The 144,179-nt window shown below is 36.7% G+C and overlaps 3 protein-coding genes across 11 annotated transcripts in view; 2 read left to right on the plus strand and 1 right to left on the minus strand.

Moving 5' to 3' along the window:
• Nucleotides 1-2,068: 2,068 nt before the first annotated feature.
• On the minus strand, nucleotides 2,069-26,350 carry ANKRD49 (ankyrin repeat domain 49). 8 transcript variants are annotated; one of them, XM_072611323.1, is made up of 4 exons: nucleotides 25,478-26,350; nucleotides 23,897-24,009; nucleotides 20,733-21,100; nucleotides 2,069-2,850 (listed from the first exon to the last, which is right to left on the minus strand). In XM_072611323.1, exons 3-4 carry the CDS (start codon nucleotides 21,003-21,005, stop codon nucleotides 2,389-2,391), a joined length of 735 nt encoding a protein of 244 aa, XP_072467424.1. In that variant the 5' UTR covers nucleotides 21,006-21,100; nucleotides 23,897-24,009; nucleotides 25,478-26,350; the 3' UTR covers nucleotides 2,069-2,388. The 8 variants fall into 8 exon arrangements, with proteins under 8 accessions (XP_072467424.1, XP_072467426.1, XP_072467428.1 ...); XM_072611325.1 differs by having other exon boundaries at nucleotides 25,616-26,298; XM_072611327.1 differs by having other exon boundaries at nucleotides 25,999-26,123.
• A 160-nt stretch (nucleotides 26,351-26,510) lies between these two features.
• Nucleotides 26,511-96,200, plus strand: MRE11 (MRE11 homolog, double strand break repair nuclease). Of its 2 annotated transcripts, none has more exons than XM_072611320.1 (20): nucleotides 26,511-26,600; nucleotides 27,687-27,825; nucleotides 29,728-29,860; nucleotides 31,748-31,908; nucleotides 33,127-33,214; nucleotides 34,830-34,971; nucleotides 38,175-38,289; nucleotides 40,107-40,292; nucleotides 41,346-41,517; nucleotides 41,939-42,019; nucleotides 44,865-44,991; nucleotides 54,429-54,532; nucleotides 56,038-56,211; nucleotides 58,042-58,104; nucleotides 67,543-67,762; nucleotides 74,825-74,908; nucleotides 87,246-87,304; nucleotides 88,952-89,019; nucleotides 91,717-91,792; nucleotides 94,652-96,200. In XM_072611320.1, the coding sequence occupies exons 2-20, from the start codon at nucleotides 27,806-27,808 to the stop codon at nucleotides 94,703-94,705; spliced, it is 2,127 nt and encodes a 708-aa protein (XP_072467421.1). In that variant the 5' UTR covers nucleotides 26,511-26,600; nucleotides 27,687-27,805; the 3' UTR covers nucleotides 94,706-96,200. The 2 variants fall into 2 exon arrangements, with proteins under 2 accessions (XP_072467421.1, XP_072467422.1); XM_072611321.1 differs by having other exon boundaries at nucleotides 26,514-26,600; nucleotides 31,748-31,904.
• Nucleotides 96,201-144,073: 47,873 nt separating this feature from the next.
• GPR83 (G protein-coupled receptor 83) overlaps nucleotides 144,074-144,179 on the plus strand; it is a 16,444-nt gene continuing 16,338 nt past the window's right edge. Inside the window, exon 1 of the mRNA XM_072611331.1 lies at nucleotides 144,074-144,179. This exon is cut by the window's right edge and continues 487 nt beyond it. The gene's annotated coding sequence lies outside the window, so the exon portion shown is untranslated.

Raw genomic sequence — 144,179 nt, forward strand, 5'->3', positions numbered from 1 at the left:
GTTCAAGATTTCTATGAATGTTACTAAAATCATTTTAGAGTGGAGGGCATGGTTTGGACATCTCTTTCTCCTAACTAGAAATACATGGAAGAGATTGATGTTTAATTAAATAAAACTGTTTCAGACAGACTTATGCCTAAAAACAGAGTACAGTATCAGTAATTTTTTCTTTGACAGTTCAGTGGTACTATTTTATTTCTCAGATTCCTACACTTAATAGAAACTAACATGGGCCTTAGATTGCTTCTCTTTAAAGGACTTTCATGGCCAATTAAAGAGAGGTGAGGAATCTTTTAAAATCATATAGATTTTTTGGAAGTTGCCTCAGCCTTGCTGACGAGTTTTGCTGATGTGGGATCACGGAATCTGATAGTTGGAAAGGATGAGTTTGTCAGACATAGTAAGTAGTATTTATGAATATCTATTTATGTCTGTGTTGGTGGCCATCTTGTATATTGTATGTGGTAAGATTTATGTTATGCCAGAGTAAAACATTTCCTTTAGTAGCTTTAAATCACATTATCTGCTCTGAACCTTACTAGAAGGCTGGAGATCTTGTAAGGGAAAGAATCAAGGGGTCCAGTGTCTCAGATAGCAAGGGAGATTGGGCCCCCCCATGGGCCTAGAGAAGTGGCAAACCATTCCAGTATCTTTGCCAAGAAAACCCCAGGGACAGTATGGTCCATGGGATCATAAAGAGTCAGGTATGACTTAATGACTGAATGATAACAACAGAGTCATGTTGGAGGGCATTGGGAACTCTATCAGTTTGGGCATGTCTTTCTCCAAGCTAGAAATACTTGGACGTGAGAGTAGAGCATTAGTGTTAATGCTTTTTCTTTTCTTTTTCAAAGGGCATACTTCATCCCAGAGCAGCTCCAAAAATCACTGGAGCTACTGGTGGTAAAAAGGCTGGATTTGGGGATGGAGGACCTGGATTTAAATCCTGCTCTGTTTTTTCTATCATGTGACCTACGCAGATAATTTTACTTGTCTGGGCCTCAGTGCCTTTTCTTTAAAATAAGGGCCACTAAGGTCTTTACCAGCTCTACATCTATGATTTTATCATCTTTGTGCAAGGAAGGCAGAAAGGAAGATTAAAGAGGAAGATGGTATAGGAAATGGAGCTGTTCTAGGAGGCTCATTTTGGGTTTATGCAAGAACAGATACTTCAGAATAACTGTGTGTTCTCTGAACTTTTCTTAAATCAATTTAACAAACATTTATGAAATACCATCTTTGTGTCAGGCACTGTACTAGGTGTTAAGGAAAATAATTAAACACAAAAAAGACAAAAAATTAAAGTCACTGTAATCAAGGAATTAACATTTTAATGGGGAGCAGAAGAAATAACAGGATATATACATAGACAAGGATGTTACATGGTAGGGAGTGATAAGTTAAAGGATAAAGGGGCTTTCCCCTATTGGGAATACGGAAAAACTACAAAGAGAAACTAGAACCTGAGTTGAACCTCAAAAAAGATCAAGAGGACATGCTTTTTTTTTTTTTTTTGTAAACAAGATGGGAGATGGCATTGTCAAGGTTAGGGAGCAGCTAGTAATAATTTGGCTGGAGAACACATTGCATTGAGTAGACTAATATGAAGTGAATCTGGGTTGGAGCCGGATTATGTAAATATCAGGCTAAGAAGACATTTTATCCCAGAGGAAACAGGAGGCCCCTAAAGATTTTTGACCTGCAAAGCTCAGATTTCATTTCCTCTGGGAAGCCTTTTCTTTTTCCCAACTTTCAGTGTTCTGCCCTTGCTGAAATCTTTCACATTAAAATACATGTGTGTATATTGCAAATGCCTAGTAAATAAAATCCACTGAGGTCAATTAACTGTTATTTTTGCTTCTGTATCTCCAGTGCTTCACAGTGGTAGGCACTTGATAAATGATTTTTTAATTGAAGTCAAATGGTCTTTCCATGATACCATACTGCTATGATTTTATAACCATAGGATCTCATAAAGGGTATTTCAAGTTTTATCTGTTTAGAATTATGCTAACAGGCTTTAAACATAAAACTCAATATACCAAGTAGTGAATAAAGACCCAGGATATGGGATGTTCTAAAAAGCATTTTATTTGGTTTAATACTCCAAATGACACATTTTAATATGACACTTGAAGTATAGAAAGTACAGGTAAGCTAGTTATGTTTGACCATATCACAAAATCACCACATAGACATAAATAGTAGAAAACCCTTTAGCCCTTTCATATACACTTTGACAGTGAATCTGTCTAATCACTTTGAATAAATACTATTGAATGTTTTCAAAATATCTTCTTTGAATTAAATTTCATATTCTGGAATGTTTTTGTATTTCATCCAAAGGAGCTGTGACTACTCAGAAACTGATTAAAATTATCAGAATGATTAAGACTCCAATTTAGAATTTGTGCAACCTTCTACAATTTCAAAGAGGTAGTGGTAGATACTGGTCCTCCTGGCAATATCAAATGCTGTTTCTTCCAAGTTATTTTTTAGGCCTGGTTTGATGTAACGATTCATCAGAAGGAGTTCTAGGGTGTCTTTGCCATCTCTGTTTCCTGCAGCAAGATGCAAAGGGGTCAACAGGCCATTTGTTTGAGCATTGATATCTGCATCGTGCTGAAGTAAGAAAGATGCCACCTTGGTATTGTTCCATTTACAGGCACTATGTAGGGGAGTCCAGCCATCTACTGTCACCGCATGAACATCTGCCCCTTGGGCAATCAGCTCTCGGACAATATCTAAGTGTCCACTATATGAAGCTCGATGGAGAGGTGTGTATTCATCTTCATCTCTGGTGTTTACTTGAGTGGCCTTTTCAGAAAGCAGTCTTCGTACTGTGGCAAGCTAGAAGGAAGTACAAGAAAGCATAAAAACAACCATTTCCTAATTTACTAAAGGGTTTTTACTACCCTTTGGACACTGTTTAGAATTCAACCCAGAGCTTAAAAAAAAGCATCTCTGGAAGATCTTGTCAACACCATCCAAATGCAAATTAAGATATTTTACTGACAATGACAACAATGAATTAACATAAAACATATATTGATTTTTCTAATTTTGAGGATATCTAAATAGTAAACTGTGCATTTAATCCTATTCCTTAAATGTGTTACACAGAAGCACCATTTCTGGCTTGTAAGCTGTGATTAAAATCAGTATTTTGTTTAACGTCTGTAAAGCAAAACATAATTTAATTGATTTTAGTACTCTCTACAGATTCTTATTGTGCCAGATGTGATGCTAAGTTCTTAAACATATCCCAGCAATGAATGGAAGCTCATTCATTTTCCTCCTGAGGTGTAAAGGTCTTCAGGATGGACTCAGCTATGGACTGTGTATTGAGCAACCCAGGAGCAGCTTATCTAAGTTCAAAGATGCTTGTCATCAAAAGTTTGGCCACTATGTGATAGAATTTTTGGCCATAGCAACTCATGAAACTGTTCACTAAAACAAAATTCTAGAACATATTTTATTATTATTATTTTTAATTACTTTGTTTTCAGTGTTCTACAATAACTTCCATATATCTTTGATTTTTCCCCTCCCTCCGCCTCCTTCCCTCTTCCCCCCCAAGACAGCATATAATTTTATATAGATTCTACACATACATTCCTATTAAATACATTTTCACCTTAGTCATGTTGCATAGAAGAATTAGAATGAATGGGAGAAATCATAAAACAAAACAAAACAAAACATAATACAAAAGAAAATGGTCTGCTTCATTCTGTGTTCAAATTCCATAGTTCTTTCTCTGGATGTGGAAGGCATTTTGCCTCAAGAGACCACTGGGAATTTTTTAAGTCCTTGCATGCAGTGAAGTACTACATCTACCAGAAAAACTCCTTGCACACTGTGGTTGTTGCTGTGTACAAAGTTATTCTGGCTTCTAGAACATATTATTAAAGAGATCATTAGTGAGGATCTAGAAAAGAAAGCTGTGATCATAAGGAACCAACAGCTCCTTAGCAAAAAAATAGCTCATACCAAACTAACTTTATCTCCCTTTTTTTTTATTATTATTTTTTAATGTTTAACAATCACTGCCATACAATTGAGATTTTATCCCCCCCACACCTACCCCCCACTACCCCCCTCCCTCCCCACGACTGCATACAATTCTGTATAGGTTCTACATATACTTTCCTATTGAGTATATTTTCACTATAGTCATGCTATGTAGTCAGACTAAAATAAATGAAAGAAATCATATAACAAATCAAAACTTGATACACAAACACATACACATACACAAACATGATCTGCTACATTTTGTGAATGACTTCCATATTTCTTTCTCTGAGTGTGGAAGGCATTTTGCCTTGAGAACCACCTTTGGGATTTTTTTTTTTTTATAAGAAGTTTTTGTGTTATTACAAAATTCCAAGTCTACCAGAAAAACTCCTTGCACACTGTGGTTGTTGCTGTGTACAAAGTTATTCTGGCTTCTAGAACATATTATTAAAGAGATCATTAGTGAGGATCTAGAAAAGAAAGCTGTGATCATAAGGAACCAACGGCTCCTTAGCAAAAAAAATAGCTCATACCAAACTAACTTTATCTCCCTTTTTGATAGCTGCAAACAGGTAGATCCCAGGGAATGGTATGAATATAGTTTCCCTAGATTTCATCATTTGATAAGGCACACAGCATGTACTTTTTGTGGAATAAATGGAAGGACAAGAGCAAGATGCTAGAACAATCAGAAGGATTTGGAAGTGGTTGAATTGTCACTCAAAGACTCTGAGGCATTGGTTTAATGACACCTTGCAATGAGATCTCTATTGGAATGCCGTAGGGATCTGTGCTTGGTTGTGTGCTGTTTCATATTTTTATTAATGAATTGGTAAAGGTATTAATAGTATTCATCTCAAATATGCACTCATGAAGCTAGAAGAGCTAGCAAACATACCAGAGAAATCCAGCATCTGTAATAATTTTAAACACTTGGCTGAATAAAATAAAATTGTACTTGTCCTCATTAAATTTCAAGTCTCTAGCTAAGGTTAAAAAAATAACTTTAAGCGCAAATTAGGGAAGGTATGGTTAGACAGCAATTTTCTGAAAATGATCTGGGGGAGGGGTTTAGTGGATCATAAGTCAAAATTATGACAAGATAGAGAAAAAAGAAAACAAAACTGCATGATCTTACGCTGCATTAGGTTAGCCGTAGTGTCTGAGATTAAAGAGGTGACATACTTTGTGTCATATGTTATCTGGAATATTGTCTTCAGTTCTGGGCACCACAGTTTAAGATGGTTGTTTGTCCTGCATTGTCAAAGAGGACATCGGGATGGTGATGCCATGACTTACAAGTGAACTGAATTTAAGTGAGGGAGGGCTGTGCAAAGTCACCAGCCTTACTTTCTCCTCCTGAGCTGTCTGGATCCAGTAGCAAGATATAGATCAGGAGGACTGGTGGCCCCCACAGTTTAAGAAAGACATTGCTGGAGGGGCAGTTAGATGGCCCACTGGATAGAGTACCAGCTTTGGAATCAGGAAAACCTAAATTCAAATCTGGCTTTAGACATTTACTAGCTTTGTGACTCCAGGCAAATCACTTAATCCCTTCTGCCTCCAAAAACAAACAAACAAACAAAAAAGAGAAAGACATGGCTGGAGAGTATTCGGAGTAGAGTAATCAGGAAAATGAACCTCCTTGATGCAATGCTGTCAGAAGAACAGTAGAAGGAAATGGGATTCATCCTGGAGAAGACTTGGGGATCCATGATAGTTATCTTTAAGTACTTGTAAATTTGTCGTTTGGAAGAGGGATTGTACTTGTTGTATATGGTTTCAGAGAGCAAATCCAAGCTCAATGGGTAGAAGTTACAAAAGAGGCAAATTTAGATTTTATAAAGAGCTATCCAAAAGTAGAATGGCATATCTTGTGAGATAGTGGGTTCTCCTTCAATGGAAATCTTCAAGACTAAGAGGTGTATTGTGGTGAAGATTTTTAGGGTATGGATTGGATTAGATAGTCCCCTAGTTCATATCTAACTCTGAAATTCACTGACAATAAAACACTAGATTAAGGAGAGGGAGATGAGGGTATCTGGATTAGTACTGGTGGCAGAAGCATTCATGCCAATGCAATTACGTAGCTGAATTATAGAAAGAAGATTTTAGTGTATTGGGATCAACGCGTACTTTATTTTACACCGAGTTAAAAGCAAATTTACTTTTCCTGAAAATGTACTGGACTAACAAGGAAAAATAGATGTTCAAAAGTCTTCATTTTACTCTGTAGGTCTCTTGATGGTAGGGTCTGTTTTACTTTAGTGTTTGTATTCTCAGTACCTGTCAGAGTACTTGGCACACAGAAGGTGCTTAATATCTGTTGACTGATTAAATTGTAGGGTGTGAGGTGAATCCTTATGGTTGTTATAATTTATATTCTTAGTGATTTGGAAAACATTTTTACGTGATGAATCATAATTTACACATCTTTTTGGAAAAACTTTATCCATCTCCTTTGATCATTTATCTAAGTAGCTCAATATGATAGGTTTACTCTCTACCTTTTCTTTAACCCACCATGTAGGTTAGACTTATTCTTTTCTTAAAAGGCAAGGAAGCTATCCCCCAAATTTGACAGGCCCTGGGAGGCTCAAGCTGTATCTTTGTTGATAGAATTGATGATTGCTTCTGACCATCGTGATCATTGGAGTTGGGCCCCTCAGACTTGGTGGATATTCCAAAGCTGTGCCATACACACTACTGATTTGCTGACAAGATGTTTGTATTTATGCAAGGGAAGTTATATCTAAGTACTACTGTGTTATTGATGCTATATATAGCTAAGTAAAACTTTCATGAACTACTGAATGATCTAAAAAGGGCATTGTAAAATGTAAATTAACAGAGGGCATATAGCTTGAGTCAGGTATGCCCATTACATTCTTGGTGTTATATGTTTATATACAAATCCATATTTTGGTCACCAGACTTATTGGTGATAATTGGTATAAGTAGTCCTATCTCTTTTCCCAGTTTCTTTTCTAATTCTGGCTCTACTGATTTTACTTTACTAAAATCTTTTAAGTTTTATGTAGTTCAATTTGTGTCTTATGATCTCTTCTGTGCCTTGGTTGTTAAGAATTTTTCTCTTAATCAAATCTGTGAAAGCTACCTGTTCTTGTTACTGTTTTATAATGGCATGACTATTTAATACTCAGATCAACTAGTCATTTTGAGCTTATTGTGACATCCAGTTTAAGATGCTTGCCTAAAACTAATTTTTTAACTAATAACTTTCCAGTTTTTCTAATAGTTGTCAAAAAAGAAAGTTCTTCCTCAAATAATTTACATTTTAGTATTTATAAGATACCAGGGTACTGTTTCTGATTGTTTCTGTTTCTGACTTATCTAATTTTCTCCACTGAATGTTCTGTTTTTTTTTTTAACTGGTACCAAATAGTTTTGATGACCACTGATTTATAATGTAGGTTGAGGTCTGGTAATACTACACCCTCTTCATTCATACTTTGTCTCAGTTTCTCCTTACATTATAGGTCTTTTGTTCTTCCAAATGAATTATTATTTTGTCTAATTCTAAAAAATATTCCTTCAGCCATTTAACTGGTACAGCACAACATCTTTTGCTAGGTGGTGCAGTGGATAGAATGCTGTGTCTAAAGTTAGGAATTCTCAAGTTCAAATTTGGCCTTACATATTTATTAGCAATGTGACCTTGGGCAAGTCACTTAACCTTTATCTGTCTGTTTCCTCAAATGTAAAATAGAGATAATACCTACCTCATAAAATTGTAAAGCACTTAGCACAGTGCCTGGCACATACTAGGTACTTACCAAATACTTGTTCCCTTTGCCCCAAATTAATTTAGTTTATAAAAGTGGCATGACCCAACCATGAGCAGTTAATTTCTCTCCAGTTATGTTTTCTTTTATTTTTGTCAAGTGTTTCATAATTGTATTTAAACAAATCTTATGTGTATCAGTAGGCATTTTATAGTTATTTTTAAAGAGAATTTCCCTTTTTTTTCCTTGTTTTTCTTAGAAATGCTAATGAGTTTTGTGGATTTGAACCCAAGCCTTTCCCCATGAATTCTCTGAAGTTTCTTAAATATACCAGCATATCAACTGAAAGTAGGGATAATTGTCTCCTCCTTGCTAATATTTATACCTTTGATTGTGTTCTAGAATTGTGTCAAATAATGGGGAGGGGGGCATTCTTACTTTCCTTTTGGGTGTACTAGGAAAGTGTCTAATATTTCTTCACTGCTCATAAAGCTATCTCTTAGTTTTAAATGCATGCTGTTTTTCATATCAAGGGCCCTTCCATGAATGTCATATCTTTCTGCATATATTGAAATAATCATGTGGTTTTTGCTATATTCTCACATCTCTCCCCTTTCTCCCATGTACTCAGTGGTCCAGGAACACTGGCTTCCTTCTCTACAAAAAGAGATGCCATAAATATTTTTGTACATATGGATCCTTTTCCTCATTCTCTGATCTTCTGGGGTATGGGTATAGCAGTGGTATTTCTGGTTCAAAGGAATATACAATCCATTCATTTGTTTTTTTGTGCATAGTTTCAAATTATTTTCCAGAATAGCTGAACCAGTTCATAGTTTTATCAGCAATGCATTTGTGTTCCTGTTCTTCCACAGACTTTCCAATAAAATAATTTTCCTATTTGTAATCTTTATCTGAAGAATGAGGCTGAATCTTAAAGTTGTTTTAATTTGCATTTCTCATAGAGTATTTGTTCATTTGGCCATCAGTAGCTTGGATTTATTCCTTCCAAAATTACCTGTTCATATTCATTTATCTGTTGGGGAATGGTTTATGTTTATATATGTGAATTAGCTCCTTATATATTTTGGATATAGACTAGGGATGGTACAGACCTTTATAAGAGAAACTTGCAAAGATTTTTCTCTACTAACAATTTCCCTTATTTTAACTGCACTAATTTTTTGTGTAAAAACTTCAACTTTATGCAGTCAGAAATACCCATTTTGTCTCCTGTGATCCTCTCTATTGCTTGGTTGGTTACAAACTCTTCCTTCATCCACAGGTATAATAATAGTAATTCCTTCCTCACTCTTTTATTTATCATGTGACTTGGTTTTTCAAGGTTATTGATAGCTGAAACTTATCTTGGTATATAGTATAAGATGTTCCAAATAAAATTTCTGCCAAACTGCTTTAAAAAATTTTTTTCCTAGTAATTTTTGTCAAATAGTGAGTTCTTGTCAAGGAAGTTGGAGGTCTTTGAGTTTATCAGAAATCATGCTACCATGTTCATTTGCTTTGGGATCTTGCATACGTTATCTGTTCCAGTTATTAACATCCGTATTTTAGAATTAATACCAAATATTTTGATGATCACTTTTGTAGTATAGTTTGAGATTTGGTACTGATAGTTTCACTTCTTTTTCATTATTTCCTTTGAGATTCTTCACTTTTTGTACAACCTTTGAGAACTCTGAGGGTCTTCTCCCAGTTTGATTTTTTTTTTTTATTAAAAGGGCCATCCCTTGAGTAACTACTTAAAGAAGCCTATTCATTGAATGGATATATCTCATTCAAAATGAGAATCTGATAAGATCTTAGCCTAAAAAGCCCAGTCTCCTATTGTATCCTGGGTCATCTATAGTCTTCCTGATGAATATCAGGCCACTGGATCCAGATGGCTCAGGAGACAAAAGTGAGATTGGTAACCTTGTTCAGACCTCCCTCACTCAAATCAGTCAACTGCAAATCATGTCATCATCTTGATGCCATGGTCCTCTTTGAGAACAAAGGACAAAACACAAGAACAACAACAACAATTACTTTTCTAGCACTACAATGCAATCTTTTGGTAATTCAGAATGACACTAAATAAATGAATATAGTACTGTCATTTTTGTTATATTGGCCAGCCTACCTATGAGCAATTATAGTTGTATTCTTATCATTCTTTTGTGTGCCTGAGTAGATAGATTTTCAAATATTTTATACCTTCTGTAACTATTCCTTCTGTAACTATTTTGAATAGATTTCTCTCCATTTATCCTGGATTTTGATGGAAATAAACAGAAAGGCTGATTATGGGACTTGTTTTACATTTTACTACTTTGCTGAATTTATTCTTAGTTTTTAGTTGACCCTAGATTTCTCTAAGCATGCCATGATATGATCTGGAAAAGAAATAATTTTCTTTTTTGTTTATGCATATTTCCTCAGTTTCTTTCTACTGTCTATTATAGCTACCCTTGAACTTAATGGAAAAACCTCTAGTTTATCTCTTTTATGTGTAATTTAAGCTCTTGATTGTATATGGATACTATTTGCCATATTAGAGGTTCCTTTATTCCAATGATTGTATTTTTTATAAATGACCATATTGTTTTTCCCATATCTCTGACAGTCATTTTTTGTTGTTCTTAATACAACCTATTATTGTTTATAATCTTCCTAATTATAATTGAACCAATCCTGAATTCCTGATATAAATCTAACTTGGTCATCTTTGCTCATGTTTTAGTTAAAATTTTAGTATTGATATTTATTGGGGATAGTGATCTAGTTTTCTTTTGCTGACTTTTCTTTCCCCAGTTTAGATTATCAAACCCATATTTGTATCACAGAAGGAACTTGGTAGGATCCTTTCATTTAATATTTTTGCAAAGTTTACATAACAGTGGAATTAACTGATAGAATTCATTTGAAAGACCATCTGGCCTGGAGATTTTTCCCTTTGGCAATTCATTTATAGCTTGCTCAATTTCTTTTGCTAAGATTAGATTAGCATTTCTTTTCCTTTTTTAAAAAAATTTGTTTTTGTAGCTACTCATCAATTTTAATTCTCAGTTTGGTAGAATATAAATGTCATAAGAATCAGAATTCTTTCATTCTCTCTTGCAAATTTTTTATTGTACTAACTAGATTTTCTTTTGTCCTTTTCTTGATCAGCTTGGATAATGGTTTATCAGTCATGTAACTCTAAATAAAAACTATTTTAGTTTTTATCAGTTCCACAGATATATTTCAAGTTTTTCATTTCTCTTCTAAGATTTCTTCCTTTGTACTTATTTTAGGTTTGCTAATTTATTTTCTGGAATTTGTAATTGCACATTTAGTTCTCTGATCCTTTTTCTATTGTATATATGTATTCTTCTGAGGATTACCATAGCTGCTTCTAAAAAGACCGAGGCTACTGTTTAATTGTTACCATTATCTTTAACATACCTATTTGTTTCCATGATTTTTCTTTGAGCCACTCTTTACTCAGGATATTACTATTTAATTTCCACTTAAATCTATATATATTCTTTATATTTATTTTTAAAAAAATATTGATTTTATTATATTATGGTCTACTAAGGGTGTGTTTACTATGCCTGTCTATTTACGAATTCTTCATGCCCAATGTACATGATCACTTTTTATAAAGGTACTTTGGGGTTCTGAGACATTTGTTCTTTAATGTCCCTCTCCTCCCAACTCGGAATTTGTCACAGGTCAGTCAAACATTTCATTCAAGCCTATGTTTTCCTGTTTATCTGCCTCTGAGAAAGGAATTTTAAAGCATCTTACTGTTATTTCAGTATAATTGCTATCTTGTGATTTTCTTTTAAGAACTTAGCTAACTGTATCGTTTGGCACATACACATTTAATTTTATTATTTTTGATCGACTGTGGTATATTTAAATATAAGGTGGTTTACCTTATCAATTTTCATTGTTACCTTACCTGTGGCTTTGATTCTAACTCCCATATTTAAAATTTCCTGAAGCATAAAAAATTTTGTTTCATCCCCATATTTTTATTTGGTATGTACCTATATAAAATGAACTACAAGATGCTGTTTTCTTACTTACCCCCTCCACTCTATCCTTCCCTTACTCACATTTAGGATTACAGATGTTAATAAGTTTGTGCTTTCTTCCATATTTTCTGTCTTCTTAGTGGGTTGCCTGAAACACTAAGAAGTAGGCCAGAGAATCTATAGGAGGCCAAGGAAGCCAGAAGACAGAGATGAGCAGGAAGAGAATTCCAGGAGTGAGAGATAATCAGTTAAAATGCATCAAGTTGGGAAACCAAGTGTTGTGAGGAACAGCAAGGAGGCCAATATTATTGGATCAGAGTGGCATAATGAACTGACTGGAAGGATAGAAAGAGACCTGCTTTTGAAGGGCTTTAAATGTCAGATGTAATTTATTAAAGCGGGGAATTGGGGACTGAGAGGGTGACATGGTCAGACCTGAACTTTAAGAAGATCAATTTGACAACTGAGGTAAGGATGGACAAGAGTGGGAAGAGAGTTGAAACAAGGAGATCAATCAACAGGCTATTGCAACAGTCCAGGTGTGAGGTGATGAGGGTCTGCATGAGGATAGTGGAAATTTCAGAGGAGAGAAGGGGGCTGATATGGAAGATGTTGAGATAGAATCGACAGGACTGAACATTAGCTTGGATATGGGGAAGTGAAAGAGGACTGAGTTGAAGATGGTATCTAGGTTGAGAGTTTGGGTGACTGGGAGAATGGTGATACTTTTGACAGTAATAGGTTAGTTAGGCAGGGAGGAGTCATTTGCAGCAAGGGGAGGAGATAATGAGCCCACTTTTGGACTTTGGGGTTTAAAATGTTTCTGGGATGTCTAGTTTGAGGTGTCTAAGAAGCAGGTGGATAAGTGAGACTAAAGGACAGCAGTGGTTAGGCTGGATAAACAGGTTTGCAAATCATCAGCACAGAGATGATAATTGAACCTATGGGAGTTGATGAGATCATTAAGTGAAACAGAGTGGGAGAAGGGGGTCCAGGACAGAGTCTTGTGAAATACTCAAGGTTAGGGGCTGAGCCAAGATGGCGGAGTAGAAAGACGCACATACACATAGCTCCGAACCCACAACCCATAAAACATCTGTAAATAGCAACTCACTGCAAATTCTGCAGGACCAGAGGCCACGGAACATTGGAGCGAAGGAGATTTCTGTTCCAGAGAGACCTGCAAACCTCTCGCAAAAGGTCCTTTGCGCCGCGGACTGGGAGCCAAGTACAGCCCTGCCGCGGCCGCGGCACTGAGAGGAGCAGATCCGAGCAGGCTTCAGGGATGGAGTCTCCAGCAGCCGCGCGGGTCCCTCCACCCACAGGTGACGGGGGTCTGTGAGAGGGTCTCTTTGGTAGGTCGAGAGGGGAGTGGGGTGCCCCCATAACTCAGGCCCCTTCGGGAGGCAGAAGCGGAGGTGGGAGTAGACAGGGGTTCCCCAAGCAGGCAGGAGCCTGGATCCATTGTTGAAAGTCTCTGCATAAACCCCCTGAGGGAACTGAGCCTGAGAGGCGGCCCTGCCCCGACCTGACCATCTGAACTTAATCTCACACTGAATAGCAGCCCTGCCCCCCCCCTCCCCCGCCAAAAGCCCTGAGGCTGGAAGCAGCATTTGAATCTCAGTCCCCAAACGCTGGCTGGGAGGATCAGGAGGTGAGGTGGGTGTGAGGAGAATATTCAGAGGTCAAGTCACTGGCTGGGAAAATGTCCAGAAAAGGGAAAAGAAATAAGACTATAGAAGGTTACTTTCTTGGTGAACAGGCATTTCCTCCCTTCCTTTCTGATGAGGAAGAACAATGCTTACCATCAGGCAAAGACACAGAAGTCAAGGCTTCTATATCCCAGCCCACTCAATGGGCTCAGGCCATGGAAGAGCTCAAAAAGGATTTTGAAAATCAAGTTAGAGAGGTGGAGGAAAAACTGGGAAGACAAATGAGAGACATGCAGTCAAAGCATGAACAGCAGGTCAGCACCCTGCTAAAGGAGACCCAAAAAAATGCTGAAGAAAATAACACCTTGAAAAATAGGCTAACTCAATTGGCAAAAGAGGTTCAAAAAGCCAATGAGGAGCAGAATGCTATCAAAAGCAGAATTAGCCAAATGGAAAAGGAGATTCAAAAGCTCACTGAAGAAAATAGTTCTTTCAAAATTAGAATGGAACAGATGGAGGCTAATGACTTTAGGAGAAACCAAGAAATCACAAAACAAAACCAAAAGAATGAAAAAATGGAAGATAATGTGAAATATCTCATTGGAAAAACAACTGACCTGGAAAATAGATCCAGGAGAGACAATTTAAAAATTATGGAACTACCTGAAAGCGATGATCAAAAAAAGAGCCTAGACATCATCTTTCATGAAATTATCAAGGAAAACTGCCCTGAGATTCTAGAACCAGAGGGCAAAATAAATATTCAAGGAATCCACAGAACACCGCCTGAAAGAGATCCAAAAAGAGAAACTCCTAGGAACATTGTGGCCAAATTCCAGAGTTCCCAGGTCAAGGAGAAAATATTGCAAGCAGCTAGAAAGAAACAATTCAAGTATTGTGGAAATACAATCAGGATAACACAAGATCTAGCAGCTTCTACAAAGGAACTAGGACTAAAACCAAGAATCACCTACCCAGCAAAACTGAGTATAATACTTCAGGGGAAAAATTGGTCTTTCAATGAAATAGAGGACTTTCAAGCATTCTTGATGAAAAGACCAGAGCTGAAAAGAAAATTTGACTTTCAAACACAAGAATGAAGAGAAGCATGAAAAGGTGAACAGCAAGGAGAAGTCATAAGGGACTTAGTAAAGTTGAACTGTTTACATTCCTACATGGAAAGACAATATTTGTAACTCTTGAAACATTTCAGTATCTGGGTACTGGGTGGGATTACACACACACACATGCACACACACACACACACATAGAGACAGAGTACACAGAGGGAACTGAAGAGGATGGGCTCATATCTTAAAAAAATGAAATCAAGCAGTGAGAGAGAAATATATTGGGAGGAGAAAGGGAGAAATGGAATGGGGCAAATTATCTCTCATAAAAGAGGCAAGCAAAAGACTTATTAGTGGAGGGATAAAGAGAGGAGGTGAGAGAAAAACATGAAGCTTACTCTCATCACATTCCACTAAAGGAAGGAATAAAATGCACACTCATTTTGGTACGAAAACCTATCTTACAATACAGGAAAGTGGGGGATAAGGGGATAAGCAGGGTGGGGGGGATGATGGATGGGGGGACATGGGGAGGAGGGAGCAATTTGAGGTCGACACTCATGGGGAGGGACAGGATCAAAAGAGAATAGAAGTAATGGGGGACAGGATAGGATGGAGGGAAATATAGTTAGTCTTATACAACACAACTATTATGGAAGTCATTTGCAAAACTACACAGATTTGGCCTATATTGAATTGCTTGCCTTCCAAAGGGAAGGGGTGGGGAGGGAGGGAGGTAAAGAAGTTGGAACTCAAAGTGTTAGGATCAACTGTCGAGTACCGTTCTTGCCACTAGGAAATAAGAAATACAGGTAAAGGGGTACAGAAAGTTACCTGGCCCTACAGGACAAAAGAGAAGATGGAGACAAGGGCAGAGAGGGAGGATAGAAGAGAGAGCAGATTGGTCATAGGGGCAATTAGAATGCTTGGCGTTTGGGGGGGGAGGGGACAAAAGGGGAGAAAATTTGGAACCCCAAATTTTGTTAAAATGAATGTTAAAAGTTAATAAATTAATTAAAAAAAAAAGAAATACTCAAGGTTAGTACAAATCAGATGGCTCGAAGATCCAACAAAAGCATCTGAGGAGTAGTCAGAGAGGTAGGATAAGAACAAGAATAAAGTATCATGAAAACCTATAGAGAAGGGAATATTGAGAACAGGTTGACTGACAGTGCCAAAGGTTGAAGAGAGGTTAAGAAGTTATAAAGATTGAGAAAAGGTTATTAGGTTTGTCAGCAAAGAGATCATTGATAACTTTGGAGTTATTTCAGCTGAATAATGAATAAAGGTTGAATGCCAGAGAGTGAGAGGAATGGCAATGAAAACACCAACTGCAGGTTGCCTTCTCAAGGAGTTTAACCATAAAAGGAAGAGATATACAAATAATAGCAAGGGGGAACAAGTGGATCAAGCAAACATTTTCTGAGTATGGAGGAAGACAGGGAAATATGAAGCAAGGTTCTCAGCTCAGAGGTTTGGGAGAGGGGCTGCCATAGGAGACTTGAAGTAAAAAGATTTGGAATATCTGGCATGGTGAATGAATTAGGGAGGTATAGATTAAAGAGGTGTATAGAGGCCCCAGTTGAGATGACATACCATAAATTTGTACTGGAACTAGCAGAAGGGTTTTGTGATTTTCTGTAGCTTTGTTCAGCAGCACTCTCTCCTCATCTCTGATTCCTGTCCTATGTAGCCTCTTTAAAATATCTAGATAACTAACGTCATACTTTGTGCAAGAAGTCTTTCTCAGTCCTTCTTATCTTACTGCTTTCCCTCTAAGACTAATTCCAATTTATTTTGTATATATCTTTTTTACACATAGTTGTTAGCGTACTGTTTCTGCTATTGGACTATGAACTCATGGCAGCAAGGACTGATTTCTGCCTTTTTTTTTGAATCCTTACTGCTTAGCCCAGTGCCTAGTAATAGGAGGTTGCTCACTAAATGCAGCACTTAATGAATACTAAATGTAGGTGCTAATAAATGACTGACTGGTTCACCAAGGGGTCAAGATATGGAAGGTAAAAGAGTGTAGCCAGCATAGGGGTTATGGGCTCGTAAACTATTTTGGCTTAATTCTTTAATTGTTCTTTTGAACCATTCTGGAGGTTCCGAGAGTTAGCTGCTTTACTATTACCTTAATTTCCACTGAATTTAATCTTTTCTTTAAATCCATTTCTACTCCTTAGTTTTTTTCTGTCTTAATCATTCTGCTGATTTTTCTGGTGTCCTTCCTAAAAATATCCTTTTTGTCAACTTTTTTCCTTTACACGGTCCAGTATTGTTGTGTCTCCTCTCACTCCTTCCTTACTGTCTATTTCCTCTTCTCTCAGATTTTCAGAGTTGAATGTGGTGTATTTCCTGCAAAGGGTGAGATTGGCAACTGGAACACTGATGCTGGGAGATTCCAGTCTGTAGTAGAGAGAGAATAGTACTTGGAGAACAGTAGAGTCTATTATCTAAGTTGAAAACATTCTCTGATCTGAGTTCCTCTGTTCTTTCTGTAGCTGGTTTTCGTCAGTCCTCAGATATGCATGATGGGTTTGGGGGAAGGTCCCCCAAGGCAGTCCTGAGAGGGGTGCTTTGAGAAGCTTTGCAATTGGGTTTTTTAATCCTGCTTTTGCTCCTCTAGTTTCCTCTTGGGCTAAATTAATTCCTTCTAATTAGAGGGATGCTCCTTGTTTGCTTCTTCAATCATTTTCTTGTCCCATAGGCTCCTTACTGCTTCAGAGTCATCCCCTTTTTTTCTTCTTGGCCTTAGGACTGGTCTGTTTCACAAGCTTCAACTACTAGTCATACAGTTCCTATTTCGACACTGACACAGATTTACTCCAAAAGTCAGATACTCAAAATTCTAACAGCCACATGGTTTACAGGGCTATTCTATTCCTGCTAGTGCTTGGAGGAGGGGACAGAGTACTTGAAGGGATATGGTGGTGTGAGCTGGTAATTTAGCTTTTTTTTGTGAGCTGGTAACTTAGCTTTTTGTTTTTCTATAAGAATTATCTTTTGTAGGGTGCTTTTTCTTATCTTCTTGTAATTGGAAGGTTTTCCGAACTTCTGAGCTTTTCCATTGTGGGGGTGGAGGAGCTGCCACTAAGAAAGCTCTTACTCTGCCAGCTACCCATTATCTTCTTATTAAATGAAAATGAGAAAGTTATGCCATCTATAGCTTCAACCAAATCAGTAACAAAAATGGGGAATGGCAAAGGCCAATAACCAATTCTAGTGTACTCCCTTACAGATGTCATTTTAAGTTGGCAAGAATCCATCAATAACTAAGTCCCTGGCGGTCTGGACTTTTAGCCAATTTTGAATTCATCTAATCATATTTTTTATCTAGTCCATAGTTTGCCAAATAAGAACAAATACCTTGCTTGAATATTGTAATTATATTTACACAATTCCCTTGATTTAAATGTCAAAAAAGAAAATTAGTGTGGTGGTATGAACTGTTTTTGATAAAGCGATGCTGACTTTTAGCAGCCATCATTTTTCTTTCTCTCTCTTTCATTTCAAAAAGCATGTATTAAGTATCTACTACTGTGTGCTAGGTTCTCAAGGAAACATGAAAAAATAGCACAGTTCTTGTTCTTAATTAGCTTATAATCCATCTTAAGGTAATGTGACATGCATATAAATAGGTATGATACAAGATAAATATCACTTCTCTTTCTAAATACTCAAAAACCATCCTTTAAGTAATATGTTCTTCAATATTTTACTTGTAAGAGATCCTATGCAGGAGTTCTTACTCAGAAACAGCTAAATTATTTAACTATGGTTCTATGAAAAGGTATCCAAAGGAGGTTTGGCAAATGAAGTATTTAGTGATGAGCAGTTGCCCTCCCCTTTTCTTAAAATGCCTTTCAAAATATGCAGAGAGTAGAAAATAAGTGGCATGAAGTCTAACTGTTATGCATGTACAGGAAGTGGAAAAAATTCTCTAACATCATGAAACAGTGAAAGAATGGTAAAAATGTTTCTTCACAGCAGTTCAGTCTACCCCAATGTAGGATAAAACTAGACTAAATGGAAGGCTAATTTCTACTTTGTAAATATTGACTAAGCTATTTGGCTCAACATATAACTGAATACTAAACACTTTACAGCACCATCATACCCCAAAGGTCAAATTAGAATGAATTAACAGAAAAGCAACAGAAATAATGAAAGAGTTGAAGATTTTATTAATTTACAAGTTTCATTCTCACCCCTACCCCCAATATGAGACCTATCTTTTGATTTGTTCTGAAGTAGGCTTGTATTAGGAATTTAAAAAATAAGGAAGAATTTTTGAAATGTGATGGGATAGGGAATAAAAAAGATAAAAAGACTCAGTTTTATATTGTTGAGAAAGGGAAATGGAGACAAGAAGTAACAGTTTTGCCATTATTATGTTTTGTTTAAAATAACAATGAGCTAAAGATACATGAGGACAAAAGGCAAATAAAGGTGAAAGATGTAAATCTGGAATTTACTGAAAGAGGACAGGTTAAATTCCCACTGAATAGAAGAAAAACAATTGAAAAGGTTAAGGCAGAATTCTGAAAGCAGAAAAAATTTTATTTAACAATACTATGTCCTACTACCAAAATTTAAAAATAATGTATTCAATCTTCCTTCTCTAAAGTCTCAAGTCTAATATCTGACCTTGCATAAATGTGACCCCAGGTTCTTTAACAGTGTTACAGCACAACACTATCTTTGGCAGATACTACCCAGATGCAAAAACTTCAACTACAGATCAATGACATTTCTTTTCTAAGCATCAGACTAGTTAAGAATCTCATCATCGGAATGTTGACCAAAACAAGAATTCTTTTTGGTCAAAGTAGTTCATGAAGATAATCTGTTAAGCTCAATTTCTGTGACAGTATGTGTAGCTTCAGGAGCAGTACATGGCTGTCATTCCATGAGGGATACTTAGTACCATCAAGAAATCTGTAAAGGGCTGCTGTATATGGCTTTATATGTAATTGAGAGATACTAGCTGACTTGGGTGCCTGGAGTACAGCATCACAGAAGTTAGTGACTGCAGTGAATGTGTTAAAGGTTTATGTTCAGAGTGACATCAATTGAATGTGGAACCTCAATTCTCAGGTTTGTTAAGTGTATGAATAATATGTGGGACTGATTCTCTTCATCCATTATTCAACTAATTGTATATGACTTTTGAGGTCTTTTCTAGCTCTAAGATCCTATGAGCATCAATCAACCAGCATTTATTAAGTGTTTACTTGTACCAGGCACTGTGCTAAAAGGCAAAAAAGTCTACACTTTCAAGTAAATTACATTCTAGTGATTAAAGGATTAAATGGACAACATACTTTTCAGGGCTACTGTACACAAAGGATAAAATTATTTTGGGGGACTACATATGCTGACAAGAGAAAGAAGTCCTAACAAAATTACACTAAGTAATGTGCAAAAATATATCAGTAACCATGTTAAATTGTTGCCTAATAGGTAACTGAAGAACAAATGTAGCCAAATAAACTTTATATTATTTCAGTCAGGCCACTCAGTGGAGATTGATTCATTCTATGATATTATGTACTGTACGTATATTGACATGGATCCTGATTTCAGGAAGCTTTTATTTTAAAAGAGTAATAAGGGGCTTTGGCAGACTAATAACCTGGTTTTCTTTAAGGTGGACCACTCAGCTACCTCATTTTAATACTTTAAAATCTATAATTTCACTGGTGAGAATGAATCTGCCAATGCCACAGACTGAAAGCCTCATAATAGATGGTTTCATGAGTTCAGCAACCAAAAAATTCATTACATATTAGTCAATCTTCTAATGACAAGCTTCTCCATCTATGTTGGTCCTTGGATGGGGGTATGTTGCTAGGTGTAATCGAAGACTTTTTAGCTTTAGGACCTATTTTCCAGAGCTTCATGTGATGAAGGACTAGGATAGGATGCTAGTAGAGGTAGAAGAGATTAATTTATCTGAAATATACATATTTTAGTCAATTTACTGTACTGTTGGATGCCTATACAGAAAATAATACTTTGGTCATTTATATATATATATATATATATATATATATATATATATATATGGTTAGGAAGCACTATTTGATAATGTTTTCAGGATGCTATTAATATCTTGAACTATAGTCTTGAAAGAAAAATGTAGATGGTTTCTTATATCCTTTATAGATAGAAATTTGAAGTTAATAAAAAATATAGAAATGTTCTTCTTACCCGATTTTTTTCAGCAGCCCAAAGAAGCAATTTGTTTGGCTCCTTTTCCAATTTTTGTTCTTGCATTTGATACCATTCCTCGGTTTCTTCATCCTGTTCTTCTTCTTCATCAGTATCATCAACCCAGAGGCTCTGAGTTCCAAGGGGAATTAGGTGTCTATGAGTTTCCAACAATTCCAGTTGGTTAAAGTATTCAGAAAAGTCTAGTGTCTTTTCTGGGTCAGATTTTCCATCATCATCTGATTTTTCTTTTTCATTCTCAACATTTTCCATTTTTATTGTCAGTCTCTCTGAACATCCAGTGCTTGGGCCTGTTTCTTTCTTTTTGTGATGAACTGTGTCGTCTCTATTTTACTCACCATTAGAACCTGACAACATAGGTGCAAAAATTATTAGTAAGTGATAACAGAATCACTGTTGAACACAACAGTGTCACACAAGTATGAACAACATTAGCAAAGTACTGGATAAAAATCCCTTGTGTGCCATAATTAGATACTAACATTTCAATTACCCTTACATGTGATGATTACTGATTCAACTCCAGTATGGCAGAATTTTTCTAACACATAGTCAATATCTATATTGTAATTTAAAGCTTTTGTGATACGTGTTGATATATGCTAAAAATGAGAAATTGTGACTGTTGTTAAAGTGATATACCAAGTACATTAGGAAGGTGGATAGTGAAATCTTAAAAGAACTTTAAGGTAATGTAAACACCACTGTACCATTATACTGTCATTTATAATAGCAGCTCACATTTATAAGGTGGTTTAAGGTTTACAAAGTACTTTTCCTACAGTAACTACATAATGTAGGTAGTACACATATTATTATTACCATTTTATAGATGAGGAAACTGAAGCTCAGAGAAATTAAATGACTAGTCCATGGCCACACAGATAGTACTGGAGCTGGGGCTTGAACTAAAATTTTCTTACTCCAAGACTGTTTTCATAATACTGTGCTGTGTTTTATGGCCACCATGAGTGGCAATCACCATCATTTTGATCACAGCTGTTACTTTTATCTAAGGTTTTATAAATCTTGGTTGACTGTTGTTCTTCCTTCTTGAAGAGGACCAAAATGACTTCATTATATTGGGGTTAAGGTACAGTGTATTCAAGTGTGGCAGATCAAACCAACATAAGCTTAGAAGAAAGGTCAAGCACAAATAGTCCATAGGAACATTTGGAATGGAGATGTCTCTTAATTTGTGAATCTTACATTACATATTACCCTACATCTCCCTTTGTTTTGACTATTTCACTTACGCAAAAATATCAGGTGACTGGTAGATGTGCAAAAAGAAAATATAATCCATATGCAAACAAAGGCTAAACTATTTCCTGGAGTTTTGGAGAATCCTTTTTTACCAAAGCAGATAATAATCTAACAAGTCAATCTATTGCTGTGAAGAACTGAACTATATCAATATTAATATTATATATGAATGAATCAAACTATAAGATATAAAGATATTCTACATTTTGCTTAAGAAAACAGAGGAATTGGTAAAATTGCTTTCATCACATGAAAAAAGAAACATCATTTCATGGAACACTTCAATATCTTGCCTACAATGCTCACAATGAACATAAATAAAGAGCCCACTATGGAGATAACTGCAGCTTTATAAACTATTATCTGTTGCGGAAGACAGAGAGAGCAATTCTATAAAGAACTCTGTAAGACTTTCTAAACCAAGTCATTTTATACACTGATCCTTGGAGTTGGACATGGCGAGTACTGTACGACATCACCAAAAGTGAGATTTACTATTTAAGAAATAGCAATTAAGAAATATAGAAATAGTAATTAATGCTATGGGAGTTATTCTTATCTGTGTCAATCAGATCATTAACTAGTTAAATCAACATATAACTAGAGTAGAGATGAGAAGACCACACTGATGACAATTTTAACTACTCCATGATATAAACTACCTGTAAAGTAGTAAATATAAAGAAGACGTTGCTGTTTATTTTTATTTCCAGCAGAAGTTTAACTGCAAAAAGGCAATCCAAAAGAATCCAGAAACTGCCTATGCCAGTAAACAATTTCCTAGACAAGGAGGTCAGAGTAGCAGAAAGCAATACTAACTTACTATATAAACTCATATACAAAATATTATAAGAGAACAGTGAAGGATTAAAAATTACATTGCCTCAGAAAATGGGGAACAGTAGTATGAAAAATGAATCTTCAGAAATCTTGGTAAAAGATTATTGCATGAAAATAAGTCAGATCATTGCACGAACATTTACAAATGAAACTGCAAGAATAACAAACAAAAAAATTTGGCAGTATTTCTCATCATTTTGTTTTCATCTTCTGAGAGTGTAACCACACATGTAAAACTTATAACATCTCTTTCCCTGATATGCTATATGAGAAAGTGGATATGGCACTTAAGAAAATGAAGTCAAGTAGAACAGTTAGGCTAGAACAAATCAACAAAAATATGTTACTAAAAGACATAAGTAGTCAGTCAGCTAGCTTTTATCGAGAGCCTGCTATTGCCAGGCACAGACTGTGCTGAGCGCTGGAGTGTAAGTAGAATGGTGCAGTGGAAATATCACTGATCTTGAAGAGATCTGTTTCAGTCTCACCTCAGAAACATATTGTATGAATAGGGGTAATTAACTTAAGGCTGGTGAGTTTGTTTCTTCATTTCTTTCACTCTACAGTGGGGATGATAATAATACTTTTAAGTGCCTACAGTGAGGGTTGTGAGGCTCTAATGAGAGATGGTACATAAAGGGCTTTGCAAACCTTTAACATTTAAGTGTTATAAATATCAGCTGTAATAGTTATTACCAACTCACTCTGCTACTTTCTCAGCTCTATAAAGTCTTTATGAGAACACTCTCCATACACATAGAGGGTACTGTAGAAAGTATGAGAAGGGAATAGCCAGGCTTCCACAAATTATCTTCTATAGCAGGCTGCATCCTCAGTTATACAACTGATTGAAAGGTGAAAAAGAACATAAGACTTTGCTTCTTGTTGATTATGAAAAACTATATAATAATATCAGACAAAATATCGAATTAGAGGATCTAATATCAATATTTATTAAGGTATGAAATAGGAAATATAGGCTAACTAAAGCTAAGTTTTGCCTATGGACAAAGCCCAAATGGAAGAGGTATTATTACCTTAGATAGTATGGTCTTCCACATGCTCTCATTTGAAGATCATATCACAGCCCAGAATAATACTTTATGACCTCCTCAATCAAATGACATTCAGAAGAGATCAGTTCAACAATCTACTCAGGAAAAAAAAAACAATAACAATACCTATTGCTCAGACTGATATACGGCTGGATGGGCAGGTCATTCAATTAGAACAAGAGTAAATAGATGAAGACGGATGGTGAGATGTTCCAGAACTGAAGAGAGGGAAAAGAACAGGCTGGACAGCATTTAGGAAATTGCCTAGTGCCTTTTATGAAATGGATTTCAAGCCATCCCCTGACACAGAAATTTATCCTTAGCACAAATAGAACTGTAACCACTTAAAAGAATATGGCCGAGTAATCCACACAGGAAAAACCAAGTGGATGAGTATGAATATAATAACTAACTACCCATATCATAATGCAGTTAAGTGGACAATTTGTAGCACTTGTTCATCAGTATGTATGTCTAGAACTGACAAATGAACAAATGAAATGATTTTCTACAGCAAACTACATCTTCAGTTATACAACTGATTAAAAGATGATACAAAAAACAAGACTGCTTTTTGTTGTAAAATGTAGCCTTAAAGGCTCAGGGGCAACAAAGTGTTGGGCTAGGCCTAACTAAGCTCAGAACTACACAGCCAAAAGAGGGTGGGATTGCTTTCAGAAAACTGAAGCAACCCTTTTCCCCCTTTTAAAAGAACAGTATTTGGTTCATGTTGTTGCATAGATATAAGTCATGAAGCATTATAGTCTGCAAAGAATTCAAAATGAGCATTGCACAGAAGGCAAGGGAGAAGTGCATAGCTGATGTGAATTTGTAACAAATAAAATAGTTTGTAGAGAGATGGAGTAAAGAATGTTATCAGGTAAATGTCATCAAATGTGTGGCTTCTCTGTGTGAAGGAACACAGCCGGACTGCCTCAGTGTATTCCTGTCCATCAACAAAAAGCGAGAAAAGCTCTCACCATGGTGTGGAATGCCCCTGTGGTGATGTTAATAGGCAACATTAACAACAGCACAGGAAAGGTAGGCATGGACAGATTGTAACTGACACTGTTGGAAGAACGTTTGAATTGGTGAGATTCCAGATCCATAAGAGTTATGTCAGATACATACTTTCAAGTCATGAATGCAACACTTTCTGAAAAACCAGAATTGCAGGTGACTCAGAAAAGAAACAGAAATGCATGGTAGGAGTAAATAGGCTATAGTACATTTACTTATGCTGACTAACATACAAAAACTAACATAAAAGGCATACCTAGAAAAGTACAATCAGATAATGAGGTAGGCCAGTTATGTTGTAAGAAGGGAAAAGAGACTGAATGATACATTGGTGTCCACTGAATCTTAAAAGACCTAGAAAAAAAGTCTCTGGCATATTTAGCAGAAACTCTATGGAGAATTCATTGAAGGACACAGACACAATTTACCTAGGATGAAAAAGCATGGATGAACGTTGCTTTGCACTACTGGAGTGCCTACTGCTGAAATCTAGCCAAAAAAATTAAAACGTATACAGAAAATCATACCACCCAAGTATCTTACCACCTCCTCGGTTCATTCTTCCTTTAGGCTGAGTGGTGTTAAGGTTGTACAGTCATTTTGTTATACTGTCCCCTCTTCAAAAGTGAGGAATTTGTAGGTCAGGAGTCAACTGCCACATAACTCTCATCTAAGGCTTACCTGAGTGAACTGTTTTTTCTTTTAAAAGAATAAACCCTGGTATGTCTCCCTGTGTAATGTACTTTTATTCGTCCGTGCCCGAAGGTAATTTGAGGGAGAAGTAGTAGTGTTACTGAAATTAAATAAAGAGGTTTGGTTTGAGAGCTGGATAAAATGAGGCAAACATCCAACTGCAAACAGCCACAAAGACAACGAGGCCTGGGGTCGACTCCCAGCTCTGCCCCCTAAAACCTGGGTGGCCTCAGGCAAGTCCCTTCCCTTCTCTAAGCCTCAGTTTCCTAATTTGTAAAACGAGGAGGAAATGGGCTAGATGATCTCTACAGGGTCCGTCCCAACGCTAAATCCTATGACACTAGGATAGGAAGGGAATGAGGGCTGATGACCTGGAGAGGCGGAATTCCCAACTCTTGGGGAGGCCGTGACAAGGCCCTCCGGAGAGGGCCAGTCACCTCACCAGGCCGCAGTCGGGGCTCTGTTCTCCAACAACAAACGGGCGGCTCGGGCAAGGTCCCAGCTGGGAGGACAGGAGGCGGAAAGCTGAGGCGCCGCGGTCCAGCTCGAGCTTGTCTGGTTGGGCGAGCGGACGAAGCCACGTCTCGACCACAAGCAAGTCCGTTAGGCGCAGAAGACGAGGCTCTGGGGGTGCGGGGGAGAGCGGAGAGCGAACCCACCACTCCCTTCCACGCACTTCCGGGTCCTGTCATCGACTCTTCTCCCAAGCCGACCGGATTGGTTCTCGTTGAAGGGGCGGGGACTCATTTCCAAGGAGCTAACCACGCGCCCTATACAGCAGCCTACGAGAGCAGAAAAAAATCTGGGGGGTTCTCGCGCGATCTTAGGAAGCATCGCGAGAGAATGAGGTGCTTCGTTCTTCCCCGCCCCCTCTCGTCTTCTTCCCTTTCCCGCCTGTTCTCGTCGGTGGAAAGGCCGGAGGCGTTCGCTTCAGTCCGGATTTTGCTCGCTGTTCTTTTCTCCTCCATCCCGGGTAAAAGGCAGCCTGGTTTTGCCCCTGTTACCCAGTCACCTGCTGACCGCGGCAGGGCAGTCTTTGGAGGGCGACGAGGCCGTAGCACCCGCTCCCAGGCCGGGAGGATGGATTGCTTCCAGCCTCCGTCCCTGCCCCCACCCGGGGTTCCCCGACTCCTTGGGTGCCAGGCTCGTGGGATGAGCCCTGGGCCAGCGAGGACCAGGCCTGGGAGGGGGGAACTTGGGGGCATCTTTGTGAGCCCAGCATTGCCTGTCCCGGATCTGCCTGCGGGCACCTCTGGTCTGGGTAGACCACGTGTGTTGTTATTTACTGACATGTTAAGCTGGAATCCATTTGTTTGCGAAGGGTAAATTTCCTATTAAATAGAACGATGACTTTAAGTAAGAATTAGATAATTGCTTTCATGAACCCAAGGTAGTCTTTGCCTCTGAAGAAAAAATCGATTATATATTGTAGGAACCCTTCCTCCAGGATGCAAAGACAGGGATTTTCCTCCCTCTCCTCCCCAAGTAGATAGGAAATCTCATTGGAAAAAGACTACCGGTTGTAAAGAGACCAACCTAATAATGGGTCTAGAGCAACATTGAAAGTATGCTTTTTGCTCCGTATTTTTACAGTATCTTAGTTTTTTAAAGTGGATTACGTAAATGATATATAAACATTAGGCTCTTTTAGTGGGATATATGACATTTTATAGATAAAGATTATATAATTTAAATGTGATATAATTATGTGTTGTCATGGTCATGTATACACACGTGAGAAGCGAATGTGATAATTACATATTGTATGTGTCGTGTACACGTATATACGTATAACACACAAGAGGCAGCTAATTTAGTGAGATTGCAATTAGACCCTGACTTAGAAAAGTCTTGGATTCAAGTCATCACTTAATTTACTAGCTATTTGACTGTGGACAAGTAACTTTTAAGTGCTTCAGGCACCTCTAAGAGTTGCAGAATTTAGGACAAATATTAAGGCAAATATACATAATTAATTTTTCTCTTTATAAAATACATTGTATAAATATGTAAATGCTCTGCAAATGCACTTAAAAATACAATCGTTTTGTTTTTTTAGTACTGGCTTGGAGAATTTGAAATCCACAATAAATTTCCTGACCAGCAGGACCTTAGGCAATATTAGAAGCTACTTGGTGAGAGTGCTGGCCCCTAGTAACTGGGCTGAAGGTAGAAGAAATGAATTCTGCAGATACACTGTAAGCCCCAATTCCTTCCAGAATCTCTGAGTCCTCCCCCAAGACTTTTTTTTCCTTATGTAAGGAAGAATTACATATGTGTATTAATTGCATGTATTTTGCTTATGAATTCAAATGTTAGAGTATCAAGTAAACACATTTATTTTGCTTTTCAAAAAGCTCATGGAGTCTTTAGTTTCTAATTCATGTAACAATTAGGGAAAGGGAATGTGTATTTGATTGTTAAGTGTGAGGCAGCTTGGGGTAATGGGTCTCCAGGCAGCTTTGAAGCCAGAAAAGTTTAAGATTATAAGTTACAGAGAATGTGCCAACTTGCATTAATAGAGGAATTTTTTTTCCTAAGAGTTCCTTATACCAATGAAATCACAGATGCTATCCCCCTATTGTACTATGTGAAAATTTCTCACTTTTTTCAGCTTTTGTAAATAGTATTGAGGTCAGTAAACTTTTGATTAAATTCTTACTGTGTGAGCAGTGGTTTGAATGCTGGGGAAGATAATAAGGTTTAGATAAGACATTGCTCCTGTCCTCATAGAGTGCCTCTAATCACTCAGTTCTGAAGCATTTTGAAGTTTGCAAAGTGCTTTGCAAACATCTCCCTTGATCCTCACAACAACCCAGTGAAATAAATACTGCAAGTATTGTTACATTTTACAAGTGAGGAAATTATAACAAAAATATTACATAAGTAAGGCCCTTGATGGTTTGAAGGTCATTATCTTGGGGTGAGGAGCAGAATGGATCAGAGAATGCTTTCTTGAGAAGTTGGTATTTAAACTGCGCTATCAGTGGGCAGCGGGTAGTAGAAAGGGCATTCCAGATAAGGAAAAAAGACAGTAAGAAATTTTAGGATGTGTATGGGGCAGTGCCTAATCTAATTGGGTTGATATTTCAGGTGTATGAAAAGAATATGAATTAAAACTGGAAAATTTGAAGAGGGCCAGATTGTGGAGGGACATTAGAGTTAGACCAAGGAACTTGAACTTTACTTGCTAGGAAATAGGATTTGCAGCAAGAGAGTGATATGGCCAGATCGTAATTGTGTTGCAGTCATCCTAAGAAAGGATGAGGAGAACTGAAGTTGAAGTAGTACTGAGGAGACTTTTTACAATTGAGGTTAATGGTAATGACAGTGATGATATAGGGTGATATGTGATGATATGATATAGTAGTGGTGGTGTTGGTAAGAGCTGGAGGAAGATATGAGAGACTTCAGAGGAAGAATTGACAAGATTTAGCTATCGATTATATATGAGAGGTGAAAAAGAGGAACCAGTGAGAGGTAAATTTTACATTTTGGGCATGAGAGACATGCCATAACAGAAATAATAAAGGAGATGTGATTTTTTTGGGGGGGAATGATAATAAGCTTGGTTTAATACATAGATATAAAGATACCTATAGAGATGTTTCTTATAAGTAGTGATGAAATAACATTTTTGAACGTCATTTTCAGACCAACAGCCAATAAGTCTGATAAAAGGTAAACTCTTAGAGTGGCAAATAATGGTTTTGTTGGAAAATGGAGTTTAACTAATTTCATGAGGGATAACTATACCTGCAAGTGTTACCAAGACCTACCTGTGTACGTGGCAAACAAACTACTCGGTCATCATTGCACAAATATTTCTGAAGAGAACCTTTTCTTGTGGCTGCATATTTCATTTGGAATGTTCTATATATTCCATTCAGCAGTTTTTAAGAGCATAATTTAATCCATTTTATTCATTTCTATAGCACCTACTGTGTGCCAGAAACTGTGCTCAGTGTTTTATAACTATTAACTCATTTGATAAGCACTAATAACTCAAGATATTATTTTAAAATAGGGAAATAGTGTGTTAAATCTCTTGTTATAAAAGTTTATGAATTTTTATTAAATTCATTTTCTTTCCAATACAGTGATGATGAAGATACTTTTAAAATTTTGGTTGCAACAGACATTCATCTTGGATTTATGGAGAAAGATGCAGTCCGAGGAAATGATACATTTGTAACATTGGATGAAATTTTGAGACTTGCCCAGGAAAATGAAGTGAGTAGTTAATTTATACCTTTGGTGGAATTTCTTCTCTATTGCCATTAATCAAAGGATTATTCCCTCTGCTCCATGAGGTTCAAAGAATGTACCTGTGTGCTCACCTGGCTTGTTTTTATATGAATGTTGTCAATACAATTATGGAGGTAGTTCAGTTAAACACTTTAGAAATAGAGTTTACTATGTTTAAAAAAAATCTTTATTAACTGTAGAACTGTATTTTCATATACTAGTGACAAAAATACCTCTATTCATATATGCATATATATGTGTATACACATACACACACACACACACACACACACATCTTTTTTTTTTTATCACAGCTTAGTTAAAATCTCCCATTTCTTTGTTTTCTGCCCTTAATGACAACCTTTCCTGGCTTCAGATACCCAGTGGTGTCTTTGGTCTTTATCCTTTCTACCTGTTAAAATTGGGAAGAGTCTAATAATTGTCCTCTTTTATTTTGGATTGATTACACTGTAATTGGTATGTACATTTTGGATCTTTTATTTCTGATTGTGAAGGAAAAGGCTTTGTTTTTCTAATAAATTTTAGGCTTTTGTCAGCAAGCAGTTGATATTTTGGGGGGTGAAGGAGATGGATAAGGGAGATTCTGAAATTACACAAAACTTACTGTTAAGTTAACCTTAAAGATAAACTTGACTGAGTTCTTTTAGATTGTAGTAATCAGAAGTGAGGGACAATGGCAGTGGTAACTTCTTGTAGGGTTTCCTATTCCTCTGGAGAAGATGTCAGTCTCTGCTGCAGCTATTCCTGGAAGCCCATTCTCTATTATTGAGAATAGAGGAGGCAGTATCCTTTATCTCCATCTTATTCTAGGATCTAGTGCCTACCTTAACCTATCGTAGATCTGTGGGCTAGGCCTTCCCTCTAGGTAATTGTCCTTTTCCACTCTGCCATACACACAAAAATATTCCTGCCTGAGCATAGGTTAGTATCCATTTTCTCCAACCTTTTCCCAACTCTGACATCTGCCCCAAGATTCCTGAATACTTCATTTTATTTTGGAGGGCATATCTCAGACTTCCTTAATAGAAGCATAGTGTCCAGAATGAGGGAGGTAGTAATGTTGCTATGTTCTGTTCTAGTCATCTCACATCTAGAGTTGTGTTTTCAGTTCTAGTGCTATACTAGGAAGGACATTGACAAGTTAGGAAGGCAGTTGAATTAATGAGAAGACTGGAAATCTTGCCATATGAAGATAGGTTGGAAGAACTGAAGTTGCTTAACCTGGAGAAGAGAGGACAGGATAACTGTCCTTGAGTAACTGGGAGGCCTTCATTTGGAAGAGGGGTTAGACTTGTTCTCCTTGGCAGAACTGCAACAATCTGTAAAAGTTACAGAGAGGCAGATTTTAGCCTCATATAAAGAAAAACTCACACTAAAGATTATATAGAAGTAGAATGGCTAGCTTGGGGAAATTGTGGGTTTCCCATCACTGCAGCTCCTAAATGGATGCTTGATGATTACTTGTTTGAGATGTTGGAAAGGAACTTCCTTCTCAGCTATTTATTGGAATAAATGGTTTCCAAGATGTTGTGATTACTGTATGTCAATAATAACTTATAAATTTTTTAACTTTCTTAGTTTCATTACTTATTTATTGACTTTTAATCTTTTAGTAATCAAAAGGCAGAATTATTAATATTTGATGTTATTGGATGGTGAATTTGTGAATAAAATGCGAAAGTACTTTGAGTAATTATAAAGTAGCAATCTAGCTAATCACTATGTAAAAATAGTTTAGATCTGTAAATTTCCACTTTTATCCAGAATTTCTAGCTGAAAACAAGTTATAGACAATAAACAGCTCACTTCAGCAGTATGAAATATATTGACTTTAAGATAATTATTTTCTAGGTGGATTTTATTTTGTTAGGTGGTGATCTTTTTCATGAAAACAAACCCTCAAGAAAAACATTATATACTTGTATGGAATTATTAAGAAAATACTGTATGGGTGATCGTCCAGTACAATTTGAAATTCTTAGTGATCAATCAGTCAACTTTGGTTTTAGTAAGTAAGTATATTGAATTGATTGAAATATCTAATTTGTTTACACTAAATTAACAAATAAAAAATACGTTAATAGTTAACCACTTAAGTTTCATTGCAATCAAATTATATTTTTTGAAAAATGTTGACTTTTGATATTCTTACTCTATCAAGAATCTTCTACAGTTTCAGACCAAATTTATATATTTTTTGGGTAAATTTTAGTAGTTATCTTTCAGAATTACTTTGTTAATTTTTATTATATTCTTTGGAATAAGAGTTTTTTAGACAGCTCTAGTACTATGACCATATTTGAAAATGCTTCTGTAAGGTTAGTGTTCTGTTTGTTATGAATTGCAAAACATTGTCCAAAATGCCATGCATAATATATGCTATATGTAGTTAATTTTTTGTCATTATGTCTTTATTTAACTTTTTAAAGTCAAGTCTCTAGACTTTTCCGCCCAAGAAATTAGGGATAGGGACCCTTACTTTTCATGGCATCACTTTTTTATTTAACACATTATGTGTTGACATTTACTTGAGTTCTTGCTTACCGTGTCTCCCTCTTCAGCTCCCTCACTGTGCATACTACATTGCTTTACACATAGTAGGTACTTAATAAATATTGTTTGAAGTTGAAGAAAGGGAAGGAGGCTAACAGGGATGGAGGTTGAAGTTTTCCTTCCACACGGTTATTATCAAGGAAGGGCCTTTAAACTAACTTTTAACTTTCCTTGAGTACACAGGAAAGGCGTGATTTAGACTGACAGGATATTTAGAGAAAACATACTGAGTTGAAGCTATGTGTAAACTGAGAAAAGAATAATCATTTTCTTTTTTTCAAAGGAGTGTGGAAAAGAAGGAAATTTGGGAAACATCTCTGCTTGTCCTATAGTATGGCTTTTTGTTTAAAGATTTATGAATACCCATAATACCAGCTATATCTTAACACACATACCCTAATGCCAATTCCAAAGAACATTTGAAAATTGAATATGAATCATTTTTGGATTATTCCTACTTATACTTCCTTTCATCAGCATATGTAGTCATTTTTATCTAGTATTTAGCTGCATCTTTTAGTTTGTAATAGTAACTATTATCATTTAGTAATTATATACATTTCAAATTTGTGCTCTTACTGTTTAGTAATTATGTAAATTTTGGTGGCTGGGGTTTGCAGACAATAGCTTTTGTCCTCTAAACATTTTTATTTTATTAACACCTTCTTTATGTTTAGGTTTCCATGGGTGAACTACCAAGATGGCAATCTCAACATTTCAATTCCAGTTTTTAGTGTTCACGGCAATCATGATGATCCCACAGGGGTAATTACCATATTCCAAAGTTTGAGATTGTAGAAAAGGCCAATTCTGTTTTACCTTGGGAGTAGGTTCTTTAAAAAACAAAACAAAACATTCCATGCCATGTTTAAGTGAAAAATTACAATAATCAGAGGAAATTTCTGAGTGTAGCATCTTTGTCCTCTTTTATTGACTTGTAAATGATTCATATATGGAATAAGAATTGGATGACTGAGTTTTTATTCCTTTTGTGGTGTCAAAGGTAGGTAAAGACTCATCCAGAGGAAAAAATGATTATTCCACAAATAGTTTCAAACTTTAACTAAGTATCTTGAGAAGGTGATTCTTTTTTTTTTTTTTTGTAACGGAACACCAGCCAAAGATCTACATCTCAGAATGTTTCCTTGGGCTATTAATATTCCAACTCATTCTTTATGTACAGTTTTTGTTTTTCAGTGTTTAGTTTACAAAGCACTCATTTCATGGCTAATTGTGCTTTAAAATGGCCTTGGTATATATTCATTATATCCATTTTCTAAGAAGTTTTAACTGCACTTGGCATGTGATTCCAGTAGCAATACATCATTTCAGTTATATTATATTGTATTAAGGCAGCTAGGTGGTGTAGTGAATAGAGTGTTGGGGCTGAAGTCAGGAAGACCTGAGGTCAAATCCAACATTAGTCACTTACTAGCTGTGATCCTGGGCAAGTCTCTTAATCTCTTTGCCTCAATTTCCTCAGCCATAAAATGAGAATAATAATGGTAAGCTCAAAGAATTGTGTTGAGGACAATAATTATAAAGTGCTTAATACAGTGTCTGGCACATTGTAAATGTTATATAAATGTTTATCCCCACACCAACCCTGTTACCTTTATAATGCCATAAAGGACATCATTTCAGAGTGAAGTGGAAGTTGGTCATTTTTATTTTACAGTTTTTTTAACCATCAGACATAGTGTTCTGAACCAGGTTGTTACACATCTGTGTGGTAAACTTTTATTATTTCATAATATTTGATGATGTGGAGATAAACTATTTTCCATGATCTCTCTTTTTCTTCCTCAAGTTTCCTGGGAACACTTAGGTTCTGTCCTTTGCCTTCATTGTTCGTTATTTTGTCTCTATATGTTGTATCCCTTCTAGGAGAATTTAAACTTCTTGAATGCAGGAAGCATATTATTCAGTTATTTAACAAGCATTTATTAAGACTTACTATGCATTCTGTTCAGTACTAGGCATACAAAGACAAGAGTGAGGCAAGGCAAAGGGAGACAGTTGTCTTCAGGGATAAATACAGATTGTCTACAAATAAAACTACATAGTGGTGAGAGGAAACTCACGACTGGGAGAACAAAGAAAGAACTCTTTTTAAAGAAAGTTTAAAAAATTTTTTAAATACTTATTTATTTAATTTTAGTTTCAGCATTCATTTCCACAAAATTTTGAGTTCCAAATTTTCTCCCTATCTCTCTCCTCCCCCATCCCAAAACACCATGCATTCTGATTACCCCTTCCCCTAATCCTCCCTCCCTCCCATTCCACCATGTACTCTTAATATGTTTGTTTATACATAAGACACTTAATAAATGCTTAAGTGAATGAAACAAACATCGATTTGTATCTAACATTTTTATAGGCAGATGCTCTCTGTGCACTGGATATTTTGAGTTGTGCAGGATTGGTGAATCACTTTGGACGTTCAATGTCTGTAGAAAAGATAGACATTAGTCCTGTCTTGCTTCGAAAAGGCAGCACAAAAATCGCTCTCTATGGGTTAGGTAAGGTTCTTTTATTTTATTGCTGACCTACATTTTGTCATTTCTTCAGTTGGTTAAGAATAATGTAAATGAATACTTAAGTGAGTATCTGGAGATAAAAGAAGGAGGTTGCCATGTGAAAATAAGAGATTAGTAACCTTTTCCCTTATTATCAGGTGTAAAATTGATGTTTGAGTGAGGTAAACTTTTTTACTACTAGTACTGCTTAATATACTTTTAAAAAGTGGTATTGATAAAGAAGCATTTTTCCATCTACTTAGTGATTAATATTTAATATTTAATATGTCTTAGTCCATGGAGAAGACTTAGTAAATGGAAAAACCATACAAATACTTTAAAAATTTGGAATCAAGCTCATCTAAATAATAACACTTGGAAAACTTATTTTGATTACACCGCTTTTCATTGTCTTACACTTGCTGGCTGAAAATAATTTTACCAAGCTTTAGTTTATGCAAATGAAAGGTTGTGAAGACATTTTTTTAAAAAAAAATTATTAATTTGTTTGTTTTCAGTTTTCTACAATCACTTCCATAAGTCTTAGATTTTTCTCCCCATCCTTCTTCCCTCCCTCCCTGAGGCAACATGCAATCCTGTATGGGTTCTATACATACATTCTTGTTAAACACATTTTCACATTGGTCATGTTGCATAGAAGAATTAAAATGAATGGGAGAAATCATGAGAAAAACCAAACCAAAACAAAACATAATATAAGAGAAAATATTCTGCTTCATTCTGTGTTCTAATTCCATAGTTCTTTCTCTGGATGTGGATGACATATTGCCTCAAGAGTCCTTTGGGAATGTTAAAGGTCCTTGGCATTGCTGTGAAGGGCTAAGTCTACCATAAAAATTCCTCTCACACTGTGGTTGTACTGTGTACAATGTTCTCCTGGTTCTGGTGAAGACTTCTAAAACCAAATTTTAAATGGTATAGTTACTCTTACTTATTAGTGTTTTTTGATCTTTAATATCCTTTTCAGTCTAGGAATAATTTTCTAGATTCAAGAATCAGCCAGGGAGGATTGTAACTTAGAACCAAAAATTTGAATTCTTTTTTTTCTTAGATGTTATGTACAGTGTGTATACTATTGCTATGTACTCTAGTTACTCAGAGTATGTGATATTGGTAAGTTCTGCTATATGAAATGAGTAGCATTTGTTTCTGAAATCAACTACTTTGAAGATATGCTTAAATATTTTTTTCTGTTAGCTCATCTTTGTATATAATCACATTTGGTTAACCATTTGCTATAGATTAAATTAATCTTGATATTTTATTCATCATTTTATGGCCCAATCTATTTAAAAAAAAATCTGAGCAGTTTATTTTAGTAACAGAAAATACCTTATAATTCCTTGTTAACATTAATATATATTTACCACATATTTTATGAAAGACTTTTAACATTGTTTTTACGTACTTTTTCCAAGGAACTTAATGTCTTTTACATTGCTCAGGGCCTACAAGTTCTTTTGAGAATTAATAACAATTTACATTTCCATAGCAATTTAAGGTTTATTGTTTTTATTTTTTTTAAATTAAATTATTTTATCTGTTTTCAATGTTTGACAATCACTTCCATATATCATAGATTTTTTTTTCCTCTCCCTCCCCCTCATTACCCTCTCCTCCCCACTCCCTCCCTGAGATGGCGTACAATATTATATAGGTTTTACATGTACTTTCCTATTTATTACATGTTGCATAGAATAATTAAAATGAATGGGAGAAACCACAAAACAAAACAAAACATAATATAATACAAAAGAAAATGGTTTGTTTCTGTCTTCTATCCACTTCCATAGTTCTTTCTCTGAACATGGAAGGTGTTTTGCCTCCAGAGTCCATTGAAAATTTTTTAAGTCCATGCATTTCAAAGAAGTACTGACTCTACCAGAAAAATTCCTCACACACTGTGGTGTTACTGTATACAGAGTTCTCCTGGTTCTGCTCCTTTCACTAAGCATCAGTTCATATAAATCTTTCCAGGCTTCTTGAAGTCTTCCTGTTTATTGTTTCTCATAGCACAATAGGATTCCGTTACATTCATATACCACAACTTGTTCAACTTTTCCCCAATTGATGGGCATCCCCTTGATTTCCAATTTTTGGCCACCACAAAGAGCTGCTATAGATATTTTTGTACATCTGGGACCCTTTTCCATTTCTGTGATCTCTTTGGGATAGAGTCCCAGGAGTGATATTGCTGGGTCAAAGGATATGCCTATTTTTTGTAGCCCTTTGGGCATAGTTCCAAATTGCTCTTCAGAATGGTTGGATCAGCTCCTAGCTCCACCAACAATGAGCTAGTGTTCCACCTCTCCCATATCTTTTCCAACATATATCATCTTCCTGTTTTGTCTTGTTAGCCAATCTGACAGGTGTGATGTGGTACCGCAGAGTTGTTTTGATTTGCATCTCTAATCAATAGTGATTTGGAGCATTTTTTCATATGATTATAGATAGCTTTAATTTTATCCTCTGAAAACTGTCAGTTCATATCCTTTGACCATTTATCAGTTGGAGAAGCAATTTAAGGTTTATAAAGGGATTTCCTTCCAGTGGCCTTGTGACGTAAGTAAAAGGGTAGGAAGTGTTATAAAAATGTGAAAGTAGGGCATAGATCACATGAGTGACTCTGTATTTTGTACAGTGGCATAGCTGGGAGGGAGATACAGTTTTATTTCATGAGCATAATATTCTTACTACCTATTTTTGCTCACTTATTTAAAATTGCCTTTAAATTATGTTAATTAAAAAATCAAAGATAAATGTATTTCTGATTTAGAATCATTTGACATAATTCAACAGGAATTTTAGGTGCAAATGAAATTTTTATTCACTATCAAGTGTATGAAAGAACAGTATCAGATGGCTTTTGGGGAGAATTGCTAGGTTTTTGTTGGTGTAATTGTCCCACTTAAGAAGTTCATCCTTGACTTTGGAGCTGCCAACTTGATATCTTTGCAGCCCTAAGCATTTCCATGGTAGCTTGTAAACCAAGGACTGGTGGAGGACACAGCTAATAGAAAGTATTATTTTAAATTATTGCCACAAGTGGAATAAAATGTTTTGTGAAATAACATTTATTGTGTAAATATAGAGCTAATGCCTTCTTTGTTATATAAGTCTAATTTATATGTATACGTGTGTGTGTTTGTGTATGTATATATTTATATGTGTATTGTCCCTTTCAGGATCTATTCCAGATGAAAGGTTATATCGAATGTTTGTCAATAAACAAGTAACAATGTTGAGACCAAAGGAAGAAGAGAATAGTTGGTTTAACTTGTTTGTGATTCATCAAAACAGGTAAAAGCATTTGACTAAATTTTGTTATAGAGCAGGCATACAAATTCATTATTTCCTCTTACATACTGTCTTCTTCATTTTCAGACTTGCCTATCTTCTCATTGCTCTAAAATTTCTCTATGTTAAGGGTTCTCTAAAGTTTAGAAATTTTTGGCTTAAGATCAGAATACGCTTCTGTGTATTTAAAGCTTCCAATATTATAGGATCATAGATTTAGAGATGAAGGACCATTTTTTTTTCCTATTCATCTAGCCCTACCCTCTCCTTTTATACACGAGGAAACTGAGGCCCAAAGAAGTCAGGTGAATTGCCCAAGGTGACACAGATAGTAAGAAGTAGAGCTTGGATTCAAACCCCTTCTCTGATATCCAGTATGCTTGTCCTTTATGTCCTTTCCCATAGGCTCCCTATGGGATTTAAACACTATGGTGGATAGGAGAGAGTATAATATTTTAAGTCATACTATTTATAGTTAAAACTGGCTTATTGAGTACTGGTAGAAGACATTTAACTTCTCAACAAATATTTAATCAATATATACAATGTCTAGTACTGGACCCTGTGTTTCTGATCTCATTAGGTAGATAAAATGTTAATTCTTGAAATAGAATAGTACAAGATAAATGTTACAAACCCTCTTTATCATGACTTTATTATCATCAACCATTTAAATTCTCTTGTGTATTACTCTAGATCACTTTTTGCAGCCCCAGTTGTCCTTTCTTTCTGGGTTGTGACTAATAGGGAGTGCAAAACTGTGCCATTTTGACCTATATCTGTCAAGGTTTCCTCTTCACAGTTTCCAAAGTACTACTGTATCTGTAATCTTTGAGCATCAATTGTTTGAGCCAAACACTGATTCACTGTACTCCATATGTCTAAACTATATTCTAAACATATGCTAAACACTCTGGCTAGCTACTAATTATCTTACCCAAGACATTACCAGCCCCAGGGTTCTAATTCTGATAGTCTCTTCTAGTTTTGGGGTGAGGGAGGGTATAATCATTCTTTACTAACAAATTATACCTCAGCACACAGTTATAACCTTTTCCAAATCTATCACATTGTGCCAGTATAAACAGTAGCAAAAATAAAATGAGTATTAACTATATTCCATAAGCTCCCAAGTCATGGTCCTTTTCAGATGCTCAAAGGATCCAGTCTTGCTACAAGAAATTTATTTTGCTTAATGATGTCTCAGTTGTCAAATTTAATGGCCTTTTTTCCAATTCCCATCCTTGTTGACTTCACTGTAGCCTTTCCTGATCCTCTCCAGCTCCATCTCTCCTTCCTCAATTTTTTCTTGTCATTTTAAACCTTTCTAAGTGCATTATAGTTATTAATCTGTATTTCTTATTTGTTTTTGATTACACACTTTTTGAGGACAAGATTTTATTTTATTTCATTTTTGTAATGCTGTGTGGTCCAGCAGTTCCTTGCACATAGTAGGCACTTTTTTCCTGAATTGAAATTTCTTAAGAGTAATATTCTGAAGCCTAAATTAAATTTACTTCTAGGGAAGCTTTCTTAAGATGAATTTTTAAAACTCATTTTTTCATTGCTTCTCAATATTTCTTCAAACTTACCTTAGTTATTTCTTCATGTATACTTGTAATTATTTTATACATTCTATCATTCTTTCTGATTACATAGTCATAAATAGGCCTGAGGTGTATGACAGATATCTGTTACTTGCATTATTTTACAGTGACTTGTTCTAAATTTTGAATGCTCTCTAATAATACTGTCAAATAGCCTCCAAATTCCTATCAGGAATCTATACTATGTTTATTTTTGCCTTTATCTTGGAATAGAAGTAAACATGGAGCCTCGAACTACATTCCGGAACAGTTTTTGGATGACTTTATTGATCTTGTTATTTGGGGTCATGAACATGAGTGTAAAATAGCACCAACCAAAAATGAGCAGCAGCTCTTCTATGTTTCACAGCCTGGAAGTTCAGTGGTTACTTCCCTTTCTCCAGGAGAGGCTGTAAAAAAGTAAGTCCTCTTTAGGTTTTGGCAGTTTGTATAAATTTCTTTTAAAATTGTTTTATCGGTTTATATGCTAAAACAAAATTGCTCCTTATTCCTAAACAACTAAAATAATCCTTCATTTTCAAATGAATAAAACTAAATTACTCCTATCAAATAGTCTTTTTATGAGTCAGCCTATCCTTTATGTGTTTTTAAAGTACCATTCATCTTCTAGATTCACATCCCACATGATTTTTGCTATAATAGAGTATTTTGATGTTTAACTCTACCATGTCTAATTTTATATTTCCAAGTTTCCAGTCATTATTAACTGAACAGGAAAGGATCTAGTAGTGATAATATCTTATGATCCTATTTATGTTTATTAAGTCCTACTAACACTGTAACTTTCCTTTACAAAGTTTCATATTAGTGTCACAAGAGAGAATTATCAATAATTCTATTTCTAAGTGCATTCTCTTAGCAAAATATAATATGTATCCATTAAATATAATCACATTTAGAAAGATTACTTGAAGTTTTTCCTCTTAGAAAGGCATGTCTTGCTTTACTACTTTGATTAATGTTTGGTTATAAAATGATTAGCTTTGATTAAAATCATACATGGTTCAAAGAAATCTTATTTTGTCTCAAGAAGTTTACCAATTCACTCTGGTACTGTTTCTTGTTGTATTAGATGATGTGTCTTAAATTTAGCCCTTTATGTAAATGTAGAATAATTTTTGAGAATTTTAAGGAATCAAGCAAGCTAATTTTTCTTCTTGACTGTACTCTTCACTCTTACTCATGGTAAATCATTTTACCACTATATTTTGTCATCTAATTGATACTGTCTTTGGAAAAAGAGTAAATTTTTTCATAAGAAAATTTATTTGTTGTTCTAAAGTTGCAGTTACCTTAGATTTGCATTGTAAAATCCTTGCTTTTTAAGTGAGTAATTTTGTAAAACCATTTAAGATATTTGTAGAAAGTGCATTAGGTATACAGCAATTTCTTTATAAAAATTCAGATGACTTTGCGTGTTCTCTGATATGCCTTTTTTCTTCCTTATTTTAGGCATGTTGGCTTACTGCGCATTAAGGAGAGAAAGATGAATATGCAAAAAATTCCTCTAAAGACAGTACGGCAGTTTTTCATAGAGAATATTGTACTTGCTGATCATCCAAATATTTTTAATCCAAATAGTCTTAAAGTAACTCAAGCAATACAAAATTTTTGTTTGGAGAAGGTAAATATTTTAATTTTAAAAAATCACTGGAGAGGATGGGGAACCAAGAATATTATTGGTTTTGAAGTTATTCTGGATGATTTAAATTAATTTTAATAATTTAAAACACATAGCAAATGGAATAATTTAAAATTAGCAGAAATCTTTAAAAAGAGAGAGAAAAGGACATTTTGAGATATTTCCTTGTGTAGGAATGATTTGGGACTTGGGATGTTTAAAAGTATTTGATGAAAGAAGTTAGAGATTGTATATTAATTTTATGAGAGCTACTGCTTAATGAAAGAATTGTCATCATGAGATAGGAATAATATGAGTTTATAAATAATATGAGGGCTGTTACTTATAGTAGGGAAGAGGTAGTACCAAAATAAAATTAGATGAAAGTAATTTCTACTTGCTAATTTTTTTTTTTTATATTGAGGTTGAAGAAATGCTTGAAAATGCTGAAAGAGAACGTCTGGGAAATCCCCGCCAGCCTGAAAAACCTCTCATAAGATTAAGAGTATGACCTGTTTATATAAAATAAACATTTGTTTACATACTATTAATAACTTTGTATTGTAGATTTAAAACCCTTTTACTTTAATGTGTTGTAATAATGTCTTGTTAGTGCCTGAAATCTAGGTTCAGTTAATTTTTTTTATTAGCTTCTTAAAATAATATATATGAAAGATATTTCTAGCTGGGAGTGGGGGCACATGCTTATTATCACTGCTACTAGGAGAAGCTGGGGTTGGTGAATTGCTTTAGATTTTGAGTTCTGGGCTGTAGTAGGTCTAAAGCCAGTTGGGTATCTAACACTAAGTCCAGCACCAGTATGGTGAGCTGCTTTGGAAGAAGAGGAATCTTTAGCTTCCCAGGCTGGAAAATTGAAGCAGGTTAAAGCTTCCATATTAGTCAGCTTATGGACTGGGTGCATGAATGTCCCCTGCACTTCTAGCCTAGGGAATAATATAGGCACAGAATATTTGATATGCTACTCTTTTTGCCTTTGGTTGACTCTTAATACCTTTACTCCTATGTTTATTTCTCTCAACCCATTCAAATCAATGCCTACCTCTGATTCCTTAAGAAAACTCTCAAATGATTATGGTAATCCTTTAAATCCTATATTGATCTTTTTCAGCCTAAAATCTCTGCCTTCTCTGACTTCTTAAAACTCTCTCATGATTGAGCTTTATAACATTTAAAAAAAAAGCTCTTAACCAAGGCATATAGAAAAGTGCACACAGGTAAGCCTATCAGTAGAGGCTGGAGGAATTTAGGTATAGATGCGTATAGCAGGTCCTTGCACATACAAACACATTGTAAGAGAGGAAATTAGAATTGAACCTAAAGCTGTTTTGTGACTATTGAGCAAAGAAGATGATTGACTGATGTAGACTTGTGTATTGATTTTAATTTACAGAAGTAGACTAGGTGAGATCCAGTGGGTTCAATAGCTGGCTTCTTCCATTGCTAATATGGCAGCTGCTGCAGGGACAATGATAATATTTTACATGTGTATTGTATTTTTCAGTTTTCAAAGCACTTTCATATACATACATACATATGTACATAAACACGTAAAATCTTGTTTTTAAAAGATGGCTATTAATGTATGAGTTACATATTAATCTGATTGACTACCAGAAAGTAGATAGTAGAGTTTTACCTTCTTTAGTGTAGAGAAGTGATTTTCAAATTTTATTAATTTTTAGATTTCTTTTAGCAGGGCTAAAGTCCCTGTGGAATCTTACTCCTTTTTTTACTCATGAGTTCTCAAAATAATGTAACTGAATAATAGCATTGCTTTTGATGAAACACTACTAAGAAGAATCAGGCTGTGGTGTTATACTGGAAAAAGCCCTTGGAATAGATGTCATAAATCTTGTAACCTTGAGGAACTGATCTTCAGAGTACTTATCTGTAGAATAAAGATAAAAATACTTGCACTATCAAGTTCAGAAGGTTATGCATGCTATGTTAATAGGAAGGTGATATTTATTAAATGTTATAGTAATAAATATTTGCCAGAAAAACAATAAATTTAGAAATGTTCATTCCACAAATTATCTTTCCATGGATTGGGAACCATGGGTGAAAGAAAACTATTTCTAATGGATATGTCCCTTTTTGAAAGGTTTTGGGTTTTTTTTTTTGCTAATGGGTCATAGGAATTAGAAAGGAATTAATAAAATCATCAAGGTTGTGCTCCTTTTACAGATGAAGAAATTGAGGCCTAGAGAAGTGTGGCCACCACCTTAGCTCCTTCTCCATGAACACCTTCAAGAGCTAGTCCATGGTTTGGCCTTCTGACTGGCACTGGCTTTTCTTTTTTTTTTTCTGCAAGGCAATCAGGGTTGAGTAACTTGCCCAGGGCCACACAGCTAGCAAGTGTCAAATGTCTGAGGCCAGATCTGAACTCAGGTTCTTCTGATTCCAGGGCCAATGCTCCATTTACCGCACCACCTAGTTGCCTCCTCTTTTCTTCTTAACAGAAGATAACAACCTAGGAGAACAGTTATTGTTTTGGATCATGTTTTGCATAATAAAAAAGTTGCAGTGAAAGATTGTTACCTCTGAAAGCAAAATTCTGCTGAATAGATTTGCCCTGTATTTTATTTTGTTCTTTTATAAACATTCTTCTGAAAATGCTTACATTGTTAAACTAGTTTTAATCAGAACCTTCATTATTTTTATGTCTTATTTTAAATTTTTAAGAAAAATTTAAATTTTACTTTTTAATTAGGAACTTAAAAATAACAGCATTTTAGTAAAGAACTTATAAGACTATATATGAAACTATGAATTGCATATTTTTAAATGTATCATTGATAATCTTTTTTTTTTTGCATTGTTCTCATTCATCAACTTCCCTTTTTTCATTTCTTCCTTTCTCCTTCTACCTCCTGTTTTGGAACCCTCTCTTGTGATATTTAAATGTAGTTAAGCAAAACAAATAAATTGGATTTTCTTCTAAAATTAATATATTTTCTCAATTTTAGATCAAATGTAAAAAGCTCTGGTTTTTTTGATGTTCTATTAACTTGGGTTTAGAAGTAAATACTTGACACATGTAACCATTATTACATTTTCTAAGCTCTTACCATATTACTGATTTGACTGGTTAAACAGCTTTGTTTCAGTTTTAAACCTTTTTCACTTCAGTGTCTTGACAGGAAATGGTGCTATAACCATATTACATATCTTACAAAGATGGGGTGAGCATTACATTAATTTAACAACTTGTAGAAAAAGAACTAAAATAATTTTTAATACTTTTTTCTAGATTAGAAAAACTCTTGATGCTAGGACTTTTAAAATGATTTGTTTTCTGTTCTTTATAGCATATCCTGTATTTATAGGTTGACTATACTGGAGGATTTGAACCTTTCAGTGTTCTCCGCTTCAACCAGAAGTTTGTGGATCGGATAGCTAATCCAAAAGATGTTATTCATTTTTTCAGACATAGAGAGCAAAAGGAAACAACAGGTAATGAAAATTTTTTTTGCAAGTTAAGAAAATGAATATTCAATGTTCATGTAAATCAGTCATTAGTGAAAGACATAGAGAATGACAAGAAAGTTGTTACATTTTTTTCTTCTCTGATATCATAGGGAAATTAACTGCTAATATTAGTTATGTCATTTCCCTTCCTGAAAAACACAGATTAATAATACAAGTTTTATAATTATGAATGTTAAATTTCACTAAATCATCTACTGATAAGGAGTATATGAAAATTTTTAAAATGCTATTGAATATTTTCTATAGAAGTTTTTTTTTCCCATTGGGGAAGTTAGAGTATGAGAAAATAGTTTTTTTTGTTAATGAAAAAAATTAAAAATATTGCCAAAAATATATTTTGAACATTTTAGAAATTTGGTACTTTTGCGTATAAAATTTTTATCAAATCTATGTAAATATTTCTGGCATAGTTAATCTAAATTTTTGCATTACTGTTTTAAAGTTTTGTAACCTGAAACATTTTCAGAATACTCAAATGCTTAGAAAAGGAAATTTCCTACATCTTCATATTTCAGTCATTCAGGCAGTTAGTTTTAATGTTCATTGATGATTTCGTTAGTGCTTCCTTATGAGAAATATTTCTTTTGTTAAGTATCTATGTACTTTTTAGCAAGACTAAAGCAAAGATTTTTGATAGAATGAAGTGAAGAGCCTAGATTTTTATGACTTGGGAATCCATATCTAATGGATATATCTTTTTATTATAAAACCAAGGTTAGAACAACTTATATTGTCTGAGTCCATTTGCATTTCAAAATGCAACTCATTTCCTGTTATTAAAAAAAACCTTCCAGTTTTAGAAAATTAACTTTAAAAATTATTTTAAACTCAATAACAGTTTTCAAACATAAGCATTCACGTAGATGAGAATGAAAAATAATTGTACATAAAATCATCTTTGTCTTATTCACAAAACAAAAGAATGTGTAGTAACTTAGACAATATAATAACTGTCATATTGCTACCTTCAGTGCTTCCTTCTGAACTTTTTTCCTTTGTTTCTTCTTTTTGAATTTGATTGCTTTTATGTTGTTCAGTCATTTTTCAGTAATATCTGACTCTTTGTGACCCTATGTGGGGTTTTCTTGGCAAAGATACTGGATCAGTTTGCTATTTCCTTCTCCAGCTCATTTTTTAAATATATATATATTCATTTTTATTTATTTTTAATGTTCTACAATCACTACCATAAAACTTAGATTTTTTTTTTCCCCACACCTACCCCCCACAACCCCCCTCCCTCCCCTAGAAGGCATGCAATTCTATATAGGATCTACATATACATTCCTATTGAATACATTTTCACTATGGTCATGCTGTGTAGAAGAACTAAAATAAATGGGAGAAATCATGTAACAAACCAAAACATAATACACACACACACACACACACACACACACACACACACACACGTCTGCTGCATTCTGCGATTGAATTCCATAGTTTTTTCTCTGGATGTGGAAGACATTTTGCCTTAGAAGACCATTGGGAATTTTTTTTTTTTATGTCCTTGCATTGCTGTGAAGATCCAAGTCTACCAGAAAAAACTCTCACACACTTGTGGTCGTTGCTGTGCACAAAGTTCTCCTGGTTCTGCTCCTTTTGCTCAGCATCAGATCATATAAGTCTTTCCAGGCCTCTCTGAAGTCTTCTTGTTCATCATTTCTTATGGCACAATAGTACTCCATTACATTCATATACCATAATTTATTCAGCCATTCCCCAATTGATGGGCATCTCCTTGATTTCCAGTTTTTGGCCTCTACAGAGAGTGCTGCTATAAATATTTTTGTACATGTGGGACCCTTTGCCCTTTTTATAATCTTTTGGGGATACAGTCCTAAAAGCACTATTGCTGGGTCAAAGGGTATGCCTATTTTTGTAGCCCTTTGGGCATAGTTCCAAATTGCTCTCCAGAATGGTTGGATCAGCTTACAGCTCCACCAACAATGAATTAATGTTCCAACTCTCCCACATCTTCTCTAACATTTATCATTTTCCTGTTCTGTCATGTTTGCCAATCTAATAGGTGTGATGTGGTACCTCAGAGTTGTTTTGATTTGCATCTCTCTAATCAAAAGTGATTTAGAGCATTTTTTCATATGATTATAGATATCTTTAATTTCTTCTTCTGAAAATTGCCTGTTCATATCCTTTGACCATTTATCAATTGGGAAATGACTTGTATTGTTGTACGTTTGACTCAGTTCTCTATATATTCTAGAAATGAGGCCTTTATCCCCAAGATTAGCTATAAAAATTCTTTTCCAGTATACTACATCCCTCCGAATTTTGGTTGCATTGAGTTTGTTTGTGCAAAAACTTTTCAGTTTAATGTAATCAAAATTAACCATCTTGCACTTCATAATGCTTTCTATCTCTTCTTTAGTGAAAAATTCTTCCCTTCTCTATAAATCTGATAAATTCACTATTCCTTGCTCCTCTAGTTTGTCCATGGTATCAATCTTTATACTTAGATTGTGTACCCATTTGGACTTTATTCTTGTGTATGATGTCAGGCATGAGTCTATGCCTAGTTTCTGCCACACTGTTATCCAGTTTTCCCAGCAATTTTTGTCCAACAGTGAGCTCTTATCCTAGAAGCTGGGGTCCTGGGTTTATCAAACAGATTTCTATATTCATTGCCTACTGTGTCTTGAGTACTGGGTCTATTCCACTTGTCTACCCTTCTGTTTCTTAGCCAGTACCAAGTGGTTTTGATAATTGCTGCTTTATAATACAATTTGAGATCTGGAAGTGCTAGGCTACCTTTCCTAGCATTACTTTTCATTACTTCCCTTGATATTCTGAACCTTTTATTCTTCCAGATGAATTTTGCTATTTTTTCTAGCTTTAGAAAATAATCATGAGGTAGTTTGATTGGTATGGCACTGAATAAGTAAATTAATTTAGATAGAATTGTCATTTTTATTATATTAGCTCAGCCTTCCCATGAGCAACTGATGTTTTTCCACTTACTTAGATCTGACTTTATTTGTGCAAAAAGTGTCTGGTAATTGTGTTCAGATAGTCCCTGGGTTTGTTTGGCAAGTAAACTCCCAAATATTTTATAGTGTCTACCCTAGCTTTAAATGGGATTTTTCTTTCTATCTCTTGCTGTTGGACTTTGTTACTAGTATATAGGAATGCAGAAGATTTGTACGGGTTTATATTGCCAAAGTTGTTTATCATTTCAAGTAGTTTTTTACTAGAATCTCTGGGATTCTCTAAGTATGTCATCATATCATCTGCAAAAAGTGATAACTTAGTTTCTTCTTTGCCTATTCTTATTCCTTCAATTTCTTTATCTTTTCTAATTGCTACAGCTAACATTTCTAGTACCGTATTGAATGAAGTGGTGGTAATGGACATCCTTGTTTCACCCCTGATCTTATTGGAAATGCATCTAGCTTATCTCCATTGCATATAATGCTTGCTGAATGTTTTAGGTAGATACTGCTTATTATTTTATGGAAAGTTCCCTTTATTCCTATGTTCTCCAGTGTGTTTAATAGGAATGGGTGTTGTATTTTGTCAAAAGCTTTTTCTCCATCTATTGAGATAATAATGTGGTTTTTGTTAGTTTTGTTGTTGATATGATTGATAATGCTAATAGTTTTCCTAATATTGAACCAGCTGTGCATTCCTGGTATGAATCCTACTTGATCATAATGTGTTATTCTCATGATAAGGTGCTGCATTCATTTTGCTAAAATCTTATTTAAAATTTTTGCATCTATATTCATTAGAGAAGTTGATCTATAATTTTCTTTCTCTGTTTTGTCTCTTCCTGGTTTAGTATCAAAACCATATTTGTATCATAAAAAGAATTTGGGAGGACTCCTTCTTCCCCAGTTTTCAAAAATAGTCTATATAGTATTGGAATTAACTGTTTAAATGTTTGTTAGAATTCACTTGTAAATCCATCTGGCCCTGGAGATTTTTTTCTAGGGAATTCATTGATGGCTTTTTCAATTTTTTTTTCTGAGATGGGGTTGTTTAAGTATTCGACTTCCTCTTCTGTTAATCTGGGCAATTTGTATTTTTAAAAATGCTCATCCATCTCATTTAGATTGTTGAATTTTTGGGCATAAAGTTGGGCAAAGTAATTTCTAATTATTGTTTTAATTTCCTCCTCATTGGAGGTGAGTTCACCCCTTTCATTTTTGATATTAGTAATTTGGTTTTCTTTTTTTTAATCAAATTGACCAAAGGTTTATCAATTTTATTAGTTTTTTCATAATTGGTTTTATTTATTAATTCAGTAGTTTTCTTAATTTCAACTTTATTAATCTCTCCTTTGGTTTTCAGTATTTCTTATTTGGTATTTACTTGGGGATTTTCAATTTGTTCTTTTTCTAGCTGTTTTAGCTGCATGCCCAAGTCATTGATCTCCTCTTTCTCTATTTTATTTATGTAGGCATTTAAAGATATAAAACTTCCCCTAATAATTGCTTTTGTAGTATCCCATAAGATTTGGTAGATTGTCTCATTATTGTCATTCTCTTGAATGAAGTTGTTGATTGTTTCTATGATTTGTTGTTTAACCCACTTCTTTTTTAGGATTAGATTATTTAGTTTCCAATTTATTTTTGGTCTCTCCATGGCCTTTATTACATATAATTTTTATTGTATTATGATCTGAGAAGGATGCATTGAGTGACTTTCTGCACTGGATTGTGAGGTTTTTATGTCCTAGTACATAGTCAGTTTTTGTATATGTGCCATGTACTGCTGAGAAAAAGGTATATTCCTTTCTGTTCCCATCCAGTTTTCTCCAGAGATCTATCATATCTACCTTATCCAGAGTTTTGTTTACCTCCTTAATAACCTCTTTCTTGTTTATTTTGAGGTTAGATTATCAGGTTCTGAGAGGGGTAGTTTGAGGTCCCCTACTGGTATAGTTTTGCTGTCAATTTCTTCCTTCAACTCTCCCAACCTCTCCAAGAATTTGGATGCTATACCACTTGGAGCATACATGTTTAGTAATGATATTGCTTCATTGTCTATGGTGCCTTTTAGCAGGATATAGTTTCCTTCCTTATCTCTTTTCTTTCCTTATCTCTTCCTTATCTATTTCTGCTTTTGCTTTGTCTGAGATTAGGATTGCTACCCTTGCTTTTCTTACATCAGCTGAAGCACAATATTTTCTGCTCCATCCTTTGACCCTTACCCTGTGTGTATCCTCCTGTTTCAAATGTGTTTCTTGTAAACAACATATTGTTGGATTATAGCTTTTAATCCATTCTGCTGTCTCCATTTTATGAGAGAGTTCATTCCATTCACATTCAAAGTTATGAGTACAATCTGTGTATTTCCCTCTGTCCTCTTTCCCACTGTTTGTGCTTTTAGTTCTCCCATCTCCCTTCCCCTCCTCAGTAGTTTTCACTTTTCACCACCACCTCCTGCAGCCTTCCCTTCCTTCTTTTAGCCCCCCTCCCTTTTACTCCCCTTTACCCTTACTGCTTCTTCCCTCCCTTTTAGCTTCCCCTCCCCTTTCTTCCCCCTTCCCCTTCTGCTTTCTATCTCTATGGGAAGTTAGTTAGAATTATCTACTTAAGATTACTGTTCCCTCCTTTAAACAAATCAGATGAGAGTACCTCTCAAACAATGCTCATCTCCCTCCCTTCTTTCCCTCTACTATAATTTTGTACTTCTTCCTATGATGTAATTTACTATTTTCTGCTTCCTCCTTTTCACACCTCCTGTTGCAATCCCTTCACACGCTTAAATCATATTTTTATCATCATTTCATTTACTTCATACCCGTTCCCTCCATGTATATCCCTTTTATATTTCATAATAGATGTGCAATTCTCAAGATTAACAGGTGTCTTCTTCCCTTAGAGGGAGGTAAACAGTTTTCCCAAATTGAGTAACAAGTTGTTTTTTTTTCCCATTTACCTTTTTATGCCTCTCTTGAGACCTGCATTTGAAGATCGAATTTTCTATTAAGTTCTGGTGTATTTGTCAGGAAGGTCTGGAAATCCCTTACTTCTTTGAATGACCATCTCCTTGCCTGAAATGTTATGCTAAACTTTGCTGGGTAGTTGATCCTTGGTTGTAGTCCCAGGTCTTTTGCCTTACGAAATATCAGATTCGAATTCCTTTGATCTTTTAATGTAGAAACTGCAAGGTCCTGTGCAATCCTGACTATAGCTCCTCGATATTTGAATGGTTTCTTTTTGGCTGCCTGTAGCATTTTTCCTTCACTTGATAGTTCTGGAATTTGGCAACGATATTTCTTGGGGTTTTTGAGTTTGGGATCCCTTTCAGGAGGTGAATGGTGGATTCTTTTGATGACTATTTTACCCTCAGGATCTAGGACTTCTGGGCAGTTTTCCTTGATGATTTCTTGGAAGATATTGTCCAGGCTCTTTTTTCATCATGGCTTTCTGGTAGACCAATAATTGTTAGACTTGTTTTCTCCTGGATCTATTTTCCTGGTCAGTTGTTTTTCCAATTCCTCAAACACTGTGGTTGTTACTGTATACAGTATTCTCCTGGTTCTCCTCCTTTCATTCAATATCAGTTCATACAAGTCCTTCCAGGCCTCTCTGAAATTTTCCTGTTCATTGTTTCTTATAGCACAGTAGTATTCCATTACATTCATATACCACAACTTGTTCAGCCATTCCCCAATTGATGGACATCCCTTTGATTTCCAGTTTTGGGCCACCACCAAGAGAACTGCTATAAATATTTTTGTACATGTGGGACCCTTTTCCTTTTTTATGATCTCTTTGGGATACAGTCCTAGAAGCAGTATTGCTGGGTCAAAGGGTAGGCCCATTTTTGTAGCCCTTTGGACACAGTTCCAAATTGCTCTCCAGAATGGGTGGATCAGGTCACAGCTCCACCAATACTGAATTAATGTTCCAATTCTCCCACATCTTCTCCACCATTTATCATCTTCCTATTTTGTCATGTTAGCTAATCTGATAGGTGTCATATGGTACCTCGGTGTTGTTTTGATTCGCATCTCTCTAATCAATAGTGATTTAGAGCATTTTTTCATATGACTATAGATAGCTTTGATTTCTTCCTCTGAAAACTGCTTGTTCATGTCCTTTTACCATTTATCAGTTGGGGAATGACTTGTATTTTTATACATTTGACTCAGTTCTCTATATATTTTAGAAATGAGTCACACTAGTTGCAAAAATTCTTTCCCAATTTTCTGCTTCCCTGCTCATCTTGGTTGCATTGGATTTGTTTGTGCAAAAACTTTTCAATTTAATGCAATCAGAATTTTTGTTTTTACACTCGATAATGTTTTCTATCTCGTTTGGTCATAAATTTCTCCATTCTCCATAAATCTGACAAATATACTATTCCTTGCTCTCCTAATTTTCTTATAGCATCAGTCTTTATACCTAGATCATGTATCATCTGGACTTTACTCCTGTGTATGGTGTCAGGCATTGGTCTATGCCCCAGTAAAACAAGTATAAGCTCCTCCACTGTGTCAGGCATATACTAGGCAGTGGAGATAAAAATAAAAAGATTGAAGCAATCCATATTAGTAAAAAACTTACGTTTTAATTGGAAAGACAAGTATATTTATAAGTATACAAAGAAATACAAGTTGAATAAATACAAGGTAGTTTGAGCCATCTAGCTGCTTGTATATCTGCCTTAACTGATCTATATTGGAATTGACCTCTGAGTGGCTACTACACTTCAAACCTGGACAAGATGGGGAGATTCTGCTTAAAAAAATGAAAATAAAATAAATTTTAAAATAAAATTTAATAGAATTTGAAAGAATATAGCTAGGACCCCATCAATGCGAAATGGTTACACATATTCAGTATTCAGAGTTATAATTATGCAAAATATGGTTGTTGGTTCTTATATGACCACTTCATGAATTCATTATTTTTACTAATTGAACTGGGTTGTAACTTCTTAATTTCAATGAAGAGAGAGTCCAGGGATGATTTAGGGAGGCTCTTAATGACATACTCTAGTAACTAAATTAAGTTTCCAATTTAATAAACATTTATTAAATGCTTACTCTGTGCTAAGTGCTGGAATACAAATAAGAAAAAGGACAATCTTTTTGCCCTCAAGGAACTTACTGTGCAATAGGGTAAGACAGCACACAGAAGGAAGCTGAAGAGTGGGTAGATTGGGGAAACCAGGGTGTATCTGGCATGGAGGTATCTTGTTCTGTGGAGTTGAAGCAAAACAGAGCTGCAGATAGGGAGTGGAGGGGAAGCCAGAAAATCCAGGTCCTGCCCTTTAATAAAGAAAAGCTGAGGAGGAGAGGAGTGTTCCTTCTCCCTGCGCCCCTCCCCTTCCCCCATCTCCAGTCTTCTAGTGAAGGGGAGGAGACAAGGCTGAGGTGGGAAATGGTTGAATGCCCAAGCTGAGTTAGCAGCATTGTGATGAGATTTAAAGTGATCAGCCTCAGAGTGATCAAAGAGAAGGCAGGATCATGGGAGTTAAAAGGGACCAGATACTTTATGAGTCTTGTCACCTCTTTATTTTTTCATTTCCTCATATGCAAAATGAGAAGATTGGATTAGATGAACTTGACAGTTCTTTCAAGGTCTTCAGTTCTTTTAATATTAAAAAAAAAGTTCTACTCTTTTCCAGATTACTACAGAAGTTTATTTTTTAATTTATTTTGGTTCACCTCTAGTCATTCATCTGTTTGTCTTTTTTTTTTGTCTTTTCATTTGTGTGCTCCCATTTTTCTATATATACATGTTTGCACATTTATTTTTCTTGTTTTTGGATGGATTTCCCTAAATCCTCTCATCAGGTACATAAAATTAAGTCATGGTTATTCTATATAACCTATAATTATGGTGGTACTGGCATCATACCTTTACATATAAAATAGGTTGATGGCAATTTCTTTGTGGCCGGAGCTTGTACATTTTGTATTTATGTTAAAGGTATTAAATTTGTTTAATTTGACCCTAGATAGCAGAATTTAGACCACAGGCTAATTTCAATTCAATATAAGGAACATTTCACCAACAGAAGTATCTAATATTTAAGTGAGTTTTTGGAATTTGGGGTGTGGAAAGTGGGGTTTCTTCAAGCAGAGTCTGTGTGAATATTTTCCAGGAATTCATACTTCAGGAGACATTTACATTAGTGTAATTATTACGTTAAATATTACATTAAATATCTTCCAAAGTCTCTTTGATAGTCTGATTCATGAAGATACAGGGAATTATTACAGATAGGGAGAAACTGTGATTGGTAACAATAAAGTCTTGCTGCTGCCACTAAATTTGTCTGTTTGTAAGGGAGCATTTAGTGGAGTTGCATTTCTCCTGCCCTTAAGTATATCACTTGTGATTGATGAACTATAGTTTTGCTGTGTTTAACATTATAAAGTATAAAAAGTAAATTGGTTTTAATGGACATTGCTTTTCTAGGAGAACAGATCAACTTTGGGGAGCTTATCGCAAAACCTCCTTCGGAAGGACCTACTATAAGGGTAGAAGATCTTGTGAAGCAATATTTTCAGACCGCAGAGAAAGTAATTACTCACATTTATTGTAATTTTAAATGGCAAATTGTGAATTGTAAGACAGTGAATTGAAATTGTCATCTTTTTTATAAATAAGAATTTTAATTTAGTCCACGTTAAAAATAAGAATGATGAATTCTAAGAATTTCCCTGAGAAACAAAGAGGTGAAATGAGGGTATTCTAATCATCATGACTAGCATGAGCAAAGATGGAGACATAGGGAGGCAGTACATATATAGAAAATGGTCAGGACAGTTACGGTAGAATGTAGATACTTGAAGGTGAGTAGTTTGAGATAAGACTGGAAAGTTAGGATGTCATCGCTTTGTAAAGAAAGGACTTTGAGTTCAGCCAATAATGAGCTATTAAATGGTTTCTAAAAGAGGGATTACATAACCATATCTTTGTATCAGAGGATGTGTTGAAGAGGTAGTTGGAGTGGGATAAGAGAAGAGAAAGGGGTGGCCCATTAGGAATCTCTTGAAATACTCCTGAACAAATGTGGTGGCAATGGGAATAGAAAGGAAGGAAGGATAAGAAAGGTACTGCAGAGATAGAACTTTGATCCTGATGGGATGTGAAAAGAGAGGGAAGTATTAAGATTATAGTGAGATTTTAAACATAATATGCAGAATGAATGATGGTGGCACTGACAGAGGTAGTGAAAGGGTTTGAGGGGAAAGATGATAAGTTTGTTTTATAGATAAGTCCATGAGGTTAGCAGCATGCTCAATTAGAGATATTCAGTAGGCATTTGGAAATATGCATCTCGAACTTGGAAGAGAACTCTGGAGTTGACATATGCATTTGATAAGGCTATAGTTATAAAGGAAATTGTTGCAGGAGAGTACAGAGATAGAAGAGAAGTTTAGGACAGAATCTTGGGGAATTCCTACCTTATGGAGTTAAGAAAAGTTGGAGGATCTAGGGAGGGAACAGGAAGGCAAGAAGAGGACCAGCAGAGTGTAGTATCACTGAAACTGTGGGAGGAAAGTGTATCCAGATGAGGAAATGGATGTTCAGCAGCGTTAGATTCTATAGAGAGGTCAGGGAGGTAAATATTGGAAAAAATCTGTTGGATTTCATACCAGTAATTTCATTATTGGTAATCTTTGAGAAAGTAATTTTTATGGAGTAGTAAAGCCCCAGAATGTAAGAGGCTGAGGAGTGAGTAAATTTGACATTGAAAAAGAGGAGAGATGGGGTGGTAATTGGTTGATGTTAGAAGGCTTTTTTACAGCTTATTTACAAGCAGATAAGAAGAAACTGGTGCAGAGAGAAAGGGGAAATGATTGAGGTCTTGGAAGAGTACTACTATTAGTACTCTATTCAGTACACTACAGTAATAGTACTACTATTCAGTTTATGGAGTTATTTCTCCAAATACTTCATATCTCCCCTCAATCCCCCAGTATTATTTTGCAATTTTATCATTTGTGTTTATTTCTATTTTGTTCAAATAGATTTTTTCCCCTTCCATAGTTTTTTATTAGACTTTTTTCTATCTCTACAGAAAGTGCAACTTTCCCTTCTGACAGAGCGGGGGATGGGTGAAGCAGTGCAAGAGTTTGTGGACAAAGAAGAGAAAGATGCCATAGAGGAACTGGTAAAATACCAGTTGGAAAAAACCCAGAGATTTCTTAAAGAACGTCACATTGATGCAGCAGAAGATAAGATTGATGAAGAGGTTAGTAGGGAATTTTTTGGGGGCCCCACTCACTGTACTTTGGTGCACGAAGGACTGTGACCCCAATGTTTAAATAAGGAGTGGAATCATTTGGTCCTTTTAGCAAAATTTAGACTTGAGGAGGGGAAAAAGAGAAAAGGGAAGAAGAATGGGAAAACAGGTGGAAAAAGATTTGAAGAGAAGGGAGGAAAGGGACAGGGTAAAAAGGAGGCAGAAAGGATATAGAGAAGAGGAAAAAAATCAGTGAACTTTCTTCTGTGGTGGAGAGCTCCCAGGCTGAGGGGCACGTATTATAGGAACCTCCAGAGATCTCCAGGAGTGCCTCACAGTGTCTGCTCTCAAGGAGCTGTTGTTTTTTTCAGTTCCTTCTGGTCAGAGCTTCAGGAGGGCCATGGTGTGATGGTGATGTCCCCCAGTGGACTGGTAGCTGGGACTGATGCCGTGGCGTATTGTGCAGGCACCTTATTCCTTTAGGCATCGATGATATCTTTGCCTGTTGTGGCATTTAGCAAAACAGTAGGGAATGTAAGATGGTGTGGTGTGGTGAAGATGGTGTGGTGTGGTGATAAGGGCAAGGGACTGGGAATTGAGATCATTGCATTTGAGTTCTGGCTCTGTCATTAGCTGGCACTGTGGCTTTAGGTAAGTTGATTTAACTTCTAGATTTCTTGGGCTTCATCTATATTTTGCTGTCTGATGTCTCCTCATGTTGCCATTTTAATCATAGAAGTTGGAAATGACCTTTCAAGTTACTCACTTTAGCCCTCTCTTACAGGTGAGGACCTGGGGTCCAAAGAGATAAAGGGACTTGCCCCAGGTCATATAAGTTCTCAGAGACAGGACCAAGGTCTGAACTGAGATTCTGGGCTCCAGATTTCAGGCTTTTCCTGTTGTACTACACTGCCACTTTCCAACTCCTAGTTTTACAGATGAGGAATCTTAACTGCTCAACAGTCTGCAGGATTTTCCCATTGCCTGCTGTATCAAGTTCAAACTCTCCTGTTTGAATTTTAAGGTCTTTTATAGTCTAACACTTGTCCTTCTTGTCCAGCTTTTTTCCCATCACTTCCCAAAAGAGATTTCCCCACAATAATTAGGCCAGTTTCTTTATTATCTTCTACAAAACTGTGCTAATTGTTATGGTTCTCTCCTAGCTTAGAATGCTTACCACTGTGCATCTGCAGATCTTTCTTGTTCTCACCTCACTATGGACTGTTTCTTTACAATTCAAACCCTACTTATTTTCATGTCTTTCCTTTTTCTGACTTCTTATTTATTACTTCATAACATACATGGTAGTATCAGATTGTGTCATATTACCACTATTTTTTTTTTATGTAGCCAGTCCTATTTTAAACTCCTTAAGAGATCATCTTTTGACTTCCTTTGAGTTTGTATGGTGAAGTATCCCACTGCGGTGGTAAAAAGCAATAGTGGATTTTTCTCAACATCTTACTAACTTTTTGGTGCTTTTAAGAAACGTGGACATTTTGACAACAAGCAACATTATTTTGCTTAAAGACAAAACCTTTCCCCTAGAAACACATAGTGCGATTTTCATGTGTGCTAGTGAGAAGTATACTTAATTTTATGAACAGTATTTTAAGGACATGGATATTTTGTTCTAAGGAGCATCTGTATTTAAATTGATCAAGTAATATATTACATTTTAAAGCATTCCATAAACAAATTGTGACTAATCATTTTATCTTGTGTGCAGATTATACTTTTTGCTGATGAATAATTACATTATTTACAATTATTATTACAATATTTACATTACAACATGTATTACAATAATTACATTACCTAACATGTAATTTAATTTAGGTACGTCATTTCAGAGAGAGCAGAAAAAAGAATACTACTGAGGAGGAGGAAGAGGTTCGAGAGGCAAGTATTGTAACGAACATGTAGCTTGTACCTTCAATTGAATCATTTTACTTTAATGTCAAAAATAATTTTAATCAATTATTTAAATAAACAGTTTATCAGTTAAATTAGAATAGATAATTTCTAATGTTATAGGGCAGAAGGGAGTGCAGAAATGCTGTTTTATTTGACTGAGTGGTGTATAAACTGCAGCTATTCTATTTGTTAACTTTGTCTTGCTTTCCTGGTTTCACCTCTCCTGTTAATAAAGCTTGAATCAAAGATCAGACTTTAAGGGCTTTCTTCCTGTGTTGTGTTCAGTCCAAGGAACTCAGCCTTTTTTTACTGGATGTCTTTAGAAAGCTTCACTCACAGTCCAGAATTAGTTTTACAAGTACCGTATGACCCTGGCATGGTTTATTCAATAGTTGAAGCTCCCAGCCTCTTTTAACTTTTTTTTTTATCATGAATACTTTTGGCAGCCAAGTGTAACTTAATAGCATTGTGATTTGTTGCCTATGTTCTCAATTGAAGGAAACACTATATTTAATTAGAGTGCAATAAAAATGAAGACATAATTATTTTCCCTCTAAGTTCACAGACCCTTTAAAATCTATCCATGGACCAAAAGTTCTGTGGACTTCATTAACAATACTTCTTTTAAGTCCTTATGTAGTTTGAGTTGGGTCTTAGGGTTATATGCCTTTTTGGATACCTGGTTAATAAAATGATATGTGACAGAAATCTGCTGTTTAATCTAGGTCAGGAAAAAAGGCAAGGGAGTAGCCAGATTAATCATTATCCTCTGCCCCCAAGTATCTTAAAATTTGTACATTCTTTAGTTTGGTCAAGAACAAAATAAATAATTCAGCATCTATAAAAAAACTATTGAAGAAGCTTGAGAACAAAATCAGAGAAGCCCTGAAGAAAGAAGATGCAGTTTGTCTTTGCTCTCTGATCCATCTCTCCAGTGCCACATTGTTCACAAGAAGTTCAATATAACAAAAATTCAGGGTGGATCAAATTAAAGACAGACAGCTTGTATATAATTGATGTAATGAGCAACATAACATCTTTGTCAAAGGATGTGACTGAAACTGGTTTTTCTTCAATGTTGGAGTAGTGTTGATATAAGATATAATTAGTAAATCAGATGCTTCATAGTAGCACATAAATAATGATTTTTTAGCACATAAATTATTAGAAAAACATTTTATTAACTTTACTCAAATGCTAGCCTGATCTCATCTTTCTTAGTTGAAAGCATCACATAACTATTAACAAAAGAATAAGAGTAAATGAATAATAAGTAAAATATAGAATGATAGTCATTAATTATTATGGTGCTATGTATTAATAAAAATAAGGAGAAATAATAAGAATTTAGCCTACAATATGGGCTAATTATATATGTGCTTTAATACAAAGTATTTATGGCTTATATCACTAAAAATATCTATATATGTCTGTAAAAAGACATTATATTGGTTAAAAAAAGGGGCCATCAGAAAGGGCCAGAAATGTAAAAGCAGCTCTTTTGATAACCTATTAAATAAGGTACCCCAAAGTGCTATAGTGTTTATATTGTTTTTATTATCCCAGTGTCTTTGACTTAGTTCTGTAGTCATGGTTTATTCATGTACTTCAAAAATAGAAAATAAACCTTAGTATAGGGATAATGCTAAATTATTTTATGTCGATATGAAAAAGTGTTCTTTACATAAATCATGTGTTTTTTTTTTCTTTTTTACCAATGCAATGTCAGAAACAATTGAAGAAGTAGTAATCTCAAAGGAAATTTTTAAAAGTCAGAATGAAGGGTGTCTAGCAATACCATATCTCAAGCAATACTACAGAGTGGTAATTCTCAAAACAATTTGTTATTGGAGATAACCATCAATGGAATAGATAGCATACAGAAGCAAATGACCCTAGCGGACTAATATTTGATAAACAGAAAGAACCTAGCTTCTGGAACTGAACCATTATCACAAACAGTTGTTGCCCACAATTTTGCTCAGACATAACAATGATCAATAAAACGCTTAGAACTATGTTTATATCATATCCAAGCTGCATAGAACAGAATGCTTTTAAAATATAAAGATTTAGCAGAAGAAATGAGTCTTCATCTTAAATCTTTCATAAAAGTAGTTATTTTATCCAACTGTAATAGTCCAAAGAATACAAATATAAAAGAACAGTACAGTGACTTTTCCTAGGACTTTTTTATCTCAACTCCATTGAGAACAAAAAGATAGTAATAGTAGTTGATGTTTATATAGCACTGTAAGGTTTGTGAAATACTGTACATCATCTAATTTGAATTCATTTTAAGGAATATTACCATTATTAGACTTAATTCCTTGTAAAAACAGACTTGAATCTTTTAGAAACTGCACTATTGCAAAAATTACAACAAAGGTTTGCTCTAGTACCAGGGTAAAGAGAATGGGAAAGCTGACCCCAAGTTAATGCTTCATTCTCACCACATTGATTTATCAACCTTCTGATACTGTGATCCAGACAAACTGGCCTCTGTTTCTCATTCCCAACACTTTATTTCCCATTTCTGTGAGTTTGCATTGGCTATGTCCTTCCCCCTCTCCTCTTGCCTGGAGTGAATCTTCCTATTCCTGCTTCACAGAATTCCTCTCTTCTTTTGAGAAATTGCTCAAGCTTTATCTTCTGCATGAAGCCCCTACAGATTCCACAACTGTTAGTACCTTTCCCCTTGAGCTTTCTTTATTTAACTGCTTTTTATATAATTGTATTTATTAACTTTATATTTATGCTGTTTATATTTGATGTATACTTGCTTCCCCATTAGAATGTAAGCATATTGTGAATATGAATCGTTTCAATCTGTGTACTTGTTTTTATTTTCTTTTATCTTTTGTTATTTTTATTAAAATATTTTTTAATCAGCTGAGATTCATCTTCTCACAGCCCCCCTCCTCAACTGAGAGCACAAGAAAAACAAAATTCATTACAAACATATATAGTCATTCAAAACAGATTTCCACAAATTTGTCTAGTTCTGCATGTTGAACCCTTTACTTCTCTATCGGAAGATGGATAGCATGTTTATCTTGAGTCTTTAGAATGCTAATTGGTCATTACACTGATAAGAGTTCAGCATATTAATATTCTGTAATATTTATATACAAAAACTGGTTCATTCATTTCCCAATTTATGAGTACTTTCTCAGATTGCTTTTCTTTGCTATCTCAAAAAGAACTATAAATATTTTTTGTATTTGTACATCCTTAGAATTTGTTTTGCTTCCATTTAAGGAGAGAACTCTCAGTTTAGAACATCTCTTCCTGTCTTACCTGGCTGTGTTACTTTGGCATTTTTTTGACTTCTCCACCATGTCCCCACATTGGGTACCTTCTTCCACCTCCTTACCCCACTTTCCGACTTCTTTTTGTGTGTGTCTTCCCCTATTGGATTGTAAACTCCTTGAGAACAGGAACTATCTTTCTTCTATTTGTATCCCTAGTGCTTAGCACAGTGCATGGGCACCTCTTAGGCACTTAATAAATGCTTATTTATAGACTGACTAATCTCTCCCTTAATTTGTCCTTCTTCTAATTCCCCCTCCTTTTTTGTATATATGTCTGCTTGTGTGCTCTGATAATGTGAGAAAATTTTTCTTTCCCTCCCTTGTTTCATCCTTTATAATTGTTTATTCACATTTCATTTTTTTATGTTGCTCTTCCCTCTTGTTCTCGAACTTCAAAGTGTCTCCACAGCTCTGGTATTTTAATCATAAATACTTGGAAGGTTCTCTGATGGTTCATTTTTTGCACCTGTGGCATTATATTTATTTTAGCTGGTTGTCATTCTTGACTGTAAGCCCATTTCCTATACTTTCCAAAATACTGTTTGTTCTTTGTTCCTTCAATAATAGCGTCTGCTAACTCATTTGATCTTGTCTGTGGCGCCTTATCACTTGACTTCTTTTTTTCTGACTGCTTACAGTATTTTTCCTTTGACCTAGGAGCTTCATATTTTGGCTATGATATTCCTGGGAGTTTTCACTTTGAGTTTTCTTTCAGAAGATGACCAGTGACTTCTTTCTATTTCTACTTCTCTCTCTGGTTCTAAGAGATCTGGGCAGTTTTCTTTTAAGATTTCTTGAAATGTAACATCTAGGCTCTTTGTTTTTCTCTTGTTTTTCAGTAGTTCATTGATTCTTAAATAATCTCTCCTTGATTTACTTTACAAGTCAGTTGTTTTTTCTGTGAGATAATTTCACATTTTCTTCTATTTTTTCAGATTTTTGATTGTTTTATTATTTATTGATGTCTTATGGAGTCATTAGTCTCCATTTGGCAGTTTCATTAAAAAATTTTTTTTTCATTGAATGTTTCCTGATTACATGTGAAAAATTTTAACAGTCATTTAAAAAAATTTTAAGTTTCAAATTCTCTCCCTTTCATACCCCTTCCCCCTCCTTGAGAAGGCAAGCACTTTGATTTTGATTATACATGTGAGGTCGTGCCAAACATTTCCATATTGCTCATGTTGCAAAAGGGAACTCAAACAAAAAAAACCCAGTAACAATAAAGAAAGTAAAAAAGTATGCTTTAATCTACATTCATAGTTCCATCTATTCTCCTTCTGGAGGTGGATAGCATTTTTCTTTATGAATCCTTTGGAATTGTCTTGGGTTATTGGCTTGATCAGAGTAGCTCAGTCTTTTACAGTTGATCATCCTTACGCTACTGCAGTTATTGTGTACAGTGTTTTTCTGGTTCTGCTCACTTCACTTTGCAACAGTTCATGTAAGTCTTCCCAAGTTTTTCTGAAATCATCCTTCCCATCATTTCTTATAGCACAGTAGTATTCCATCACAATCATATACCACAACTTGTTCAACCATACTGCAATTGATGGGCATCCCCTTTATTTCCAATACTTTGCCACTAGAAAAAGAGCTGTCATAAATATTTTTGTATAAATAGATCTTTTTCTTTTTTCTTATCTTTGGGATATTGACCTAGGTCAAAGGGTATACACAGTTCTATAGTTCTTTGGGCATAGTTCCAAGTTATTCTCCAGTATGATTGGACTAGTTTACAATTCCAACAGTGCATTAGTGTCCCAATTTTTTCATATCCCCTCCCACATTTGTCATTTTCCTTTTCTGTCATGTTAGCTAAATCTATTAGGTGTGTTAGGTTTAATTTGTATTTCTCTAATCAGTAGTGATCTAGAGTATTTTTATGTGACTCTTGATAGTTTAGATTTCTTGTTCTGAAAACTGCCTGTTGATATCCTTTGATCATTTATCAACTGGGGAATGGCTCTTATTTTTATAAATTTGGCTGTTACCTAAATATTTGAGAAATGAGGCCTTTATCAGAGAAACGATGCAAATTTTTTTTTTTCCAGTTTCCTGTTTTCCTTCTAATTTTGGCTTCATTATTTTTGTTTGTGCAGACAAATTTCTTGTCAAAATTATCTGTTTTACTTCCTGTAATGTTCTCTACTTCTTCTTTGGTCATATAGTCTTCCCTTAGCCATAGATTTGACAGGTACATATTGTCATGCTCCCCCAATTTACTTATGAGATGATATCCTTTATGTCTAAATAATTTATCCATTCTGATGTTATCTTGGCAACAGCGTGAGATGTTGGTCTGTGCCTCGTTTCTGCCAATCTGCTTTCCAATTTTCCCAGAAATTTTTGTCAGGTGTTCATTTCTTACCCCCAAAGCTTGTATCTTTGAGTTTGTAAAGCACAAGATTGCTATGGTCATTTGCTGCTGTGTATTGTGTACCTCTGCTGATCTACTGATCTACTCCACTGATCTACCACTCTATGTTTTAGCCAGTGCCAAATTGTTTTGGTGATCATTACTTTGTATAGTTTGAAATCTGGAACTGCTAAGCCACCTTTTTTAATGTTTTTTTCATTGATTCTTGACCTTTTGAACTTCCAGATAAACTTTGTTATTATTTTTTCTAGCTCTGTAAAATAATTTTTGGTAATTTGATTGGCATGGAATTGTATAAGTAAATTAACTTAAGTAGAATTGTCATTTTTATTATATTGGCTAGACCAATTAGCAATTAATATTTCTATGGTTGTTTAGATTAGTCTTCATTTGTGTGAAAAGTGTTTTTAAATTGTGTTTATATAATCCCTGGGGTTTTTTTGGGAGGTAGACTCCCAAGTATTTCATTTTGAATGCAGTTGTTTTAAATGGAATTTCTCTTTCTTGCTCCTGGGTTTTATTGATAGTATGTAGAAATGCCATTAATTTATGTGGGTTTATTTTATATCCTGCAACTTTGCTGAAGTTGTTAATTGTTTCAGTTAGTTTTTTAATTGATTCTCTAAATATACCCTCATATCAGCTGCAAAGAATGGTAATTTTGTTTCCTCATTGCCTACTCTAGTTCCTTCATTTTCTTTTTCTTCTCTTTTTGCTATAGTTAGCATCTCTAGTAAAATACTGAATAATAAAGGTGATGATGAACATCCTTGCTTATTGGGAAGGCTTTAAGTTTATCCCCATTGTAGATAATGCTTGTTCTTGATTTTAGATAGATAATACTTATTTTAAGAAATGTTCCATTGATTCTAGTGTTTTTAATAGGAATGGGTATTGTACTTTGTCAGAGGCCTTTTCCTCTATTATTGATATAATCATATGATTTTTGTTGTTTTTGTTATTGATATGGTCAGTTATGCTTATAGTTTCCCTAATATTGAACCAGCACAGCATTCCTGGTATAAATCCCACCTGGTTATAGTGCATGATCTTTGTGGTATAATGTTGTAATCTCCCTGCTAGTATTTTCTTTAAAAATTTGCATCAATATTCATTAGGAAAATTGGTTTATAATTGTTTTTCTCTGTTTTTTAGTCTTCCTGGTTTAGGTATTAACACCATATTTGTGTCATAAAAGGAATGGTAGAACTGCTTCTGTATGGATTTTTTCATTTTTTTTCAAAAGGGAAGAGTGGCCCTGAGGAGCAGTATCAATGGCAATCCCAAGAGATCTTGGGCTCTTTCTGGGTAGGGACTAGAGTGCAGACAAAATTCCCCCCCAAAATTCCCACACTGGGAGCAGAGCCCAACATTAATATAAAATTCCAAATCAAGAAATATAGTGAAAAAATGAGCAAAAAACAAACAAAAAAGAACTTTACCATAAAAAGCTGCTATAGTGACAGGAAAGATCAAGACATAAACTCAGAAGAAGCACTTAAGTCAAAACAGCTATAAGGAAGACCTCAAAGAAAAATGTGAATTGGACACAAGCCCAACAAGAATTCCCAGAAGAACTTAAAAAGTGATTTTCAAAAACGAATATGAATGGTAGGGAGAAAATTAGGTAAAGAAATGAAAGCACAGAAAGAAATTATGAAAAAACAGTTAACAGCTTGGTCAAAGAGGCACAAACAACCAAAAAAAAGCAAACTAAAGAAAATAATACCTTAAGAAAGAGATTTGGCCAAATTAGAAAAAGAGATACAAAAACTCACTGAAGAAAATAATTCCTTAAAAATTAGAATTGGACATCTGGGGACTAGTTACTCCATGAGGTATCAAGAAACAATAAAATAAAGTAAAAAAATGAAAATGTAGAAGAAAATGTGAAATATATCATCAGAAAAACAACTGATCTAGGAAATAAACTGAGGAGAGGTAATTTAAGAATTATTGGATTACCTGAAAGTCATGATAAAGAAAAAGCCTAAATATATTTCAAGAAGTGATCAGGTTCTTTTTTTGTTGTTTGCTCATTTGTCTGCCCTACTTCTTGATTTGGAACTTTATATTAATGTTGGGCTCCATTTGAGGGAAGTCTTTCTTAAGCTTTTTTGCAGTGCTATTTTCCGAGAATTCTGAATTTTGGAAATTTCTGATGCTTCCAAAGTGGTGTAGTCTGGGCAGAGGTGTCATCATTGTTCTCTTTGTCTGCACTCTGCTCCTTATCCAGAAAGGACCTTTTATCCCTTACTTTCAACACTGCTCTTCAGGGGCCCTATTTCCTTAGGTTCAGAAATGATACTGTTCCTCAAGATCTCTGATCCTTTGGGACTGGAAGTGATAGTGCCCCCTAAGCCTTCCACTCCATCTTGACAAAAAGTGCTCCTCTCCTGCCCTTGAACTGTTACCCAGTGGTGGGTATAGGTAAGGGAGTTGCCAAACAGTTGCCTCTCAGGACTTCCTCTCCCTCTTGACTGAAAGTGCACCTTTCTGCCCTTGATCTGTGACTCAGAAGTGGGTATAGACAGTGAAGTTGTCAAATAGTATCTGGTCCTGAATTTATTGCTAGCAGAGTGATGCCTTGTAATCTCCTTTTGACCCATTGCTAGATCCTTTTACTGTCTCTGGTTTGAGAGGTCCCAAAGTTGCTGTTGCTTCTGTGACCACCTCCTGGTCCCACCACTGGTGTTTGAACTATATGGGCTTCAGGACATCTGCCATCCCCCGTATCACAGATCTCTCTGACTTCTTAGGTTGTCCTGGACTGGAAGAATGTCTCACTCTGATCATTTGTTGGCTCTGCCACTCTAGAATTCAATCTGAGGCATTATTTTAAAGTTGTGTGGAGGGGAATATTGGGAGACCTCAGCTAAGTGCTTTCTCTGCTCTGTATTCTTGGTTCCCATTTGGCGAATTCTAATTTTCAAAGAGTTGTTTTCTTCTGTAAAGTTTTATACCTCTTTTCCCAGATATTAATTCTCTTTTTAAATCTTTATTTCTTTTTAAAATAATTTTTTAGCTCTTTAACTTATGCAACATTTTTCTTTGTACTTTGCTTCTGTAGATATTTTCAAGTTATTGTTTTCTTCTACATTTGTATCTCCTTGCTGTTCCACATCCCAATTCTAAGGTTTTTCCACTGGCTTTCCCACATGCTTAGAATGTTCTTCCTACTTGGTCTCTACCACTTAATTTCCTTGACTTGCAATTCTTAGCTAAAGTCCCATCTTCTGTCAGAATCCTTTCCTAGTATTCCTTCTTAGTTTTAGTGACTTCCTTTTGAGATTGCCTCCAAGTTATCCTATATACAGGTAATTAATAAATGCTAGTGGACAGGCCGACTTTTTTTCATATTTTTAAAATGACTGAAATACGTATTGTCTACATAATTATATGAGCATGCATTTCCTAGTGTTGGAATTAGTCACATTTAGACTAAACCAACTCTTTTGACAACTTCCTCTAGAAATTTGCTTTTCCTGGTGAATTTTGTGAAAAGGCTGAAAACCAGAGGTAACATTGAGCAGATTCATTAAAGATATTCCTCTCGTTTTTCTCTTTCCTAACATGATAGTATGGAACAAAAAAAAAATATTGGGCTTAAAATTGCATTGTAGGTAATATAATACTATCTATTTGAGTAGCCTAGTGAATTTCAACCATGTGTTTTCAGATTGTTGGATTTTATGGTGAACAGTAAGTGCTGCTTGTCATTTCTCAAAGGCAATGAATAGGGCCAGAGCCCACAGAGCCCAGTCAGAAGACTTATCTTCAGAATTTAGTGTTGATGACCTTGCAAGCATAGATATGGCAGAACAAATGGCCAATGACTCAGACGACAGCATCCCAGCAACATCCAACAAAGGAAGAGGCCGAGGGAGAGGTCGAAGAGGTGGAAGAGGACAGAATTCAGCAGCAAGAGAGGGTGCTCGCAGAGGAAGAGGTTGGTACCTTGTATAATTTTTCTGCATAAAGTAGGTAGTCAGTGGTGGTTGACAGAATGTGAAATATAGTACATTATTGCTATTGATAAAGTTGGGTTCAGAATGTTATTATTAATATAAAATCTTTAAAAAGTTCTTTTCAAATTTGTTGAATCTTTAACAGTGTTTAGAGTATTCAGAAGAAGTTTCACACAAGAATTGGACAGAAAAGCAACAGACTTTTTATGAAGGGGTATTTTAACTAAGAAGGACTTGCTCATAGACTGAAATGAAAAGCCAAGGGTTAGGAGTGAGTTTAGGAAGAGAGGGGGTTGAACAGTGTAAAATGCAGATAGGTCAAGATGAATTAAAAAACTATCAGACTTGGCAAATAAGAGATCATTTGTAACTTGAAGAGCAGTTTCTGTTGTGTGATGAGGTCAGAAGCCAGATTGCAAAGGGTTAAGGGGTGAGTGAGGAGAGGATGTATCAGTGAGACCAGTAGGTGGTTCAGTGAATAAAGTGCTGGACTGGATTCAGAGAGACTTGATTCTGAATCCAGCACAAGACATTTTGTAACTGTGTATCTGTGAGCAGTCATTTATTCTCATCCTCAGTTTCCTCATTTGTAAAATGAGGAATAATACCATCTATCCCAAATGGTTGTGAGGATCAGAAAAAATGTTTTTAAAGCACTTTGCAAATCTTAAAGCACTCTATAAAACTAGCTATTACTATCATAGTTAGGAAGTAGAGGCAACAACAAGTATAGGCAGATTTTTCAAAGTGTTTGGCTGAGAAAGATAGGAGACATATGGGTCAATAGCTTGAGAGGATAGTAGTGAAAGTTTTTAAAAATGATGGAGGCTTGGACTTGTTTGAAGGCAGTAGGTGGAGTGGGATGAAGTGTATAAATAGAGTGGTTGGCTTTGGCTAGGAGAAAGGTCACTCTGTTTTCAGAGAGAAGGGAAGGAGATGGAGGGGGAGGAAAAAGTATTCATGTGACACCTACTATGTGCCAAGCACTGTGCTAAGCACTTTTATTGTATTTTTTTTTTTTTTTACAAATATCCCATTTGATAATTTGATGTGAATGAGGGAAAGAGCAAGAGCTAATGCTCAGTGATTGAAATAAAATTGAAATGTCCAGGTATTGAAATGAAAAGAATGGGAGAAGAGAGAGTCTATATTGGCTTGTCTCCGTTTTCTGAGGGTGAAGAGGCAAATCCTCAGTTGAGAGAAGAAGATAGGAAGAAGTGTGGCAGATCTGAGGCAGGGAAGGAAAGGTTTTGGTTTTGCTTCTGTGGGGAGCGAGTTAGATTATCAAGTAAAGGAAATAAAAGGACTGTTTTGCTACATGAAGGGCCAGTTGAAGTTAGGTTACAATGTACTCGTTTTTCATGGTTTTGAAACTCCCTCCAGTTATGTCCAGTAAGAGCTAAGAAGGAGTCACCCAAGATTGAGATTTGGCAAGAGAGGAATGATGATAGGAAAAGGAGTAAGTTGTTTGAGAGGAGAGGACAAAGTGAATTGAAATAGCTAACTGCTACATTGAAATTAGAGAAGGAGGAAAATGAAGACAAATGATCCAGAAACTACTGAGGGATGGGGGGATTGAGGTCTCAGTAAAGGCAAAGAGTAGGGGTAGGAACACAGGAAGTAGTGAAATAATTGGAGGTTACAGTCAGATAGGAAAGTGTCAAAGTTTCTAATTAGGGAAGTAGAACACTTGTGGGTAATGGTGAGATTCTAGTTTATTACCATTCTTATGTGTGAGGTGGAGTGTAGGAATAGGTCGCAGATTTAAGGAGGCTGAGAAATTGAGTGGTTAGAGAGTTTGGGAGAGAATCCAAGTGAATATCAAGGTCCCCTATTATAAGGGCAAGAGTTTTAAGGGGAAAACCCTTCTCAGTTTTTTAAAATAACAAAAAATGGTACCACTATTTAGCTCACTGAATCCGATCCTCAGTGTTATTAAGTACCCTATATATTTGATAATAATGAGGTTAATATGAATTATGAAAGAAAATATGGTGGCCTTTAGCATGGAAAAGGAGATCTCAGAAGATAATTAGACTACAGTAGATTTTTTCTTTTTGCTCTGAGAGTGAAATATTTGCACAGAATCTATAATCAGGTACGTTTTTATTTCCTGATTTCCATATCTCCTTACTGCTGAGAGAAAAAAACCTCTCAAACCAAAAAACTTAGCATTTCTTCTATTTATAGAACCTCAGCATTGAAAGGGACCTCAAAAACCCTTTAGTTTAGTCTGTGCCTGAAAAAGCAATCCTTGCTCACCTAAGAAGTGGTTATACAACTTTGTTTAACCTTCAGTGAGGTGGAACCCATTGTTTTTTTTTTTTTTAGACCCATTATGCATGTCTTTATTGCCTTGGGGGTTGCTTGTCATTTGAATTCTTTTTGTTTTAATATATAATTATTTTATTTGTTTTCAGCGTTCTATAATCACCTCCATATATCTTAGATTTTTTTCCTTCTCTCCCTCTTTCTACCCCCTTCTTCCCCACTCCCTCCCTGAGATGACTTGCAGTCTTCTATAGGTTCTAGACATATATTCCTATTAAATACAATTTCACCATAGTCTTGTTGAATAGAAGAATTAAAATGAATGAGAGAAGCCATAAAACAGGTCAAAACAAAACATAACACAAAAGAAAATGATTTGCTTCATTCTGCGATCCAATTCCATAGTTCTTTCTCTGGATGTGGAAAGCGTTTTGCCTCAAATGGGAATTTTTTTAGGTCTTTGCATTGTAGTGAAGGACTAAGTCTACCAGAAAAATTCCTCGCACATTGTGGTTGTTGCTGTGTAGAGTTCTCCTGGTTCTGCTCCTTTCACTCAGCATCAGTTCATATAAGTCTTTCCAGGCCTCTCTGAAATCTTCCTGTTCATCATTTCTTATAGCGCAATAGTATTCCATTACATTCATATATCACAACTTGTTCAGCCATTCCCCAATTGATGGACATCCCTTTGATTTCCAGTTTTGGGCCACCACCAAGAGAAGTGCTATAAATATTTTTGTACATGTGGGACCCTTTTCCTTTTTTATGATCTCTTTGGGATACAGTCCTAGAAGCAGTATTGCTAGGTCAAAGGGTATGCCCATTTTTGTAACCCTTTGGGCACAGTTCCAGATTGCTTTCCAGAATGGTTGGATCAGTTCACAGCTCCACCAACAATGAACTAGTGTTCCTCCGCTGCCACATCTTCTCCAACATTTATCATCTTCCTGTTTTGTCGTGTTAGCTAATCCGACAGGTGTGATATGGTACCTCAGGGTTGTTTTGATTTGCATCTCTGTAATCGATAGTCATTTAGAGCATTTTTTCATATGGCTATAGATAGCTTTGATTTCTTCCTCTGAAAACTACCTGTTCATGTCCTTTGACCATTTATCAATTGGGGAATGACTTGTAATTTTATACATTTGACTTAGTTCTCTATATATTTTAGAAATGAGTCCTTTGTCAGAGATACTAGTTGCAAAAATTCTTTCCCAGTTTTCTGCTTCCCTGCTAATCTTGGTTGCATTGAATTTGTTTGTGCAAAAATTTTTCAATTTAATGTAATCAAAATTATCCATTTTGTACTTCATAATGTTTTCTATCTCTTTTTTGGTCATAAATTTCTCCATTCTCCATAAATCTGACAAATACACTATTTCTTGCTCCCCTAATTTGTTTATAGTAACAGCCTTTATACCTACATCATGTATCCATTTGGACTTTATTCTTGTGTAGGCCTGGTACTAAGCAATGGGGATACAAAGAAAGACAAGAGATAGTCCCTGCCCTTAAGGAGCCCACAGTCTATTGGGGTAGACAACATGCAAACCACAATATTTAAACAAAATGTATACAGAACAAATTGGAGATAATCAATAGACATTAGCATTAAGGGACATCAGGAAGGGCTTCTCATAGAAAGTGAAATTTTAGCTGAGACTTGAAAGAAGATTGAAGAGCCAGAAAGTGAAGATGAACAGGGGAGAGAACTTGGAGAATAGCCAGTGAAAATGCACAGTCTGAAGATGGCATGGTATCTGTGAGGAAAAGCAAGGAGGCCAGAATCACCAGATCACAAAGTGTGGGTTGAGGGATGGGAGGAGTAAAGTGTAGAATAAGTGGAAACATATGAGGGGGTTGTGTTGTAAAAGGCTTTGAATGCCAAACAGAGGATCTTATATTTGATCTTGGAGGTAAAAGGGAACCACTGGAGTTTATTGACTACTTATCTCTAACCCTAACCTCGGGGGCTTGATATGATTTACTTTTGGCAGATTAATTTGGCAGTTGACTTAAAGATGGACTAGAGTGAGGAGAGATTTGAAGGAAGGAGACCAGTCAGTAGGCTACTACAATGTGTAGCATGAGATGGTAAGAGCTTACACCAAGGTTTTGCCAGTGTGAGAAGAGAGAAATGAGAAAATACAAACAATGTTTGTATTGGGGAGTGAGAGAGTGAGGAGTTCCAAGCCTGAGTGACTGGGTGGATGATGGTACCTTTGATATAGTAATAAAGAAGTTCAGAAGTGGGGAGGGGTTGGGAAAAAAGATAATGAGTTTAATTTTGACTTTTAAAATGACTTTAAAATATCTATGGAGCATCCAATTTGAGATGTCTATACTTTAAGTGAGAGGTTAGGACTGGGTAAGGAGATATGAAAATCATTGGCATAGAGATGATAATTGAAACTATTGGAGCTGATGAGATCATCAAATAGAATAGAGGTAGAAGAGAAAATAACACTCACCTGTGGGACATATACAATGAGCATGACCTGCATGAAGATCTTCCAGAGGAGACTAAGAATGAGAGGTGAGATAGCTCAGAGGAGAGCCAGGATAGAGAAGTGTCATGCAATGTAGCAAAAGGAGGGTATTAAGTAGATAAGTGTGATTGACAGTATCAAAGGCTGCAGAGAGGTCAAGAAGGATGAGGATTGAGAAAAGGTCATTAGATTTGGTATTTAACAGATCATTGGTAACTTTGGAGAGAGCAGTTTTGGATGAATGATGAAGTCAGAACCCAGTCTATAAAGAGTTAAAAAGAGAGAAGAAAGGAAGTGGAGACTTTGATTATATTGCTTCCTCTAGAAGTTTAGCCACAAAAGAGAGGAGAGATATGGAACAATAGGTAATAGGAATGGATAGATCCTGTGAGGGATTTTTGGTAATGAGAAAGATGGGCATGTTTTCAGATTGTAGGGAAGCATCCAGTAGATAGAGATTAAAGATTAGTGAGAGGAGGGATGACAGTAAAAAATCTGCTAGAGAATGGTGGAATGAGATCACTTGTGCAGGTAGAGCACTTGACTATGGCCAGGCAAGCCCCCTCTTCATGTGAGACTAGGTGAAGGAGGAGATAGTGGGAGAAGGCAGGTGGGAGATGTGAGTTGAGGAGAGGACAAAAGAAAGCTCAGTAAATGGCCTCCATTTTTTTCAGTGTAATATGAGGCAAGGTTCTCTGTTGAGAAGATACGGTCAGGAAACCATGGAAGGTTTGATGAGAGATGAAAAGGTTTGGAAAGGCTACTGTGGTTAATGGACAGTGAGTTAATTAGGGAGGTATAAAAGAATTGCCTTTGTGTCATTGATGGTCTAACTGAAATTATGCAACATAAATTTGTAGTTGATCCAGTCAGTGCAATTTCATGATTTTCTTTAGGTTCATTCAGCAGCACATGTGTAGGAGTGTAGATGGGGACAGAGGAAGTAATCCAAGGCTGAGTTTTAGCAGGGCAAGATTGACAAAATGATAAGAAGACTCAAGAGAAAAGGACAATATAGAGTTGAACTGGCTCATCAAGGGGTCAAGATGGGAAAGGGAGGATAGTGTAGCTAGTTCAAGAGTGGTGTCTTGGGGAAAGATTGAGCAGTTGAAGGGATGACAATCATGGTGTGGATGAAGAGCAGCCCACTCTACTCTTAGCCATAATTCTTAGGAAGTGTTTCTTTCCATCAAGTCGAAACCTGTCTCCACAATTTTGAGCCGTTGTTCCTAATTCTCTGTGGACCAAAGCAGAATAACTCATAATTCTTTTGTCACATGCTTGACAACTGTTATATCGTACCTAAGTCTACTTCATGTTAAAATCACTTAGTTTCTGCAACTAATCCTCATTTGACATATTCTCAGAGACTGTGCTTATCTTCCTTCTCAAATCCATGCCTCTTCTAAATTTCCCTATTTCTGACAGGGGTACCGCCATTCTTATGGTAGTCTAAGTTCAAAATCTTAGACTCATACTCAACTCATTCTTTTCCTCACCTTCCATATTTAATAAGTTGCAAAGTCTTATCAATTCTCCTTTCACATCATCTTTTCCCTTTAATTACCTTTTCTTTACTCAAATGACTACTGTACTTGTTCAGATCTTCATCACCTCTTGTCTGGATCATTTTAATAGTTTCCTAATAGGAAATCTCTCTTTTTCTAATCCTTCGTTTCCAAAGCTGCCAGTTATTTTCTAAAGTGCAGGTATGACTGTCATTCACTCCCCTACTCAGTAAGTTCCAGTAACAGTAAGTTCTAACTCACTGTTGCTTCTAGAGTCAAATATTAACTCCTCTGTTTTGTTATTTTTTACTCTGTAGCCTTTTGCTGTCTGGCTTTGACTAATTTTTCTAATCTTGTTGATTGTTCAAGTTTCCATGGGGCAGCCAGGTGGTGCAGAGGATAGATTGCTGCATCTGATTCCTAAGTTCAAATCTGGCCTTAGGCACTTACTAGTTGTGTGACCCTGGACAAGTCACTTAACCCTGTTTTTCTCAGTTTCCTCATCTGTAAAATGAGTTGGAGAAGGAAATGGCAAACCACTCCAGTATTTTTGCCAAGAAAATCCAAAATGCAGTCATGAACAGTCAGATATGACTGGAATGCCAAAGCAATAGCAACAACTTCTCATACCACATGATATGGCCTTCTTGCTTTTCTGTACACGACATTTCCTTTTTCATCTTTATAGTTTTGTCTGAACCTTATTTTGCTATCTCACAACTGAAAGACCTAAGAAGTGTGGAGTACTGAATATTAACTGTGCTTCTTCTTACAGGGAGCACTCAGGTGACGTCTATTCGAAGCTGGGGTTCTAAAGCCTTTTCATCTTCACCAGCAAAAAACATGTCTATCATTGATGGTATGTATAAAATGTAAATGTTTATCTGTTAATTAGCTGGTGATCAAGGGGAGACAAACTGGAGATCCCTGTAGAGAAAAACAACATATGTTTGTAGCCTTTCTTGGGTTTTTTAGTCAAGGTATTGGAACATGAGAAGTCTCGATGGTTGTCTCTTGCTCTTGTTATGTGACTAGTCTTCTCTTCCCCCCCAGTTTTATAGTTCTTTGATGACATTCTTCATACCATTTCTTTGACATAATTCTACATTTCTACTTATGTTGCAGCCTGCTTGTATCAACCATGTGCCTAATTTTTACAAACTCGTATTGCATGTCTTATTGGCATTTAATGTCACTGGATGAATATCGGTGTTAAGATATGCTTTTATTTTTCCAATATATTACTTAAAAGTATGTTTTATTTTGTCTTTCACAGTCATTTCACCACAGTTGAAACTCTCTTGTGATTTAGCAAAAATAACTATTATAATAATCATACCTAACAATGTTTATGTTTACAGTACTTTATCCTATAATCCTCTCCCTCTGTTGTGAGGTAAGGAATGTATGATTTCTGTTCTATGGGTCCTTTATTTGCTTTTATTATTCAATTTGAATTTATTTTAGTGACCTTTTAATTTTCATTACTATAGTTATTATGTACATTTTCCTCTTTATTCTGCTTATGTTGCTCTACATCATTTCACCCAAATATTTGGATGTTCCTGTGAATTCCTCTTATTTGATATTTCTTATTGCACAAAAATATTTCATTACTTTCATATGCCACAGTTTTTTTTTAGTTATTTTTCAGTCACTGGGTATGTATTTTCTTTCTAGTTCTTTGCTACCACAAAGAATATGAATATTTTGATTTATATTGGACTGTTATTTTGTCTTTGACTTCTTTAGAGCATATGCCCAGTCAGATCACTGGGTTGAATCTTTCCAAATTGATATCCAGAGCAGTTGGATGAATTCTCAGGTCTGCCAGCAGTCTATTAGTGTTCTTGCATTCTTTCTAACATTGACTACTCTCATTTTTTGTAATCTTTGCTAATTTACTTGGTGTGAGGTGAAACTTAAATGAAGTTTAATTTTAATTTTTCTTACTATTAGTGTTTTAGAACATATTTTTATGTGGTCATTTATAATTTGCAGTTCTTTTGAGAACTCTTTTTATATTTTTTAACTATTTATTTTTTGGATAATGGAACTTAGTGATATATACTCCACTGATTCATTTTTCTGTTTTTTAAATCAGTACCAAATAGTTTTGGTAACTATTGTTTTTATAATATGGTTTTAAGTCTATTAATGCTATGGCGCATATGTTTATATTTTTTCCCTTCATTATTTTACTTGAGATTTTAGACCCTTTCTTCTTCTAATAGAATTTTAGTTTTTTTTGTCTAGCCCTAAAAAGTTGGGTACTTCAATTGCTAAAGCATGAAATATGTAAATTAATTTAAGCGGTGTTATTTTTATTATATTGTCATGGCCCATCCATGAACAGTGGATGTTTTTTTAGTTATTTGTCTCCCTTTATTTCTGAAATACAAAAGGAAACTAGATACTTTAAGTCATAGAGATGAAAGATTATTCTAAGCATGGGGTACAGCCAGTATAAAGTCATGGAGATGCAAAATAGAGTATTCTGTGAGGAAAAGAAAGTTGGCTAGTTTGGCTAGACTATTGAGTTTGTAGAGGAGAGTAGTGTGCAACAAATCTGGAAGGAGAGGATGACTCCTTGCAAGAGGGCATTGTTCATTTATTGTATTTGTAATCCTAACATTTAGCACAGTCTGACATTTAAGGTGTTTAATAAATGCTTGTTTATTGATGGATTGACCAGATTGCAAAGAGCTTTAAATGCCAGAGAAGTTTATATTTAATCATACATATAATATGGGAGTGATCAATGTTTTTTTTGAGTAGTAGGTGACATATTCAGACCACTACTTAAGGGAAGTTACTTTGACAGCTTTGTAGTGGATAGATTATAGTGGACAACACTTGAGGCAGGAAGACCAATAAGGAGATTATTGCCATAGTCCAGACAAGAAATTAGAGCCTAAACCTGAGCAGTGGCTATGTAGGTGGAAAGAAGGGAAAAGACATGAAAGGTGTTGTGGAGATAGAACTGACAAGATCTAGTAACTGCTTGGATATGTGAGGTGAGTGAGAGTGAGGAGTTAAGGATGGCACTATGGTTGTGAACCTGGGTGATTGGAAGGATGCTGGTACCCTTGACAGAAATAGGAAAGTTTGGAAAAGGAGTAGGTTTGGGGGAAAAGCAATGAATTTTGTTGTGGAAAGTATCATTTTGACATGTCTATGAGACATCTAGTTAAAATAGTAAGCAGTGCAGTAGTCATATGAGATTGAACTTGAGAGAGTCTGAACAAGCTCTGGCTTAAGGGGAATAATCATTTACATAGCAGTTACTGTTTGCCAGGTAGGTACCGTGCCAACTTCTTTTACAGATATTCTTATTTGATCCTCACAGTAATCCTACAAGGTAGAGGCTATTATGATCCCCATTTTACAGTTGAGTGATTTAGGCAAACAGAGATTAAGTGATTTGCCGAGGGTTACACAACTAGTAAGTGTCTGAAGTTGAATTTGAACTCAGGGCTTCCTGACTTCAGACCCAGTGCTTTATCTACCATACCACCTAGCTACCTCTGTCTTCAAATCTGAGAAGCTTCTGCATAGAGACAGTAATTAAATCCATGGAAACTAATGAGGTTGCCAAATGAGCATGGAGAGCAAAAATAAGTCCCATGATAGAGCTTGGGTGTATACCCATAGTGAAGGGTTATGAGATGAATGATAATTCAGAACAGGAGACAGAGTAGTGGCAGATAGAGGAGGAGGAGAACCAAGAGAGATTAGTGTTACAAAAACTGGAGAGAAGAAATATCCAGGAGGATATGGTCAGCATTATTAGATGCTGCAGAGATTGAGGAGGGTAACGAAACGGCCTTAGACTTGGCAATTAGGAGGCTGTTGGTGACTGGAGAGAATGGTTGTAGTTGGGCAGTCATTTGGGAAACCATTCCATGTCCCTGGCAAGACTCTGAATTGTCTTTTCACGGAGAAATAAGAAAAGGAAGAAAAAGGAAAAGAGAGGCCTGGGGAATAGATAGTGAATAGAAGTATGCCAAGGCAGGGTTAGTATCTGGAGACAAAGAAGCTGCGTTTGAATTCATACTCTGCCGATTCCTTACCTGAGCAATCTACTCCACTCCCTGAGCCTGTGTTTCCTCAACTATAAAAGGAAGGAATTGGACTAGATGATTTCTAATCTGCCTTTAAGCTCTAAATTCTACAGTCCATCAGTAAACGTGGATGCTGTTAATTGTCTGATCTCTGCTGTAGTTATTTTCTTTGTGTTCTTAGTTGTTCCTTTTCTATATCTGGTTTTAAGTATCATACAGTCATTTTAACTCACAGAGGCTGACCTTAACATACAGGGTATCAAATAAGCATGTAGACAAATGTGTTCAGAGTATTGCACTTGTTCAGAAAGCCCAAGTCAGTTGATTGTAGTAGTGTTGTTTGTCCCTTTTTACAGATGAGGAACCTGAGTTTCAATTTCAACTTTGCATGAAAATTTGGGGCAGGGGTGAGGGAGGAAGTATAAAGAACTAGACAAGTTAGTATTAATGGCTCATTATAATTCATAACTGTTACTGAAAGTGTCTATGCTATTATGTGCCTTATCTTCCCAAGTAGATTGTGAGCTCCTTAAATTCAGGAATCATGTCTTATATTTTCATTTCCCCTTCATACTTTGTGAAAGTGAAGATTTTCTTGATTTTAATTCTATTTTTAGGTTTGATATCAGAAAAAAAAAATCCTAACAATTAAAACTACCCAAGAGTAGAATAGAATGGGTTGCCTCAAGACGTGATGGGTTTCCCCTCATCAGAGGTCTTCAAGGAGAGAGGCAATGAGCATTTATTTGTTGTGTTGTAGTGGAGATCTTTTTTTTATATATGGACTGAATGATCACTGAAGTCCCTTCTAATTATGAAATTTTGTGATTGTGATCTGTTGTTGGACTGAATAAATAGGATAGTAATAACATTGTTTATCAAAGATGCTATGCAATATGAAATTCTTTTGTTGGAATTAATTTGACCAGCTCAATTAAAATGCAAATCAGTAGGATAGGTTGGCATTTTTAACACCAAGTGAAAATATATTTACATTTAGCATTACTGGTAATGCTTGATGTTTTCTGGATTTGGAAACTCACCTATAGAGAGTTGTGTTAGGAATTAGATGGCCCAAATTTTAATCCCAATTCTGCCACTAAGTCATTTCTGTGACCTTGGTCAAGTCATTTAACTTACCTGGGCCTCAGTTTTTTAATTTTTAAAATAAACATGACCCTACATGATCTCTGATTTTTACATTTGCAATTTTGCCTTGTCCTTTATGCATGGAAAGAGAAGGGACCTGTATTTTGTTCTTCTTAAGATATTAACAGTAGGTATTGCTTACATTCTGTTGTCAAATCATTTCAGTCTGACTAGTGTGCCAATGAGATTTTCAGAGAAACTCCTCAGTGAATATTGCCATGTCACCAAGTTGTAATGTAAATATGGGCTGTATTTTTCAAAGATAATACACAGAGCCAAGAGACTAATTATAGTGTCACAAAAAGTGTCCCAAATAGGCACAGCTAATCATTAAAAAGAGAGGTGACATTCTTTTGGGAAGAGGCTATGTGGCTAAAGCAGCTTAATGTGGAATCTGATCTTCTTTGAGTTTTAGGTTTATTGATAGTGTTTGTGGTAATTATGAAAATTAATGTTTCATTAATTTGTAGTTTAAATTAGAGATATCGGTATGCTTTTTGTCTTTTCCTTTTCATCCATATGATTAAATAGTGATATTGGTAATTTGACTTATTCCCTTTGATATTGGATGATTGCTCTTTGAAAAATGAGTTTTAATTAGATAAGAGTTGATTTCAGAATTGTTTAGTGAATTTTTAATTTTTGTACAGTTATAGTTCTGGTATACCAAGTGCACTCTTGCCTTAAGCAAAGGATAAACCTACTTTAAAAACACATCTTCTGAATTTGTGTTCTTAGAAGTAAGGAAAGAAGTGGGATGAGTCAAATAAAGAAATGGTTAGTAAACTGCTGTATTTCTTTTGAAACTACCCTGAAGGGGAGAGTGAATTAGCAAGCAAAGAGAAGTATCCTTAAAGAATACTGTGGAATGGAGAGAAAAAACTCAAAAGCAAATTGCCTTGCATTTTCGTGGAAGTCGTCCATTGTGTTAGTGATTCAGAATCATACTTTTTACCATTTTCCTTTCTCTTTTTCAAATTACTCTGTTCTTTCTGCTCTGCCTCTCTTGCTGCCTTTGCTTTTTCCTCCTTTGTCAAAAGAAATAGAAGACTGACTTTTAATTTAGGTGAAGGAGCAAATCTTACTTATATGAAACTGCTAGAAAATGATTTTAAAGCAACTCTCTTTTTTTTAATTATATTTTTCCCTCCAATTAACAGCATTTATTTTTTTTCTCCCTTTCCCACTGATGGAAAAAAAAGAAAAACAAAATTCTTGTAACAAATATTCAATAGTCAGACCAGAAACCTCACATAGGTCATGTCCAAAAGATATGCTTCATATTTAGTCCATTACCTATCTTTTAAAAGAATTGGTAGCATTTTTCATCATCACTGCTCTGTGGTCATGATTGGTCATTACATTGATCAGACTTCCCAAGTCTCACAAAGTTGTTCATTTTTACATTGTTGTTTTAGTATAAATTGTTTCCATGGTTCTACTCACTTCACTATTCATCGTTGCCTACATGTCTTCCCAGATTTCTCTGAAACTATCCATTTTATTATTTCTTACAGGTTAGTAATATTCCATTCTAATCATACAACATATTTTTTAAACAAAGTCCCCAGTTGATGGGCATTCCCTAATTTTCCAGTTGGTTGCCACCATAAAAGTGTTCACGTGTATGCATGTATACACACATATACATACATATGTATATATTTGCATGTATGTACATATGGATTAATATGCTACTTTCACAGAATTTAACTTTTAGAAAGGGCTTTTCTGACCACCTACTACAACCCATACCTGAAAAATGATCTCTTGTACAACATACCCATGTCTGAAGGCATATTCCACATCCTTCATTCCCCACCTCTTTATTGAGAGTAGCCAAGTGTGGCTTAACTTCACCTCTTAGGTATGGGAAATTAGTCATTACAATTAATCAAGAGTTTTTGATTGACTTTTAGTATTGTTTTTATTCATATTATTTTAGTAATTGAGCATATCATTTGTCTAGTTCTGCTTACTTTGCATTGCCTGAAGTTTTCCCATGTTTCTTTGAATTCCTTATATTTATTACTTCTTATGATATTCATTATATTCCTTTACCACAGTTTGTCCAGCCATTTTCCAGTTGATGAACCACTCATTTTGTTTTGTTACTAGAACAAAAAATGTAACTTTGAATATTTTGACAGATATAGGGCATTTTTGTCTCTGACCTTGATAGTCTTGATAACTCAGAAGTGAAATTGTTGAGTCGTTTCAGTTGTGTACAACTCTTCCTGACCCCATTGGGGTTTTCTTGGCAAAGATATTGGAGTGGTTTGCTGTTTCCTTCTCCAGCTCATTTTTCAGATGAGGAAACTGAGGCAAACAGGATTAAGTAACTTGCTCAGGGTCACACAGCTAGTAAGTGTCTGAGGCTAAATTTGAATTCAGATCTTTCTGACTCCAGGACAGACACTTTAACTACTGTGCCACCTTGCTGACCCCAGTAGTGGGATTACTGTGTATGAAAAGAGTTTTCTCACATAATTGCAAATTGTTTTCCAGAACAGTTGGGCTAGTTCAGTCAGTACCTATCCATAGCTCATTGTTCAAAGTCACAAGGGCAGTCAGGTTTAAACACAGGTTCTCTGACTCTAAATCCAGTACTCTTTTCACTGTACTGCTGTAAGTTTGAGTTAATGAAATAACACTGTAAGGTAGAAAGATGGTAAAAAAAAATATTCTCCCACACTCACTCTGCTTCCTTAGGACAAATTTTATATTTTTCTAGTTCTAGAATTTAAAATTAGTCTTTATTCTCAAGTTTTCAAGGTATATCATGAATCACTTTGATCTTTTGTTTAGACCAGCATATGAGATTAGCAAGTCTTTGAGAAGAGACAAAGATTTGCTAGTAATATAATTAGATAAGTGCCATAAATTTTTTAAAAAGCCTTTTTAAAAATAACATTCACTTCCCAATACATTCCCCAAAACTTCTTTACCCTCTCTCTTAACAAAGAAAAAGTTAAGTCACTGACATAGTAATGTTGAAGATTTAGTATCTCTAATTCACCATCTCTACTAAGAATAGGGAAATGTAATTCGTTACTTGTCCACTGGTACCAGAATTGGTCATTGTGTTTAATTTAGATTCTGCTGGCTTGTATTGATGTTTTCATTTGCATTGTTGTAGTTATTCTGTATCTTGTTCTCTTGGATCTGCTCAATCTTCTCATGTCTTTTACCGAATTCCTCATATTTATCATTTCTTATAGTGCAGTCATATTCTGTTACATTTGTATGTCACAGTTTGTTCAGACATGCTTTGGTCAGTGAGTATTTGCTTTACTTCCATTATTTTGTTACTTCAAAACGTGTTGCTCTGTATATATAAGATCTTTTTTCTATCATTAATTTCCTAAGTGAGATCATTATACGGTCAACCATATAATGTTTTATAATTGACCAAATACATGTTTTGTAACTCTTGAGACCTTTTTCAGTAATGAGGTAGTTGGAGGAAATTATGGATAGATGGGTGGATAGATAGATAGATAGATAGATAGATAGATAGATAGATAGATAGACAGAGGGCATCAGGTAAGTTGAATATGAAGGAATGATATCAAAAAAATAAAATTAAGGGGTGAGAGAGGAATATATTGGGAAGAGAAAGGGAGACAGAGAATGGGGTAAATTATCTCACATAAAAGAGACAAGAAAAAAGTTTCACAATGAAGTGTAAGTGGGGGCAGGTGAGAGGGAATGAGTGAACCTTACTCTCACTGGGTTTGGCTTAAGGAGGGAATAACATACATACTCAATTGGGTATTTCACCATACAGAAAAGTAAGAGGGAAGGGCATAAGAGGGGTATAATAGTAAAGGAATTTGAAGATTTTCCCTGCCCCTTAATAGGCCCATGTGACCTGCTTTGAGCTCTGGCCCAGCCCACAGCCTGAGTCACATGGAACTGATGGTGGGAGGAGCTTGCTGCAGGAAGGGTACAGCTGGAAGAGAGAGTGAGGTGGAGCTGAGAGAGAGAGCAGGCAGAGCAGAGTAGCTAGTGTGAATGAGAGAGGGAGTGGTTTTACCTAAGGGAGCTTGTTTGTGGGGAGGCCTGAAGGAGGGAAGGCTGGGGGATGGCCGTGCTCCCTGCCTTGATAACATGTAAAGATTTCTTTGTTACTATGCTGGATTTGGCTTTCTGGTATTTAAATGAATGTTTTGGTTTTGTTTTTGAGGGAGAGAGTTTATATTTTGAGAATTTACCCTGGAAATATGCATGCATATCCATAGCGGCTGCTATGGGTATTGCATTGACATTGCAATATCAATGTGCCTTGTTTTCCATAGTCTTTCTAGTACTGGTTAATTTTGTCTTTGTCATCTTTTCCAATTTGATTGGTATGGATTGAAATCTTAGAGTTGTTTAATTTGTACTTGTTATTATTAGTGACTTGGAACATTTTTCATACAATTATTAATAATTTGCAATTCTTGTTTTGCAAAATGTTCACATCCTTTGGCCACTTACCTGTTGGGAAGTGAGTTCTAGTCTTATATACTTGTTTCAGTTCCTTATACATCTTGGGCATTAGATTTGCTTCAGATATGGCTGATAAAAAGATTTTCTGTTCCAAATAGGTTTTTTTTTTGTGCCTTAGCTGCACTGATTTTGTTTGTGCAAAAGGTTTTTAATTTGTATAATCCAAATTGTCTGTTTTGTTTTTTGTAGTCTCTATTCCTTGTTTTGTTATGAATTTTCCTCTTAACCAATCTGGAATGTCAGTCTTTCTGTTCTCTAATTTTTTTATGATGTGACCTTAGATTACTTACCCTTTTAGAGCTTATTGTGAAATGTGGTATAGAGAGGCAGATCTGTACCCATTTTCTGCCAGTCTTTCTAGTTTTTCTATTAGATTTTGTTGAGTAGGGAGTCTTTCCTTGGAGCCGTTTGTTTTCTAGGGTTACTTAACCGTGGGTTACTGTGCTTTTTAGCTTATAGTTCTCTCATGTATTCTGTTACATGGACCTACTCTTCTATTTCTTAATCCGTAGAAAATAGTTTTTTATGACTACTTTTTTATAATATGGTTTGGTATATGGCAATACTAGGTCTTGTTTGTTCTTTTTAAAAAAATCTCCATGAAATTTTTTATATTTTCTTCCTACCAAAGAAATCTTGTCAATGTTTTGTCAGTATTTTGTGTATAGCTCTGTCAAGTGACCACTTGATAGTGGCATAGCACAAAATCTCTAAATTGAATGCTCTAAACTTAAATATATAATTTGATCTAAAGCCTCTTTATTTCTTTCTCATTAATATAGAATAAAGTGGGACTTGGGAAATCCTAAAGGGAAAGATTTTGTTATCCTCAGGTAAACCTTAACGTTCTGAAATGACACTTAAATGTGATATCCTTAGTCAGAAAAAAAAATTGTATATCCATGCATTCACTTCTGTTCTTTTAAACAAAAGACAAATGTATGATATCTTTGAAAGCTCTTAAGATTATGGTATTTTCTAATTTTCAAAGATTTTATTTTTTGCATGTGCTATTGTTGTAGGCTCCCATATAACACCCTACTTACCTCTTTCTTGCACAAACCCCAGGAAATTTTATTTATTGCATCTACCAAATTAGTGGAAATTCACAAGAAGTTCCAAATCAAACTGGTTTCATCAATATTACAAAACTGTTGGAGAATATATCGTACATATATATACACACATATACATGTACACATACATACATGTTTTCTAAAACAGCCACAAATTCTTCTGCACCATCATTATTTTCTTGATTATTTTTCACTAATTGTGTAGCTTTAAATGTCATGTCTCATTGTGAAAAACCAGAACTGCCCTTTTGGAAATGCATACAGCAGTCAGCTGCAGTTTATAAAAATCTGCTTTTTCAGTAAGCATTGGGCTGCACAGAGAGAAGATACCTTCAAATCTTTTCCATTGAAATTTATTCAAACACAATAGCGTTAGATGCTCTGCCATGGGATAATGGTCCTCTTCCAGAATGAAGGACAAATAGTAATGCATCCCACGATATTTTAGATCATCTAGATTCTGTTTCAACAGAGAATTTCAACTTCTTTTTTATTAAAAATGATGGGGTAAATGAATCAATATCACATTAATTTATTAATATATTCTCCTTTTTTGTCATATCTTAGAGGTAGTTGGTAGTTCAGTAGAAAGAGTTGGGTCTGAAGTCAGAAAGCCCTGAGTCTGAGGCCAGGCTCAGACATTTCTTAGCTGTATGACCCTGGACAAGTCACTTCTGTTGGCCTCAGTTTCCTCAGCTGTAAAATGGAGTTAATAATAACACTTATCTCACAGGATTGCTGTGAGAATCAAATGAAATAATATTTGTAACAAAGCACTTTACAAAGTGCCTGGCACGTAGTTGATAACTCTATATTTGTTCCATCCCCTTCCCTCTCTTCTCACCCTAGTTTCATGTATAGATACCTGATTTCTCTTTTGAAGTTTCATGGCTTTTTAAAGCTACTGCCCTTTTTCTGGCATCATAGATTTAGAGATGAAAGGATCATATAATCTAACTTCCCAATTTTATAGATAAGGACATTGAGACCGAGAGAGGTTAAAAGATTTTCCCAACATCCTGTAGGTAGTAAGTGGCAGAACTGGGTTTCACAGCATGGCCTTTCACTCCATATTTAGCATTCTTTCCAGTGTACCATACTAGCTCTTTCATTAGAGGAAAATCAGAATATATATATTGAGGATAGGTGCTGCTGGTGTGAAAGCTAATGTATTCTGTATAATGGCTTACCCCTTACCAGTGATGCTTTATGGATTCTAATATTGAGACCCAGGTTTCTGTGTCCCACATTGCCACAGTTATTAAAAAGCTCACTTGTTTCTGTCATTAGTTTTCTTCTACTATAAAGGGCACCTTGTTGTTTCAGACATCCAGTTCCAATCCTATTTCTTTCACTTCCATATTTTCTGCCTTGTTGATTTTGTTTTCTAGGTTTCTCGGTTTTCCTTTGAAAAAGCTGCCTTTTTATAGGTGTCAGTAGTCAATCAGAGCACCTCTTTCTTTCTGCCCTATAAACTAATCAAACAGCATGTCAGCATGTTGGAAATAACTTGTTCTGGCAATATTGTGACACTGTGTTTAGGGACTACCTCTTTACCAAACTCAAAGAGGTTTGTAGTTTCCCTGGCACATTTCTTCTCCTACTATTTACCTCTCATCCCCACTCTAAACCCCTGGAGAATTTTGAACAAAGAAGTGAAGGATTCTACGAGGTATAGTCAAGAAAGAAGTATATTCCACATGGGATGGCCAGGGAAGTCATGGAAACAGGAGATAGAGTATCATATGTAAGAACAGAGGGGTCAGTTTGACTGGACAGATTGTAGAGTATGGGAAGTGGAATAATGTATAATGAGGCTAGGTTGGAGCCAGGTTGTGAAGATTTTAAAAGCCAGAAGAGTTTATATTTTATCACAGAGGCAATGGGGAGCCACTGGAGCATTCATAATACGTATCAAAAGAAGATATTTTTCTGTTGGACCATACTTTTTAATATTTTCCAGAAAAATCAGTGTTAATTTGATAAAAAGAGGAATATAGATTCTGGCAGCATCTATGCTACCTTGTGTTGACTCGAGAATAGGTAGAAACACCTGGACCAAGCCTGTTTTTAGGCTTCTCCAAATGGATATTTCATGATTGTTCTAGTTACATCTTTATTAGATGATCAAGTTTAGTTTTAAGTGTGTTAGAATTATAGCATAGAACAATTCATAAAATCTGCTACTGTTATATCTGAATAAGCTGTGAGAATTGTTTTTACATGAGAACATCAGCTAGGGATTTAACTCTTCAGATTAAAAGACAAATTCAGATGCAAATGGTTTTGAAATTAGTCATAATGGATACTTGCAAACAAGACTTGGAAAATCATCATGCATAAAATATGCAAACTCAGTTAACTTATTATTTTAAGGAAAAACATACATTGTGTTTCATCTTTTTTATTTTAGCCTTTAAATCTTCACGACAACAACCCACCCGTAGTGCCACCAGTAAGAATTATTCAGAGGTAAGAAATCTTGCTTTTTTCTTATGCAATTTATATACTCTACTTTGTGATCTACTAAATCTCAGCTCTTCAAGTAGATTAAAAAGTAACAAAGAAATTCCATAACAAAAATATGGCATCGTGTGCTTTCTACATTGCCTGTTTGGTAACTATTAAATAACCTGTATTCTTTCTTCATCTGTATTATTTATATTCTGTGCATTTAGTGTGAAGTAAACATATGGTGATCCTTTCTCTTATAAAGTATAAAACTCAGCATAGTTTTGGACCAATGAAGGTATTATGGGGACTTGGACTATTTAGTTAGACGGGTATATTTCTTTTATAATGGGGTTACTGATTGCCTTGTACAAATGTGTTCTATTCTGAGAGGATTTTTAAAATTATATTTCAGTCATGGTAATGGATTTATACTATAATACCCAACTCATACTTCCAACCTGTCTCCTTTATACTCAGTAGCATGTATATATGAAATGGTAATAGGCAGTAGCTTAGGTTTATGTAGTACATTGCATTTATAAAATAAATCCTCAAGCAGCTCTCTGAAGAGAGTAGTGTTAAATATTTTACAGATAAAGGAATGCACACTTGGAGAAGTTAAGCTTCTTGCTCCAAGTCACACAGCCTAGTAAGTGGCAGATTGGGACTTGAACTAAGAGCTTGTGTTTATATAAAGAAATAATCCTAGATTGGGACTCAAAAGTGGTTAGTCTTGGCTCTTAGACTTACTTAGACTTACCATATGTCGTTGTCTAATCTCTAAAGTGAAGAAGTTGAACAGGATAATCTATAAGGAACCTTCCTGTTCTAAGTTCTCATTCCATGATTCTTGGTCTAAGTCTCTTCCTTTTTCCACTGTACCAAGTTGTCTCCTGTTGGCCAGGGTTAAGGTGCAGTCTGTAGCCATTTGTTAGCAAAGCTAACAGGCCCTTATAGAAACTGAAACTCTGAACTTGCTTTATTAGCAACAAGTTTTAACTATTGGCAGTAGTTGGCCACAGGTACTCCTTCTAAAGATAGACTCTAGAGTCTACCAGGTATATTGAAGAGAGAGCCAGCCTTGGAGTTAGTAAGATGTGGTTTAAAATTTTGCCTCTGCTGTACTAGCTGTTTGACTCTGGGTAAGTTTCAACCCTCGATGCTCCAGGCAGCTCATATAAGCCGCATTGGTAGAGGGACATTCCATATTAAATGTTCCCCACATTGATGAAATATCACAGGTCTGGACCTCAGACAGGAAGGAATTTTGTATCTTACTTTTCAGTTATTAGGTGGGGATTATTCACTGACTGATTGTCAAACTCCTAATAAAGTAACATACAGGGTGAACACTCACACATACCTACCCCCATCACTGTTTGTAGATATTTATGTGCCAAGGTCATGTGGATGACCTGTTTTAGGTAAGAGAGGGAAGTAGTGTGGATGACTTTTTTTTTTTATTGCGGAATGGCATTGGAGGAGGATCAGAAGTGAGATAGTACTTATGAGTGTCATGCTGCTTCCATGATAACTCTTCCATTGGCTCACACACAAATAATATGTCTTTATTTAGAAAAAATAAAAAATTCAGTAATGTAGTTAGTTTTTATTCAAGCAATCAAGTTTTTTGAAAGAGTCATTGAAGTTTTTTTCATACTTCAGGTTATCCAAGATGATGATTCTGACATGGAAGATGACTTTTTTCCCACTACTTCCAAAGTAGATAAAAAGTAAGTACTATGATATTTTTGAGTAAGAGATGTTTGAAAACCTAAAAAACCCCCACATATTATCTTTTCCTTGCCTTAGAGAGGTCTTGATACTTAGATTATTTTAATCATCATATAGAGACATAAATAGTAAAAATAGATTCTAATGCAATTTCAATTGGCTATTGAGTAAAGTAACTAAATAAATCTGTACTAAACTCTTACTCCAATTCCTCATCATGATATGAAGAAGTAACCCTGGTATCTGGAAAAGCATTGATTATAGGCTCAGGGGTAGACACTTGAAGAGAGCTAGACTTCTGTGAGACAGAGGTGAGGAGCTAGTGTCTTCTAGACATGGGGAACCACTTGTGTAAAGGCATGGTCGTAGGATATGATGCTGATATTGCCTTTCATCTGTCTCCTGCATCTGCCCTTTCCCTTTTCCATTAAACTGCTACCATCCTAATTCAGATCTTCATTTTTCTTTTTCCTGGGCAATAGTAATAATGTGTCCTTCCTTAAGATTTGTCTCCTTTCCAGTCCATCTTTTACCAGACATCAGAATTATCTTCCTAATGCACATAGATTTGGCCACGTTGCTGCCTTACTCAGATGTCTTCAGTAGCTTCTCATTCCCTATATATCTTTAGCCAAGTCATTTAAACCCCTTCACATTTTGCTCCAACCTACTTCTCCAGCTTTATTTTGTATTGCTTTCCCCTCTCTACATTCCATTTAAAGTAGAATGCTATTTCCTAATCTTGTCTTGTACTCCCCTACCTCTATACCATTTCCGGAAATCATATCCCTTGTGTGTAATCTACTCTCTCCACTTTGTTGCCTGGTGAAATTCTTTCTTCCTTCATGTTTTATGTGGCTCGTGTCACCCCCGCATGACTCTCCATCAATCCCCACCAATGACACATCTTTGTGTTTCCAGAACTCAGCATGGAGGCTTTCATATTTGTTCAATTTGAGTGTGGTATTTAATCAAAAATCATAGATGAAGGGAATTGTACTGAATACTACTTACTTCAATGTACTTTAGAGGCTCTACAATGACATCCTTGTTGATGTTCCTTCTAATGATTTAGATTGCAACTTATTCAGGCCTCCTCATCCTCTGTATCCATATCTCCCATTAAGCTCATCAGTGAATCTAATCAGTGTGCTGGGGGTCTTCCACAAGTTCCCCTAACATTGTAAGGAATATGATACTTATCCATTGTTTATACCACACACTTTAACCTTGTGAGCAGTTCATCTTTTTATTTTTCTATTTTATTTCTTTGAGAACATTTTTTGTAATACTTCTCCTTTGTTTTATGTTGCATCTTGTTTATGCTTACCATGTGCCTCTCTGTTTCCCTTTGGCAATTTCACATTTTCAGAGATTGTAGTGTCCTATGGTTCACAGACATATAGCATCACTAGAAAAATACTGGCATTAAAAATGTAAAATTTTGTTTCATGGAAAAGTCTGGGGTTATTAAAATAAATTTGGAGTTTCCAAAAATTAGTCTAGCTCACTTTCCTTCTCCTGTTCAATTCTGAGACCATCTCAAAACTCTCATTGCAGTGTTTATTCAAGAAGTACACTCATAGCCAGTTCTTTAAGTTGTCTACAAAATTACATATTGTAGATTGGACAACAGGCATTCTTTATCCATTTGATTTTTCTTGTGTAGAGCATATTGCTAAAGGTCAAATTCCTTTAAGTGACTGTGGAACTCATTTAGGAGGCTCTGCTGTGCTTCAGTGCAGTACAATTCATTTAGCCTAATGTCATCTGCTAACAGGAGCATCTGAAGGACCTCACTGACTAAAGAAATATTTTTGCCCTTTCATGATTAGTAACTAGATCTTTATGACAGTGGCATACACCTTTTGAGAGCATGCCTTTCTCCAGGTGATGTTTTGCTTGATATTAAAGATTTAGAAGGCCACTGAATAATGTTATATCTATTGTTAAATCTGTTGCAGAATCTTGGCATATGCATAGGAGGCACCTTATGTTGAAGGCCTTTAAGGCAGAGTTTTGCTATACTGAATCATATATTTTTAATACTCAACAGACAATAAGCACAGTGGGTTCTTTTATTCTCTGTAGCTTTGAGTCAGTTTTGTGATAGTAAAGATATGATCTTCTCTAAGTATGCCTTACAAAAGCAGCCCCTCCAGAATTGAATGTTGCCATTTTTGTCATTCTTGACTGGTTTGCAGGTTGCTTTGATTTTGCATTTATTATTAGTGATTTGGAGCATGTTTTCATGTGGTTGTGAATACTTTGTAATTCTTCTTTGGAGAACTGTTTGTTCATATCTTTTTATGAGTTAGTTGGGAAATGGCTATCAGCATTATAAATTATTTATCAAAAAATTTATTTATTGTTTATAACTTGGATACCAAACCTCTATCAGAGAAATTTAATACAAAAATTTTTCCCACTTCTTGTCCTAGGTATATTCTTCAGTTACTTTTAAAGCCCAGTTAAATGCCATCTCCTTGAGTCATTTCTTGATCCCTCAGCTGTTAGTTTCCCCCCTTCTCATTAGTTTGTGTTTATTCTGCTTAATTTTATATATATATTTTCTCTACCCCCACCCACACCCCCATAGAATATAAGTTAATAAGAATATAATACAACTACTAAGCTGTTTTGGAAAGTTCTTCAATGAATTCTTTTGATGAATTCCATCTCTTCTAATGTTTAAGGTTCTCAAGCATTACATCTAGCAGAAAAAGTTCCCAGAGCCAGACAGCTAAAGGAGTTGATTTTGAATCAGATGAGGTAAGTTACCATGGTTGTTACAGCTTTGATTCTGTTTGTACAGTTAACAAATTCCAAATACATTTCTGTAGAGCTTTACTAAAAGAAATGACAAAATAAATTTTTTATTCCACTGACATTGATGGTGTTTGTATGTGTTTAAAGTATATGAACAACTTCCTTTCTCCTCCCTCCCTCCCTTCCTTCCTTCTTCCTTCCTTCCCTCCTTCCATCTTTTCTTCCTTCTTCCCCTCCTTCCTTCCTTCCCTCCTCCCTCCCTCCCTCCTATTCTCCATCTGTCCTCCTCTTCTTCCTTCTTTTGGCTTATTTGTCTAGCTCATAGTGAATAAGGAGAGTAGGGAGGGTGGAGAGAAAGTTTGAACAAGGATCTCAGAAAAGAAGTACTTGCTGTGTGGGAGGATAGTCATGTCCGTAAGCATTGATTAAATGCCTATTACGTGCCAGGCACTGTACTGGGCATACAAAGAAAGGCAGAAAACAACTCCTCTTCTAAAGGAACTGACAGTACAGTGGAGGAGACAATATGTAAACAACTATGAACAAATCAGATACATACAGGATCTATTGGAGACAGTCACAAAAGAAAGACACCTGCATTGCAGAAGGTCCAGAAAAGCTTCTTGTAGAGCTGGGATTTTAGGTGGGCCTTAATAAAGGGAAGCAAAAGAGAAGAGAAAAGAAGCAGCTCGGGTCCATACTTATTACTAGCCTATGACTGATTACCCGGTTTTTTTCAATTCATATATTTGAGCATGTTTAGTTGGCACCAGACTGTTATTCTGGGGAACTTATTTTTTAGATCCTATGATGGTGTGCCCTCTGATTTTAATCAGGTGGCATAATCAGGATTTCTCTATTCTTTGGAAAGCCCCTCAACTTATTTTTGTACTTCTGGACCACTTTCTCTTGTCCATCATGAGCATCTTATGACTGTCTTATGACGACTTAGTCAGTGGAGATGCCTGTGTTGCAGTCTTGGGCAAATCATTTCACCTCACTTTAGCTTTCTGGAAAATCCTCCTCTGTGAAGATCCCATGGGATCATAGATATGAAACTGTTTAGTAAGTGCTAATCCTAGTAAAATACTATGTTGTGAATATATAGTGGTATTGGTAATATTCTTATTGGTTAGAAGTATATTAGTATTTGTCATGGTTAAAAACTGACCATTGACTGAAGTTCACAGGATGGGAAGCCAATTAATTCTATTTTCGTTTAAGATTTTTTTTAATTGTTAATTTTAATTTTTGTTAATTGTAACTATTGAAAGTATTTGCATTTTTATGCTTCAAGGAATCATGATTTCTTCAGTGTGAAATTCTATCTTTCAGTACAGATTGCAACCCCTCTAGACCTTAGTAGACAATCTTTATTAATTGCTGAAGCTGAAAAAAATTAATTCTATTGATATGCCTTTACTAGGCCCGTCCTTATGTTAAAACATTCTTCCCCCTCACTGTTCTATATTGTATGTTCATGAGGCCAAATCATTTAATATCAGAGAGTCAGTCCTAGCCAACACTTTTATCTTCCAGCAAACACTTCAGAACAGTGTCTTACTTAAGTAATTTGCCTGCATTAAAAGAAAAAGAAATAATGAATTATGGAATTTTATAATTGCATTTTCACCTTTTATGGCCCTTAGCCATTTTATGCATTCTGAATTAACCTCCAGGTTTTTGTAGGCTGGTTATCTACATTGGACGTAGCTCAAAGAAAAAAATCTTTCTTTTAGGTTTATTGACAGCATAATTTGTTGACAGTCATTTAATTACCTTACTTACATGATATCTAGTACTATTGTTCTCTTTATTTGCCTTTAAATTGCTTCAAAAGAAAAGCTTTTGGAGTTCAAATACCCTGTCCCAGAAATTATTAAGGAAGGTAGATTTGCTGGTTTGTTGCTGCTTTGTTGTAGTCTGAGAGATTAGCTGTTTTATTTCCAGGCTAGATTGTGTTATAAGGACATCATGGGTCATAGAATCGTAGAGCTGAAGACTACCCTAGAGATGTTGAACAGGAGGGTAAGATAAGGAAACTGGAGAACATCAGAGTTCCTGAATTAAATCTTCTCTGTAATGTAATTATTTTATTGAAAGTGGATTCCCAGAACAGTTATAGCTTTATTTGAATATAAAGTCACAAAAAACATTGCAAAGCCTTTGGGTTTTAAGGGATTTAAGGCTTTATCTGCTCTTTTGGGTCATCCACACCTGTCATCCTTTTGATTAGTTTGACTAATGGAATATTAATATATTACTAGATATAGCTGTTTATATATATGTGTGTGTGTGTGTGTGTGTGTGTGTGTGTGTGTAGTGTGTATATATAGATATATATGTAAAATAGTTTATATGCATACCTGTATGCTTGTGTGTGTATATGTGTGTATGTATATGTGTATGTATACGTGTGTATAGATGCAATGGGAGAGACTCTTAAAGTCCTGAAACTCATTTTGTGCCCATATATGGTTAGAAAGCAGTTTAGTTACCTTATAAATCTCTCACTATGTATGTTTATGTAAATCTTCTTATTTGTCTGTGTAGTCTCAGATTAAAAAACAAACAAGTAAAGTCTTTTTAAAGCAATGATAAAAAGCTAACTTATTTTATCATCTGAGTAATTCTTGCTGTAGCATATTACTCCGTTTATTTTTTGAGAGGAAGAATTGAAAGTAAAGGCCTCATTCCTTGATTGTGGAGAGCCTTAGAGCTAGAAAAATGAGACTGTAATCTGCAGGGGAAAAGAACATGAGAGAATCCTGGTGCTTTGTTCCTTGTAAGGCATTCTGCCTCTTCAGTTTAAATGAAGTATGAACAGCTTTCCAATACAATAATACTTGTGTGTCATTTCAGGATGACGATGATCCCTTTATGAACATGAACACATCCAGAAGAAATAGAAGATAATTTCTGTTAGCTTTTTGAATTTAATGACACTTTGAAATACTCAGGATTCATGAAACAGTCAAAAAACATTGCAGAGATTTTACAGTTGAATATATTAAGAACAACTTGTTTTGTCTAACACTTTTCTTTCAAAAATTGTCTGTGTTGCAATCGCCAGCAGTGGAACGTCTTGTAAAAGGATGCTTGTTAATTAAAGACACTAGGGTATAGGAGTCTACATTTTTGAGTATTTCCTTATAGTGGCTCAGAGATTTTAATTTATCAGACTTTAGTTGCAGCTCTACTATACAGTTAACAGCATTGTTTTTTAATGTTGTTATCAGGATGTTACCACTCTCTGGGAATGCAGTAACTAATTATAAAATATATAACCTTTGCCTAATGTGTATATGTATATACATACGCACATATATGTATGTGTGTATATATACGTATATATAAGTAAACGTGGATTGATGTATTAGAGAATAGCTTAACTTCTTGGAATGTTGGTTTAGAGAAGGAAGAATAAAACATCTCTCAGTCTGCCTTGCTACTCTGTGAAGCAATAAAAAAATTATATTACAATTACCAGATGTAACTATAGTCTGAGGAAACTAGTTTATAAGATTTGTTTTCATAATCCAAATTAGATTAGTTCTTGATTTCCTGCTAGTAAAATTAAATAGGTCAAAAACCAAACAAATAACAAACAAAAACCAGGGTCCAGTTTCCATTTCTTTTTTGGATTGTTTTTATTCTCTTTTCCTTGTTATACTCTGCCACCACTTAGTGCTAATTGATATTTTTCACATAATTCATTTCAACCAAGATTTATTTAGCATTTACTTTGTACAGCACTGTACAGATCGCTAGGACACAAATTTAACAGTCTCTTTCCTCATAAAATTTACTTGTGGGCTGTATGCCACAAAGTAAGAATTAAAGGATCAATGATTCCATCAGAGTAGGTACCTCTTGCCCCCAATGGAAATTGGCATCTATCTAAACCTCAGCTGATGACCTTCAGGTAATGAGCCTCTCTGACATGCAATCAATAAATGGACTCATCGTTGGAACCTTTTCAGCTTGGTAGAAGCTGCCAGAGTTGGTCCTCTATTGGTAGAACATGAAGTCACCTCCACAACATGAGGCATTGGAATAGGACTTTAGTGGAAGACACATAGCTATAATGCAAAATAATATGTAATTCCATCATAGAAGTGCCAACATGTAAGCCCATGCATAGAAGTGGAAGGAGGAAAGATGAAGGATTAAGTCCAAATGTTGATACTAGAATATGCATCGAACTTATGCAACAAACTTATTCTCTGTCATACTTCTGTAGGGAATTTGATACCTGCTTCTGTAGTAAAAATCTCAAAATTACCCATTGAATATTAATAATTCTTTACATTTCCTCTTGTTCTTATTGCTACTGATTTTTTTTCTGATGTATTGTGAATTTGTTGTATATTTTTAGGAGAAAAATTAAAGGTTTTTAAAGAAAACTTAACATGTTCAACTCATAATATTTTGTCAGACAATTATAGCTCACTTGAGTTGTTATTTGTATCACATTGAAATGTTAAAGTATAACTTATGTTTTGTAAATTGTATTTTTTTCCTTAAAATTGGCTTATATTTTGTTTGAATGGGAATTGTCTGTAATTTATATTGAAGTGGCCTTTTTATTTTTTTACATTTACTTTTGCTTTTTACATTTTTCTCTTCATATTGTAAGAGTGTATGACCTCATCTAGTGTATTATACAATCTCATTCTCCCACCTAAGACTTAGTGAGAGTCTGTGTGTTTTTAAGACAGAATTGCCAGATATTTATATTCATATCATGTAAGCATAACAAAGCTGAAAATGCTTACATTCCAACTTTGTCTTTTGAAGTACAATATCGTTTATTTTGTCCAAGGAAGAGTTATGAAACTATTTCTTAACATACTCTATTATAAGACAACCCATTTTCAAGATTCTCTAGGAAGTCTGTTGTTGATAGTTTTTAGGATTATAGATTGAAATATAATATAGTAAATAGTAAATGAACAGTACTGCAACAATATCTTCTGAAAGACTCACGTTGAGAATGCCTATGTGAGAAATAACTCATTTGTCTCCTTACTCTGTTCTGATCAGTACTAATCAATTTGATATTTTACATAAATCATATAAGGATAATTAGATATGATAGGTTTTTATAATAGGCCTTTATAATGGGCCTCAAATTTTAATGTAATATTACTACTTGTTTACCAAGTTATGAGGGTCATTTGTGCAACCACAAGAATGCCGACAACTATCTCCATCCTCGTTTGCTCAGATTCCATGTCCAAACCTAGCATGAGTAGGATGCCTTGATTCTTTGGAAAGGCCACCAACTTATTTTTGTTATCTCTGAATCACTTTTTCTTGTCCAACATGAACAGGTGACCATCTTATGACAGCTTAGTCATTGGAGATTCCCTATGCTTCGCCCAACCATCCAGCCCCCTCCTACTGATGTCACTTCTGACCCTCAAAAACAAGGTCTATCAACCAATGAGCTTTTTTTTTTTAACTATGCCTCTTTTGCATATTTGGGTATTAAACCCTATAAAAACAAAGTCCTGGGGACCAGGGGCATCTCCGATCTTGAGGAAGATCAGAGGTTTACTTTGTTATAGGGGACCATGGACCCTTTGAAAAAGTGTCATTGGCTCAGAGCTCTGCTTCAGTGGTTTTTCTTGCAAATTGGACAATTATCGTCCCCACACTTAAAGGGGCAGAACATAAGGATATTAGCCATTTAGGACTTATCTTTGCATTTGTGAAATAGCCCAAGTAAAAAATTTTTAAAGCCTCTTTTGGGTTTCTTATAAAATGACCTATGACTGAGTAGTATATGGATTATTTTGTTGGAACCCAGTAACTAAACTGGAGAAAAAATTGTCATCCTGAAGTAGTTTATCAGACACAACTATCTTTTGCCTTTTCAGGAATACATCCTCCATTATCAGTCTCCAGCCATAAGGGCAGAGTTGAGATCAGGGTATCTCTTTTACTGCCTTTCATCTGTTGATTCCCCTAACTTGCAGTTTGCCAGGTTCAATATTGTCTTTGCTATGTCCACGTAAGCTTGCTTGAGTTGTACCCAAAATTGTGCCTACGTATCTAATGCATCTTGATGAATATAGTAATGAGAAAAATGTTCAGTGAAGTAGCTTGATTGAGTTTTCCTGTGAAAAAGAGATAGAACAGCCAAATTTTAAGTCAGTGTAATGCCCAAGTCTCCCCTATCAGTTGACTCTGCCATCTCCCCAGTCTATTAAGAGTTCTGTTTTATATATATACACACATATATATATGTACATATATATATAATTATATGTAATAGCTATGTCATCCCTTTCAGAGGAAAAATCTTATTAAAAGCAGTCTATACTGTACTCATTCCTTTAAAGTATGGTTTCTGTCCCTACCACTTAAATAAAATTAACTCTCTCCAAGATTACTAATGATCTCATCAGTTGTTAAATCCAATGACCTTTTCCTAATCTTGACCTTTCTCTTTTTAAAACTCTGCAGCATTTGCTGCTACTGATTACTGCTCTTTTCCTGAATCTTTTCTTCTTCCAGTTTTTGTGATACTGTTTTTTTCGGGTTCATCTATCTGACCACTTCTGCATCTGGTAGATCATCATACATGTCCAATTCCCTAACCGTAGTATTCTCTAATGCTCTGTTCTTAGTCTTCTTCCATAACCAGCTTTCCTTGTCTTCCTCTTCATCAGCTCCCAATGGTCCTATGATCTCCATGCAGAACACTTCCTACCTTGATGTCTAGCTGTGGAGAGCCAATTCTGCATACCCTACATTTGGGACATCGTCCCATATTCATCTCAATCGTGTCTGATACAAAAATCAGCATCTTATTCCTCTAAATGTCCCTACCCTCCTCTTTTGAAGGCATCACCACCCCTACATTGACCCAAGTTTACAACCTTGATGAATCATCCTGAACTTTTCCCTTTTTTTCACTCTCTCATGTCCATCACTTTTCAGTCTCGATACTCTCTAATCTACCATATTTTACATAGGTTCCTTTTCTTTACTCACATGGTCACTTAATCCTAATTGGATTTAAGACTTCCTGTGCCTTCCCACTCCCATCTTCCAAATAGCTGCCAAAATAATCTTCCAAAAGCACAAGTTGGAACATGTAGCTAACCTGTTCAATGGCTCCCTACTAATATCCAGACTTTCATATTTGACATTTAAAGCACTTCACAGTATGGCTCCAGATTTATTTCGTGTAACTCCCCATTTATGTACTCTATGTTCCAGCAAAAAGAGCCCCCTTGCTTTTCCCCAAACTTGAACCTTTGCATAGGCAATTGACTAGGTCTGGAATGTGACCCATTAGATTCAAGGGCTACCTTATGAGTTGTCTCCTGTGGGGAACCTTATCTGATCCTCCTCTTTGTTAGTATTCTCTCCTCAAATTATGTATATACTTTTGTACACATGTAGAATGTCAGGTCCCTGACAGCAGGGGCTTTTCTTTCTGTCTCTGTATCCTCCATGCCTACAAAATTCTTTGGACACAGTAGGTGCTTAAAAATGCTTATTAGTTCAATAATAGTATAAAATGGTTGGTTGAAATTTGACAGTTATTTTTAACCTCCCTACCCCATCCTTCCAGTAGTTACCAAGTTCTATCAGTTTTGCTGTTGTATTTGCACTGCCTTCTTTATGTCCTTCCTGCAAACAGTGCAGTGCACACCTTATTACTAGTGTGCTGACTTTTGGCCCACTTATTGTGGTGCACCCTGTATGGTGGTCATAACAGCCTAGTGTCTTTGCTAGGATTCTTTCCCTGTCCCTTTTTTTTTTTTCCAAGAAAGGTATATGGAAAGATTTAATAACATTGCTCTGTTCACACAGATGGCTAATGTGAGTTGAACAAACTTCCAGTCAAGTATACTACAAATTGTAAAGGGGGTGAGACTGGGTGGAATTCACAAATAAGAGACACACGCACATGCGCGTGTGCACACACACACACACACACACACACACACCCCTCCCTTTTTTCTTTTTTAAGCATAGGTGCCCCTGTAAACAACAAATCTGCAATTCATTGAAACAGGATTGAATGAAGATCTGCCATTAAAGTAACACCCTCTGTCCGTCACTTGAAGTCATTCAGCCCTAAGAGAAGCCAGTCCCACCAGCCAAGTGTTTAGATGATGGAATAAAACAGGAATCCAGGTGCCTCTCACTGTTTGTTGTTTGGCTCTTCTTGTGTCTAGTCTCTCTTTAGCCCATCCATACTGGTTCTCAGCAAGTTAGACTAGGCCATCTGGAATTTATTCAGTATGGTATTGGTCTTCTTTTTCCCATTAGAAGCTCTTAGCAACACTCATTGTCTGAAGGTTCAAAGCCTTCCACGGACCTTTTCCTTGGCATGGGTTTAGTCCTACCATCATACTTCTTCAAGGCAATGAACATGCTCTCTGAAGACCAGCACTTCTGGAAGAGCCTGGTCTGCTCTGTTAGGAACTGCTCACTTTCTGGCAGTAGCATCACTGCCTCTTCACCCCCCAGCCACAGTTGCTGTCACCACTAGCTAGGGAGCCAGAGTCTGATTGTGCAGCTTAAGTAGCATTTCAGGGACCTGAGCCCATGCTCACTTATCATCAGCTGCAGACCAGGAACCAACCCTGACTGTAGGGCTGATTTAGTAACAGACCCTGACCATGACCAACTCCTTGACCAAGGATCAGGAAAGAGAGGACTGACTTAACTTTATTTTAGTTCCTTTCATGTCTTTCTGTATGGCCAAATTTCTGGCACCACTACCCAAGGTTGAACCTTGGTTTCAGTATTCCTTCCCTTTCTGAACTATTCCTGTTTTTAAATGCAGAGTAGACCTGCTTGCTTTACTCATATCTTACCTCTGGGATTCTTGCGGAGTTATCCCCTGAGATATTTCCTAAGTATCCCACAGGAATTTCCGTGTACATGTTCAATCTTTGGAACTGCATCAGGATGCCCTAAGCTTATAAATCCTTGTATAGGTCGGGGTCTAGCCTTCCAGCAGGCACCTATATGCCTCAAGATTCATCTTGGGGAAACTATGGAGCAGGGGTTGGAAATGAGAACACCCTCAAAGGGAGACTCTAGGGGCTTATCCTGAAGCAAATGTCCTTCTATTCCCATCCCCCTTGTAGAACCAGTATAAAAGCCTTCTTTTCCAAACTATCTTTCACATTTCTCCCAAATTAAGATTCTTGATGTTTTACTCATCATACTCAAAGCCGTCTCAGAAATTGTCAAAGTGCCAATCTGTCTTTGTATCTCTAACATGGTGTGGTGAAAAGGGCATGGTATTTAGAGCTGGAGGACCTGGGTTTGAATCCTGGCTCTGTTACTTGTTATTTGTGACCTTAGGCAAATGGCTTAACTTCTGTAAACCTCACTTGTCTGTCATATGAAGGAGTTGCACTTGACTGTAAATCCATTTGAACTGTAGATCTAGGATCTATGATCCTTCTCTCACACTGTCTCTTCATGTACTCTATATTCCACACCAAGTGGACTAATTGCCCCATATTTTTGTCTTCCCTTCTCCCATACGTGTGCCTTCATTCATCTGTCCTGTTTGCGATTCCCTTCCCAAGACTTAGCTCAGGTGCCTCCTCTTCTGTGAGGAGGAGTTAAATGGTGAAGTGGACCTGGAGTCAGAAAGACCCGAGTTCAAATCCAGACTCACACACTTACTGGCTGCATGACCCTTGGCAAGTCAGCTAACACTCTTGTTTGCCTCAATTTCTTACACTATAAAAATGGGGATAATAATAGCACTTAATAGGGTTATTGTGAGGATTAAGTGAGATAATAATTGTAATAATGTATATAATAATAAATGTAATAATGATTATAAAGCATTTAGTATAGTACCTCACATATCTAGTAGGTGCTATATATGCTTATTCTATTTCTTTTCCTTTCCATGATCTGGATCCTACAGTCTTCATGCTTCACTGGAAGTGTATTGGATTTGGAGTCCTAAGACTTGGGTTCTAATCCTGTATGTCATCAAGGAGGTTACTTAGTTTTTCTGGGCCTCAGTTCTATCTATAAAATAAGTTCAACTGGATGACTTCTAAACTAACTTCCAGCTCAAAAGCTTAGATTCTCTAAGTTCTCCAAGCACTTTTTCCAGCTCTCTCCTTTGTACTTAACATATGCGGGATGTAAATTTAGGCACCGTCAGTCCTAGATCCTATCTCCTAATCCTAGGCTTTTGTGACACTGCTCTCTGCTCTCTCAGCCCTTCTTGGAGAACCTTTGCTTGTTCCATGTCAAGCTTTCTGACTGTGTACCCCCTCCAAGGCTCTGCCTTTGGTCTTCTCCTTTTCACTCTACTTTGTCACTTGGTGAGCTATAAAATGAAGGAGGGGTATGTGCACCTGTGTGTGTGTGTATGTTGGGCATTGGGGTGGCTGGATTAAATTACTTTTGAGTTCCCTTCTGACTCTGGAACTGTGATCTATGTATAGTTACCATGGGAATATAAATACTAGAATATACATTATGTAAAAGGAAAATCAATTTGACCTTTAAAATATTTATTATATAACTAAATATAACATAAATTTTAGTCATGTTGTCTGCATGCAGGAAAAGACCTGCTTAAACCTACTTGCACTAATAGGAGTTTAGAGTTCTTCACAGTTGGTCTTCAGCTATAGATCTGAGAAGTTCTGGGTGGTGCATTGGCCATAATGGAGGTCCCTACAAGGGGGTGCTAAGGAGCACAGTTACCACTTACTTGGTGATCCTATCACTCATCTCCTGTAGTTTTCATTTTAAGAATTTTATTTCAAGAAAACATGCAGCAATGCATTTTCATCTCTTTGTTAAAAAGAAACCTAATGCCTTTAATCTGTACTTCCTTATGCAACTTGGAATGCAGAACACAGTCCTTGGAACACAGTCCTCTGGAAAATCTAATGGATGCTGAGACAAAACAGATGAGATGCGCTCTTATTTTTCATCACAAGGTGGTGCTGCATACCATTAAATATAGCTGGAAATAAAGTTATGCCATTCGTTTCCTAATACATTTGAAATCGCCCCAGCATACATTACTGTGAGATATGTTACCTTTATGAGCATTTGTAAAGGATTCAAGAATCACAGAATTTTTTGAGGAAGGAAGTGAGGCAGGAGGTAAGTTGGAAACCCTTTAATCAACCCATGTCAGAAAAAGAATCCCTCCTCTCTATATCCAACAGATAGTTACCTGGCCTCTGTTTAAATATATTTTATGAGGGGGAATCGACTAGCTTCCATGACAACACGTTGCAATTATGGATAGCTCTACTTGTTAGAAAAATATGTAAGTTAAGGGAAAATAGTGGCATTAATTAACCAAAGGCCTAAATATATTATTTTAAAAAAGCAAAGTTTGGAAACTTGAAGGATGTCAGAACTGCTTTAAAAATAATTTCCAACAAATAACCTAATCAAATTTTTAAAAAATCTTGCTTCACAATTTTGATTGAGGAATTGTATATGTTTTTCTTTCAACTTTTTTATTTTTGGCAATGGACATTACAACAATGTAAAGTATAGATAGTAAAGCTCTGTTTTTCCAAACCAAACACATTCCTTGTCCTCAGATGAAAAGAAATCCCCAAGATCAACACATGTAGCTTATTTCACTTTCCTTGGCCATCTTTGAAATTACTCATGAGCCAAATCTGAAAGCACTTGAATTTGTTGGCTCTGTCCCATAATCAAGAGTGCCAGCTACACATATGCCTGGGTCTGTATGGGATTCAATCTTTGATTAACATATCTCAGTGATAGCTCTTTCAGTGTATGAAATAACTGGTGTTACAAGGGTACTAAATTAAGCCCTATTCATCAATTGTTCAAGAAGTATTTATGTAGGAGGGATACAGCATACCATGTGCAGAGGATGAGTATATCATTTAGGTTGTAGATAAAGGAGATGCAAGAAAGCTTACAGCAAGGAGCTGGTGAGAGTGTGTTAAAGTGAAACCACTTCAGGTTACTATCCCTTTGCCTCTCAAAATTCATCAGAGGAAAGAACTACTACTACTTTGGTGAAAGAGAGGACACAGAGTCTGAAAGGAACCACAATTTCATTTGTCATGTTAACTTACTTTTGCCTCTAACAGCTCATCTTTCAGTAGCACTTGAAGGTTTGTCTTTCCTGACAAGAACTATCTGTGAGATAGTTGGTGCAAAGTTGTCCCCATTTAACAGATGAGGAAGAAAAGGTCAGTAAAGATGAAGTGGTTTACAGATGACCATGCTATTAGAAGGTAACTGGATCCTGGAGGTAAAACCTAAGCCCCTTGACTCTAAGTCCAATGCCTCCTTCACTACACCACAATTAAAAGTATGGTGTCTTTTACAAAATAAGGAGCTCCATGATGGGTTACATTTATTTGGGTACCGAGCTTAGCTCTGAAAGGATCAGAGTTACTTCATCCATCATTTTACCTTCTTGGGCTAATAGAATTTACTTTTTTATTTTTTTTATTTTTTTAGCAATGACCTTGTTGCCTCTAAATATTGAGATTCAGTTATTAACCTGAAGTTGATGTCAGGTAGAAGTGTACTTAGATCTACGAAGCATCGATTTGGAAAACAAAGGGCTAGCTAGTAGTTTATTAAAAGGCTTCTTTATATTGATTATGTACCTGTGGCTAAGCACCAGAATGATGAACGATAATTATTACCCTACCTGACCAGGGCTGCCATTAGCCTGAAGGTAAATCTGAGACAAAAAACAAAGAAGAGGACAGTGCTGAGGATGACTCTGCATCCCATACATAGGTACAATAGCTCTGTGGGACATCACCGCTACGTATATGCACCTGCTGCCTGTTCCAGGCTGTTCAGAGTAGCAACACTATAACCACAGGGAGGACAGGATGCTTTAATAAACTGGAGGTGACCAAAAAGAAACTCTAGATGGTTTGAGCCTATGCCTGACCTTCTGTTTACCTAGGTCATATTGTCCAGCTGCCAGGAAAAACTCTTTCCTCTAAAAAGGTCCTTTTTGAATGGTATTTGAAGGGCATTTATCACTGGTTAAAAATGACCTGCACATGTCACATCTGATGATTTATTTCTTCCATACTTAGAAAAATCCATTATTTCACTTATGGGATACTCCTTTCAAAGATGCAAATTGCATCTCTTCCATGATTTAGTTTTTACAAGTTGCCTTGACTAAATTATTCATCGGCTAATGGCCAACCTTCTTGTGATAAGACTTCATTTCACTGGACTGGACCATGGATATATCCCAAGACTTTATAGGTCTGTAGGACCCACTAGAACTTAAACTCCACTGACATCCTTGAGAACCATCACAGAGAAGCATCAAAGAAGAGTAGTGAGAGGGATTGCACTAGTGGTTTCATTGATATAGGAAACTCCCAGATGAGGAAACTCCTCCAGGATCACCTGAAAGTCCGTATGTGCTCATCAGCCCCAGCAGGCTCTTTGTTTGACGTTGTGGAATTTATAGACTGTCAGCTTCTACTGTGGGGAAGATTATATTGAAAATTAACTCAAATGTGGAAAAGCAAGTTTAAAGTGGATTTAAAGGATCATAGATTTAGAATTAAAAGGTATGTCAGAGGCCAGATAGTTCAGCACAGTTCAGTAACTTCTCTGCAACTTAAGAGAATTGCTTAACACATTTAGTGTTTAAGTGATTTTCCTAGGATTATAGAACCAATATGTAACCAAGGTGAGACTTGATCCCTGATCTTCTTGGCTTTGAGGCAAACTTTCTGTAATCTGGTTATATTGCCTTAGATAAAGACTCAAAGCTCATCTTTTACAGGAAGCCTTTCCCAACCCTTCTTAATTATCATGCTTTCTCTCTGCTAATTTTTTCCTGTTTATCTTATACATAGAAGTCTATGAGGTACTCAGGGAGGACTAGCATCTCTGGTGTGAGAGCTTGCCAAATCCTTTTCAAGGATGCTCATCCACCTTTGGTGTCTACCTACCACCTAACTTTCATTGGTGGCTCCAAGTTGCTACAATGTGTGCAGTATCCATACCTAGGTAAAACTATCTTGGCCTATGGGCTAAACCAGGTTGAGGGTAACTAGTAGGCCTCAAATCCCTTAGTGAGCTGGGGGGGTGTCTACATCAAGCACGTGAAAAACTTCTCCTGGCAGAACGTGCAGATGAGAACAGTTAGTTCCAATGACCATGAAAGCAGCTGAAGTAGGTGCCATGGAGTGCTTAGAGCTTGGTCGGATATCAGAGATGCCAAGGTTGGGACTATCTCCACTCATTCTGACTTTTGTCTTTCCTCTGGACTTCAATGGCTGTGGAAGAGGGAGGCTGATGACTTTGTACAACTCTGCCTCACCTGAATCTAATTCATGCACAAGTCAAGACATCACCCCATGATGTGATTGGTCTTCTTCGAAAACAAAGAACAAGCAATGACATTTTGGATATAGCTTGCTTGGCATATATTTATTTACATGTTGTTGCCCCCATTAAATTGTAAACTCCTTCAGAGCAGGAAATGTTTTTCGCCTCTTTTTGTATGCCATTACTTAGCACAATACCTGGCATAATGTAGATGCCTAATAAAATGGCATTTATTAGAGGATCATATTAAGAAGGGGATATGATATTGTAAAAAAGCAAACTAGATTTGGAGTCAGATTTGGAGCCTCTCTTTAACCTTTTCCTTGTCTAGGACTCAGATTCTTTGTTTATAAAATAAAGGATTTGGACTAGAAGACATCTAGGGTCCTTTTCAGCTCTAATTCTATTATCTTCTAACATTTGAATCAACATTTGAGCTACTTTTAGACACAATCTTTCCTATAGTGGAAGCTTGCAATGTGTAAATTCTACAAAACCAAACAAAAAGCATGCTGGAACCAATGGGAGTGTTTGGATTTGGAACCGATGCTGTTAAAGGGAAAATGCAATTTGCTTAATATGTCAGTCTATGCAGCTGCAATGTTATTGTCTCTTTAATGATTTTTAGGTGAGAATTTCTATGTGTGAAATCAGAAGTGTCAAATTCCTATAGTTAAAGATGTCTATGTTTTAGCATTTTATTTTTTAATTTATTCATTTATTTTTAGTTTTCAGCATTCATTTCCACAAGATTTTGAGTTCCAAATTTTGCCCCCATCTCTCCTCTCCCCCTACCCCAGATACCGTGCATTCTGATTACCTCTTCCCCCAATCTGCCCTCCCTTCTAACACACCCTCTCTTTCTTTATCCCCATCTTTTCTCTTTTCTTGTAGGACAAGATACCCCATTATATACCCCATTACCTGTATTTCTTATTTCCCAGTTGCATGCAAAAACATTTCTCAACATTCATGCCTAAAACTTTGAGTTCTACCTTCTCTACCTTCCTCCTTCCCCACCCATCCCCACTGAGAAGGCAAGTGATTCAGTATAGGCTATACATGTGTAGTTAGGCAAAACAATTCCATAATAGTCATGTTGTGAAAGACTAACTATATTTCCCTCCATCCTATCCTGCCCCTCATTTATTCTTTTCTGTCTTTTGAACTTGTCCCTTCCCAAAAGTGTTTACTTCTAATTACTTCCTTCTCCCATTTGCCCTCCCTTCTATCATCTCCCCCCTACACCCCACTTATCCCCTTTTTCCCTACTTTACTGTAGTGTAAGATAGATTTTCATACCAAATTGAGTGTGCATGTTATTCCCTCCTTAAGCCAAATGTGATGAGAGTAAGCTTCGCTTTTCCCCTCCAACCTCCTCCCTTTTCCTTTTCATTGAAAAAGCTTTATCTTGCCTCTTTTATGAGAGATAATTTGCCCTATTTTATTTCTCCCTTTCTCCTCCCAATATATTCCTCTCTCTCACCTGAATTTCATTTTTTTAGATATCATGCCTTCCTCTTCAACTCATCCTGTGTCCTCTGTCTATATATATGTATATAATACCTCCAACTACCCAAATATGTATGTGTGTTTGTGTGTGTGTGTGTGTATGTATAATCCCTCCCACTACTGAAAAAAGTTTCAAGAGTTACTTTGATGTCTTTCTCTGATGGCATGCTTTGTTCTTCCTTATCCAAAAGAATAGAAGAAAATACCTGTTTACCATGAAAGTAACCTTCTATATTCTTATTTTTTTCCCTTTTTTTGGCTTTTTCCCAGCCGGTTAGTTGCTTTTTTAGTCCTTTGTCAAGTAGAAGGTATGCTTTAGGGATCCATAAGTTCTCAGTTCCTCCACAATGACACTATCAAGGGAGAGGAATTACTCCTCTCTTGGCCTGTGCTCTTGTCTGTGAGCAACCACAAGCAATATTTTCTGCCCAGGATCTGTGAGTAGGGTTCCCTCTCCACCATCACCTCCAGCTCTACTCTATCATTTTGTGGCTTCTGCTGCTCTAGCATTTATTTAGAGTCATTTTTTTTTTACAGGTATTTTATAGGCTATGGGTGGAGAACTAGAGTAGGTCCATCCTTCTACTCTGCCATCTTGGCTCCATCCCCTGTTTTAGCATTTTAACAAAAATTGAGAGTAATGACATTTTCAGCAGTTAAAAACTCAAGATCCATTCATCTTAAGTATACCTCAAAACCTCTCGTGTCTAGTCCCCCCATTCTTGCCTCTAGGATTTCTATCGCCATCATCAGTTTCCTATCTGTAAAATAGAGTTTGACTTAATGGCCTCTGATGACACTTCCATCTTTAAATCTATGATTCTGTGATCATATGCTTGGAACACTCTTTCCCCTTCTTTCCTTAGCCAGTTGTTCTCTCCCATCATTTAAAATAGAGTCTCTCAAACTTATTCCTGTGATAAACATGGAAAACCAAAAGACAACACCTAGGGAGAATAGCTTCGTTCCCCAAACAATCCCATCCACATTTTGTGTTCATTCCTACCCCCAACCACATTCCATATACACACATTTAGAGGCAACTTAGTGTAGTAGAAAGAGCCCTGAACAGGTAAATAGAGCATTCATGAAGCTCTTACTATATGCCAGACAAGTTGCTGAATACAACAGATAGAAATACAAACAAATAAGACTTCTAGCCTTCAAGGAATTTAATGGCAGAAGACAATATATAAAGGGATGCTCCATATAAAGGGATAGGGGGTTGGCATAGTGAAGAGACACCCAGGAAGTGTCTTGAAAGCCTGAGCCATGACAAGAAGCTCATCTCTCCCAGATGCCAAGGATTTGGGGGGAAAGTCCAACATTCTGGTTGAGGGAATGAGGACAATGACTTGAAAGCAGAAGACACAGTGTGGCTACTGATATGAACATGAATGGAAGAAAAAGCACTTATTAAACTTCTAACTCTAATTCCTACTGTCTCCTGTCTTCATTCCATCCTTCATACTGCTGCTAGATTCATCTCCAGTATTTACACGTTATTTATGCCATATCTCTGCTCAAAACTTTGAGATGGTTGCCAGTAAATGAGGTTCAAATCTCTTTGCTTAGAATTTAAAGCCCTCCACAGTGTGATGTCAGCCTTTCTTTCCTCTCTAGGTTCATCTTCCTTCCCTACCCTTTGCTTCAGTAGAACTGGATCATTCAGTGTATGCCATCCACTTTCTTGCTTCTGTGTTTTTCCTCATGCCTGGGAAACCTCCTCAAGATTAGCATCAGTCTGTCTGATAAATTCCTGATCATCCTTTAAAATTCATCTCTTCTCTGATTCCCATCCCAATTATCCCACTTCCCCAGAATTAGTAATAGCCTTTTCCCTCTTGGATCCTAGCACGTTATTTGAAGCTCTCATATATTTATCATGTTACTTAGCATTAAGTTTGTCCATATATTTGTCCTATTCCCCTACTAAGCCATAAATTCCATAAGGACAGAGTCTGAGACATCTCCCTCCTTTCTCACTACCTGCATCAACTGGCATAATAGTTCTCATACAGTAAGCACTTAGTCAAAGTTTGTTAAATGGTATTGAATATCCAGGTTGAAGTTTATGGGATCACATATCACAGAACTGAAAAGGACTTCAAGAGTTATCATCCAATAATGAAAAAACCCTGGATTAGAGTTTAGAAGTTCGGGATTCCTATCCTGTCTTGGGTAAGTCAATGACATCATATACTTGACAATCATTATGCATTAATTGGGATATGTATGGGGGACATGGTACTTTCAAAAGGAATCTATAGAACATTGTTCAGGATTGTTAGTTCATGGGGAAAAAATGAAGGCACCAAGGGTGGCTTTTTTCATCACTTTTACCATTTGAGGATAAAGACATCAGAAAAAAAAGGAGAGGTGGATTTGGGAAGTGAGCAGTTGTTTTGGAAGCTGATCTGAGAACCAGATTCGAATTTCCATAAATTTAGATAGAGTCCTGGGATCTAATCCAGGGACAGAGAAAGCTAACAATGTCTAATAAAAATATATTTATCTAGAGACTTGTGAATTGGAACAAGAGCTCTTTAAAATGAAAATGGAAGGGGAGGGGAATAAACAACATATACACATGTATCTGCCAATCCATATGCCACTGGGAATAGCCAGCACCACACAAAAAGAATGTCAAAGGAGAAATGTTAGTTGACAGGAGACAATACACAAGAAGAAAGCAATGAAAATCTTGGTCTTAAGTCTATACACATACACAATATACATATATACACACAGTATATATGTTTGTGTACACACAATACATATATGCACACAGACATACATGTACATGTATTTGTATGTGTGTGTAGCCATAAGTCCATCATTTTCATTGCCTTCTTCTTGGATCTATGTCTGTATACCCAGACATATATATGCATGTGTGTATATATACATACACAGAAACATACACAAAATATGGATGATAAAGTGAGTTTGATATTTTAAAATGAGGCAAATTCAACTTCATTGAGATTATGCAGGCTTGATGAGATGTGCTTTCTAGCTGGAACTGTGGTTGGGAATATGACCATCACAGGATATACCTTATTTAAAAGGAAGAGATTTGTTAAAAGAGGGTCTGGAAAGGTATTCTATATTAAGAACATACAAGTTCAAGTTCAAGAAAGCCATGAGTCAGAAGGGAAAAAAAACATGCTAGACAGTGTTTGAGTGAGAATCAAAGGAAAACAAGCAAAATGGCGGAGGGATGCTATAGGTTTACCTGGTCTCTAACCCCTATCACTTGAGTTACTGGGCAAGTTACTTCTCTTTCCTGAACCTCATTTTCCTCATCCATACAAGACTGAGAGAAATGGACTCTGAGTTCCCTTCAGGATATAAACTAAAAACTTTATATAGAAGCATGACATATCTTGGGCATGTCCTGACATAATGATGGGGAACTTTAAACATTTGGACATCTTCAGAGCTCAGCTGAAAGCAAAAAAGATGATTAAATTTTGTCTTGTCAATATTTTAAGTCCTAAAATAGAGAAAATGCGGAAGGGATTTTTTTCTGGGTCTGATTCTGACCAACAAGAAGGAAATAATTGATAAATTACTATTTAAATCATAGGAACGATTTCTGATCTGAGTTTTAGACAAGGCTTCATGAAAGAACCATGAAAGACAGCCTACAACAAGGTAAGGTGCCAGACCCTCAATTTTCTTAGATTTCAGGCCACAGAAGACAGGGAAGAACTTAGAACTTCTTTAGCAGAAACTACCTTTTGACTTGGCAAATTGCTGAGCTCTGTGCCAATTCAAAAAAAAAAAAAGGACCACATTTCCCTATCTTACCTGGAAGTGTGTAAGATTATTCATTTCCCTGATCTATTCAGATCATCATGTGAGGTTTGACTTGCTTCACTTCTGACTTGGGTTCTCTCCTATTGACCTCTCATTACTGGGGGCTTGCTGTATTACTGGCAATTGGCTTAGCCACCTTCAGCCGGGAACTTCTGAGCTCAAAAGAGCTAACAGACTCGGTCTCCTGACTGGATCTGTTAATTCTTCTAATTAATAGTGCTTTAAGGTTTGCAAAGCACTTCACATATATTAACACATTTGGTCAGCATTTAAAATACTTAAGAGTCAGAATCACCTTTACACCCACGTAGTTCACCAGTTTGCCAAAGGGCAGAAGGTTTTTTTTTTTTTTTTTAAGGAGAGGAGGGCGATTACTTAGGCTAATCTGATTGGTGTTCCATGATGGTCAGAGAAAAGATAGGTGGTGTTAGGGAGCCCTGATAGAACCAAATAGTGGGTAGCGTTATGTGTCATTAAATAGATGAGTGGGAACTTGGGGTGGGGGGAAGTTGCCATGCTTAGTGTTCAGGACAGAGACCAGATGTCACAATTAAGCTTTAAGAGTTCTAGAGAGAATTGTAGATTGCAGGGTTTGGGGACTAGCACAGGAACCTTTGACAGAAGAGAGGATTCTTTCTTGAGAACATATGATACACAAGGTGAGAAAACCTGAGCATGGTCTGATGTAGACTCTATTTTGGAAGATTAAATTTCAAAGAGTGCAGGGAAAGGAGAGTTAGGATTCCATGGCAAAATTCTTTCCGAAGTGTGGTGGAAAGCTCTTAAGAATGACATTCTGATGTTAAAAGCTGAAATCATTCCACTGAGAGAAAAAAAGGGGAAAATATCTAAAGAAGGAAGTCTTAACCTTTTGTCTTATGAACTCCTTTGGCAAGCTGGTAAAGCCTGAAGACCTCTACTCAGAATGTTTTTAAATGCATAAAATAAAATACATAATATTACAAAGGAATCTATATTGAAATACAAGCTTCAAAATATTTTTTTAAAAATTCATGAAACCCCATGTTAAGGACCCTGAGAAGAGACTAAAGTGGATGCAGGAAATTTATTGGATCATCTTAGATTTTAAAAAGATATGCTTGGTACTTGAGGGTTAATACCAAAGAAGGGTCTGGTACTGTAAGAATACTGAAAATTTAGTACAAAAGACTTTGTGATTGCCAAGGACAACAACAAAAAGGCATTTTTAAGCTATTGGATCATAAATTTTAGAGATACACCTTAGATGTTATCTGGTCCAACTTTCTCATTAACAGATGAGGAAACAGAACCTTCCCTGACAGAGCCAGGGTTGAATGCAATTCCCTCTAATCCAAAAAGTGTTCTCTAACTACAGAGAAGAAACTAAGCCTTAGAATTAAGGGATTCCTCCAGTATATCACAACTAACATATGTTAAAGTTAGGATTCATACTTGGGTCTTCCTGACTCAGTGTTCAGAGTTCATTCCGGGACACCATTGGTGTATTATAGGTGACTTCCTACAGAAGAATTTTACTGTTCTCAGTCAATTTGCCTCTATGGGCTTTGGTTTCCTCCTCTGGAAAATGATGGTATTGAACTAGATGATCTCTAGGGTCCTATCCAGGTTTAAATCTTATGAAGATATAATCCTATGATCTCCACTAACAGGGGATGCATTCCAATTACATTTCACTGTCAAAATTTCCCACTGATAGAAATAATGTAGGAGGCAGAGAGATGTGTTCTTGGACCTGAATCTGTAGAAGTATCTGTAGTTGAGCCAGGACTGGTTTTTCTTTCCCTTCTCAGTCATGCTGATGCATCCCCCTGTGTAGCCACTACTAATTTCTTTTCACCTGATTCTTCTGAAATCTAGGCTGTACAAATTAGAAATGTTTCTCCCTCCCTGTGTTTGTCTCTCTGTTGCAGTCATTGTTGTCCTGTCTCCCTACCTCTCTGCCACTTTCTCCCTCTCCTTCCTCTTTCCCTTGCCCTTCCTCTCCTTGCTCCCTCCTTCCCTTTTCCCCTCTCCCTCTCCCTCTTCTTTTTCCTCTTTTCATCTTCTTACTCTCCCTCTCTCTCTCTCTCCTCTTCTCCTCACCTCTCTCTCCCTCTTCTTTTTCCTCTTCACCTCCTTCCCTTCTCTCCTCCCCTCTCTCTCCATCCCTTTGTCCTCCCTCTTCCTTTCCCCCATTTACTCACTTTCTCTCCTCTCTCTGTCCTGTCTTCCAACTTTCTCTCTTATTTCTCTCTCTATGGCAGATTTTATAAAAATGAGCTTTGGTACCAGGTGATTTATTAATTGACATAGATCTCTGTATCTGTAGCTAAATTATGAAAGAATGAAACACATTTACATCATCAAAAATTTATTAGGTGCTTACTCTGTGCTCAAACATATACATATCCCAACCTAACGTACATTTAAAAATTCAATATGTGTTAGTTTTATATTTCTTTCATTATGTTTCCTTTCACATATTATGATTATTTACTGCTAATTTGCCCATTTTAGTTAGAATGTAAGTTCTCTGAAGGCAAGGGACTGATTCATTTTTGTCTCTGATCCTTAGTGCCTAGCATGGTGCCTGGAATGTAGTAAGATCATAAATGCTTGCTGATTGATTGATAATAACTGATATTTATATTGCTTCAAAGTTTACCTAGTACTTTAACATGCTGTGTCTCATATGACCTTCACAACCACCATGGGAATTAAATACTGCAGTTTTTTTTTCCTCCATTTTCAAACAAGGAAAATGAGACTGGAGGAAGATTATGTAACTTGTCCATGGTTACCCAGTTAGTATGTGTGTGAAGCAAGACTTCAAACCGGGACTCTCTGACTCCAAATGCAGCTTTAGACTCTATGAAATGAACAAAATGAAGTCTAAAAGGGATGTGATCCATGTCTAAGTGGGAATGGCTTGTGTTGGGTGAGTACAGTCCCTTCCCCTGAAGCTTGGGAGAGCTAAGTTTAGGACAAATAAAAACCATACTGTTTCACACTCATTATCCCGAGTGTTAAGGAAAACATGAAAATATAAACAGCTTTAAAAAAAGGATTAGAGAAATTTCTGGATGACAGAATACAGATGGATTACTTAGGGAACCCAGAATTGGTAGAAAACATTCTAAACCCGCTTGGATCGCCATCCATGCCCATCCTTAGTACTACTCTCAAAGTATTACATTAGATTGGCCCTAAATATGAAAATCAGTGAGGCAATCATCACATTAGTTTTTTTTCTGTAGGGTGCTTGCCTATAGCAAAGATAAAATAAACTCTATTGTTTTAGTTTAGTCAAATTTATGCCTTTTATTCCTTTCTAATTCTCACTTAAGATAGAATAGAATTCCAAGTAGAATTCTTATTGTCATAAAGTGGTGAATCAAATTAAAAGTTGTATCAACCATTCCTGACCAGGTGGGTTGGATGATTTTTATGAGGGACTACCCTGTGAAATTGTCTACGGTGTATATGGAAGATAATGACTCTTGATTGGCTAAGAAAACACATATCTGAATGAGTGAAGAAATTTCTTCAGATGGTTGGAGGAATTTAAAGCAGATCAGTCAGATAGATGAGTTGAGGTGTTTTGAATGGTGGATTAGAGTTCTAAAGCTGTAGACATATAAGAGAATTTTGTCCCTATTTGGTCTATTGATTCCCCACACTTGCTACCGTAAAGGCCACAAAGATCAGACTCCTCCTCAGACAACAACATTTATTAAGCACCTACAATGTGTTAGGCATTGTGCTAAGCACCGGGGATACAACAAGAGGCAAAAGGCAGTCCTTTCCTACGAGATATTCACATTCTAACAGGGAAACAACAAATAATTAGGTACAAACAAGCTATACGTAGGATAAATAGGAAATAAATAAGAAAGAGAAGTCACTAGAGTTGAGAGAGATTGGGAAAGGTTTTCTGTAGGAGATGGGACTTTAATTGGGACTTAAGGGGGCCAGTAGGTAGAGATGAGGAGAGGAAACGTTCCAGGCATGGAGGACAGTCCAAGAAAAATACCTGAAGCCGAGAAATGGAATTTTTGTTTGTGGAATAGCCAGGAGACCAGTGTCACTACATTGAAGGCTATGCTATGAGGAATAAGATGTGAGAAAGCTGGAAAGATAGGAGGGGGCTATATTATGAAAGGCTTTAAATGTTAAACAGAGCATTTTGTATATGATCCTGGAGATGATAGTGATTTGATCCTGGAGTTTATTGAGTATAGGGCTGACATGATGAGACTCGTGCTTTAGGAAAATCACTTTAGTGGCTGAATGGAGGATGGATTGGAGTGGGGAGAGACTTGATGCAAGCAGACCAACTAGCAGGCTATTGCAATAGTTCAGGTGCAAGGTGATGAGGTCCTGTACCAGAATGGTGCAGTGTTAGAAGAGGGAAGGGGATATATTTCAGAAGTATTGCAAAGGTGAAATTGATAGGCCTTACCAACTGATTGGACATGGGGATGAGAGTTAGTGAGGAGTTGAGGATGGCTCCTACATTGTGAGTCTGAGAGATTGGGAGGATGGTGTTTCCCTCTACAGTAATAGGGAAAGTAGGAGGGAAGGAGGGAGGTTTTAGGCGGAAAGACAGAGTTTTATTTTGGACATGTTTAGTTTAAGATGTCTATAAGACATCCATATCAAGATGTCTGAAAGCAAGTTGGAGATACTAGATTGGAGGTCAGCAGAGAAACTGAGGCAGGTAGGCAGATTTGAGAATAATCAATATAGAGATAGTAATTAAATCCATGAAAGCTGATGAGATCACCAAATGAAGTAGCATAAATGGAGAAGAGAAGAGGGCTCAGGACAAAATCCTGTGGGTAGAGGAAGAATACGGCAGAGGAGACTGGGAAGAAGCAGATAGGTAGAATCAGAAGCAGGAGAGAGTGATGTCCTGAAAACCTAGAGAGAAGAGAATATCAAAAAGGAGAAAGTGATCACCAGTGTCAAAAGTCACATAGAAATGAAAGAGAATGAGAATTGAGAAAAGGCTGTTGGATTTGGCAACTAAGAAATCATTGTTAATTTTGGAGAGAGCAGTTTTGGTGGAATGACTAAGTAGGAAGTCAGATTGGAGTGGAGGGACCAATGGATGGCTTTTACAAGGAGATTAGACACAAAAGGCAGGAGAAATAAAGGACAATATTAAGCTGGATTAAAAGGACCAAGTTAGATTTTTTTTCAGCATTGGCAAGATGTATGTTTTTAGGCAGTAGGGAATGAGAGAGAGAGAGAGAGAGAGAGAGAGAGAGAGAGAGAGAGAGAGAGAGAGATAATAAGTGATATGGTGGGCATGAAAGAGGAAGCAATCTGTTGGAGGAGATGGGATGGAATGGGATCTCTTGAGCAGGTTAGAGGGGTTAATCCCTCTTGGAAAGTAAGGCCACCTCATCTTACGAGACAGAAGTGAAGGAGGAAATAGTGGTGGAAGGCAGAATGAATGATATGAAATAAGGAATAGGGGAGAAGAGGGAGGTCCTGGTGAATGGCCGTAAATTTTTCTGTAAAATATGAGGCAGTGTTCTCAGTTAAGAGACTGTGGCAGGGGAACCAGAGCAAGTTTGAGGAAGGATGAAAAGGTTTGGAAGCAGTGCTATGTGGAGTAGAATAGTGAACTGATAAGGCAGGCATAGAAGGATTGCCTAGCAGCAATGAGGTTTCAGTGAGATTGTGTAACATAAATTTACAGTGGACCCAGTCAGAATGGCTGTGTGATTTTCTCCACTTTTGTTCAGCTGCACATGTGTAGGAGTGAAGGTGGTGAAGGGTGGAAATGATCCAAGGCTGAGGCTAGCCATAATGATAAGAGGGCTACAGGTTTCAAGAGAGAAGGACAGTGCAGAGTTGAATTGGTTCACCATGGAGTCAAGATGAGGGGAAGATAGTGGCTAGCTCAAGGGAGACGGCCTGGGAGACAATAAAGGGGTCAAGGAATTGGAAGTCATTATGCAGAAAGAGAGAGAGTGGTGTTTTGTATGGGAAGGCAAAAGAAGTGATGAAAAGCCAATATATTATGACTGGATAAGGAGATTTTAGGATTCTTGTACAATGGACGTGGTACATTTGTGGGTGATGGAAAAATCAAGGAGCCATCTTTATATGTGGCTGAGGTGGAGTAGAAAAGTAGGTCATAGGAAGTGAGGAGGCTAGGGAACTGAATGGTTAAGATGTTTGAAGGAGAGTCAATATGTATGTTGAAATTCTCTAGTATAAAGGTAGGAGTAGGGAGGAGAGAAAAATTGTTCTGAAGAGATCTATGTATGGAACTTGTTGAGGAAAGGGGGAGACCTGAAATCTGCAGACAACAGATATCAGGATGTTATAAGGTGGTAGATAAGAATAATGTATCATTCTTTCTGCTGCAATCATTATTTGTATCTTCTCAGTTGCTTTTTGGGTTTTATTTTGCTTCCAAGTTGAAGAGTTCATTTATTCTGGAGTTATCTGTGTCTACCCCAATTTGTGCAATTTCTCTGATTTTTAGTTACTACTTATTTGGTAGATAAGTTATAAATAAATAAATTAGTTATAAATAAATAAATCAAGTTTTATTAGCTGTTTGTAGAGTTTATGTTTTTGTTTTGTTTTGATAGGAGGGAGCTAAGCTGGCAAGCTACCCTGCCCTTGAGGACAATCAAGGAAAATGGCATTGATCCTGGTCCCCCCAAAGTATCATAGATGACCAATATTTGATGTATAGGAGATAAGTAAAATTTTAGGTTAATACTCCTCTTGGAGATAGAAAAAGGGAAGGAGAAAAACCCAACCACAGACCTCTTCCTGCTTTCCACAAGGGCAAGAAAGAAACCCCAGCCTGCTTTAGAGAGGGATGAGCCAGATGCCAGATATCTATCCATGCCATACTAGAACTGAGTTGTCTGTATATTTCCATAGCCCAACCACATCTGTAGCTTACAAAGCTTTACTTTATTTTCTGGATTTCTCCCTTTTTGTGAGGACACTGACCACTTGAGAGAGATGGTTTGTTTTTCTTTTCCTCTTACTATTTAAAGCATTGTTAGAAAAGTTATAAAGTGTTTGGCCTCATAGGATTTGTTTCAGATGTTTATATCAAGTTTCAGATAAAATATTTTTTGTTTGGCTTTCTGGTCTGCTATTGTCTTATACCCTATTTTGCTACTCTAGTTCACCTTCTTACAGATTTTCTTTCTAGATCTTTGTCTTACTCAACTGAGACTCATGGCCAACTTGCTCTTATCTTTTTCTGGCTTTAGCTATGTAACTCCAGGCAATTTTTTTTTGCCTTCAGTTTATCTATAAAATGGGGATAATAGATAATTTCTCTACCTACTTAGGATCATAGGATTATAGATTTAGAGTTGGAAGTAACCTCAAAGGCCATTTAATTCAACTCCTTTTCCTACAGATTGGAAACTTTGACTCAAGGTGGTTCAAAGCTTTGCCTAAAGTCTCATTACTAATAAGTGTTAAAGAGCAATATTTGAACTCAGGGTCTCTGTTTCCGAATAAATTGTCTTTCCATTGAGCTATGATACCTCACAGGGCTGCAATGAAGAAAATATCTTTAGGGATTAGTGTGATTCCTTATAATTATTATTTTTTTGTGGGAGAGGTAGGAATGGGATGTCTCAGTATAAGGATGTCTCAGTGTGGAAACTCTCTCCATCAATGCAGACTGGCCATTTATTTGAAACTTATAGGCTTAAAGAGTTGTCTTGGACACTGAGAAGTTAAACTACCATAGGCAGGACTTAAAATCAGATCTTCTTAACCATCTATACATTATACACACTGCCTCTCTTGATTATTCTCATTATGCTTTTTATCCACTAAATATTTCTATTAAGCTGAATTATGTCCTGAATAATCTAAGTAAGCAATCCAAAGTTGTTACCAATGTCACTTAGCTCCAGACCCTATATAGTTTTTCTTCAGACAAGGAATTTCTCTAGAGTGTCAGTTACAATCTTCCTTGAACCTGTTGTCTCAGAGCTGAATTTTCAGTTTTAATTGCTAGAATCCATTTTCTACAGTCTGAGCTTTCCCAAAGAAGAGCTAGTGGAGAAAACAGTCTTTGTTCTGTAGGGAGTGATTGAAACAGACTAAAAAAATTAATGGCTTCAAGTGGCCTTTTGAAAATGGATCATGGATAAATTTGAAAAAGAAAAATAACACCAGATGTTAAGTGGATGAAAATTGTGGCCAGAGATGCTGGGATGCTTGGTAAAAATGGTTTTTAATGAAATATTCACAGCCTTATTTTAAAGAATCTTGTCTTCATCACTAAGCAATTGGCAACGCTCTAACTTCTAAATGAATGATAAACCACTTTCCCTTCATGTTTCCTCTTCTACATGAATCTGAATTTAGATGAAACATACAAAAGAATAAAAAAGGAAATAAAAAAATTTAGCCTGGTAGCAATTAAGGGTGCAGATTTAGAACTAATGCCTGAGAAATATGACTCAGCACTTGGAATTGTGAGAAACAACTCTCTGGTAACATTCATTCCAGAACAGTGCACATTAGAATGAGTGAATGGTATTTTGTGGGAATAATTATTTATTGATACTAACAAAATAACTCATATTTGTATAGTTCTTTGAAGTTTACAAAGTGTCTTACTCACAACAACCTTGTAAGGTAGGTGGAGATAATGGCTCACATTTACACGGTACTTTTTGTTTTATGGTAATTGATAATAGCTGACATTGATTTTGTATCCATAGTACTTAGCACTGTGGCTAACAGTGTTATTGTGCAGTCATTTCAGTCATATCTGAGTCACCATGACCCCATCTGACTCTTGGCAAAGATACTGAAATGGCTTGCCATTTCCTTCTCCAGCTCATTTTACAGATGTGGAAATTGAGTCAAGGAGGGTTTAGTGACTTGCCCAGCGTGAGACAGCTAGTAAGTGTCTGAGGCCAGATTTGAACTCAGAAAGATGAGTCTTCCTGACTCCAGGCCTAGCACCAATAGCTGCCAGTTTATACGTATATAAAACACATAAACAGATGAAAGGTAACCTTGCAGAAGAAGGCACTGGCCTCTCAGAGACCAGGAAGGGCCTCATGCAGAGGCTGGTATTTGAAGGAAATTAGGAATTTCAAAAGGCAAAGGTTGGTAGGGAGAGCATTTCAAGCATTCAAGTTAACTGGTGCCGGTGTGTCAATGGAAGATGGAGTTTTGTGTATGAGGAAGAGCAAGAAGGACATTTTGGTTGGATTGTAGAGTATGCAGAGAGAACTGATGTCTCATAAGAATAGAAAGGTAAGATGAGGCCAGGTTGCAAAAATCTTTATTATAGAGAACTGTGTATGATTGCTGTCATGAGGGGAACCTCTCAGATCTGTTGGACCTAGACTGGAGCCAAGCTTGTGGCCTGGCCCTTCCAGTGGGCTCTATGTTTGACTCTTTACTAAGGAATATGTACCACTAGAAGCCATGGACTAGGGGTCCAGCCAGGAGCCTCTGGTCCTTTATCAAGGGGTCAAATCAATGCTCCCAAGTTGGAGACTCATTTCTTGGGGAGTTCCCCAAACTATACTTATTACATTTGTATTTGATCCTAAAGTTAATAGATAGCCACTGAATTTTATGGAGTGTGTGTATGTGACTTGGACAGATCTGCTATTAAAAAAAAATAACTTCGAGGGCTATGTTGCAGATGGATGTATTAATGTGGGGAAAAACTCGAGGCAAGAATTTCAGTAGTCTAAGTGACAAGGGATAAAGGCTTGAACAAGAATGGTGGCCATGTAAGTAAAGGGAAGGGGACAGATGTGAGAGATGCTGTGAAGGTAGAAATGACAAGATTTGTCAAGATTTGGGGTAAGGGAGAGTATGTGAGATGACTCCCAAATTACACACTTGGGTGATTTGAAAAATAATGATATGAAATCCAGAATCTGAGAGGAATGGACTGTGGTGATGGTAGTGATTAGGGATAAAATGTGTTCTCTTTTGGATATGTACAGTACCCCTTCCATAACACCATGCTACTTTCCTTCACAAACTCTTTCCTGAGAGTAACCCTGTCAGTTGGGTAGTGTAAGTATTATTATGTTATCTCTATTATACTAATAAGGCAACTGGGATTCAAGTGGTAAAATTACTTTAGTGGAATAGTTAGTTTAGTTCTAGAGCCAAGCCATAAACCCAAATCTTTTAATTCCAAGTTTGATGCTTTTTACATTTTACCACAAAAAAAGGAACAAATAGACCAATTGGAGGAACTCACCATTTGAACTGAGAGTCAATAATCAAGTGTGGATGTTAATATTTTGAGAATGTGTGTTCTACATTCCCTCATAAAAGTCCTACTCCTGGATTCCCAAAGACTATTTATGGTTATTCAGTCCTTTTCAGTCACAGACTCTTCATGACCCCATTTGGGGTTTTCCTGGCAAAGATACTGGAGTGGTTTGCCATTTCCCTCTCCAGTTCATTTTATAGATGAGGAACTGAGATGAACTGAGGTAAACAGGGTTGCATAGATAGTAAGTGTCTGAGACCAGATTTGAACTCAGAAAGCCCAGCACTCTGTCCATTGTGCCACCATACCGGTTCCAATAGCTGATTCCATTAGTAGAATATAAATTCTGGCAAGGTCCTACCAACCTGGAAACCTTTTAAATAGAGAGAGATTGCTTGTTGCCAGAAAGTAGATGACTAGGTAATGAATACAGGCACAGTATGGTTGTGATCCAAGAGTGAATGGTGGTGAATGTTTAATAAGTTTAACCTGTGTTATTAACATTTTCTCCATAATTTTCTAAGTCTAGACCAATGGTATTAAACTCAACTAGAAACAGGGCCAATAAACCACAAATAAGGATTCTTGTAGGTTATATATTAACTTAGAAAACCACATGTCAATATTATTTATATTTCATTGTATTTTTATTATTTTGTTAAATATTTCCCAATTATATTTTATCCTGGTTCCTTTGCTTTAGGGAGTGCTGTGGCTCTGTGGGTAGCCATCCAGTAGACACCTCTGGTCAAGGTAAAAAAACCAAAACAATAAATTAAGCTTTGATTTGTTGAATTTGCTGATTTCTGTGGTGTAAGTGCTTGCACTGTTAGCACACAGTGCTTCGTCATAGTAGATATTTAATAATGTTTATTGATGGACACTGAAAATTCTAGGATGGGCTCTCACAAGCTGGTATAGACTGGCTCCAATATATTACTGTTTATCAAGGGGAGAGAGAACTCAACCCAAGGAGATAATGGTTCCTTGGAACATCTTCTTTCCTGATTATACAAAATGAGGTTTTAAGAGCAAGGTAGGCTATTACATTAGTAATTACAATAATGAGAGGCCTAATCATGCTTTATAATTTGCAAATGTTTGCACAGCCAGTATCTCATTGGATTGTCATTAAAAGCAAAGGAAGCCCCAGGATCCTGGTAAAGATAAAGAGCAGATAAAGAACTACTGGAAATTTAATTAAAAAAGAAATATAGTGAAATCTGGGCAAGAAATTGAGAAATTGAGGAAATTATTAGCACAATACTGAAGAGACATGCATCCTGTGCCTTTCAGGGCCTTTCAGGGCCTTGGTTTTCTTATCAGTAAAAGGAACTGGCTAAAGGAAATGATCTCTTAGCTCCCCTTCAGCTTTAACATTTTGTGATTTTTAGTGAAGAAGCATTGGAAACTCCTCCAAGGCAAGTCTTTTTTCTTCCCCATAATAGCTACATAGCACTGGGCCCATAAAAAATACTCAAAAGAGGTTTAGGGGCATGATCTCAGCAGTTCTCAAAGTGTGGTCCAGGACTCCTATAGGCCCTGAGAAACTTTTCAGGTGGTCCAGGGATCAAAACTATTTTAATAATAATATTAAGACATTTTCCTTCCTAATATAAAAAATATTAATAGATATAACCCACATGAACAAAAGCCCTTTACACATGTCTTCAATAATTTTTAAGTGTTAAAGGGATCCTGCTATCAAAAAGTTTGAGAGCAGCATAACTTGAAGAATATAGATTTCAGTTATTTCATAGAACCACAAAATCTCAGAATTGGGAAAGAACTGGGGTTGACAAATTCTGGGACCAAATCTGCCCACCTCCTGTTTATGAGCAGCTCTTGAGCCAAGAATATTTTTGCATTTTTAAATGTATTTTTAAAAAACACTTGAAACCCAGTTTTCTTATCAATATAATAGGGATAACATAATAATACTTGTACTACCCAACTTACAGGGTTGCTGTAATTTTGTCATACATTTTAAATAGTTTGTTTAGTTCTAACCATAGCTTGCTGACTCCACCCCCAATCTAGAACAACCCATGACCTGTACAGAAATCCCCTCCACAATATACCTGACATGTGGTTATTCAGCCTCTTCTTGAAGATCTTTATGGGGGACCACTGCTACTGAAGCAGCCCATTCCACTTTTGAGTATTTATTGTAGTTCAGTCATGTCCAACTCTCCTTGACCCTATTTGGGGTTTTCTTGGCAGAGATACTGGAGTGCTTTGTCATTTCCTTCTCCAACTCATTTTACAGATGAGGAAACTGAGGCAAACAGGGTGAAGTGACTTGCCCAGGTTCACGCTGCTAGTAAGTGTCTAGAACAGATTTGAACTCAAGAAGATGAGTCTTTCTGACTCCAGGCCCTGTACTCTATCCACTGGGTCACCTTGCTTTCCTCCTCTTTTGAGTAACTTGAATTATTTGGAAAATCATAATAATTAAAGGTGGGAGTTTCCTCTCATTCTTTCTAATTTTTGTTTTGCTTTCTAGGAACAAAGTAAACTAGTCTAATTCCTCTTCTAGGTTGTTGTTGTTAGTTTATCCTTTGTTCTTGAAGAGGACTATGACATTAGGACCATGACTCTCAAGAGTATTGGATTTAAGTGAGGCAGGGCTGTGCAAAGTCACCAGCCTCACTTTCTTCTCTGGAGTCATCTGGGTCCAGCGGCAAGACATGGGTTGGGATGACCAGTGATGGTCCTCCCTCTTCGAGGTGATGATTTTTCAAATGCTAGAAGATAGTGACCACATCTCCTCTGTCTCTTCTCAAGGCTACGTGTCTCCAGTTTCTTCAATTGATTCTCGTATTTCATAATTTGGAGTCTTTTCACTATTCTGATTGCTGTCCTTTGGATGCTCTTTAGCCTACTGAAATCCCTCCACAAATGTGATGCCCAAGACTGAATGGTGTGGCTTAGGTACACTAGTGAGATTTAGTCCCAGACATTTCTGTTCTATTTATGAATCCTACTATTCCATTAATATTTTTTTGGCTGCTGTATCTTACTGTTGACTCATGTCAAACTTGAAATCCACTGAAGTCCCATATCTTTTCCAGATGAAATTGTTTAGCCCTATTTATACCTCTAATGTTTTGTGAAACTGATATGGAATCCAGATATGAACTTTATACTTATTACATTTATCTTATGAGATTTGACCCAATATCTGAGCACAGAATGATCTTTTTGCGTGCGTTGTCATCCTGATTCTTATCTAATGTGTTATCTCTCCTTCCTAGCTTTGTGTTACCTGCAAATTGGATAAAAATGCCTCATATGCCTTTATAAAAGTTTCTGATAAAAGTGTTAAATTGTGCAAGGACCAGTATGGTCCTCCATTACCTACTCTTAGCATATATCCTTTTGGTTTTTCTTGTGTCCAACACTTCATGACTGCATTTGGGAGGTCCTTGGCAAAGATATTGGAGTGGTTTGTCATTTCCTTCTCCAGCTCATTTTACAGATGAGGAAACTGAGGCAAACAGGGTGAAATGACTTGCACAAGGTCACAGAGCTAGGAAGTGTGTAAGGCTGCATTTTGAACTTAGGAAGATGAGTTTTCTTGACTCCAGACCCAGCACTCTATACACTATGCCATATAACTGCCCATTGTTTTGTTTACAAAATGTTTTATTGATTTTTTTTTGGTTTTTATATCATAATCATTTCCAGATTAAACTCATTTCCCTTCATGCCTTCATGATCTTTCCTGTGTAACAAAGAGAAGTAGTTAAGCAAAACCAAGCAACACAGATATCATATTTGGCAGTGTATGCATCTCTCCATTTCTATGGTCCCTGATTTTTCCAACAGAAGGAGGGTGGTGCATTTCCTTATTTGTCTCTTTGCTAGGGTGTGAAAAAGAAAACACTGAGTGCATAAGAAAGGTGAGAGTACTGTATAAGGTCTAAGGAAGGAGAAATTGCCTGTGACCACTAGTTGGTAACCCATTTGTAGGCCTGGACCAACAGTGATTACCATTGTAAGGTCCAGAATTCCCCTGACTGGGGAGCCCTACTCCTCCCCATGACTGTGGGATGTCATGGGATGGTCTTTTTAATACCAAAGGAAGAGGCCAAGGAGCTCAAGATTAATTATGGGTACTAGTTTAATCAATCATTACGAATACTTACAAACAGGGGCAATCTGAGTTGGCTGCCAGACAATTTTGTGGATCCCCTACTGAAGAACCCCCCAAAATCCCTGGTAAATATAGAAAACTGACAAAGGCAGGAGGCACTAGAGAGTGCATCACTACTGATTGGTGGATATTTTTGGTTTTCTATTTAGTAATGAGCTTGGGCTCAAGCCAATGTTGTAATCATGTCCCAGTCATAACATTCTTGTTTTGGCTTTCATAGGTCATAGTATCTTAAGTTTTGACTCAGAATCTGAGTTAAGATTTAGTATCTAAGTTACAATTTGTAAACAAACCATGTTTGGACTTCCACCTTTCACAGAGTTGAAGTTTTTATGTATTTTCACTTATTACTGTATTTTAGGGCTTTTTCCCAATTCAAACCCTACAACCATAGATCAGACTTGTGAGGACCTGCTAGGAGATCCTCAATTTATACTTGTCACATTGAGTAGACCATACTTGGTAACCGTTAGACAGATGGAACATTGGATAGAATGCAGGAACTTGAGTCGAGAAAACTTGAGTTCAGATCTGACCCCAGATTTATAAGCTGTATAAACCTGGGTCAGTCACTTAATCCCTGTTTGCCTCAGTTTCCTCATTTGTAAAATGAAAATAATAGCACATACCTCCTGAGTTGTTGTGAGGATAGATTAAATAATATTTGTAAAGTGTCTGGCTCATAGCAGGCATTATATAAATGTTAGCTATTATTATTAATTATTATTTCTTTTCTGTTGTATAGTTTGGCCATTTTAGTTGTTTCTGACTCTTTGTGACCCCCTTTTTTTACTCTTCTTGGCAAGGATATTGTAGTGGTTTGCCATTTCCTTCTCCAGCTCATTTTACAGATAGGGAAACTGAGGCAAACAAGGTTAAGTGACTTGCCCAGGGTCACATAGGTAGTAAATGTCTGCGGTCTTATTTGAAATCAGATCTTCCAGGCCTGAAATCCAGGCCTAGCACTATATCTACTGTGCCACTTAGTGGCCCCATGTTGTTTATAGACCATGTCACTATTTTCTTCCTGAAGAGTGCAACACATACTGGTTAGATAAAAATGTAAGAGTGATTCTTGTCTGGCTTACTAATATATGGAGTTTTATGTGTTTTGTTTTATTTTTTAAATCTACAAATTCTGGAAGAATTTAACTGAGCAATTAAAAAAATGTGTTTATTAGATGGACAGATATTATCTAAGAAGACATATTTGCCCTAGAGAAGGAAAACAGCAGTATTAGAAAATGCTGCCATCCTGACTCAGAACTGTGGTCCATATGCTTCGTATTTAGTCTCTGACAGTGATTTCCATGGGGATCATTAGAGGGTAATATGGCTTCCTTTTAGGCAGTAGGCTACACTAGGATATAAACCTTATTTTACAGTTAAGTAAACTGAGGATTTCTCTACTCCACTCACTGTTCACTGTGACACCTGATAGTGGCTGGAAAACAAGGCAGACCCCATCCCTGTTTATTCTGGTGAATATAAAAAGAATGAGTGGCCTCCCTCCTCTATCCTGGCCTTTGCCTTTGGGGTGAAGAGTATCTTTTCAGAGCTTAGACTTTGCTAGGGGAAGATATATCTCTGACATGTCCAGTTGGAGTTCAAAATGCTTTTTAACTATGTTAAGAAGCAATATCTCCCGGATTTATTTGGCCATAGAACGCTTTATGTCTTAAAACTTAATGTTTCAAAACCCATGAACACACAGACATGGATGTTCTGGGGGTATGGAATATCATGGGATAAAGGAGGGCTAAAAAAGGGTAAGAAAAGTAAGGGACATTATTTTCCTTATTGAGAGTAAACATTAGGATGTAGGACAGTGCAAGGAATTTATTTCATAAATAGTCATAATTGACTAAAGAGTCTACTCTTTGGTTCAGGGATTCCCTTCTGGTGAAATTATTGCCAGGTGGTCCTTGAAGTTATTACCACGATTGATTTCTTGAAATATAGCTTTGAAAAATAGGCTTTAAAGAAAGCTCATCCTGTTTTAAATGGAGCTACCTGACCAAACCTTTGAACCCAAATCATTATGGCTTTCATTAAATGACCAATAACAGGTCCAGTCCAAGCTTCTGTGGCTCATTGTTAAGATTTTGATGTCTTAGAATGAGTGTGACTAGTAATTGTTTTCTGTTCTGGCCAGAAACTCTGAGGCTCTTCCCCTCCCAGACTGATATCTTTGGTATGGCAAATTGGATCATCTTTTGTCTCAGTTCTTACTCAGCTGTTAGTCATTGGATGGGTGTGATCTCAGACAAACTGAGACCAGGGAAAGACTTTAATTTATAAAGACCAAGGTTACCCACTGCTTCCTGGGCCATCACTAGTTGTCTTGACCTTTGTCGTGTCATTGGAATCTGGTAACTCTGGAGGAGAGAGTGTCTCTGCGCAGCTTTGCCTCACTCAAATCCAGTTCATGGGCAAATCAAGACATCATATTAGTGATGTCATTGGTTGTCCTTGAGGACAACAACAGTAACAGGTACCACTATTAATCTGGTCTCAGGGATCCTCATTGCAAGTAGGGAGCACTGTGGAAAATAATTAATCACTGTGGGATTGGTCTTCCACAACCTACTTGACAAAGAGACCCCAGATTTTTGCATTTTATCATAGGTTTGACCATGCCTTCCCCCTCACCCTGCTAGCAGCATTGGAAGGTGACTTTTGGCAGAAGCACATGGTGGTGGTGGACATGTGTTTGCACATAGCCTGAGAGGGGAGATGGCCAGAGTGGTGTTTCCCACCTTAACAGGTGATAGTAACCACAGCACTGAAAGGTTTTCTGCAGATGCACATGGCAGAAATAAACATGTGAGTACCCACTCAATCTAAAAAGGAGTCTCAGCTTTGGCAGTTATCTTATAGGTAGCCCTGAGTTCAATAGTTTCTGAGTTTGAGAGCCCAGGCTCTGGACCTTTTAGAGTGAGATTTCCTGAATGCAGTGTCTTTTGTGTAGCAAGTCCTCCATCCCCCATTTAAAAAATTCTGAACTTAACAAACATCAAAAAATCAAGTAGTTTCATGTACACAGTAGGACAGAGGAGGTTAATAATAATAATGGTTAATATATTGCTTACTATATGATAGGTACTATGCTAAGTGCTTTACATGTATTATCTCATTTGATTCTTACAATAACTGTTGGAGGTAAATACTGTTATCACCCCCATTTTAGGGATGAGAAAACTGAGGCAAACAGGGTTAAATGACTCAACCGGAGTTACACAGCTCAAAAGTATCTGAGACAGGATTTGAACTCAAGTTTTCTTGACTCTAGGCCAGGGGTTCTATATACTATTCCATCTGGCTGCCTCTATAACTGCAAACCTTTATTATGTACAACTTGTTTTTCTTTGAAAGTGTATAATAAATTTAGCATTACTTTCAAAGCTGTTCTGTTGTTTTTATCCCTTCTGGTCTTTCTTCTGTTCTCTTCTGTGCATTTCAAAAATATGTTTCAGTGACTCTCTTTTTTTTCTTTTTGGCAGCTCTATTCCTCTTTTCTACTTCCTCACTTCTCTCTCCTCTTTAATCAAGAAAAAAAAGAAAAGAAAAAATTTTTGTAATAAATATATGTATATGCATATATATACATTATATATATATACATATATATGTGTATATATATATATATATATATATATATATATATATATATATATATATATATATATATATATATATATATATATATATACATAATCAAGCAAAACAAATTCCTACATTGGTTACGTCCAAAAAATGTGTCTCATTCTGGCACATTCTTCTGGTATAATCCCCTATCTCTCTGTCTTGAGGTAAGTGGATAGCATGCTTCATCATTGATCCCCTGGACTTGTAGTTGGCCATTGATCAGAAATCTTGTCTATCAACATTGCTTCTCTTAACAATATTATTGTTATTGTATAAATTTGTTCTATTGGTTCTGCCCACTTCTCTCTCTTTTGTGGGAAACACAGTGAAATACTCAGATAGCACAAGTTTGATGGAAAGAGGGCTGCCTATTCAGTTTTTCCCAAAATATGTTTAGCTTTTAAGGTGATCTGAAGCCAAGGTGTGGCATTGTGAGTCTGGAAGGAATTGTGTAGAACTCTGTGGGAAAAAGGGATTACATTGGAATGTTAGAGTGTTGCCCCAGTACTAATGTTAACTTCCTTTCTCTTCCAAAAGGTGAAGAGTTGATGGGCACATTTTCTGTGCACTGAAAAAAAGAGCTGTCCCATACCTGATACACAGTTAGTACCTTGAGTTCCTGTATGGGAACTGAGATCCTTGGGACTAAGGACCCATCCATGTCACCCCAGCATTTGGGGGGAAACTTGGGCTGTGGATTACATACAGGAATATATTACTATTCATTTAGGGGCTCAAGGTAATGAAAAATCTCAAGGACTAGCCAGGAAACGGTCTAAGAAACAAGAAGACTGATGGTGTTTGTAGGTGCTGAGTTTTGTGGTTGAAGGCAGTATTCTGTCCAAACCTGCCCTGCAACTTCTAAACCATATCGTTACTCTTTTCTCCTTATCATGGAGTCATATTCCAAGTCTATCCCATATTCTGTTCACCTGAATGTAAACTCCTTGAGGTCAGGGTAGGCACTTGAAAAATGCCAGTTGGATTGTATTGTATTGTGTAGACTGTCCCTTATGCTAAGAACACACTTCCTCTTCATTTTTGCCTTTGAAACTTTTCTCTTCAAGTCCCAGGTCAAAGATAACCCCCTCCATGAAGCCTTCCCTAGTTTCTTCTGACTGAAAGTGATCCACCCTCTTTTAGATTTTGTACTGTGCATGGTCTGGCACTTTCTCTTACTCTGTCTGCCTCTGTCTCTCTGTCTCTCTCTGTTTCTGTCTCTCTTTCTCTCTGCCTGTCTGTCTCCGTCTGTCTGTTTCTGTCTCTGTCTCTGTCTCTGTCTGTCTCTGTCTCTGTCTCTCTCTGTCTCTCTCTGTCTCTCTCTGTGTCTCAGGTGTTGCAGCTTCCGTATTCGACTGTTAAGTTCCTTGAGGGAAAAGATTATGTCATCTTTCAGAATTTTATCTCCAGTTTCTGGTTACAGAGTGTAACTCAAGTATTGAATTTGTAAGTTGGAAATTTCACTTTTTCTTTTATTTGGATAGCAGATGGCACAGTATATGATAAACCCTTCATTATAAATCATAAGACCCGAGTTCTAGACCTAACTCCACCATTTTCAACAAATATTTATTCCACACCTACTATTGGAGGCATTCCTTACATCCCTTCCCCTTCTTTCAGTTTACATGCCCAGCCAACACACTGCCTACTTCAGAACCTGGCCACATCTCACCTGTGCTATTTCAATTGCCTCTGCCTTGGTCTTCAGATTTCACTCTCTTTACTCTTTCTCTCTTACACATAGCTACTAAATTAATATTCTGGCCATGTCCCTCCCCTGTTCAAATACCTTCAGTGACTTCTGTTAACTCCAGGATAAATATAAACTTTGTAGACTGGCATTTAGTCACCTCCATCAAAAAAATCCCATTTTCTGTGAAAAGCCTTTCCTGATGCCCCTCAATGCTAGTGCCTTCTCATTGTTGATTTATTTCTAATTTATCCCGCACAAAGCTTGTTTGTCCATAGTTGTTTGCATGTTGTCTCTCCTATTAAGCTTTGAGCTCCTTGAGAACTGGGACTGTTTTTTGCCTTTCTTTGTATTGCTAGGGCTTAGCAGAGTGCCTGGTACAGAAGTGTCACTAAATAAATAGTTATTAACTGACTGACTCTTATTTTTCCCCACTTATTTTTCTAGGTATTTTTCAGGTTATTTCCCTTCATAAAATCTATATTCCAACCAGACTGCCTTATGAGCCTCTCCTTGAACGTGATAGCCTGTCTTCTTCCTCTATGTCATGCTATGGGCTATTCCATACCTGGAATGTACTCCCTCTTTAACTCTTGCCTTTTAGAATCACTAATTTCCATCAGTGCTCATCTCTGGTGCCATATCCAAGAGAAAGCCCTTCTGGATTCCTCCATTTGTTAATGTTCTCTTGATCCTGGAACTCTCTTGCTTTCACTTATTTATGTATAAATGGTAAATTAAAAATGTACAAATGACCCCACCCTTAAGATGTAAATTCCTAGAGGTCAGGGATTATTATATTTTTTTAGTATCCCTTCCCTCCTTTCCCACCAGTGCCTTGCATATAATAAGCGCTCAATATATGTTTATTGAATTGAGTTTGATTAAAGGGAAGTCACTTCATCTCTCCATGCCTGTCCAATCTGTCATCAGTGAAAAAGAGATAATAATTTTTATGTAACAGAAAGAGCTAGGTGGCACTGGGCTTGGAATCAGGAAGATTCCTCTTCTCGAGTTCAAATCCAGCCTTAGGCATTTACTAGCTGTGTGAGCCTGGGCAAGTCACTTAACCCTGTTTGTGTCAGTTTTACTTTTGTAGAAAACCCCCAAGTGGGTGAACAAAAATTCAAATATAACTGAACAATAAGAAAATGTAGCTGAAAGATGAATTGGGCCCAAAATTGAAGCGAGAGAGGTGAGCAGCCTGGATTACCTTCAGGAAATTGCAAAGCTCCTTTAATGACCCTAAATTTCTTCCTGCGACAACAGCCCATTTTTTAAAGACCAGTATTCTATTAATATTGTAAGGCTGTGAGTCAGGGAACACTAGAGTCTCAGAAGAAATGAGAAACAGAACCACCCGGAAGTCAACAAAGAGGGATATGACAGACAGAGCAGGCTGCCCCACGTTATAGCCAAGAACAGAGGAGCAGACTAAAGGAGATTTCATTTAAGAAATGATTGCAGAAATGTTTGGCTGAGTGGGTCATGTTGAGAACATGATGAATAGCCAGTGTACCCATCTGTGCACTCTGTTGGCAGCTGTGTCTTGTCAGAGGAGAATAAGGAAGGTGCCCAGCAGTTGGATAGACCCTGCAGGGTACTTATGAGAGGACATGGATAACAATTCCACAGAACAGGCAAGCAAGGGTGGGCTCAGATCTACACTGGAGGAGAAAATGCCCATTGAGGAGACCATCAATCCAATGGAATATCTCCATATAGTTGTTTAGAGAACCAAATGAGGTAATGTTGAATGGAAAAGTGTTTGAATTTTCACTGGGATTAACTCAAATTCAGGACAAAGAGAATTAAAAGGAATTTATTATAACTATGTTAAGGTAGCAACATGTTGATGGACTAATCACTGGGTATCAACAAATGGCTTCCAGATGGGCTAGTTTTTATTGATAACTTTTGTAATGAGGCAGAGAGAATCCGGATAGGTTCATGTCAGTAAAAGGGGCTGAACCCTTGCATTTTGGTTCGTTCTTAAGGTAGCAAGCACATGGCAATTTACAGGTAGGGGTATAAACATCACAGGTAGAGGTATATGACAAAGAGCATGTAAAAAGCTGCAAAGTTGGTGTCACCTTCTTCAATAGAGCCTCCTTCAACATTGACTGATAAGCAAGGATGAAGACAATAGGTCACTGAGTCAAGGTAACTTTCAATAGTAATATATACATCAAAGTCCTTTGAAAGTGTGAATACAGGAAAAAAGCAATTATTAAGCACTCACTGAACCCTGTGTTACTTGCTGAGGGTATAGATCCAAAAAGAGAAAGCCTCTACTCTCAAGAAATTTGCATTCTAATGAAGGGAGATAATGAATATAGGAGAATGGTGGCTAAGGAGGATACGTTGGTATGGAAAATTACAGGCATGGAGGAGTACATTGAGACATCCTTTCAAGGATTAATGACAGTACTGATTTGATTATGGTTCAAGAACTGAGAAGAATAAACATGTTACAGCAAGGCGGGGATTGAAGGAATGACTGAGGATGGGCCTTGATGTAGTAGGTGACTGAGGCAACCCTAAATCAGTATAGCAGGGCCTCAGACTGGGAATTTCTGGCAGTGAAAGGGTTAAGCCCTCTAGGACATAATTTCTGATCCACACAAAAAGCTGAGTAGTGAAGTATACTAGGGATGGGCCTAAAAACAACAAAGCACTAGATGAATGGAAAATATGATAATAATCTAATCTAAACGGACATTTCATCATCTTCAAGGAAGGCCCCCTTAGTTTGAGTTTATGTGCAGCTGGTGAACATGTACACAATGCCTCCATTCATAACTTTCATGATTTCTTCTTCTTGTCCTTTGAGCACATTCAACCTTGATTTTCCCAGGCCTGACTGATGTATTTTTCATTTATAACGCAATTCAGCTCATTCCCTTTGATCTCTATGTATTTCTGGGTTTCTATACTTTCAGTTAGTTGTGATTTCCTACACTTGAAGGCAGCAAAGTATTGTTAGTAGAAATAATAATAGCTAACATTTATATAGCACTTATATAGCTAGGTGTCCCAGTGGATAGTGTGCTTGGCCTGGAGTCAGGAAGATTTGTCTTCCTGGGTTTGAATGGAGCCTCAGACACTTATTCCCGTTTGCCTCAGTTTCCTCATCCGTAAAATGAGTTGGAGAAGGAAATGCCAAACTACTCCACTCTATCTGCCAAGAAAGCCCCACATGACATCATGGATACAACTGAAAAAACAAAAGACTGAACAAAAGCAGTAATAACACATAGCACTTGAAAGTTTGCAAAGTACTTTATAAACTATCTCATTTTATTCTCACAACAACCCTGGGAGGTAGGTGCTTCATTTTATAGATAAGGAAAATGAGGCAGACAGAGGTCAAGGTGCTCAGGTGGGGGCAGGGCTGCCACACAGGGTTCAGTTACCTCAGGGGGTTTACAAGGAGACCTTCAACAATGGATATGGGGGCCCTACTTTGGGAGCCTTGTCTGCTGCTGCCTCTACTGCTGCCACCTGAGGAGGTCCGAGTTATGGGGACACCCTGCTCCCTTCTTGGCCAGCCAAAAAGACCCTCTCACTGACTTTTGGCACCTGTGGGTTGAGGGATCTGTGTTGCTGCTGGAAATTCTGTCCCTGAAGCCTGCTTGGATCTGCTCCTTTCGGTGCTGTGTGGCCAAGGCTGGGCTGGGCTCTGCTCTGCATCTGGTGGGACAGACCTTTCCCGTTGGTCTTTCAGGTCACTCTGGGATAGAAATCTCCTCCACTCTGTTGTTCTGTGGCTTCTGGTGCTCTAGGATTTGTTGAGAGTTCTTCTTTACAGGTATTTTGTGGGTTGTGGGGTAAGAGCTAGTGTATGTGCATCTTTCTACTCTCCCATCTTGGCTCCACCCCCCCTTTCTATTTAAAAAAAAGCATGCCTTAGAAAAGAACAGAATTTGGAATAAGAAGACAAGCCACTTAATGCTTCCTAAGCATTTGATTCTCACCTGCAGAATGGAGGTGATAATAATAACCTTGAAAGCAGGGTTGGTGGATTTTCCCCTCTTTTCTTTGTATCCATAGTACTTAGCACAGGGCCTGGCATGCAGGAGGTATATAATAAACCCTTGTTGACTGGCATCTGTTTGGTGGTTCCAGGCTTTCTTACAGCCACTCATTTTACAAATGACAGAAGGGAGGTTCCAAGAGTGTTGAGTGAGCTTTCTATGCTTGCGCCCCTGTGTGCGCCTGAGCAGGTCCAATCCAGACCTCCTGCCTCTGTCCACTCAGCATGATATTTATCACAGTCATTGTGAGGATGAAAGCAGATTCGCTCATTATTCAACAGCCCTTAAGGAACTGCTACATGCAACACATATTGACCATGAAATAAAGAAACCTAAGTTTTAGGTTTCAAGTCTATTACTTCCTGAACATGTGACTTTGGAGCAAGTCTTTCCTCATTGGTAAATTGAGAGGACTGGACAGGGTGACTTCTAAGCCTTCTTGCCCTTCTGATATTCTAAGAAGCTATTGATTATGGAAGCTCTATGTTAATGGAAAGCAGTGGTTTCAGGGGAAAGGACCTCCTCTGCGTGTGGCTTGTGCGACCTGGAGAAAAGTAATTTTCCTGCTGTCAGGGCCTCTGTTTCCTCATTTGTGGAATGTAGGGGTTATACAAAATGGCTCCTCTAAGCCTTTAAAGCAATAATTTTTATGATCACGAATAATAATAGGATTTGCAGACTTATGATTTCAATGGTTTAGGGAGCTATCAAATGAGAAAACTCTGCAATTTATAATTTGAAACAGCTGCTTTGAACACTGCGGGGTCAAATGATGTATAGAGGCACACACAGAACAAGTTTTCCTTTCTCTGAAGTCTGATTCTCTATCCACCAAGCCAGGCTGCCTCTCACATATAAAGGAAAATATTTGTATGTCAAAAGTTTAATATAGGAGTGGTATCAATAGTATGGGTGAGATGGAAACTATAATGAAAGTAAGCTCCTGCTTATGAGGGAGGGGGAAAAAAGTAGGGTGGAATTTCAAGGACTAGGAGTGAGAAGGTTTAATAAGCATTTATAGAGCACCTACTATGTACCAGGCACTATGCTAAAGGTCTTATAAATATCTAATTTTAAACTCATAAAACCCTGACCAACTACCCAACCATAGCTGGCATTATCTCCATTTTATAGTTGAGGAAATTAAAATTACAGCAAACAGAAGTATAGTAACTATTCAAATGTCTGAGGTCAAATGTGAACTCAAATCTTCTTGACTCCAGACCCAGTGTCTTATTTACTTCACTACCTAGCTGACTCTGTTTTCATTCAGTTGTTTCAGTTGTGTCTGACTCTCTGTGACTCCATTTAGGGTTTTCCTGGCAAAGATACTGAAGTGGTTTGTCATTTCCTTCTCCAGCTCATTCTACAGATGAGAAACTGGGGCAAACAGGGTTAAGTGATCTGCCCAGCGTCACATAGCTAGCAAGTGTCTAAGACCAGATTTGAACTCAGGAAGATGAGTCTTCCTGACCCCAGACCAGGCATTCTATCCTCTTCACCAATTACCATTCCTCAGTTTGTTATTGTTATTTGGTAATTCTACAGCTAAGTTTTTATTTGTTGAACAATTTAGAAGACTTCATTTTTTTCCAGGTTTTTTTTTTTTATAAATAATGAAACACTGATATATTTGATTTCCAGATATGATCATGTTTCTCATACCTTCCCCTATCATTCTTGTTGGTTGGTGGTTGTCCTTCATCTTTGAAGAGGACCAAAATGACATCACCATTGTAAAGTGAAATTTTAGTGTGTCCGACTGTGGTTGATCAGACCAATACGAGCTTGGAATGCTCTACCACAGGTTGCACACAGATATTTGGAGTGGATATCCTAAATTTGCACATCCTGCATTTACTTTGTGCTGTCTCAGTTCTGCTTTGCTCAAAGAGTACTGCACCTTTTCTTATGTGGGCACGCCATGCTGAGTGTCTCCCTTGTTGCAGAGTCAAATCCAAAATTCTTGAGAGAGACCTTGAGAATGTCCCTGTATTGTTTCTTCCAGCCACCATGTGATCATCTGCCCTATGCAAATTCTCCATAAGATAGTCTTTTTGGCAAGCGTACATTTTGCATTCAAACAACATGGCCAGACCATCAGAGTTGTGCTCTCTGAAGCATAGTCTGAATACTTGGCAGTTCAGCTCAAGCAAGGACCTCAGTGTCTGGTACCTTATCCTGCCAAGTGATCCTCAGAATCTTCCTAAGACACTTCAAATGGAAGAGATTCAGTTTCCTGGCATGGTGCTGGGAGACTGTCCATGTTTCACAGGCATACAACAATGAGGTCAACACAATGGCTCTGTAGACCTTCAGTTTGGTAGTCAGCCTAATACCTCTTCTCTCCCAAACTTTTCTTTGGAGCCTCCCAAACACTGAGCTAGCTCTGGCAATGCGTGCATCAACCTCATTGTCAATGTGTACGTACCTGGAAAGTACACTACCAAGGTAGCTTATCCACAGCATTCAAAACTTCTCCATTTGTTGTAAATGAGGGTTCCACGTGTGGATGGTGTGGTGGTGGCTGATGGAGCACTTGTGTTTTCTTGGTGTAATTATTAGACCAAAATTAGCAGCCACAGGATTCTTGGCAACATTGAAGACACAAAAATAAGTTGTTTATTCACATTTTGGAAAGGATATAGCCAATCTAGAATATGTATAAATTGGAACCAGCATAGCAAGTGTTTGGGAAACCATATTATTGGTGGGTTGGTTGATGGAGCTGGGAATATTCAGCCTGTAGAAGACAGGGATATATGAAAATTATTTTTAAATATTTGAAGAGATTTCATGTGGAAAGGGATTTTATATATTTTCTGTTTTGTCCAGACGGGCACAACTGGGAACGTTAGATGGAGGTTGCAAGTAGGAAGACTGGCTCCTACACAAGCAGAAATTTCCTGACAATTAAAATTGCCAGAAGACACTGGGAATGGCCTCTCACCGGAGGTCTTTGAGAATAGACTGGGATGACCACTTGTTAGTGATGTATATGAGAGTGGAGGTAATGCATGCTTCAAGTTAGCCTAGATGACTACAAGCACTATTAAGTTCCATTAGGGCGAGGACCACGTTTTTTACCAAACTTCTCTCCCATTAGGTGCTTAATAAATATTTGTTGAATAGAAGTCCTTTCCAATGTACTCATCCTTCTTTCATCCCTCACTCACTCCTCCCCACCAAGTATGGAAAGGCACAAGCAAGCTGGAACAACTTACTGTCCCTTGTTTTGTAAGAGCAACAAGTCATTTGAGGGCTATGAACGAATGAACAACATCTCTTACATCTATTCCCTTGTCTCTGTTTACACCACAACCCACCTAATTCAGGTCCTCATCACCTTTTGCCTCTCCTATTGTGATGGTGTCCTATTTTCTTCTCCCTCTCTGAACCATTCTCCACACAGCTGCTAAAATGATATTCCTGAAACTCAAGCTTGACCATGTCATGCTTCTACTGAAGTGGCACCCTTTTGTCCCCTAGGATAAAATACAAGTTATTCTTTTTTTTAACCATCCAAAGTCCTTCAAAATCTGGCCCCAATCTGTCTTTCCAGCCTATTATACACTATTTCCCTTCACACTTTCTATGTTTGAGCCAGATTGGGGTACTTCATGTTCCCTCTATAAGATATTTTATCTCCTGGGTCTATCTGTGCCTTAGCACAAGCTGTCTTTCAGGCCATGAAACCATGTCCTGCCTCTTCACCTATAATTTTTGGAACCTCTGTCTCCCTTTAAAGTTCAACTTAAGGACTAACTCCTACAAAAGGCCTTTCTTGATTCCCCAAGTTGTTTGTTGCTTTTTCTGCATGTGGAAATTACTTTGTATTTGTTTTCTGTATTTTTTGTATTTACTTAATCTGTCTATGTATTGTCTCTTCCCTTTCCCAATAGATGAGTTCCTTGAGATCAGAGACTTTTATTTTTATCTTTGTTTCACCAGAGCTAGAGGAGTGTCTGACAAATTCTATGATTATTTTTTATCACACTTGTGATTTCACTGGGTAGTGATCTCGCAGTGAGGAAATTCCTTCCAAAAACACCAATCTGTAAGTGTTCTGTCATTTAGTGTCCTAGAGAGTAACCCTGGGGGACACTGAAATATTAAGTCACTTGCCACTTTCACAAAGTCAATAAGAGTCAGAGACAGAACTTGAACCCAGATCTTTCTGACTTTGGCTCTCAATCCTCTATACCAAGCACCAGCAGGTAAGGAGATTAAGAAATGTTGATTGACTTTTAAAGACTTGTGAACTCTGCCCAATGTGGTGAGAAACCAAGATTTAAGAGGACCAATGATGAAGACTGCTACCCACCTCTGGACCAAGAAGTGATGGACTCAGGGTACAAAAGGAGACATACATTTTCAGGTAGAGTTAGTTTGGGAATTTGTGTTGCTTAATTTTGCATATTTGTAACAATAGTTTTGATTTTCTTTTTCTTTTAAATTTGGAGGGGGAAGGTAAGAGAGAGAGGGAAGTGGCCTTAGTGTGTGTACCCTATCTCTTTCCCACTCAAGAAAGAAAGACGACTGAAAGAAAGAAGATGGTCATTGAAGAATTTTTAAAGGCACAGAAAAGAACAAAAGGAAAGTCAGGAAGAAACAAGACAAGCAGGAAAACTTGGAAGTTACATATTGAATTTGCTATATATTTAAAAGGAAAATCACACTGTACAAAATAGAGATTTGCAATTTCATATACTAGTCTCTTTTTTTCCCTGATCTATATATATGGAAACATTCGTCTTTCCTGGTGTTCTTCATTAGGTTCTGAATATAAACATTATTTAAAAAAAGAGAAATGCTTGTTGAATAAACGAGTGATTATGTAGTTCTAATTGTTAGAGACTAGAATCAGTAGAAGAAAAAAATGGGAAAGTGCCTCTGGATGACACCAAGGGCAGACAATTCCTCTTGGAGACCACATAATCTTGAAAGCTCTGTGGGATATCTTAGGGAAGGGAAGATACAGAAAGAATGGAAAAAATGTCACAAATGACATCATTGCCCCGAAAAAGGCAATCAAAAGGTCACAAGTGACTACTACCCTGTATGCCTACTTTTTCATCTTTATAAAATGTTTATGCAAATGATCTAGATACACACTGAAGGAATCTTTGGTGAAAGCACAAGATGAGACCCCACGGGCTTTCACAAGTGACTTGCTACAGCAGACAACAATTTACTGAACAGTGCGGAGAGTGGGAGCATCCTTCTATGTTTATTGTTTTTTGATTACAATAAGAGTTTGTGATGCAGTAGAACAAAACACAGACTTAAATGCTTCCACTCAACAAGGAGTCTCTCATGAATATGTTAGGCTCATGTAATATTACTTGTTAAGTGAAACCACAGAGATAATTTGGTTCATTGGTTATTGTTAAGCAAGACAGTTATTTCCTTGATCTAGGACAGGCTTGTTGTTTTGTTGTTTAGTCATTTCAGTCATGTCTAACATTTTGTGACCCCATTTGGGGTTTTCTTGGCAAAGACTGGAGTGGTTTGCCATTTCCTTCTCCAGCCCATTTTACAGATGAGGAAACAGGCAAACAGGATTAAGTGACTTGCCCAGGGCCACACAGTTAGTAAATGTCTGAGGCCAGATTTGAATTGTGAAAAATAAATATTTCTCTCTTATATTTAATAAATAATTATTTTATTAGGACCAAGGTTTTTTCCTTTTTCTGCTTTCTCATCCAGAAACCAAACAATGTGGGAAATCTCTCTTAAAGATTTACCCAGGCCAAGATTTAACTAGACAGTGAAAGAAATTCTAAGTTTTGGCTAATGGATTTGTTCCTGCTCACTGTGTTTGCTCAGACGGAACTGGGGAAAATGTTGATTCTCCTTATTATCAATACAGGTGATACAGAAATTGATGTCTGTTTGACTAATATTTGAGTGACCTAAGTCAGGTACCCCAAGATAGCCCATCTCTCATTGTGTTACCCAATCAGAGCTGATTAGGCATCCCTCAGAAACACCTTCTCTTTTAGGGCATATAAATTGTGACCCCACCACCATTAGGGGTATTTGACCTAAGGGAAATGGCCAAATGACCATCTTTTTATTAATAACCTGCTGACCTTATTAATAAAATTATGAAATTACTCAGAAACTATGTCTCTCAAATTTTTTCATTGTCACAGAACTCAGATCTTCCTGATTCTACATCCAGTGTTCTATCCACTTTGCCACTTAGCTGCCCCAGGACAGGAAGGGCCATCAGAAATCACCTGTTCAAAGTCACATCAAATCAATAAGCATTTAGTAAGTGCCTACTACGTGCTAAGCACTGGCTAAGTCTAGACTCCTTATTTTATAGAGGAAGAAGCAGAAGCCCAGCATCACATACAAGCATCAAAGGCAGGATGTGAACCTAGAATATCTGACTCCAGAGCCAGGAAACATTTGAATGTGCTACAGGACCTCTCTGTGAACTATCCTAGGAAACAATATTATGCTAGGTGCTGGACACATTATCCATGTCCAATCAGTAGTAACAAAAATGTAATTAGAATATAGCTGACTCTCATTTATCCATATTGGAATAAGGCTGCCGCCTTGTGTAGTGAAGGGAGTGCTGGACTGGGTCTGGTTTTGAACCCTACCTCTGAGACTTACTAGTTGTGTTACCATATGTAAGTCACTCAACTTTTCTGGGCCTCAGATGTTTCTATCTGTATAATGGGAACAATAATAGCTGTCATCCCTGTTGTAAGGTACAAATGATCCTTTCAAATCTTAACGCACCGTATCAATGTCAACTATTATTTTTATTGTTACTGGAAGTGAGTAGATTCATGGGGAAGTCAGAACTGAATTGAACTGAATTGAATAGTTCCTGTTTGACTTTAAATTTCATTCAACCAGCAACTGCTGTGAAAAGCCCTTTCCTCCTCTCCCTTCCCAGTTTTTGGGCTTTCTTTTAATATCTACATGTAGGCACTGGGGAAGACCTGACTAAAGAGAAATCTGAAAGCCCTATAACTTATCTATTCTCTCCAACTGCCTCACACATGGTAATGAGAAGAGCATAGAATTAAGCACCCAGAGACTTGAGTTTGAGTTTCTCTTCTGACTGCTTCTTAGTTATATGACTGTGGGTCAACCCCTTCCTTAATTTTTCTAAGCCTCAGTTTTCTCATCTATAAAATGGTGATAATAATGCTTTCATTATCTGCCACTTGGGAGGTCCTTCTGTAGACAATGCTTTAAAGTACTAATGGGAGCCATTATTAGCATCATAGATTTAGAAGTGGAAAGGGCCCTGAAGGGTTAATTAATCCAACTGCCTTATTTTACAGGTGAGAAAACTGAGACTTATAGAGGGGAGGTCACCCAGGTATTAAATGGCAGGGCTAGGATTTGAGCCTTGATCATATAGCTTCAACTTCAACATTTTCTATTGCACCAGGATGCTGACTAAGGGTGGACAGTATCTCTTCTCAGGATGATAGAAAGCAGTCGTCTCCCAACCTGTTCCTTTTTAATTTGACATCTTTCCAGTTTGTATTTTTTTTTTTGTGAGGTTGAATGAAGAAGAGGTGATTGGCTTGGTTTCAAAGACCTTTTCATCCAGCTTCTGCTGCTTCAGCTATAGAAAGGAAGAAGAGAAAAGAAGGATGATGATAATATAAATTCAAAAACTTAACCAGAATGGGGGATCATGTCAATAAGCAGCTGAAAGCAAGACCTGCCAGGGTAAGCTGTCTACAAATACTGCAGAGCTGTCATTGCTCTGTAGAGTCAGAAGGGACCTCAGTGGAAATCTGGGCCAGCTTCTCATTTGGAAGCCTGCACCCACTGCATGCCTTCCTTCCAAAACCTCCCTACCCCATGGCCACCCTGCATCTGGTTGAATATTTATAGTGGCAGGGAGCTCAAAACTAGTTCAATACTCAGTTAAGCCTCACTTTATTCTTTGGTTCTGAAGGCAGACAAGCTTTGGAGAATATTTCATTAGCAATATATAAATTGTAGTGAAAAGACCCCCAAATTAGGAAGAAACCTGATTTCTAATCCTAGACAGACCTCCAACAATCATATAACCCTAGACAGATCTTTTAAACTCTCTGGGCTTCAGTTTCCTTTTCTGTAAAATGAGGGGGTGAAACTAGCTGATCTCTAAGGACCTTTCCTCCTCTGAATCCGATGACCTTAAAACTACAGACATATTCCCTGTCCCATGGGCTGTTAAGAGAAATACAACAAAGCTTCTATTTGGAATGGGCAGCATAAAAGTTGTGTTAACCCACAAAGTCCCTATTTACTTGTCTAGCCTGTGGATAAATACCTTTAGGACCAAAGTTCTGGATGTTACAGCTGGATATTCTGGTCTGGGTTAAGGTCGGAAAGGAAGCTCCATTCTCAAAAATTAGGTTTCTGATTTGGAAACTTGACTACCACTGAGTCAGCAGACATAGGCTTCCTTAAAAATCCATACTGCCTTGAACCCAATGAGCAGCTGCTTCTCTTGCCTACCTGCCCACCTGCTTTGTAATGACAAGGGGCTTTGATACAAGGCGACTGAACTTGTGTGTGTGTGTGTGTGTGTGTGTGTGTGTGTGTGTGTGTGTGTGCGCATGTGTGTCAAAATAGGTTTGTAGGATACAGCTTTGGTTTTGTTGGGGTGGGAGAAGAGGTGGAAGGCGTGGGGGAAAGTGGAAAAAGGAAGAAATCCAAATCTGGTGGGAGTAATCTTTGACAGTGTGAAGGAGCGCGTCACAAAGGGAGCTGTTCTACAATCCAATAGGCAGAGTCCTTCGTTAACAGCCTGTGTGGGAGCAGATATAAAAGCGCTGAAACAAAATCAGTGTGTGCCGATTGAACAGCGAACGAGTCTGGACAGCTCTGGGAAGGCAGGCATCCTGCTTTTTTATTTTTATTTTTTTACTTGTCGGGAAGATTTCTGCTGTTGGGACAAA

This window comes from Notamacropus eugenii, chromosome 5 (genome assembly GCF_028372415.1).
Source record: "Notamacropus eugenii isolate mMacEug1 chromosome 5, mMacEug1.pri_v2, whole genome shotgun sequence".
Taxonomy (NCBI): domain Eukaryota; kingdom Metazoa; phylum Chordata; class Mammalia; order Diprotodontia; family Macropodidae; genus Notamacropus; species Notamacropus eugenii.

Excerpts from the sequence above, each read along its gene's own strand:
- MRE11 (XM_072611320.1), top strand. The coding sequence starts at position 27,806 with ATGAATTCTGCAGATACACT. Across the intron at positions 58,105-67,542 it reads AGGAGGAAGAGGTTCGAGAG|GCAATGAATAGGGCCAGAGC; the intron begins GCAAGTATTGTA and ends CATTTCTCAAAG. Across the intron at positions 67,763-74,824 it reads GGGTGCTCGCAGAGGAAGAG|GGAGCACTCAGGTGACGTCT; the intron begins GTTGGTACCTTG and ends TTCTTCTTACAG.
- ANKRD49 (XM_072611323.1), bottom strand. The coding sequence starts at position 21,005 with ATGGAAAATGTTGAGAATGAAAAAGAAAAATCAGATGATGATGGAAAA. Across the intron at positions 2,851-20,732 it reads GGGCTGCTGAAAAAAATCGG|CTTGCCACAGTACGAAGACT; the intron begins GTAAGAAGAACA and ends ACTTCCTTCTAG.